Source organism: Castanea sativa, chromosome 8 (assembly GCF_040712315.1).
Source record: "Castanea sativa cultivar Marrone di Chiusa Pesio chromosome 8, ASM4071231v1".
Lineage (NCBI taxonomy): Eukaryota > Viridiplantae > Streptophyta > Magnoliopsida > Fagales > Fagaceae > Castanea > Castanea sativa.
The window spans coordinates 49,693,683-49,813,499 of record NC_134020.1 but is presented as its reverse complement, the minus strand read 5'-3'; the positions used below and the strand labels follow the sequence as shown (position 1 = coordinate 49,813,499).

Sequence of the window (119,817 nt, the reverse complement as noted above, 5' to 3'; positions counted from 1 at the left end):
GTAAGGTCTATTCCTGCACATTTACTTGACTATCATTGTTACACTGCCCTTGCTACATTGCACGAGCCTCACACCTATCGTGAGGCTTCCACTGACCCTTTATGGCAGATTGCAATGAAAGAGGAACTTGATGCATTATCTAAAAACCATACTTGGGACTTGGTCACTCTCCCCCCTGGGAAATCTGTGGTTGGATGTAAGTAGATCTACAAGATTAAGACTCGCTCTGATGGGTCCATTGAGCGCTACAAAGCTCGTCTTGTTGCAAAAGGTTTTACACAGGAGTATGGGATTGATTATGAAGAGACCTTTGCTCCGGTTGCTCGTATCTCATCTGTTCGTGCCCTCTTAGCTGTTGCTGCTGCCAGTAAATGGGATCTTTTCCAGATGGATGTCAAAAATGCATTCCTTAATGGGGATTTGAGTGAAGAAGTTTATATGCAACCTCCTCCTGGTCTCTCTGTTGAATCAAACAAGGTTTGTCACCTTCGACGTGCACTTTATGGCCTTAAACAAGCTCCACGTGCTTGGTTTGCCAAGTTCATCTCTACCATCTCTCGTTTTGGTTACATGGCCGGTCATTATAATTCCTGCCTTATTTCTTCGTCGCACCGACAAAGGCACTATTTTACTTCTCCTGTATGTGGATGATATGATCATAACTGGTGATGACCTCAGTGGCATTCAAGAACTCAAAGATTTTCTCAGTCAGCAGTTTGAGATGAAAGATCTTGGACATCTCAGCTACTTCTTGGGTCTTGAAATCACTCATTCTACCAGATGGATCGTACATTACTCAAGCCAAGTATGCCTCTGAACTCTTGTCTAGAGCCGGACTCACCGATAGCAAGACCGTGTTGACACCCGCCGAGCTTAATGCGCATCCGACTCCCTCGGGGGGAAACCATTGTCTAATCCCTCTCTTAAGACGCTTAGTTGGCAGCCTAGTTTATCTCACTCGTTACTCGTCCGTACATTTCCTATGCCGTTCACCGTGTGAGCCAATATCCGTCTCGCTCCACGATCGACTCACTATGCCGTCGTTCGCGCATTCTTCGGTACCTAAAGGGCACTCTCTTCCATGGTCTTTTCTACTCTGCTCGGTCTCCTCTTGTTCTCCGTGCATTTTCTGATGCTGATTGGGCAGGAGATCCCACTGATCGCAGGTCCACCACTGGTTATTGCTTTCTTCTTGGTTCTTCTCTGATTTCTTGGCGAAGCAAGAAACAAACTCATGTGGCCCGTTCTAGTACTGAAGCAGAATATCGTGCCCTTGCTGATACCACATCTGAGCTTCTTTGGCTACGATGGCTTCTCAAAGACTTAGGTGTGTCGACATCCTCTGCTACTCCTTTTTATTGTGACAACAAAAGTGCCATTCATATTGCTCACAATAATATCTTTCATGAACGGACTAAACACATCGAGATCGATTGTCATTTTATCCGTTATCATCTTGTCCATGGTGCTCTCAAGCTAATCTCAGTCTCCTCTACAGATCAACTTGCAGATATCTTCACCAAGTCACATCCTAAGGGACGCCTTCGTACTTTGGTTGACAACCTCAAGTTGGTCTCACATCCACCTTGAGTTTTAGGGGGGCTGTTAACATATATAGTGTTGTGGGCTTTAAGCCCAACTAGTTTACTTGTTTAGCACTCTTACTTGTATAGCACTCTTACTTGTACTAGAAGTCTATTAGTTTAGGGTTTAGTCTACTATATATACACATGTTATGGTTCATTGTAACACAGGAATTTGTTCTACACTCTAATATATTATTGATGTAGCCCTTTAGGGTTTCCTCCGTGGATGTAGGCCGTTAGGCTGAACCACGTAATCTTCTTGTGTTATTGTGTTCTATACTTTATGCTTTCGCTTCCGCATCCATAATAGCATATTCAACATGGTGTATTAATGCTAATATTTAACATGGTATCAGAGCTGCCTTCCTATGGCCATGATTTTCTGTCCTTACGGTGTATTAAGAGCAATCTTTGTCTTCCTCGGTGTTTCTTCGCTGCGTTCATCTTCTTTAGTTTTCCACTGCTGTCATCAAAATTCTCCGGTATAGTCATATCACCATTAGAAGTCGCATCAACACTGCAAGACCATTGCCTTTCTCAAGCCACCGTCACAGAGCCAAACTTCATTCAAGCGATCTTTTCAACCTAATTAAATCTCAAGATTTCATCAAGTTTCCATCTTGAGTTTGAGAGGGGGTGTTAGAGATATATTAGCCCATTAGCATAAGCCCAAGCCTAATTCTACTTTGTGTGCAAGCCAAGTTTCCTACTTGTACTAGAAGTCTATTAGTTTAGGGTTTAGTCTACTATATATACACATGTTATGGTTCATTGTAACACAGGAATTTGTTCTACACTCTAATATATTATTGATGTAGCCCTTTAGGGTTTCCTCCGTGGATGTAGGCCGTTAGGCTGAACCACGTAATCTTCTTGTGTTATTGTGTTCTATACTTTATGCTTTCGCTTCCGCATCCATAATAGCATATTCAACATGGTGTATTAATGCTAATATTTAACACTTCTATTGTTTTTTGACGTTGATTTGCTTTGCTTGTTTGTCCCATGTTTCCAACTTTGTGCTGTTTGTATTTTTTGAATTCATATATTAAAGAAAAAAAACAATAGTCATACACCATTTTTTTTTTTGATGAAAGGGTTAATTAGCTTTACCAAATAAGATAACTTATAGAAGATGATGAATTTATTCATTCAATTTAACACTCTTCTTTCATGGTCATGTAAGATGATGTTTATTTAATCTAACAAGAGAAAGTCATAGCCAAGTCTGAAATCATGAAGTACCTCAAATTTTCAGTATGTTGATAAATGTATCAGTCTCAGCTGTAAAAGTCATATATGTTTATCCTATAAACAACTATTCTACAAAAAATAGTTGTTTGTGTACAAGTCATTAGCTTCTCTTTCAATGCTTATAATCAAAGCCTCCAAATTTGAAAATTTTAATTTTTACAGAAAATTTTAGTATTTAGTACATTACAGAATTCCACACTGACCAAGATTTGCTAAAAGGAGAAAAACACGTCAGATAAAATTTTGCCATGTGCTGCAAATAATTTTGCAACAGCGAAAACCTCTAGTAGGGGTGGCAAAAATTTGACACGACCCGCGAACCCAACACGACACGACACGAAATTAACAGGTTATGGGTTGAGACTTAACGGGTTCGTGTCATATTCGGGTTGACACGGCTAACCCGTTTAATAAATGGGTTGGGTTTGTGTTAAACACATAGAACCCGTTTGACCCGTCTGATCCGTTTAATTAAATGATATTTTACCAATATACCCTTCAAACTCTAGGTATATGAACTTATTAGTAGTTGTGATTTATATTCTTGGACATATTGTGATTGATTATTTGTGATATTGGGATATGCTTTAATTTTGAATGATTATTTGTGATGCAGTTACTCATTAGTTCTGAATTTTATATTAAAAATATTTATTTGTTTGTTTTTTCATTAATTTTTATTTTTTATTTTGATAAAATCTGATAAACAGGTTGACACGACTGACCCGTTTAATAAATGAGTCGTGTTAGGGTTGAGGAATCTTGACCTGTTTAATAAACATGTCGGGTTAGTGTTGACCTATGTAGTCGAATACTCATGACTTGACACGACACGAACCCGACACGCGAACACGAATTGCCACCCCTAACCTCTAGCACCTTCTTGTTGAAATTTGAGACTGAAAACAGTCATATAAAAAAAAAATCATTGCAACTATTAATATCTAATATGATTTTATCAAAGTATTCTTAAACCCCATAACAAACACAAACTAATCTACCCAAATCCTGATACATCCAAAACAAACTCTTAAGACCAACTTAAAACTTGACAATCTCTTATAAACCCAAAATTTCAATATATAAAGTTCTCACTCAGACAATAAATAAACTCTCAAAACACACATGGGTATTGTCAAATCCCAAAAAAATAATACCAAGCTGGGTGCATTTGTATAAGTCTTTGAAAAATTATGTTTTGAATTTAAAATAATTATTTGTTAAAAAAATTATGAGGAGTTCTGGTTGTAAAACAGAATTTTAAATTTAAAAAACGCTCTTCTAATCTCCTAAATGCCTAATCAAATAGACCCTATGTATTTGAAAAAGCCACTTTTTCCACTCAATATTCTTTGACAAAAAATGCCAGTTATTTCTATGATAAGGATGATTTTTTTTTTCTTTTCTTGCTGAATTTCTATGCCAATGAATTTTAAAAAGTTAAGAAGCTCAAATGTAAATGTGACCACCTGTTCATTTTTTAAGAACAAATCCAAAAGATTCAGGGCAATGGAGAATGCTTGGCCAGTTTCAATTTATACATTAATATTATTGACTGGTCTGCCAGCTTAGCCTCATACATGGTCCTTATTATTATGTGGAATGCTATATGACAATTTCAAATTGAAATTATTTTAATTTTATATTTGGTCTTTTTTAAGTTTGTGATATTCAAAACTGAAAAAAAATTTTCCTTTAAAATATTCAAAACATAATTATTTAAGGAGTGACAAAGGATATAGGGATTATTCTCTTTTTATTCCTTATCTTCTTCTTTTTCTTTTTTTTTTTGAGAATCTTTTTATTCCTTATCGTAGTGTAATAAAACTACAGCATCAGCTTAGACCACATAATATAATTTGATATTCTTTCTATGTTATATATAAATGTGTACTATTTTTTTCAACGAGCACCATGCGGTACTCGTTAAGAAACAACTTTATATCAATAAACTCAATTTTTAGTCAGATTTTTTACTAATTTTATAGAGTGTAAAGCTAATAAAGCCAATTTTTTAAATTTTACTTGTTACTTCAGTACTATTTTTAGTCATTTCACCAATTTATACAAATTTTATTAGGTAAACCCCACAATAATTCATCCTTAATGAACACCTTCTGGTGTCGGTTAACATTTCTCTATATTATAAATGTGTACTAGTTCAACGATTTATGTTCGCCTATACAAATCATATTTACTCGACTGATTTTATGTGTGTCCTGTATTTCAACCTTGCCTGAATAAACAGAATGAGTTAGCCAGACAAAGGAGTACTAGTCTACTAGCTAGTTATTTGTGTCCTTGTTTATCCTTATTGAGTTTATTGGCAACGACAAAATCACAGTCGATTCGTTGGTGATAATTAATATGCAACTTCACACATCCAACAAAATACATTTATGCTTTTTTTGTTCTTTTTTGGATAAACCAAATACATTCATGCATTAGGTACAGTATTAGATATATATCCCTATCAAAATAATATTCCGCTGGTTTTGTTATAAGAAGAATGTTCACCAGAATAAGTCATGATTGTCCATTTTATATTCGGATCTTGTGGTCATAGAGTTCTAGCTATGACTCAGCAATCTATAAGTCATGGATGTTTATCCCATATGCAAAACAGAGCAGACTTTGAATTATTGATGCCTGGAAAATGGGCATCTTTTTTTTTCATGCTAGTTTTGGCTAAGAAAAAATATATACGGGACGCAGCGTACAGGTCATTTGATGCTAGGTTTAGTTTCAACTTTTAATGCATATGCCTTTTTTTTTTTTACCAAAAAAAAGGGATGAAAAGAAAATGGCAAGCAAATTTAATAAAAGTGGCCGACATTTATGACATAATAAATATTAGTAATGTTAGTGTGGGTACTGGGGAGAATATCTTGGGCAAACTTCAATTATGAAGTTAAATAACAAATATGGATACAACTTGATTAAAAGGTTAACTCTTATTATTATTATTATATATGATGAGGCTCCATTACCTAACTAATTATATTATTCACACGTAAGTATTATACTAATCAAAATATTAATTAGTTTAGTCACTTGTAGGCCCAAAGGTTCAAGCCTATTATTACCATTTGAATAGCACTTGTTCTTGTTGATAGGTGTGCCTATAATAAAAAGATTTCTACTTGTACCGTTACACATAGAAACATTGATAAAAGTTACAATACATGTACTTAAAAAAAAAAATTTAATTTAAAAATCATGACTTAAAATCACAATTTCATTTATTTTTTAACTATAATACATGTTTTGAGTCTCTAACCATTTTGTTGATTTTTTTTTTATTTGGGTGAAATGGAGGAGAATAAAAGAATAGGTTGATCGAAAAGCCTCTCAAAAGAATTAAAGTAATTTCTAAAATGATTTAAACACTGATAAATTGTATTCTAATTCTTATGTACGTTTTTCTAATTCTTAAGGCCCGTTTAGTAACGGTGTTTAAACAATAAAACTATTGTTTAAACACTACAATATATATTTTCACACTTTTTCATCCACACATATTTTCATAAAACTTAAACAAAGAAGATCGTTTACCATTTGTGTCTAAATGACAAAAATTGATAATTACTTCGGTCAAAAACCAAAAAAAAAAAAAAAAAGCAAAATATGGTTTAACTTGAAGTGAAAGGTACAATATTAAACGAAACTCTAGTCAAGTTAGGTGCTTAGGTTACAGTTTTAAACAACGTGAAAAGACCCCACTTGAACCTAGTTAAATCAGAGAAATATCTACCTTAAGTAGACCTCTACCTTATAATATTATAAATAGGCTACGTATATAACTTACATTTCAACGACCAGCTAATCATAGAACCAAAATAATCATGTACAAGATTTCGTTACATGTTAATGTACGTAGGAATTGATCGATTGGTCAAGGTTTTGACTGGTCATGCAGTCGTGTATCATGTGCCATGCAATAAATATTTTATAACAATTAAAATAATCTAACTTCTATGTCAATTTGTCCAAGTGTGATTGAATTGTCTGCAAATGTAAAAAAGACCGAAGCCATCACAAATGTGAAAATTTCATATATTATTGATTATTTTAGTCACCTCCATAGGCATAACATAGGGTGAAAATAATGAAACTATTAAAATAATAAAACATGTGGAACTAGAAAGAGATATCTTTTCTATCAAAAAAAAGTAAGAGACATCTCTACATTTCTACGCCAAGGATAAGGAGGGTGATGCTTCCCTTCTAAGTTCTAATACATTTTATTATAAACTTCATATCTAATTTCACTTTCCCTCTAAGATTTGGAATATTCATTTATCTATTTTTGGCTTCAAGTGAGGGAGTACTAAACCGGGGATAGGAAAAGGTTGATTCGAGAAGTATAAATAGATATAAATTATAATGGATGAAAAATAGTGATGAAAGTAAGAAACTGACTCAAAAAAAATAGCCTTATATGAAATCTCAATTTGGACCCAAAATAATATATATTTTGGATCTATAGATATAGAGCCCAATTGTTGAGATTGGGCTCCAACAACATGTCTTAAACCTAGTTGACATAAAAAATTGAAATGGGGTCTCTTTTCCTCAAAGAACAGAATGATATCAAGAGCCTTTTTGCAAGAGAGAGAATAGGCCTACTTCAAACTTGATTGGTTGATGTTTGACCTATTAATAAGCCCAAGAGCTTATAGCCATTCCATAGTAGTGAAGAACTATGTTTCAAAAGCCTAACCCTATCCAAGCACAAGTAATCAATTCAAGTAAAGGCCCATATCGCTTGGGAAGAGATCAAGCTTGTTTACAAGCCTAAAGGAGTACAATTTCTTAAGCCTTGTGGAACATTACCAAGCAATAAGAATCCTTCAGAATTACATGTTTACAATTAGGACATACTCAAAAGCTTTACTCTATTCCTCGTCCCACTTTAGTGGCTTCAGTGTTACCCGTCAACTTTCTTCAATTTGAGTTCACTATCCCAGCTTAATGGATCACAATCCTTATTTTCCCTGAGCCACATAAAGCCAAGCCTGGTTTTTTATATGCATTTTGATATTAAAACTAAATCTTGATTGTTAAATAGTTGAAAAATGAGGTTGAATGGCCATTGCAACAACCACTGCTCACGTTTGTAGGAGTACCTCATATGTTTAAAGAACCTGCACTTAACCCATTGTCAAGACCTCACATTAAACAATGGTGGAGGCATCAAAACTTGAACCAGAACTTGAAATTTCCACAATATCTAGTCATAAATAAAATACTCTGCAAAAAAATTTACAAATCTATATAATTTCAAGAAGGTGATCAAGATTCAATGTTCAAATGAGTAGTTCATCCAAAAAAAAAAAAGTTCAAATGAGTACATCATCAATTCATTATACTTCATCATATATTGTCAGTTACCTATTCTATTTTAAAATGTCATAAAATATGAATTTTGTTAATAAGTCAATAAACTCGATATTAGTAACTTTCATAACTAAACCTTAACTTTATTTTGTAAATTTATACGTTTTATTTAAAAGATACACCCATGATTGACCCAACCTTTGCGACACTTGTTCTAGGCAAGCCCCTTTCCCCCATTGCCATTTGTCTCATTCTCCGAGCTCGAGCTCCCCACGATCAATTCCTCCACCGTTGTCAAACACAAGGGTGGAACCAGAGTGAGAGCCTTAGGGTACAACCGGCTCAATCACTGCTGTCAAGGCCAAGGAGGAGCAAGGAGTATTAGCAACAATCGTCAGCTCAAATTCTTTGAAAACAATTTGGGTCCACGTCAACAACATTGCCCCTGTGGTGCATTGTGATTGGGGGCTACTGATGGTATTGCTGGCACCGGTTCTTGTTCACATTTACTTTGCTGTTGCACTCATCCACCACCTCACTCATCAAAGGCCCTCAAAGCCAGATACTCAACAAAAGCCCTCAAGGCTAGATAGGTGTGGAGAATTTTCTTGGTATTGTATTTGGGATTGTTTATTGTTGTTGGGAAAAATATTAAATTAAGGGTTTACCGAGCTATGACTTGTATTCTGGTTTTTTTGCTAATAAACATTCTGATTCATCATTAAAAAAAAGAGGCTCTTCACGTGGAGTCACTGTAGCCTTTAAAAAAAAAATTCAACTAAATAAACAGTCTGTTGGGGCCAAATTTCCTTGTTACTGTCCTAAATAGAGAGATTTGAAGAGCCTATAGAAGAGCTTTAAGCTATTTTCTAAATAGGATTCACAGGACCAACAATATGAAACGAAGGAGTAACAGTTTTTAGGGATAAACCAAGTACTTAGACAAAAACAACTTTCACCCATCAATGATCTATAAAGAAAATTTAATTCAACGTCAAAACCCTTTGGCAAGGCCAATGTCAAAACACCCTGCAGTGGAACTGTTCACAATTTACATTCCAATTTCTCCTGTAGTTTTCAAATTTATCACATATTGGCAGTGTTTTGTATGAGTAAAGACAGCTCAGAATCATGTTTTTAGATCTGACAATACTCATATAATATTTATAAGAAAAGTAAACTAACGTGTACCATTTCACAACAAAACAATGACACCAATATTGCTATGAAAGTAGCACTTCAGCAAAATAACTCACCTGAGCAAGAATGCAGGCCTATTCAATGCCTCATAAACAACGTAAGGTTATCATCAATAATCATCCAGGCACTATGATATAGACTAAACTCTATTGCTTTGGTGTAAAACATTTCTTGATAGGAAAATGTTTTAAATAGAAAATATTTGTGGCAAGAACAACCAGCCAAAAACCCTCAAATGAGTTCATAAACAGTAGTTTTTGTAGTAACCAAGGTGGTGAGAGGAGTGCAGGGAAAGGGAAGAGCTTTGTGATTTTTTGTCCTTTCAGTGTAATTTTTTGTTGACCATAAAAATGTTTTCCATTGAATAGCAATTTTCTGTTACACCAAACATAGAAAACCATGGAAACCATTCACAATATAAAGTTTAGAATGAAAACAAATAAAGCTAGGATTTCTAAAAATATTTCGTCTGTGCTGTAAACTTATAAAGCAGCCTCTACTAGCTTTGCACCTTGAACTATGGTATCTGAATATAAAAATGGTTGCAAAGACTTTTTAATCCACTCTCAATGGAGTCAATGCTATTGGGTTCCAATCTAAGGGCACTGAGTACTCCCATTCTGCCAAGAACTAAAGATCATCATTAATTCACTGTGGAACTCAAACAAAGCCACAACTATTTCAAAGAACCTACAAATAACCCAAACAAGAAGCTTGTAACAAACATCAAATATGTACTGGAAGCAACTCATAAGATACCTCAAAAGGGTATTTGAAAAACCCCGATGTGATTCAACTGCAAAATAAAGTAAAACTGTGAATATAATTTTTGCTCAACAAAAAATAGGTCCTACCTAGCAAGCGGAAACTACAATACTAGTCCAAAACATCTACATTAATTAATCAGACATGGTTTCTGAAATTTCAAGTTGTTAGTCTCTTCTCTTCCATTCTATCTTCTCTTCAACCATTCAAGCAGTGTATAAAGTGCTTTTAGATTACAGATATGTAATTTTCAAGTGGAAATATTTTAGCATTGAATATTTTCTAGGGAACCTATTTATTAGTGACCTTGGTTGATCACTCCACCAATTTTTTTGTCTTCAATTAATCCTCCAGAGCAAGGTAATACAACTTTTATAAGAAACTTCATTTATCATGAAATTGAATCATATTCCTAATAACTCAAGATGCATCAAACAACAAACATATCTATAACATGGCATAACCACTCTCTTGATGAAAGCTTAATACATTTGCTAAAGGATTGTAAGAAGATATGGATGGACTAATTATCAAGTAAGTCTAAAAGTAAATGAATTCCACCCACACAAACATATGTAGAATGGAGATAAGAAAGAATGGTCAAATGTGAGCCCAAGATCAAATCATGGACCAAAAAGGCTAAATGTGAAGTGAAATGATTTGTCTTGAGGTCAAGTAGTATTCAATCATTGGTAGAGTAAGAGAATGGAAAAATACCAAAATTTCTATCCCAACAAATTAAGACATTATTAATACTTTATTAGTTATGTTGTACAAGACAGGGAAAACAATATCATGAGAGCAGAACTATATATGGCAGAGCACAGAATGCAGATCTACTTATTTTACCAAATTGAGCCTATCTAAGAATCATTTGTAAGAATGATAAAAGATAATAGAAACTGCTTAAACATGTCATGCATATTTATATAATACAAAAACCAGTGAAAACATAAAATATAATAGCATTATGGAAAATTACAACCAGCAGAATAAATTCTGAATTCTCACAAATTTAAATAAAAAAAGGAATCAATGATAAGGAACTACCAAAAAGGATAAGGAACAAAAACCAAAAAAGCATTAGGAAACTAGAGTTTTACTAGGTCTCACTTCCTACCCCGCAATCCAGTAGCATCAAATGGGAGAACCCATAGTCTCACTTACACTCAACACCTGCTTCGGCAGCTCGACGAGGCTTGCTTTTCCGCCTGCTTCCATTTAGCCGAAATCCATTGGACTTAATTGAATCATCAGTGCTTGATCGGGTTCCATTACCGTTTTCCTCCTTGACAGAATCTGCCTTCTCTTTTACATGTGAGTTTCGCTTCCTCTTCTTTCCATTCTCTGTTGCAGAAGGACTCTTTATTTCTTTGCTTGGAGTACCAGATTTTGCATTCTCACTGTCTTCCTCCTCTATTTTTTCAACTTCTTCATCATCAATTTCATCCTTCAGTGGTTTTTGAGGTCTTCCCCTCCTCTTCTGTGCAGGAATTTTCTCTTCCTCGCCACTTCCACCATCCTCATGATTGGTAACAGTTAACTTCTTCCCCTTTCCTCTACCCCTACCCATATTTTTAGAACCACGAAAGAATAACTCATACAAATGAAGCAGATTTCTGCCAGAGAAAAAAAAAACACATTCAAAGGTGTCAATATAGCTAAGATGAACTTTTAAGAATATACAGTCTAATCAATAAATGTATAATAAAATTCTGATGAATTTGGACACATCAAGAAAATGTAATAATCTTATCATTCCATCAAGTTTTTTTTCTGTGAAGAAAATTAAACAAAAAGATATGCGTAAAGGCATAAAAATAAACAAATAGTGAAACATAATAGCAGATCCCATAAATGTGTAATGCTATAAATGTACCAAGTAGCAACCAGCACACATACACTAGCTTTCAATAACAAAGACTTATGGTACATTCAAGCATCGTCCAAATGAATCCATATTGCCATTCATGGCATTTGCAATAAACAGTTCTCTCGTCCATCAAGGACTACTTCTAGGAATCAAAAAGAATATGGGATGTTACTTTTCTCTTATATAGAATAAATTAAGATGATAAAAATTTTGAACTAGAGCACCTCCTTCCAGCATAAGAACAGGATATAAGGTGAGGTAATGGGTTCATGACCCCATTGAATGCAGGTGTAATTAACCAATATACACAATCCCCACTCCCCCACCCCCACCCCCACCCCCAAAAACAAAAGAGAAAGGGTGATGCTAACTCCATTCACTTCAATGTCCCTGCAGTAGATATTGTGTTTTCAGCATGCTTCTTCAAATATAGCAAACAGACAACCAAAACAAAAACAGCTGTATAAGTAGCTGGTTAACCCACCCTTACTAGTAAAGGTGCAGCTAGTTGCAGCACAGAATGTACCAGTGAATAAGGAAAGCAGATTGAGATAATTAATGATGGATGGATGTTGGAGGAACAAAATGTTCGGTGCCTTGCCATTGTCTACTTTGCCAGAGACTGCAAATGATGGAAATCCTATCAATAAAGAAGAGATATAGCCATTGCCACTCAATTCAATCTGGATTAATGCTAGGGCAGGATTAATCTCATTATAAATTGAAACAATAGCTTATGAGATGCATATGAACTGTCTAAAAATAATATCTGATTACAAAACTTCTTTGCTCTCCATTTAGTTGCCAAAAAAATAAATTGGAAACCAGTTTTTTAATCACAGTTTTCTGTTGTTTTTTGTTTCCAAAAGATGAACTTGAGCAAGCTTAACAGTGTGTTTAGTACATGCGAGAAGAGGTTTGTTCTCTAAGGTCAAAATTTGTGAAAAACTCAAAATTGATAAATACCACTTATGGTCTTCTGTATTCTCATTAAAACAATCACAGCCTCCAGAAGATTTTCCTTTTACTCAAGTCAATTAGAAAATGAACAACAAACAATAAAACTTCTGCTTTTTCAGCTACAAACTAAATAATTTGTATCAGTTTACTCTCAAAATATTACAGCACAAGAACACAAATCATATGGAAACTAAAATCTTGAAGATAAGTAACATACCTACAAAGACTCACTTAGGGAAAAAAGGAAAAAATAAACGCTAGAAATTACTATATCCCGAAAATCCAAGAATCAAAAAATAAGCTTTGATAACAAAGCAAAATCTCCAAAACCAGGAAAGTAAAGATCCAAAACAAAACATGAACTTGATGGAACCCAAATAAATCAAACATAAGACAATCAATTTTTCAACTTTCAAACCCCAGAAATAGCAAGAATAAAAGCAATATATGGCACAACAAAGAAACAAAAATATTTCAATCACAAAACCAAAATATATATAGAGAGAGACGAGAGATGAAATGATACTAACCAGGTTTGAAAAAAAGCTTCTTTGCATCTTCAGCATGAAATCCATCACTTTGAATCTGTTTAAACACCCATATAAACTTAAAAGAGAGAGCAAGACCCAGATGGGTTTTTTGTCTTGTAACAGTGAAAGCTGAGGAAAAAAAGGATTTTTAATGGAAAAAACTATGATCTGAGGGTGAAATATTGGATACCCAGATCAAGAAACATTGAGATTCGAATAGAATAAGGATTAGAACATAAGGTACAGCATGTTGGCTCCTCTCAAATAAATTGTCCAAAAAATGAAACAGAGAATGCTTCACAGAGAGAGAGAGATGAGAGCTGAAGAGATATTTGTTGTTGATTGGCTTTGTAGGCTGTGTGTGTGACTCTCTCTCTCTCTCTCTCTGTCTCTCTGTAGTGTGTACTGAGATACGCGTGTATGAAATTGAAAACAAAGGGGGTGTTTTGGTAAATGAATGAGATTCAGAAGTAAGCCATGTTCTCCAAAGCCAAAGAGCTATAAATTGTTGGACTCTCAACTCAAGTTTAAGGGGTCTTTGTTGTTGTGTGGATCTAAAACAGAACACAGTAATAGGTAAAAATGTCAAACTACAAACTAAAAAGTACTAACTTTGATGCCATATGTCTCCATAAGTGAAACCTAACGACATCAATTTGTAACTACTTTAGGCACGCAAAGGACACCAATAACTTGAATTTTAAGTGTTCCAAATTGATTTCAACAATTATGAGTTTTTCTTTTTTTCTTTTTTCTTTTTTCTTTTTTGGATTGTTTGTAAATGTAACATTTTTAGACGAAGATAAGTAGCTATATAATTTAATTATCTTCAAAAAAATTTGTCATGTAATCAAATATTTTCCCATGTTAAGCTTGCTCTCTTCAAATGTCTACCTATTTCAATCTTTGGCTTGTAATATCTTGTGTAATAACCCTTGGCTCATTACTATATTTTCTAACATGGGTTTGATGGCATTGAAATTGAAAAGAAATTTAGTCTCTTTGACAACAACTTTTTATTTTAATTTTTTTTGTTTATTTGTTTATGCATTCCTTTTTAAAAGTCTTTTAATCAATTTTAACAAATAAGTAAATAAACTTTCAAGTTTTAAGCAAAAAAAATGTTTTTAAAAAAACTACATCCTAATGCACTCAGAAACAAAACTTATTATAAATCGATAAAAGTCTTTGTTAGGGACATATTTGATGTAATCAGCTAATCTTTTGACGAAACACATTTTACTTGTAATTAGGTAGATTTAGGATCGTTTAAGACTTCAATAAACATGTTGTTCAAGTCAAGTGTTAAAGCCATGCAAATCTGTCCAAAAAACAAGTGAAGAATTGTTGTTCATTAAAACTTGACACAAGCTATATCTATCAAGAATTACAAAATCATACTTTTCAGTTCTGATTACACACATATCCTTGAGAATTTATGTATGGTTTCTTTTCTCACAACCCTAGACATATATGGTTTCTTTTCTCACAACCCTAGACATATATAAGGATTATTTTAAGAGCCATCACAAGTAATGCAAGGTTATTGAAAATTGAATACACGCATATTGTGACCGGAGACAAAAATTGCTCTAGTTCATCATTCTCTTTATAGAAGCTACTGCTTATTTGTGCCAAGGGTTTTGTGACCAAGGGGCTTCTTTATCTTCATGTTGATGAGCTGAAAAACTTTGTAGCCAACCTCTTCTTCAAGTTGGTGTGTTAGTCACGTACTAGGATTCATGCATTATTGATTAGTCACATACTAAGATTCGTGCATTGAACGGAAAGATTACCGCTACGATACAAGTCCAATTGGGTATTAAGGTAAGGGTTCAACTGTAAGTTGGTATTAGGTACTGAGAATCCTTTTACTTTGTAACCGCTTGTGATTGATAATAGTGGATTCTCAAGAGTGATGACCTTAAATTCGCCCGGTGGGGTTTTACCTCGGAGGTTTTTACCATTCGTAAACAAATTACCGTGTCAAATTTATTTTTCGCTGTATTTAGTTTAATTGGTGATTTGTTTGTGCTACCACGCTGTTACATGTTAAATTGACTTAATTAACTTGGATAATTAATTAATTAATTTGCCAAATGGGTTAATACATTTTTGGCCTATTAGTCTTAAATTAAATTACAAATAACTTTGCCTAAAATTCAATTCAGTCCTATAGCTTATGATTTTTTTTTTCATTACAATTTTATCACTTTCTTTTGTATTCAGTATAGTCCTTTCATCCCCTTCCATTACAATGAGTTGTTAAGTGTCTAAAATATGATAATTTTTTGCTAGTATTTTTTTATCTTAAAAAAAAAACATTGTTTTAGGGGTAGTTAACAGCCACCCACTTAATGGAGTGGATCAAATGACAAATCTATATATATATATATATATATATAGAGAGAGAGAGAGAGAGAGAGAGAGAGAGAGAGAGAGAGAGAGAGAGAGGGGTAAAGTTAAGAGAAAATCCAATTAGGTTTTAAATTGGATTCCATATGTTGTCTAATTTTGCGCCACATGTCCTATTTAAGTTTAAAAAAAATTTGTTCTAGGTGAGTTAATGAGGTGCAAAAGACAAAAGGTCTAATATAAATAAATCATCAAAAACTCAATAAACAAAAAAAGAAAGAGTAAACTCATGTGTATATCCAAAAGAAAATAAAATAAAAAATAAGAGAGATAGAGAGTATAATATGAATCCATATATGTGTGTAATTGTAACTTTTTTTTTTACTTGTATCATGCATATGCACATGTTATACACCAGTGTTCAATAAAAGTCAAAGTTAAGGACTAAAATAAATAAATTAAAAATTACAAGATTAGATTAAATTTTGGATAAAATTAAAAATTGTTATTTGTAATTTAGCTCTAATAATAATAATAATATTATTATTATTATTATTATTATTATTATTTAAAAAGATCCAAAGTCTTTTTAGTGATTTTCTTTTTTTGAAAAATCCAGATTCTAATATCTTTTTACAAGCTTTTGAAACTTAATTTCATGAATATTTTGAGTCACATAATTAATTTATATAAACAAGGATGATTTATCAATGGCTATGGGTTACGTCTAACTTATTGGTCCCCCATTCACTTGTGAAAAATGTTTTCCTTTTTTTAAGAGAAAGATTGGATATTGCTAAAAAAAAAAAAAAACAAAAAAATTGGATTCACTTGTATTATTGCGGCCACTTGATGTGCTAACAGATAAAGGGTGGTGCTTCTTAGAAACAAGAAAAGAAAAATAAAAAGATTGATCTTGTTTTTGTATATATAAGATTAACTGAAAAGGATATATATATATATATATATATATATATATATATATATATATATATATATATATATATATATATATTGTTGGAAAATTTAGACCCTGATCGATAGAATTAATAAGTTTTAAACTCAAGTTGTTAATTAAATTTATTATGAAAAATATTGTTTAAACAAACTAACATCAATATCATGTCAATATCATGCACAGCAAAATAGTAAATAAGACAAGATATGATGACCTAGAAAAACCAATAAAGCAAACTATTTTCGCAGTAAAAAACTTAAGGGGAAACCTTTCCGAAAAGTAATCCACTATAATAAAGAGAAGTTTCAAATCTAGTACAAAACTTATGTCCCTAGACTCTACAATCCCCCTAGATGAACTTATAGCAGAAACCTTCTACTACTTCAGAACTTTTAAACTCTTCAATATATGAATGCCACCCTTTTTCACGAATCCCAGTACATGACTAACCAATTATGCACGGATCTCAGTACGTGACTAACTCCAGCAACTTAAAGAAGATGTTGTTGACTACAAAATTCTTCACTTCATCAATAATGAAGACCAAGATGTACTTGGTTACAAAACCCTAAGATGCAAAAGACACAGTCACTTCTTATAGAGAGAATAAGGTACTCGGTCACTTTTTCATATGCTCTCTATGTGCATACCCACTGTGACGGCTTTTAAAATAAGTCTTATATATGTCTAGGGTTGTGAGAAAAAAAAACCCTACACAAATATTTCAGCACGGGCCGAGAATCATATCTAGAAATCTCGACAGATTCAGCTTCTATCAAACTTCTGTCGAGCTTTCTTCGTTAAGTCTCGATAGATACTGTTTCTGTCGAGTTATCTGTCGAGCTTTTACAATTTTTCTTCACTTGTTTCTTGATTCAATCTTCATGGTTTTAATACTTGGATTGAACAACATGTTTCTTGAAGTACTAAACTCATCCTAGATCTACCCAATTACAAGTAAAGTTCATTTTGTCAAAAGATTAACCAATTACATAGAATATGTCCTTCACATAAATTCTACTCTAACATAATCTAAGTGTATATATATGCGAAACTCCCTCTTAAAAACTTGAACTCCGACCCATACTTCACATACCCTACAAACACTTATACTTGTGAAGTGACCACTGCACCAAGAGTACGCGATGATATAACGTGGCTATTCTTAATTAGGCTTAGAGGAGAAAAAATGGGCTTGGATGAAGAGAGAGAGAGAGAGAGAGAGAGAGAGAGGGGGGGGGAGAGAAAGGTGGGTTTGTAATCCTAATCTATTCCAACAAAATTTACTTTGCATAACAAATCTACCCTTATTTTATGCCTTCATCTTTGTGTACATCACTCAAGTCGGGGATTTGACATTTACCAAAATCACTCACGGATACATTTGTCTTATTCTAAATAAATGTACTATCAACTATGACAATTCTATCTCTCAAAAAAAAACTATGACAATTCTAGTCATGTATTCTCTCAAAAAATAGTCAATTTATGCAGAATTGATGCTTCAAGGAATTTTATACTTTTGAATATTATATATTTCATGATATATATATATATATATATATATATATATATAGGTCTTTGACCCTCTCAACTGAGTATTTATTTTATTTTATTTTTCTTAGGTAATCCTTGCTTAGTGCATACCATGTCGTATTTTTCTTTATTTGCAAACACCAAAGTTATCTATTTTTTTCACCCACTAAATAAGTAAATTGTGAAAATTGGCTTTGCCATGGCACTCAGGAAGCTGGGGAAACCAACCTCAAAAATCAAAATCATGTATATTCCTTCTTGCATTTTTTGGTCTAATAGCTGAAACACTTTGTTTGAGCCACTTGGAGAATATTAAAAAAAAAATGCTTTTTAAAAAAAAAAAAATTAGCCACTAGAAGGGACTAGAAGAGTATTCTTAGTCAACTTTTTTTTTTTTGAGACCTAATTCTTATGCAAATTAAGAGATGACATTACCATTTTTTATTTCCTCATCAATAAGATTTTTAATTTAAGACTCACCCTATCTGTTTTTGTTTTACATGATAATATGTATCAATTTAGAACTCACTGTAAGTTACAACTATGCTGTATAATAAGGCCCACAATTACACTTTTCTATAATTTTTTTTTTTTTTTTTTTTTGCAAAAGTTATGTTCTCAACTTAATTAGCTGAACCATGTCTATGCCACGTGAAAAACAAAATAAACTATGAAAAATAACACCACCTAACTAAGTGGAAATATTAATGTATGACAGCCACCTTAGAGACAGGATTGATTATGAAAGTAGCAACTTCATCTTTTAAAATATTGGTAATTTTTTAGATTTTTTTTTTTAATTTTTTGGGGTCAGAAAGGATAAGAAAGAAAGAAGATTCAAATCAACCTTTTTGACTTGCTTGAAGTTTCATATGCAAGCCCATTGTATTGTTTTTGTAACTTTGTGTTTTCAGCTTTTCATTGAAAGGATGGTGATTTGAAAGTCATCTGGTTAATTGTCTATCTGCTCATACAGGTTACTCTTCGTGTAACCTAGTACATTGTTTTTGGGTGGTCCATCATCAAAATCGTCCTTCACATGTGAATTTCTCGAAACATTTTTGTGTTGTTGTGTACAATGTTCCAGACCACTGTGACTACATGGACCCCTAGACCACAACCCAGGGTATGGGAGGCACAGTGTGGTTGTAATGTAAATAATTGGTCCAAGATATTGTGATTTTAGATTTTTTTTTTTTTTTTTGAGGAATTAGATTCTATCTTTCTAAAAGTACACATAGTACTATGTTAGAATTTCTTCCTTTAGTTCTTTGCTTCCCTCTTTAAAAGAAGACACTTTTTTTTTTTTTTTTTTACTTATTACTAATGGGTCACAATATTGGAAATGGTGTTGGAGGGTCCTTGGGTTCCCTCCCTTCCCAGTTTCAAACCCACTCTGCTCTTATTTATTCATATCAATTGGGTCTTGGAATTGATAATCTTATAAGCACTTATTAAAGGAATAGGGAGCTTGGACTCTGTTTGAGTGGAAAGTTTACCTCCAAATTAGTCCCTATGACTATTTAGGTTGACAAACAAAGTCACTTCTCCACTACATATAGTCATTATTCGGATTTTTTTTTAAGATGGCATAATCGGCCACAATCATCTTAGCCATATAACTATTTGAAATTTTTTTATTAAGAGTTAAATTTCATGGGCTAAAAGCCTAAAACCATCTCAGTTATATAATATAAACTGTCAGACCTTTTTTTTCCGTGTGTAGAGAAGTCTATGATGCAAAAAGGTAGTTAGTAAATGTTGGCTATTCAAATGTGTTTTGTAACGTCGAGAATCTTGTAGTTTCAATAAAAACGTATATGGTTCAAATTCTCGCAACCCAAACCATCAGTATATAAGAACAAAAATATATTTTGTGATAGCAGAAGTTCTTATATCATATCATTTATTGAGATACCATAAATTTTGGTATCACTTCTTCCATGATAACAAACTTCAACCTCATTTACATGGCTCTCAGCTATGAGTATCCTTTAAACCTCAAAAGAACTATCAAACTATTTTTCTTCTAATAATTTTTCATTCTTTGGACCCTTGGCCGAAACCACACAATCCTTTGATATATGGTCTATATATAAGATTTCAAATTCTATTCTTTGGTAGATAAGATATAAATTAATATTTATTATAAAAAATAAATTATTATAAATCATTTCGTATAAAAAAAAAAACGTCATGATAATAGGTGTCCTTGTGCTCTCATAAAGGTTGAATTTTTTAGTACAATCAATTGGTTTTTTTAAGGAGTCAAGTCATTTTCAATTTAAATAACATTTGTTTATTAGTTTTTGTTACTTCCCAATGCAAGTGGGGGTTGTTCGAAGCTTCTTTTGACTAGAGCATAAGAACACCAATTAATAAAAACCCAAAAAAGTAATCAAGTTCTCCTTTATACATTATACACTAAAAAGAGTCAAATATACACTTATAAGTGTATGAATGGTCATAGTACCATTGACAATATCCAACAAATTGTTTTCTCTGTATACTCTGTAAACACAAATTTTTCAATTGAAGAAAAATCAAACAAATTGAAAAATGAGTTCTACAAATATATTTTTGTATTAATCAAGTAATGAGTACAATCTCTGTTTTGATTCTTTTACAAAAAGTGCTCCTTTGATTCTATCTTTTTTATGGTCTTAACTCAGATGCGAAATTTTTCTCAATTTGGTTGAAAGATGGATCAAATGGTCTTCACAACGAATCTTTGGCTTTGAGCTTGTTACACATTTGTTGTCCTTCAAGTTCTTCAAGCCCTTCAAATGTTCTTCAAGTTCTTCAAAGATTCTTGAGACAAAATTTCTCCAGAGCTTGGACCTCTTGAAAACTTGGTCCCCAAATGAGAGGGGATGTCCTCTATTTATAGTGATTTTAGAGGATAAGCTCCACTTCGAGTTGATATACTTGAAAGTATGTAGTAGACTTTTGATTGGCCCAAATTCTTCTTAGAGATAATTATCTCGATTTATCTATATTGTATTTTGATAAAGATAATAATCAACAAAGATAAATCATTATCTCTATTAAATCTATTTTAATGAAGATAATTATCTATCAATTTTGAATAGAAAATTTATCTTTATTTTATTTATTTATTTTAATCAAGATAATTATCCATAAATTTTGAATAAGAAATTTATCTTTATCTTGTGGGCCAAATGACACGTGGCAAATTTTGATATGCCAATGTGATGTCAATTTAGATGACACATGTCATCATCTAATTTAATTAATTTAATGACATTAATTCAAAATTTGTCATTGAATTCCGATGTGGCATTTTATAATTGGCTTAAACTTTTGCCCATTACATACTCTTTTTTCTTTTTTCTTTTTTTAAGTGAAGTTCTCAATTTTTTTTTTTTTTAAAAAAAAACCGACAAAAGAAATTACAAAGGGACGAATGAAAGGGACAATTGCATGTATAGGCAACAAGATGGTGGACCATTCTGGGTGCCTTTTTAAGTTTTCTTCTTTCTTCATTCTGGGTGACCAATAAAATCAAAAAGTCCTTCTATTTAACGTCGGGCAGATTACCTTGTGCTAAAAGAAAATTTCTCAAGGATTTTACGCCACTCACGGGTCAATCCATATCTGTATATTTACTAATGCTCCGTTTATTTTGACCAAAAGCATCTCAACCCCTCCTACCTTTTCTTATGCCAATACTACTTGCCAATGACATGGTCAGTACTAAGACTTATCTTGGTTGTCACCTCTACACTAGCTTCAACCTTATCGCTACCATCAGTCACTATTGCCACTCTCATCACCATCACAGCTGCCGCGGCTACGACCATCCTACACCGTTGCCCTTGCCAAAACCATCTTGTGCAGAAACAAATGGAGTGCTAATCCCAAGCCTGAGTTTGAGAAGATAAATCCAAGTTTTGGTCGAACCCAATTTGGTTTCCCCCTACTATACCATAAAAAGACTAGTCAAGTTACAATCAAGATACCTTGTAATCACTTACATAGCACTACGTGTTAGGATAAGCACACACCCTTGCAACCTATATTCGTATCAAATCCAACCCAATCTATACAATTCTAGATATCACAAGAAAAATGCTAGCCACATATGCACCATACAGACTAGAATCTTTATAATCACTTATATAGTCAAATTCAACCTAGTACATGCCCACACAACTCAAAACTCATATTCAATCTAATAGCGTCTAAACAAAGACAAGGTATCACTAGTATGCTCTAGTACAAGCACCATAAGCCAATTTCCATATAATTAGGAGACAACTTATGACAACTCAAGGTATGAATCAAAACTTAGTCATGGAGAAAACAAGGCACTAAATCTGTGTCCCTAAGTTTATTAAAAAAATCTGTCCCCAAGGGTATGTTCGGAACAGAGGGAGATGGGTTCAGCTCTGGTCACCTTCCCTTCTTAGCTCCTGTCTTCTCCCTCCATTTCCTTCCATCCAAGCATAATGCAAAATTTTCAATTTCATGCCACTGTCAAGAAATGTGGTGTTTTCAACAGAACACAACGCAGAAGGAACTGATTTCAAACCCGTGCCAAGCAAACTTTTTGGGGGGGGGGGGGAGAGCGTGGAGAGCATCAATACTTACAGAAAGAAAGAAACTATGCATATTTTGGGTTGAAATATCATATAGATGACAGGCACAAAATGGTGTGAATATTTATAATTACATCATGACATAAATCCTACCAAGAAGTAGTTGCATCACAGATATGGACATCAGGGAATCTAGTTTCCTTCTACACTATGATGAATAATGAGTTTGTATCCATAAATGGTGTGGAAGAAAAAATGACACTCATGTAATGGCACAACTTCTTATCTCCATTCGTCCAGACTCCAAAGAAACAGTAATACTCTTATAAGTTTAAAACTAAAGCGTACAATTGTCAAAAAGCCTTCTGATTTCGAAAACAGGTATGCTGAGATCCCTAGTAGATTATTTTTGTCTCAATTCCTTTCTTTTTACGTTTATGTCCCTGAAAAAATTTATATTTGAAGTCTACACTTGTTGAAATAATTTTCTAAGAAGGAAGAAGAAAAGTAAAAGAAAAAAAAGAATTTGGTACTCAAATGGCAGCCTCACTAACTCTAATTGTTTAACCACCAAGTCCTGTAGAATCTAAATCTTTGGGCTCTCGATCGTTTTTGTCCTTTTTGATCTTGTCTGCACATAAGAGAAAATTATAAGATTCAGAGGAATGCCCAAGCCAAGAAAGGGAACGTTAGTAAATTAATTGATACACATTTCCTTCTTTCTTAGAGATTATTGATTCTTCCTACAATTTCATTTGGGGGAAAAATTGAGGGTAATACCCATTGTCTATTTTTAATTCTTCTACTTGCTGCACGGAAAGGTTTAATGTGAAAGTAGTTCTCGGTGGTCAATATTTCAAATTTATTACCTAGATTTCTAACTTTTTTTTGCTTCACCTTAGCTTTTTCAATGTTCATATACTTTTATAAGTTATATAACTCTGACCTACGTCATATACAAATATATAGTTTCATTGGAAGTTTATAATCTCATTCATAATTTGAAAGGTAGAGCGCATACCTGCTCCCATTTCAACTTCATCACTTTCTTTTCCCTCTCCAACAAACTCATTTCTTTTCTCTACCCAACTAAAACCAGGCTTCTTACGATTGTTACTTTCCTTCATCATCTTCCTTACATTCTCAACCTCTTCCCAATCACCATCAGCAGCATAAATATTTGATAGTGTCACATAACCTCCAGGTTTCTTCAACTCCATCTTCAGAATATCCTGAGCCATCATTTTAGCCAGATCTTTTCTTCCATGGATTTTACAGCCATTGAAGAAAGCTCCAACAATTGACTCTGGCACTTCCATTGGCATCTCCTTTACCAACTCATAAGCTTCTACCATCCTCCCTGAACGACACAAAAGATCAACAACACAAGCATAATGCTCTTTTCCAACCTCAATCCCATAACTCTCTTTCATGGACCTAAAAATCTTCAAACCTTCTTCTACTAAACCATTATGGCTGCATGCAGAAAGAATGCAAATGAAAGTCACTTCATTTGCCTGCATTCCTTCTTCTTGCATCCTCTCAAACAACTGTACTGACGATTCAACCATGCCATGCTTCCCATAGCAACCAATCATGGCATTCCATGACGCGATATTCTTGACAGGAATCTTGTCAAAAACATTTTGAGCATTCTTCACACTGCCGCATTTTGAGTACATGTCAATAAGTGCACTAGCAACAAAGATATTAATATCAAGCCCCATCCTGTATATCAATCCATGAATTTCTCTTCCTCTTTGCATTGAACCTGTCAATCCACATGCAGGGAGCAATCCTGTCACGGTCACAAGATTGGGTTTAATCCCTGAAACCAACATGTCCCGAAACAACTTGAATGCTTCGCCAGCTTGCTGGCTTTGCACTAGACCAGAAATCATTGCATTCCAAGTGACCAAATCAGGAACCAACCTTTCTCTAGTCATTCTAGAGAAGAGCGCAAATGCTCCTTTAATATCTCCACCCCGAGCATAACCAGCTATCATCGCATTCCACGTGAAATCATTTGGTTCTAATTCTTCTAACTTCATCCTCTGAAACAAATCAAGAGCTTTTCCAGTCTTTCCTATATTACAATACCCACAAATCAAAGAAGTCCAAGTAGCAACATCTCTCTTAACCATCCTATCAAACACCCTCTGAGCATAACAAACTCTTCCACATTTACAGTACATATCAATCAAAGCATTTGCCACTGACACCTCATCTACAAAACCCATCTTCTTCCCCACAGCATGAACTTCTTTCCCCTTCTTTACATCCATTAAGCCAACACACGCTTTCAACAGAATCGAAAAAGTGAACTTATTACCAACATTTCCCAGTTCTTGCATCAAACAAAAATACCCAATTGCCTCTTCATAATACCCATTAAACGCACAAGCCAATACCATCCAATTCAATGCGAAAACATTGGGGTTCTGAATGTTATCAAACACCATCCTCGCAGACCTCACGTCACCACAACTTGCATACATCCCAACAAGCTTTGAGTTCATAGACAACACCTTCATGTCCATCCCACTAGTCAACAACGTTGCATGAACTTGCTTGCCGGGTCGCAAAGCCTTCTCTTTCAGGCATTTATGCAAACACGTAGCGAACCAATTTGGGAACGTATTGAATGACTTCAGAAGCAGTGTTTTCATTATTTAATGAAGTGCCCTATGAACGCAGATAGATAATCCAAACCCATGAATGTGTCATAAGCTTGTGATTGAAATGAGACTGAATCAAGGACTAAACAACAAGACCAGCGAGTGAGTGACATCAAGGGCAGGGTGTATGAATTATGATATCAAACTATGTGAGTTAAACGGTGCAGGAGAGGAGAGTTGGAAATTGTTGATATATCTTTTAAGTTCCAACTTGTAGGTTTTTTTAACGGTATGTAGCCCCTATTGCTAAAGTCAAGTTGTAAATAAAAATCGAGTTTAGCCAACTGAATTCCAAGTTATTAGGTATGTAGTCCTTTTTTAAACTTGAGCTCCAAATGAAAATCAAGTTTAGCAAATTGAATTCTAAGTTATTTTGGTATGTAGCCCTTTTGGAACTCGAGTTTGTTGCTCGGACTCAAGTTTGAAAATGGGCTACATACCCAAATAACTTCGGGTAGAAGCTCTTCAATAATTTTTTTCTTAAAAATTGAATATTTGGCCAAAAATAAATTGCCTTCCTTTATACTGCTACTGAAAAATTGCTCACAATTCCTTTATTTTAGGACTGAAAAAAAGATTCACATGCTGGACCATTTATCATCAATGGATCCAATAAATTTTAAAAATTGTGGGTTTCGGTCCCGGTCCCAAAATAGACTAGACTGGACCAGACTGGACTGAACAGTAGGTATATAAATTTTTTAATTTTCGAGTACAAGAATAGCTCCAATTGGAGTTGGGGGAAGCAATTGAAGCAGAAATATTTGGCCTTTAGAAAAGCTGCACAATGGGTTTTATTTATTTGGTAAAACTTAGGTACAATTCCTATTCCTTGCCTATAGTAAATTAGGTTTTTCAATTAAATCCAAACGCATAACTATATTAAATTTAATTGTCGTTAAAAAGATAACACTGTTTTATGCATTAGTACATATACTTATCAGTTTATCATTTAATTTCTTCACTTTGCATGTTTGTTCATTAGTTGATGTGTGTTTCTTTATTTCAAGTCCTGGAACAATGTCTAGTCCTAAGAGTGTGATCCACGGTAGCTTGGTTCTATAGGGCTGTATTGAAACTTACCATGTTAAAGAATTCAATCTAAGCTCAAGCAATGACTGTTTAACATATGCAATACAATTCCAAATAAGCTGTTCAAGTCACCGTCAATGCTTCCAGACCTTAGGTTGAAGTAAGGCTTTGGTTCTTTTTCTTTTTCTTTTTTGATGGTTCAGAATAAATTATTACGTTGCTTACAAGATTATAAGAGGAAGAGTGCCAATGTAATTTTGATTTTGGTTCAATGCTATTTAAAGTGATTACCTTGGAAATTTGATCAGGTCATGCAATGCAACTGGAATTTTCTCTTGCAATGCAGAGAAGAAATAATGGCTACAACTGGTGAAGGTCTTGAATCTGAAAAATTCAATATGAAACACCCTTTATATCTCTGGAGAGCTCAGGGTTTAGTGAGAAAATGTTGACCTTAGACCATGAACAATATCTTATGTTAAGTTGCAAGGAATTTACTTTCTACAGAGATGAGGCGTAGGAAACTGGGAAAATCTCGGGAGACAAACAGTCTTAGCTAGGGAAGAAAGCAGTACCTATGGAAGAGCAGCGTAATGGTTTCTATCATAATGGATTATCAAAGAAACTCATCTGGTACATATACTTGCAAGTTACAGTTGAATTTCTTCACTTTGCATATATTTATTCATTTGTTGCTGTGTTGTCTTTGTTTCAAGTATAGGACCAATGTCTAGTCCTAAGAGTGTGATCCACAGCAGCCTTGTGTTGATTCTACAGGGCTCTACTGCAACTTAATATGTTGAAGAAGTCAATCTAAGCTCGAGCAATGATTGTTCAACATATGCAATGAAAGTGGAAAATCAGCCTTTTGTTCAAGTTGAGGTCAATGCTTCAGGACCTCAAGTTGATGAAAGGCTTTGCTTCTTTTTTTGGTTCAAAATAAATTATTTCATTGCTTATGAGACTATTAAAAGGAAGACTTAAAATGTAATGTCAATGTTCATTGCAAATGCTATTTAAAGTGATTATCTTGGAAATTTGATCAGGTCATTCAAATGAGATCTTCTTGCAATGCAGATAAATCAACGACTACAACTGGTGAAGGTCTCAAATGGGTTGGGGAGATATGAGTAGAAGTGTCTGACAAATGCTAAGTAATTATTTTATTTCTTTGCAGAATTTAGGCTTAGCGAGAAAATGGTGACCTTGGACCAAGAATAATATCTTATATCAAATTGCAGTGGATTCTAATGCTAATTTATATATATTATCAGAACTATGACTTTATTTGAAACATTTGTAATTGTATCAATCATGACTAAAAAAAATAGTGTGTCATTTTGTAGAGTCTAACCTACTCTGATATGGTGCTTCACTATATAGGACATGTAGCATCAATAAAAATATAACTAAAGATCTCATGTGATAATTCACTAACATATTTGCTCGTTTCAGGAAAGATTTATAGTATCTTTGCTCCAGAAAACTCTCTTGCTATCCTTTGGATTTTGGGGAGTATTGCGTCTTAAGCTTTCAGTTCAGTTTGATGTCCATAAATAATAAGATTTGAGGTTTTCTCTATACTACCATCTTTGCTGTAGCATAACAAACTCCGACTTCTAACCATAGCTTTTGCTCTGTCACACTATATCCATACTTGCTCCTTCTTTGGCTGCTTCCTCCTTCTACTTTGGCGCAAACTAATGCAAACAATAGCTTGGGATCTTATCTCACTGCTCTTGATGATAACTCTTCCTGGAATTCGCCATCTGGTGAGTTTGCTTTTGGATTCCGACCAATTTTTGCTATAAACTTCTTACTTTCTATATGGTTCGACAAAATCCCAGAAAAAACCATAATTTGGTCAGCCAATGGAAATAGTCTAGTCCAAAGAGGATCCAAAGTTGAGCTTACAACAGGTGGCCAGCTAGTTCTCTCCGACACAAATATGCAGCAGGTTTGGGCTGCTGATGTTGCTGCTAGTGGAGTAAACTATGTATCCATGCTCAACACTGGGAACTTTGTGTTTGCAAGACAAGATTATGTCAACTTATGAGAAAGCTTTAACTCTCCAACTGACACCATATTGCCAACTCAGGTACTAAATTAAGACAGCATACTTGATTCTCGTGTATCAGAAACAAATTAATCAATTGGAAACTTCCAATTTCTTCTACAATCCGATGGAGGTCTTTTACTGTCCCTTTTTGATGTCACGCTTAATTTTGTGAGAAGTATTGGGAAAGCAATACAGTGGGTACTGGCTTTCAGTTTCAATTCAACCAATCTGGCAACATCTACATTATGGCAAGAAATGGAACTCGACTGACCTTATATCAAAGAACCCAGTTTCAACAACAGATTTCTTTCAGAGAGGAACTTTAGATTATGATGGAGTTTTCAGACAATACATTTACCCCAAGGCCAATGGCACGAGTGCTGGAGGGTGGCTTCTGGCGTGGTCAATTACAACTAACATTCCTTCAGATATATACCAGGCCTTCTCACTATATGGTGGTGCAGCACCTTGTGGATTCAATAGCTATTGAACACTAGGTGATCATCAGGAACCAATCTGCAACTGTCTACCAGGTTATGCTTATCTGGATTCAGATAATAAGGTAAAAGGATGCAAGCAGAACTTTGCTCTGCAAACTAGTGATGAAGGATTGGAGCAGTCAGATCAACATTTCTATATCACAGTCACAGAGTTGATTAACATGGATTGTCCACCCAATGACTATGATTATCAAATAGTCAGTGAGGATGCATGCAGAAATTCTTTCTTAAGTGATTGTTTTTGTGCCCTTGCCGTGTTCAGAGACGGTAATGCTGGAAGAAAAAACAACCTCTCTCAAATGGCTTTGTCAACCCCAGCATCGGAGGGAAAGGTCTTATCAAATTGAGGAACAATACAACTGTCACTCAATAATGTCCTGTAATGGAGCACTACTGTTTGGAAGTTCAGTATTAATGAACTTCATGCTACTGCTAGCAATTGCTATGGTCATTTCACGATTGATGCAAAAAAAGTATTAAAAAAATGCTTCAAACAGGCTCAGTCATGCCACAAACCTGCCCATCAACGCCTGGGATGAACCTACGGAATTTCACTTACAAGGAGCTAGAAGAAGCAACATTTGGATTCAAGGAATATTGGGCAGTGGTGCTTCTGCAACAGTGTACAAATGTGTCCTAACAGTAGATGATGAAAATTTCATTGCAAGTCAAGCGCTTAGACAAGATTGTGAGAGAAGGTGAGCAAGAGTTCAAGACAGAAGTGAATGCAATTGGCCGCACAAATCATAAACATCTAGTTAATTTGCGAGGATTTTGTAATGAGGGCCAACATCAACTTCTAGTTTATGATTTCATGAGCAACAGCTCCCTATCAAGCTTCCTCTTTGGATCTTCAAGACCGAGCTGGTACCAAAGAGTGCAAATTACAGTGGGAATTTCAAAGGGACTCCATTAATTGCATGAAGAGTGCAACACTCAGATTATACATTGTGACATCAAGCCTGAAAATATACTTTGGGGTGGCTCTTATACAGAAAGGATTTCTGACTTTGGATTAGATAAGCTTTTGAAGATGTACCAGTCTCGAACCACAGCAATGATAAGGAGAACCAAAGGTTACATTGCCCCTGAGTCGTTCAGGAATAGACCTATCACACCAAAGGTGGACATTTACAGTTTTGGTGTCTTATTGCTCGAGATCATCTGTTGTAGAAAGAATGTCAAACCAAGTGTAGAGGATAAAAATCAAATAATACTGGTTGATTGGGCATATGATAAGTACAAAGAAGGGAGAATGGATCTGCTAGTAGAAAATGATGAGGAGGCAATGAATGACATGAAAAGGGTGAAGAAGTTTGTGACAACTTCTATCTGGCGTATTCAGCAGGATCCATTGCTAAGACCTTCCATGAAGAATGTTTTGCAAATGTTGGAAGATGCCACTGAAGTTTTAGTGCCCACACGTCCTTTTCCAACTACTTCAGTATAGTCAGCTTATCAAAAAAAAAAAAACTACAACTACTTCAGTATAATCAATTTCCAATGGGTATGCATCAATGCATGTTCCTCACTAGTACTGAACCATGTTTGGTTGTACTATTTTAGTCTAGCACTTGAAGCAGACTTAGGTGTACTGTTTTAGATACTAGCTTGTTTGTTTCAATGTAGAGATATGTAATCTCATGTCAATTCAGTAATTTCTTAATGCAGCTGCATGAAAATTTTAGTCCCACTTATGGTTCAAATCAGCATTTTCCATTCCCAATTCTTTTCTAATTTCATTTTTGAATATTATGTATAGAATAGACAAAAATGTCCCTCAAAGAAAAAAAAAAAAAGATATCAATTGATAGCTTCTACTGATACACGCGTAAAAAATTTCACTTTCGGAGTCAATGAGTTTAGCCTCAATAGAAAGGCAGGGGAAGATTGAAACTAGTGATCTGAATTTTATAAGGCTTAATCTCTTGCAGATTGTGCCACATCTCGGGGTTGCACCTTTTTTTCCATAAAGAGAGGCAAAGACACAAGGACAGCAAGTATTAGTCTTCATCATATCATAGAACAAAACAAAAGATCATTTTACTAATATAAAGGATGACTAAGAACAAAGACTGTTTGATCATGATTCCTTCTCTCTCTACCATTTCGTTCTTTATCTTTCTTTTTCAATTTTTGTACCTTTAATCCTTCTATACCCCATCTACGGACCCTTACATGGCATTGATGAATATTCCTAAATGTTCATATAATTAATCTCTATACGACATTACATCATAAGGAAGTTTTACAAAGGTGTAAGACGGTAGTTTTTGATCTTGCTAAGTTTAGCCACTATTCATTGCCCTGGCCTTGTCCATCGGAGTTTTTTAAGATTGATAGAGGGATTCTGCATGCAAGGCGATTTTTTGCCCATGGCATCCTACTCAATTTTTTAATCCATTTGAATGATGGCATTAAGTTTTGGGTTTTGTATTAGTTTATCATGGTTCAATACTCAATAGAAAGATAAATTTTTGCAGTATTAAAGGAAAACTTTATCTAGGTCCCCCCCAACCCCCCCCCCCCCCCCCACTTTATTTTTTGTTTGATACAAATTTTTAAATAAAGAATTACTTGGGAGATACATAAAATTATTATACATTCAAGTAAAAAATTCCTGGATGTTACTCGACTTACCAGGCTAATTATGTTGACAATTATGCATGCATAAAGACTTTAAACAACTAGTGAAGTAATTTATATTAGAGGATTTAGAGTGAACTGCTAAATGAGGATTGACATGGAGGAAATGAGACTTCAACAGCTCCTTCCATCATCTGTACCACTTTCTTCATTGTTGGTCTTAGTGATGGATCCTCCTAAATGCACCATATTGCAATCATCACATAGTTCTCCACTCTCTTCACATCACCTATTGCCTCCTCATCATTCTCCACTAACAGATCCAGTTTCCTTTCTTTATAGCAATCATAAGCCCAGTGAGCTAGTATCATCCTGTGCCTCTGCCTCAAAACTTTTTCTGCAGCAAATGAGCTCTAGCAACAAAATGCCAAAGCTATAAACATCCACCTTAGCTGCAACAGGCATGTATCTGAACCATCCTGGGGCAACATACCCTTTTGTTCCCCTAATACCTGTAGTAGTTTGAGTCTGGTCCAATTTCAAAATCTTGGTTAATCCAAAGTCCGGAATTCTAGCTGTAAAAGAGTCGTCCAAAAGGATGTTCTGTGGCTTATTATCATGATGTATGATCTGGGTGCTGCATTCTTCATGCAAGTAAAAGAGACCTCTTGCAGTTTCTAATTCAATTTGAATTCTTTGGTGCCCATACGGCTGCGAAAGCCTAAATAGAAAGCTTGCTAGAGAACCATAGCTCATGAATTCATATACAAGAAGACGGTGCTGCCCCTTGTTGCAAAATCCTAGCAGTTGGACCAAATTTCTGTTGTTTGTTCTGCCAATAGCACTCACTTCAGCTTTGAACTCCAGATCGCCTTCTTTCACCATATCATTCATCCTTTTAACTGCAACTGGTTTTCTGTCCTCATATTCTATAACTCTATTATAAACTTTTGCAAAGGCACCCCTCCCCAGCTCTTCCCTGAAGCCATTTGTGGCTTCTGTTAGTTCCTCATTAGTGGAGCTTTGCAAATTCATGCCTGGAATGACTGGGTATGGTTTAAGGGCCTTTGGTTTCCAATATTTGAAACGAAAAACAAGCAGAAAGACAGCCAACAAGAAGAGTAAGTTCAGAAACACTAAGTTACTAAGGAGCACTGACACAATGAGTATCACAGTTGAAGGTATGAAGGTTGGCAAAGAAGACCAACTCCTGGACATTAAGCTGCTTTCTGGGTGGACATAATGCCTTAAGACACCATCATATTCCATGATTGCTCTTTAATAGAAGTCCTGCGTAGAACCAGGAATTGATGATATACTCTTAACTATGCTTCCATTTCTTGTTGTAAAGATTATAGAGCCAGACTGGTTGAAGACCACCTTAAAGCCGGTGCCTAAAGGTTCTTCTGGCCAATAATCAGCATAAGAATAATCCGTGGGGTAAGCTCTAGCTTGAAGCAGAAGACTTCCATTCATTCGTAAAGGGAACTAGAACCTTCCATTAGAGTAATTCATTTCTGAGTAACGAGCAACAAGCTTGCTGCCCTGAATCATTGTCTGTGAAGGTAACATTGTGTCAGTTGGATGATCAAAACTCTGCCACAAAAGGCTAGAATCCCGGCTTGCCAGCACGAAGTCTCCGGTGTCAAGCATGGCTGCATAGGCAACTCCTGAACCGACTAAGTTAACTTTCCATATCTCAAGACCTGCTGGGTCATTGAGTACAAATTTGCCATCTTTGGTAAGCTCTACTTTTGATCCTCCTGGCACAAGTTGTCTCCGTTGGCTGACCAGACAATGGTTTTTTCAGGTAATTTGTTGAACCAGATGGCTAGTAGATATCCTCCCTTTCCAAACAGTGGGAAACCAAAAGCAAAGTCACCAGAAGGCGATGCCCAGTAAGAGTCTTTTTCCTGTGCAGTTAGGGATGAGCCCAGATATTGCATATTGGTTGCTGGAAGTTTGGGCAGTGGTGGAATATGGCAACAACTAAATAAGAAGCAACAAGGAGAGAAGATATGATACTTGTAAAGCCATACTAGTATGAGGAGCTTATAAGTGATACACTTTGTAGTATAAATGATAGACTGTATTACCACAAATATACTGGTAGAGGAAGCTCTGCATGTGGAACATTTTGTCAAAGTAAAGATGAACTCGAGCCCTTTGTTATGTTTTCTTGACTGTGAAGAATGACTTCTCTTTTCTGGGAAATGATAACATGGTCTGGGACTACAAGGTACTGACCTTGTAGTCCCAACCAATTAGATGCTGAAGAAACCAAGACATCTGGTTTTCTTCATTTACTTTATGATGATTCAACGTTAAAATAGAGCAGAATAAAAATAAGTACTAGTATATAATCTGTATTACTAGGAATAAAATTAGTACTCTAATTGTCCAGTAGAGCTTAAAATTAGTAGTAATATGCTATTCAAAATTATATATAAATTTATCAATTTTTAATGATATTTGTTTAATATAATAAATACTACATAATTTAAATGTGAGATTATAAAATATTTTTATAATTAAATATGATACAAAAACAACAACCAATTAAAAGGTAATAGTGTTCCTTATTAATGTTGAAATGTAGAATTCAAACACTAAAAAAATTGAATTTTGACTGCATATTAAGAAAAGATTGGGTGGAACTGTTAACATTCTTTTGTCTTGGACAGATCCATACCCACATGTGCTACTCACATTTCAATGACATTATTCACTCGATCATAGACATGGATGCCGATGTTATCACCATTGAGAACTCCAGATCAGATGAAAAGCTTCTCTCAGCTCAGTCTTCCGTGATGGAGTGAAATACGGTGCTGGCATTGGTCCTGGTGTGTATGACATCCACTCACCTAGGATCCCATCCACTGAAGAAATAGCTGACCGAATCAACAAGATGCTTGCGGTCCTGGAGAGCAACATTCTCTGAGTGAACCCTGATTGTGGTCTCAAGACACGTAAATATTCCGAAGTTAAGCCTGCTCTTAGCAACATGGTTGCTGCCGCCAAACTCCTCCGCACTCAACTCGCAAGTGCTAAGTGAAGTCCAGAATTTGCATAAAAAAGAAAGCTAGTCTTGCATTTCAGAGATGTCTTCTCTCCGGAAGTTTGGAAGTCCAAATAATGTGTGGCTTTTTGTTTAAGATGATGTTCTTACTTTTGTGTGTGGTTGTATTCTGGGTGTTTTGTTTAAGTGGATTCATGATATACATAAATATAATGAAATCCAGTGACTTCTAAAATGGAGGCCCCTCAACCACGGCTTCAATTTTCACAACTATTTTTAAGATTTATTGAAGGAGGAATATAAAGAAAATAATATCAATATAAAGGATTGGAATATGGTATTCATTGTGGTATTGGCTCAAGTAAATCCATCTCTGACTGAAGCCTATATCCACAATAATAATATTATTTAGAAAAGCCCATTCTACTGTGTTGATCGTATCTAATTTTATTGCCATTTGACTCTCTCAACCTATGTTTTGGATTGCAAGAAATGCATAGCTTCAAAAAAGCAATCAATCAACATATTGAGGAATGTTACTTTTTCTCAAAAAAAGAAAAGAAAAAGATGAGAAAGTGGTGTCTTAGCCTTTAACCAGACTATTCCAATTCTTATGAGATATCTTGAAAAACTATGAACCAATTGATAGTGTTGTAAATGAAAATTAGAACCTTGTCCACCACCTAGTGTCTCTAACAAAAAACAAAATGCTGAGTACTCAAGAATATATTTCAGCATTATCCAAAATCCTATTTTTGTCTAAGTTTGTGAGTTAATAACTAGCTAGCGTGATGTTAGAAGGAGCATATTATGATGGGTACGAATGTACGATTAGGATGAAGAATGAGAGTCTACTCTAGGAAGAGATTGTGACCAGCAGATATGGGTCCTCTGTTATGGGCTGCATGACCTGCAAGGAAACTCAAACAAACTTCACGCTTCACAACGGTCCAGTCAATTTTGGGGTCTGTCACACTTCACATGCATACTTTTTTAGCGTGAGTTGGGGCCCCAAATCAGGCTTTCCCAGAAGCTCTGAGGTCTCTCACATTAAATATTTGGATGTGAGACACTCCTACACCGCAATTCTAGCAATAAATTTAGTACTTCTCTGTCTTGAAAATGTGGTCGGTTCGAGACAAAATCATAGGTATTCATGAGGACATAGAAATGGAGTTGGCAATTGGAAGTTTGGATCTAATTCTTGGAATAACGACCACTCCCTTATTCAAATCTAAATATTCATATAAGAAGGGGTAAAAGTTGTTGCACACTTTACTTTCATACATGATATTCATCTAAGAAATGTGTGTAATTAACATTCCTCATCTTATTCTTTTCTTTTTTTGAGAAAAAGTAACATTCCTCAATATGTTGATTGATTGCTTTTTTGAAGCTATGCATTTCTTGCAACCCAAAACATAGGTTGAGAGAGTCAAATGGCAATAAAATTAGATACGATCAACACAGTAGAATGGGCTTTTCTAAATAACATTATTATTGTGGATATAGGCTTCAGTCAGAGATGGATTGACTTGAGCCAATACTACAATGATTACCATATTCCAATCATTTATATTGTTATTATTTTCTTCATATTCCTCCTTCAATAAATCTTAAAAATAGTTGTGAAAATTGAAGCCGTGGTTGAGGGCCTCCATTTTAGAAGTGACTGGATTTCATTATATTTATATATATCATGAATCCACTTAAACAAAACACCCAGAATACAACCACACAAAAGTAAGAACATCATCTTAAACAAAAAGCCACACATTATTTGGACTTCCAAACTTCCGGAGTGAAGACATCTCTCAACTGCAAGATTAGCGTTCTTTTTTATGCAAATTCTGGACTTCACTTAGCACTTGCGAGTTGAGTGCGGAGGAGTTTGGCAGCAGCAACCATGTTGCTAAGAGCAGGCTTAACTTCGGAATATTTGCGTGTCTTGAGACCACAATCAGGGTTCACCCAGAGAATGTTGCTCTCCAGGACCGCAAGCATCTTGTTGATTCGGTCAGCTATTTCTTCAGTGGATGGGATCCTAGGTGAGTGGATGTCATACACACCGGGACCAATGCCAGCACCGTATTTCACTCCATCACGGAAGACTGAGAGAAGCTTTTCATCTGATCTGGAGTTCTCAATGGTGATAACATCGGCATCCATGTCTATGATCGAGTGAATAATGTCATTGAAATGTGAGTAGCACATGTGGGTGTGAATCTGTCCAAGACAAAAGAATGTTAACAGTTCCACCCAGTCTTTTCTTAATATGCAGTCAAAATTCAATTTTTTTAGTGTTTGAATTCTACATTACAACATTAATAAGAAACACTATTACCTTTTAATTAATTGTTGTTTTTGTATTATATTTAATTATAAAAATATTTTATAATCTCACATTTAAATTATGTAGTATTTATTATATTAAACAAATATCATTAAAAATTGATAAATTTATATATAATTTTGAATAGCATATTACTACTAATTTTAAGCTCTACTGGACAATTAGAGTACTAATTTTATTCCTACTAATACAGATTTTATACTAGTACTTATTTTTATTCTGCTCTATTTTAACTCAGCATACCAAATTTGCCCACCATGACAAATATTTCTCACTTATTATGTATCTAAGACTAGTTTAAGACAAAAGGAAGTTAGAAAAGTGAGATGAACCTGTGTTGTGTCATGAACACCACAGTTGGTGATCCTGAAGGAGTGAACAGCCCAGTTTAGATAGAAAGCCTGATCAGACTTCCTAAGAGGCAAACCTTCCCTCAGAGCAGCCTCATCAATCTGGATGACAGTAATTCCAGCTTTCTCAAGATCCTCAACTTCATCCTTGATGGCCAAAGCAATCTGATAGCAGGTCTCAGATCTAGAGACAGGGTGATATATAGCATTAACCCCATGAAACACAACAGATGTACAAAATAAGAAGGCAAGGTTGTTTCAAATTCATTTACCTGGGCTGATCATTTCTCACAAATGACCAGTTCAGAATGGTAACAGGGCCAGTCAGCATTCCCTTCATGGGCCGTTTGGTAAAACTTTGAGCTATTGAAGACCAAAAGACGGTCATGGGCTTGGGGCGGCTCACATCACCATAGATAATTGGTGGCTTCACACAACGGGACCCATAAGATTGGACCCACCCATTAACAGTGAAGGCAAATCCAGACAACTGCTCTCCAAAGTACTCAACCATGTCGTTCCTCTGAATTTGCAAGATACATTGACAACAAAAATAAGATTTTGATTATAAAAAATAAATTTTAAAAAAAAAAACCCTAATAAAAACAAGTGGTCTAGTAAAACCACCAAGGTGTTCAATTTAAATGCTAACTCACCTCTGGTTCTCCATGTACCAAAACATCAATGTCAAGCTCTTCCTGCAGCTTGACCACTTTGTTAATTTCCTCCTTGATAGCCTTCACATATTCTTCCTCGGAGACCCTAAAAAAATAGCATCAAGACTGATTTAGATAAGAAACCTAATAAAATTTAAATCAGAAGGGGAGACAACACATTTTATACAGGCAGAATGCTCACTTCTTAGCCTTGTACTCACGGCGGACTCTTCTAAGTTCCAATGTCTGTGGGAAAGATCCAATTGTTGTTGTAGGAAGACTTGGAAGATTCAACTTCTTCTGCTGAGCATCCAGCCTGGCGCTCACATTTGTTGCCCGGCGGTGTTCAGAACTCTTCAAAGCAGCAGCCTAATCAAGAGAGAAGAGCAGTCAGAGCTAAGAATATGCTGACACTGCATGAAATTCTAGACATTAAGGATAAAATTGCACACAAGCACTTACAGCCTTTTGGACAGCCTCATTTGTAACCCTTGGGGAGGATTTTCTTGAAGCCTGAGCTGCAGCATTAGCAGAGAAGAATTCCTGGAGATATAAAGGAAATGAGAAGTTAAAAAGTACTCCAACTGTCTGTAATAGACTATCCACTGAAATTCATCAACAAAATATACTTAGGAGAAAGCAAGCCATATCAGTAAATTTAAAAAATTGACGAGGAAGCTTTCCAAAAACACAGAATACATTTTAGGGGAAAATAAACAACCCCCCACCCTCCTTCCCCCCCCCCCCAAAAAATAAAAACCACACACACATTTGTGTGTGTATCTATTTAACTTACCAACAACAAAAAAAATTGTATGCATATAATTATGTATATGTGTTTGCTGTCTGTGTGTGAATGTACACCTCAAAAGGTGAGAATGTGGAGGAGATCAATTGCAATTATATTGCAGCACCATAGAGTGAGAGTCTGGAATTCATTTTTCAATTGGAAGCCAATTTCTTTTCTTATTCTTTTGGCTCATTAAAATCTTAATCCTTTAGTTCTTGATGAGATTAAAATATTATTGAAAACCATACATATAATTCATCCAATAAAAGAAGGGATGATATACAGTGCTCAAATATGGTCACCTATCTAAATGGAATTAGATTAGAAAATAAACTTAAAAGAAAAACGTCTATAAAAAAAGAAAAACAAATTTTCCAAATCAAGAAGTCACAACTTCTTGAAATTCTTGTTATAATTAAGTGGGAAAACCAAAAGACAGTCCAGACAATGAGCAGGAAAGAGTACCTCATCCTTGTGTCCAGACAATGCCTTGGCCAAGGCATTTACTTCAACAATTTTCTGTGCCGCAAATGCAAGCCATGACTTAATCTCTTTATCCAACTTAGTCTCATTCACTAAATCAACCGCAGTGTGAAGAAGAGAGCAGGACGTTGAGACCACAATCTTGTCTGTAGAACATTATAGATTACATAAATTTATTTGCAGCAGATTAACTATGTTTTGGAATCATTAAGTAACACACTCAATGATGAATACCTTTACCAACAATGCCCTCAAGAGCCTTCAGAGTACTGAGGGAAGCTGCAAGATCGTTGGCCCATATATTCCTTCCATCAACAACTCCAGCAAAGAGATATTTCCCTGAAGGAAATCCACCCTTGATCAAGTCAAGTGTTTGTGTTCCACGAACCAGGTCAAAACCATACCCAGCTACACCCTTCAATGAGGTGAGAGTCTTGTATGCAGCAACAGGAATATCAGCAAAGTATGTCTCGATCACAACATGTAATCCAGCTAAAGATGACTCTAGTGCAGAATAGGCATGAGTAAAGGCTTCTAATTGATGAGCATCAAGATCCAAAACAAGAGTGGGCTCATCAAACTGGATCCAAGTAGCACCAGCTGCCTTTAATTCAGCCACAACCTCCCTGCATAATGAAAATCATTAATACAGGGGACATATGAAAACAAACCAATGTCACTGAAATGATAAATACATACTTGTAGACTGGAAGAATCTTGTCAATTAAGGAGAGAAGAGAAAAGGATTTCTCCACACCCTTTGCTGGTTTCGACAGCAACAAGTAGGAGACAGGGCCTACAAGGACTGGAACGGTATCAACTCCAAGCTGCATAGACAGAAGAACATTGGTGAACCAAGAACAGTATCAATTTCAAGCTGCATAATCTTTGATTCAAAGACCACGAATGAATTCAGTAAGTTGATGAGAAGTGGCAATCAACACACACAAAAATCAAAATTAACAAATAGTTGGAAACATCCAATCAGCTTTTGAGCTCCCATTTAACATTTAAACATAGAGGATACATGAAGTCAGAGTACTTATTATTGGCTATTCTGTGGCAGGATTCAAACAGGAAAAATACATTCTTCACTTACAAAGGTAATATGATAAGAGACTGATCATCAAGATGGGAAAGATATGTACAACATCCCATGTTAGTAAGTTTGAAAATTTTATAAATTGCTCCCATAATTATATAACACACCTCATATACCCTCAACCTTGTTAAGTCAGAGCAAATATATCCTAAAATGTCAATTTGTGATATTATTATTATAATTCAGTTGGAGGATAGGGCAATCAGGGGCAATCACTCTTCCACTGTGTATCACATATATAATGTGATAAGTTGACCTCACACTCATAGAGTTTGCAACAAGCAATTCTACTGCAGCAGTTTGATTTTAAAGATTGCATCAAATACCTTTTTAGTTGTAAACAACAACTATGGCAATGCAGTCATTCCAACTTTATAAACACTAGTCTTTTATGTATATACGAAGTACAGCAGTATCTAAAAACTCACAGCTTTAGCCTCCTTGAATTCTTCTACGGCCTTGTGAGATGCGTAAGAAAACTTAACCTCTGGGCCCAATTCAGGGACAATGTAATGGCTGCATCAATAAACACATATCCATTACACCATTGACAATTATATGTTCTTCAAACTTACCAACATTCTTGAGAGTTGAAACATAAATAATGATATATTACTTACTAGTTGGTGTCAAACCACTTGGTCATTTCCATGGCAGGTACAGAAGCATTCCCTCTAGCCATGGAGAAATAGACATCGAAGCCAATCTCACCACCACTCCAACCATATCTAGGGGGAACCGCCCCAAGCATGGCTGTAGTGTCTAACACTTGATCATAGTATGAGAAAGTGTTGCTAGGAATGTGCTTGATTCCAGTATCAGCCATCTGCTTCCAGATGGAAGCCCTAAGATCCGCAGCCACTTTTTTTAAATCCTCAGCACTGCTCTTTTTGTCCCAAAAGGATTCCAAGGCAAACTTGAGCTCTCTTTTGGGTCCCATACGGGGATAACCGACAATGTGGGATGCCATAGCTCTGTTCCACCATAAGCCAGAAATGCAAACTTTAGATTTCCTTGTATGCTTACCCACTAATGTTATACTATCACATTTGCAAACAAACCGAGAATAGTTCTTTCAAAAAATTCAAATATAAGTACAGTAAAAAAAATAAAAATAAAACTAAAAATGCATAATTGATTTTAGAGAACATATTCAATGGTTTATATTTAAAGACAAATGCACCACAATGTTAATTATAAATAAAGACAAATGTATCACCAAGTCTATACCAAATTGAAAAAACCTGCATTCAACCCATGTACTATAAAGAAAAAAATAAGTATAACGTAAACCCGCCAAGAACAACAAACAAAAAAAAAAGAACAAATTGATAAGACATAAATCACCATTTTTCTGACATTAAACATTACTCTGAATGCACATAAAACATGTAGCTTAGTAAAAACAGAAAGGAATAACGTAAATAAAGCCAAATCAATTTTTTGTTAGTTTCTAAGTTCATAACAGCAAATAGCAATAAAAGATGCAACTTAAATAATAATCATTTCACAGCCAAATCACTGAATCCAATTAAATCCCATTACTACAAACTCTCAGAAAGTTCAAATCCAATCCATGAATCACCCACTTCTAGCAATCTTAAGGAAAGAAAAATGAAAAAAGAAATGATTTTTATTATACTAAAATCCAATCTAAACTGTTCAAAAACAGAGATCTGAATGAACATAAATCCAAAACCCCAGATTTAAACACTTGAAGATCAAATTCACTCATTTGGGTTCCATGTAACCATTAAAAAAAAAAAAAGTATAAAGCTCAAAACTTTAAGGGAAGATCCAAAAAACCCAGATCACTGATTCATGTATTTCCTCCAATTTTCTCGAGAACCCAACGGAAAACATACACAGAAAGAGAACACACAGCAACAAGAAGAGGCAGAGATGGGAAGAATGGAAATGGAGAAAATGAATGCAGAGCTTTACCTAGTGAGGAGAGAGAAACGAAGGAACGAGGGACGTTTGGCAGATAAAGAGAAAGACAGAGAGAGAGAAGGCTTTGAGATAACTCTGAGAGATATGAGCTGCACAACTCTGTGTGGAGAGACTTGGTTCATTTATACTACTCTTAAGCTCACCAACTCACCAACCCCTTTTGCTTTGTTCTCTTGGGTTCTATTTTCAATTTTTTTTGGCTATTATTATCTCGTCTTTTTTTATAAAAGGTATCTTTTATTTCTCTTTTTAGTTCCTTTTTTTTTTATTTTTTTATAAATAGAATAGAAAATATATTTATAGCATCATAATTGCTTTTTATAATCTCACTCTGATATCAACTGTTTTTTTTCGAACGTGGAGTTTGAATTTTATATTATATCTCTTGTTTAATAACTAGAGATTTTATTAATTAAATTAATTTTTTTTAAATGTAATATTTATAATATTTTTATAACAAATTATACATGGCAGGTTGTTATAAGTTGTTATTGATGAGTAAAAAGTAATTTTAGTAATATATTTAAATTAAAATCGATAACAACTTACTATCTATGATTTGTTATAAAAGTATTCTGAAAATATTATAAACGCAAAACTTCTCTTTTTTTTTTCTTTTTTGCTGAGTAGCTATTTAAGTTTTTTTTCCCTTTTTTTAATAGATACGATTTGATTTAATTTAATTTAATTTATTAGGTTTGTTAAATAATAAATATTTTTAATTATCAGTCCAAAACAGCAAATTAGTGTAAAGTAGCTTTTAAATATGTATTTTAATTTTCCTAAAAATATATGTATTTTAATATTTTTGTTTGTGTAAGGAAAAGTTTAATCAAATTATTTAATGTTAGTGGAGTCAAAGAACGTGTCAAGGTTTCTAACCTTTTATCAAAAAATAATAATAATAATAATAATAATATAAAAAGAAAGGTGTCATAGCTTTATCCCAGTGACCTATTACTATCCTATGTTGAAAGTTGTTATGGCATGGAACTGGATTTTTCATAGAATTTTTTTTTTTTTTTTAGAGGTAGTTTCAATCTATGGTGTCCGTTTCTGATAATAGCTATTTATCATCAGACTAAGATACCAATTATTTTTTGGTGTAAGCGGGGATTGAACCTCAGATCTCTTATACAACCATCAGAGACTTTACCAGTTGAGTTAACTGGAATCCACTTTAATGTGAACAAAGTTTCTCTTCAAACTAGTTTGGAGAAAATTTTTTAAACTTCTCACATATTTCTTGTTTTGGTGTGAAATTTAAAAATCTAACCGTTGAATTTCATGTTTCTTATGTTCTTAACATGCGTATGGAATTTCGTTCAAATTGGATATTATTTACTATTCGATCGATAAACTTATTTTTTATACACAATTTTAAATTATAAAAATTTTAAATTTTAACATTTATTTGATGAGATAGCAATTGATCTCTGATCTTCTTGAACTTTTACATTCATGAAAAATATAATAAGAACATGGAATCTAACGGTTAGATTTTCAAAATTCACTCTCAATATAGAGATTTATGAAGAGTTTGTAGAGTTTTTCTCCAAACTAGTTTGAAGAAAAACTTTGTTCCTCTGATATATACTTCCCCTGCGCCCATCACAAAATAGATGAGAAAAGAGGAGTGAGAAATTTTTGATAAATTGCATAATTGACCATCAATTTCCTCTATTATTATAACAATAAATCAATTTGAACTAAGTTCTTTTATGGAGAGAAGTGAATATTAAAGGGTGTTTGGTATAGCATTTTAAGCAACAGTTTTCAGTTTTTAAATAACATTACATGTATTTTTACCCATACATATTTCTAAAAAATATAAACAATGTTACCAGAACAACGTTACCAAACAAGCCCTTAGTTAGGACCTACAAGACAATGAAAAATGGACAGTTTATCTATAAAAAAAATAAAATAAAAAATAAAAAGGGAAAGGTTTATTGAGTAAATTCCAGGTGGTACAAAAGGTAGAATTATAGTTGACCAGTTTCTGGTACAAGTGTTTGCGGAAAGATAATAATAACACCAAAATATCATAAAAGCTATCACCAAAAAGACGATATTGGATAACAAATCTATATTTTCTTGACCAAATGAACCTGGACTTTTTTATATTCCAAATGTATAATAGAGTTTTTGTTTTTATTTTATAGTATTATTATAGATATATGATGATGGGATTTGATTTAATGGTGTACGTCTACTTCATAATTTTCATCAAATGAAGACACAAAATAGGTTTCTTTAGCGTAGGGGAGATCAAGAAGCACATTCCTATTCAAAAAATAAATAAATTTTACCATTTTTAAAAAATAAAAAATTAATAGGATAACATTTCAATCTAAAACATCTTCTTTATGATGATTGCTCTTTATCATCATCTCAAGATATCAAATGGTTTTTAACATAGATAGATTTGGATATCTTATTGGGTGATAAACGACAAAATAAACTCTATCAACTGAGTTATAACCCATTAAACTTTATCAGTTAAGCAAACCATAACCTACCATAATGATTCATAATTGATACTTATTTATCAAAATGACCATATAGTTTAATTTAGGCCTTGATGTGCAAATCAATTAGAACATAGGGATAACAATAAATTGAGCTTAGCAAATTTCCTAGTTTAATCCATCTTTAATAGGATGGAGATGAATTTAGGGTTTTTTTTAAGTGGGTATAAGATTTAAATTTTTAAGTCTAATAGAATTTATGAATGGTTTAGGTTTTTGTGTGTACCCAAATAGGCTTTAACCAAGATGGGCCGATATTTGGGCTCATAACTTATTTATATGGTGGGCTTAAGACTTTCTTACTATGGGTGGTTCTTTGCTGGGCGACCCAATAGTACCCCCTAGTTTTGGTGAACTCTCCTCTCTCTTCAGGTTGCTCCCCTCCCCACTAATACTATCGCCCTTTTTCCGTTCTATTTTCTCCCTTCACTTGCCAACCCCCACTTCTCACTCTATTCTCCTATTTATAACCTTAGATAAGTGGAGGTGTTATGATTACTTCCAGATCTTACTAGTGCAAATGAGGGTCCAATTCCATCGTCTCTAAGTGGATGTTCTATTGGGAACGGTGGTAATGGCATTAGAACTGGTTCCACTTTCAAAAGACTGTTCGGTAGTGATGTTCCCTAAGGCAGTACCGGGCAGTCGAGAATGTAGGACATTCTCAGCATGCGCTCTTCCTGATTAAGGTGTAACGTGATCGGCATGAGCTCACTTCTGACACGTTTACAGAGGGAGACGGGCCTGTTCTAGTATTTAGGCTCTAATTGGGCCCAAAGATGTGTTCAGATCGAGGTCAAAGGCCCAACAGCCTGAGACCGTGCGTTGGGCCATGGCCCGAAGTTCAATGGGCCCGAGCTCGTACCCCATATAGTTTTCTAGATTTGGTATCCAATATTAATTTGATTTGCGTGTGTTTCAACATATTTATCATTAGTTTTATTAGACTATAACCTCATTTATAGTCCTAAGCAAAATTAAAATTAAAAAAACTATTTTGTAATTACATGCATACATGTAGATAAATTTATGAATAAACATAATTAAATATACATATTAAACTTTATGTCTAGTGTCCACTGTTTATAACTCCAGTCTACAACTATAAATGTTAGACTCTTTTGTAGTTGTACTTTGGTTAAATAATGTATTAGAAACTCGGTTTAAAACGCTAATATTACTATTTTCGTGTGTGTTCTAATAAGTATTATTGTTTATTAAAAAAAAGGATATTTATCTCACATTGGTTGTGTGTGTCTAATGTCCACTATTCATAACCCCGGTTTACAACTACAAAGGTTATGTCATTTTGTAGTTGCACTCTGATTAAATAATGTATTATAAACCTGGTTTAAAACACTAATATTACTATTTTCATATGTATTCTAATAAGTATTGCTGTTGCTAAAAAAAATGGATGTTTATCTCACATTGGTTGTGTGTGTTTAGTGTACGCTATTTATAATCTCAGTTTACAACTACAAAGGTTAGACCATTTTATAGTTATACTCTAATTAAAGTATTATAAACCAAGTTTAAAATACTAATATTACTATTTTTATGTGTGTTCTAATAAGTATTACTGTTTGCTAAAAAAAAAAAGTAGAATACCACTAATATTCTTTTCTTTATTTTTTTCAACTCTTGAAAAAACCTTCTAAGGATATTATTTAGTAGATTATGCATTTCTTGATTGTTATAGTTTAGAAAGGGAAAAGAATAAGATAATGTGACTAACCATTTAAAACATCTTTCTCTCTCTCTCTTATTAGTTATAAATAGGTTATAACCCATGTGCTAAAACATTTTCAGAATAAAAGAGGCCTAAACCTTTCAAATTTTTTTTTTTTTTTTTGAGAAACACCTATCAAACTAGATTATTATCACATTAGCTTTGCAACAAAGCTGTACCTAACAATACTTCACTTAGGTTTTAATGTTAAAGTGTGAATCATCATGTGTCACAAACTCAAGTATTGAAATGGACTAGTAACGCACAAGAGTAACGTTACAATGAAGGTGCGTTCATAGACCTTATCGTGGTCTCCCATTATATGAAGAATTTTTGCTTGGGTACATAAGATCATGCACTCACCAGTCACCATGATCAGATCACATCAACCGGTAAAAGATAATTAAATTTTGTTAACATGTTGAAACGAAATAGAGGATTCCCCTTTTATTTTTTTGTAACTTGCATTATGCAGGAGAGTTTTTAAGAATAATTTTTTTTTAAGATATAAATTGGAAATATCGAAAAGTGCTAATTAGGCTACAATCAATGAAACATGAAGGATTTAAATCATGATTTTTCTTATAATAGAATCCAAATAATACCATTGAATAACCAAACTCTTAGCAACATGCATATTGTTAACATGTAAGAAAAATAGTTATATGAGGTCATTTTCACTTCCAATTTATTATTATACCATTTTTATAAGAGATTAAGGTAAGAGCATGTTTGATAGACTGTAATAAGCACTATAATATAATAGTTATTCTTATTGTTTAGTTATTTAGTAGTTTGATTATGTTTTTATTATTAGGACTAGTCATTCTTATAAAGAGTTATTCCTTAAAATGATAAATAATTATTCCTCCCTAAAAGAGTTGTAATTGCTATTCTTTAGTGATTGTAATAATTTCTAACATTAATATATTTTCAGATAAACAAACTTTTCATATCCACGTAACAATTATGAAAAAAAATCTACAAAAAATAACTCATTTCTCTCTCAAAGTTAAAATATATTATGCTGTAGGAAATATAATTATATGAGTAAGATATTTCTTAAAATAAACCTTAAGTTTTATTCTAAGATTACAACTCATAACCAAACTTATAAATAAATTTATAAGATTACAAGTCATTTTAAAGAATAGTTATTTCCAGTAGAAAAGATTACCTAATTCAAATGGAAGACGTCAACTCAAGTTACCTCCTTCTATTCATTTTTTTCTCAACGAAATTTTTTTTTTTCAATAATAAATATTACTATTCATGTTGTAATCCACATTAAACATGCCCTAAATAATCAATCAATCAATATCAATCATCAATATATATAAAAGCAGAGACCTCATGTGGAAAAGCATGAGGTTCTGCCAAGTGGCGAAATCTAGACAAAGAGAACATTCTCAAGTGCCACATTAGAGATAAAAACAAATTAAATATTAATTTTTTTGTTTCATTTGGTTCAATGTTTCAAGACCTTTTATCCCTCATACATACACACAAAAATCTTTGCATTTTAATTTATTATCTTCACCTTGCACGTCTATCCCTTTATATATACCCACCCATAACCCTTCATGCCATCTCATGTCAAATACACTCCGGTCAAAAATAATGTCATTTACCTCCAATCTTTCGATGACACTTATCTAGTTCTAACATAGTTGTTTTATCTAAATCATAACCCTAATGAGTTCACTACAATTAAGGAAGGGGGGCTTGCATTTTATATTGAGTGACAAGTGACAATAGCAATTATGATTTTGATGCTAAGTTTGGGCATTGTGGATTTGTGGGTTTTATAAATGATGTGATTAATTATGAGTGTTTGTGATGTGTATTTTGTTTTATAAATAAGGAGAAAGAGGAAGACATATTCTATATCAACTTTTATTCAATAATATTCCTCCAAAGTTTTTTTTTTTTCTCATTATTTCAATTGAATAATTATAATAGATATGAGTGTGTAATTTATAATTGTTACTTTTTATGATGAACCCATTACTAATAACGTTTTATAACAATTATGCCATAATACAAATACAATATTCTCCAAAATCACTTTACATAAAAAAAATTACAACATTATTCGTCCATCGCACAGATACCTTACTAGTTATATTAAAAAGGAAGAGATTAGATAATATCTCTAAGATGTGTTATCAAAATATTAGAAATCATAAAATTCTAAACCAATTTTATTTTAAATTAGCTAAAAAGTAAAAACTGAAAGGTAATCATAAGAAAGTATATCCAGCAAACTTTTTGTCTCATTCGGTAATAGGTCTCATCTGTTAAGTCAAATTTCAATGCTCAATCCTACCAAATCTTAGAACAGAAGAAATGCACCAGATTTTTCCCCTCCTTTGAAAAGTTCAACTCAGAATCATGTCATGAAGTTGGTGGGCAAGTGATGGTAGGTCACTCACTGAAAACGAAGTTGCATGCATAATTGCATATTACTCAAACTTTCAAAATATTATTATAAAAAAAGAAAAAATCTAAATCTTGACAAATGAATAGTGCACCAATTTCATTTCTAAAAAAAAAAAAAACACACTAATTTTCTTTATCTTTTTCTTGCAAATTGGAATTTTGTGCTGGTTGGCTGGCTGGGTAGGTGAAGCGGGACCCTTATTATTTATAGAATTCATGTAAGCCACTTTTATATAAGTATTATTATGAGAATAATACATAGTGGATGCCAAAAGTGAAAGGCAAGAAGAAAACATTTTAGTCCAAGTAAGTTTTCTATTACAAATTTTTTTACAATTTTATTATAATTTTGTTACGTAACAACTCATAAGTGATAAAAATAAAATAGTGAATCTATGTGAATTTATCATTTTACCACTCTCGAATCACACTTAACAAAATTATGACAAAATTTGTGGATTAGACTTATTATTTTAATCATCTGCTTCACACTGTTTATAGATCTGGCTGAAAATTCTTTCAGCCGACTGGATATTCCAACAAATATCTTGATTGCCATAGGGGTGGGTTCCACATCTTTTGATGCAATAACCATGAGGACTCCACTAACACCCCCTGACAATTTCGGTCCATTTACAATGATTTCTCCCATTCTATCCTATTTTACTATTTTAAAAAATTATTTTATCAATTATATCATATCAATTTATAATATTTTCAACATCTCAACTTTTATTTTATTATACAATACATTAAAATAATATATTTACACAATAAAATATATTTATGCCTCTCATTTCTCTCTCTCTCTCTCTCATCACCTCTATCACCACCGTGAAGATCCAAAACCCCAACACAGTTTATCACCAAAAAAAAAAAAACCCAACATAGAAACTTATCCCAAACCCCAAAAAACCCAGCACAGAAACTTAACCAACAAACGAAGAATCACTGATATTGGAGACAAACAACATAATCTTACCTCCACCACAGTCACTGCCAAAACCCTGTACCAATCCGAAGGAAGAGGAAGAACTTGAGCAACATGTATCTAACAACAACAAAAACAAAAACTTGAGTTTCCTATCCGACTCCAAGAAACCCAAGTGTTCTTCTCATTCTGAAGCTACTTCTTCTGAGAACATAATCAATGAACAAAATCAAGAACTGGGTTTTTCTTCCACTGTCGAAACTAGTCCAAATGTGTTGGATTCTTTGCCTTCTGGGTGTGGCTCTTTTGTGAGAAAGGTTGAGGATTTGGCCTAAAAATGTCAGTACCGTACCGCAGGCTGTACCGGTTTGGCCAGCAGTACGATATATTTCGGGAATTGGTCAATACCGATGTACCGTTTTAGGTTTACCGCTATTTTATATATTTTACACACACACACACACAAAATCTTTAGAACCATGTTTATCCACTATTCTTCTGCCCCAAGAAGCATAGGAATTCCAACACAAAGGAACAACTTTGCTAAGGCAATTCATCATTAGAGAAAAGTTATAGATGCACGACAAGTATAAATTGTTCTCATTTTTCTTTAGTGGAATTAAATAAACATAATGCTGAAATTGCATTTTGTAATGAAGTTGTAAAATTGTCTCTCCAAGGAAAGAAACAACCCCCTCGTAACAAATGAAAGTAAACCAAAATTAATTAGGAAAAACACAAAAATAAATTTCAGAGTATAGAAATTTAAAAAAAAAAAAAAAAAACAACAACAAAACTGAAAAAGAAATTAAATAAATTCTATGTTTTGCATCAAGAAATTCTGAAGAATGACATGATGGAACAATTGCAAGATACTCATCTAAAAATGCCAATTTCTAAAACCTTATGCAAAACTTATACCATACAATGACAACGATTTTCAAATTTGATTAAGGCAAAATTTTACCTGAGAGTGAAAAGCCATGACCCGAGACAAAGAATGAAAAACCAAGACATAACAGAGTGAGAAGCCGAGACAAAGCAGAGTGTGAGACAGAGAAGCTGGGAGATGAGAGACATAGAGTAGCTGAGAAAGAGTGTGAGAGAAAGAAAGAAAGAAGGCTGTGCGGCTAAGACTAAGGGTTAAATTAGGTTTAGCACAATTACCATATTGCCCTTGAAAAATTGTCAAAAAAAAAAGTGGCTTGGAGTGTTTCGACCTGTTACGGCCAGTACGCATCCGATATGACCAAATTTTGCCAATACAACCGGTATATTTTCCGATACAAAACAAAGAGGTACCTGTACCGGTACACTGGCCGGTACGGTACGGTATCTGCTTCACTGTTCTGGCCAAGAAGAGCCAAAGAATGAAAATTGCGAGGTGGGTTTTGTCTCTGATGGTGAGGCTAAGCAAGAAAAGTTTGATTTTGTTGAAAAGATTGACAATGGAATCTTGGTTTCTGGTTCTGTTGAAAACCTATGAACAAACCCACAGAAACCCATGAACAAACTCACGCCGAAAACCCATGAACAAACTCACGACCTCCACCACAAAATCTGATCAAGCCTCCACGCCGTTGCCTCCATGTAGTTGAAGAAGAGAGAGCAGGAAGAAAAGAGAGCGGAAAGAAAGAGAGAGAAAGATAATAAAATAATGAGAGAGGAGAGAGAAGAACCAAATCGATTAAAAAACAATTTTTGTTTATACCATTGTGCTACAGTGCCGTCCTACCTTTAGGACGTAACTGTAGCACTATGACAAATTTTTTTACAAGTTTACATGTTTAGTCGTTCCATTGTTGAGAGGTATTGGACTTGAATGCTAAAATAAACTTACATTTGACATATAGCCTTTCCGTTGTTGATGCTCTAAGAGGGAAAAAACAATATGCTATCGGAGCATTGCTCCAAGCTTTCAAGACCCACTCTCTTTGTAAGAGATTGAAACACCAAAGGTATATAAATAAAGCCCCCATAATAGACATTGATGCAGGGATGAAGCATACACATCACAGACTTTGATCGATACAATTTAGAGTTTTAAGGCAAAATTTTAAAAAGAGAATTTTTTTTTTTTAGTTATTAATTTTCATCTCAAGACAATATTTAAATACTTCTCGCTTCTTTATACAAAAATCTTAATTAAAATTTTGCCTATAGATTTTGTTAACATCTTATTTGTAATGTGACATGACCGATTCAATCGATTTAAATTAGATTTATAAATATTAATTTTTATTAAAAATATATCTCTACCAAAGCGATTATTAAGACGGGGAAGAAATAATTATTCATTCACAAGATGGCATTCCTTTTTTATTGGGATGAGGCTTTCTTGATTGGAGGGCCTTGGGCTTTGAGCCGCCCCCTCAATAAAAGTAGAGTACCGTGCTTTAGAAAAACAATATAAATTTTTTTAGTAAATTATATTTTGATATTTAAAATTTGAGATAAGTTTGGTTTAATATTTCAAGGACATCGAAGATAATAATTAAAGAGTTATATTAACGAGTGTTTTTAGGATATTGATTAATAATTCATTTTAAAATAATTTTGACATAATTTTTATAAGAAATGAAAAAAGTTGTCAAAACATTAATTATTTTTCTTTCTTTCCTCGTAAAAACTTTCTTTAAATAAATTAATAAACAATGATTTAAGGGCATTCGTTAGCATTTTTTATAAATAAATAAGTACAACCATCTAGCAGAATGACAGGTAACCCTGGAAGTGGCATTATTAAGTCAAAGACTATTTAAACAAGTGGCATTGTTTATAACATACTGCAAACCTTTTCAGTTTTGGTCTTTTGCTTTAATTTTCTACAGATATTAGAATGATTAACATCTTATACAGAATATCTACTTTTACAGCATTAAAGCGAGAAGTGAAATCATAAAGCATCAGTAGTCAAGGAAGGGAACTTCAGCCGAAGCTGATGATGACATGATATACCTTAATTTTATAAAGTTTGGCAGGATATAACTACAATTTTTATTTTTTTTTATTTTTTATAATGATGTGGAACCTCACCAAGACAAGGCCCTCTAGAACCATCCCTTAGAGTAAACCACGGATACACAATCCCACCCGACAGAATTGCGTATCAGGTAATCTAGAGAAACTTCTAGCGGAGATCGTACTCAGGATGTACTCATCCCAAGCCCCCAACTACTAGGCTATGCCTTGACAGGTAGGCATAACTATACTTTTAATTAAAATATTTCCACATACCAAAATGAGATCTTCATATGACAGGTTGAGGATGTGGTTGCATACGACAGAGTGACATCTGCTACAGTAAGAGGAGCAGGGCATCTTGTTCCAAGCTACCAAATTGTACTTGCACTGATGATAATCTCAGCATTCCTAAAAAGAAAAGTTCCCCCTCTCCCTCAGAGTGATCCTCCTGGCTCCTACTCACACACATAAAGGCATGCATGTGCGTGCACACAGAGTGAGAGAACACCTACGAAAACAAATTGCGTAAGACGACATTTTCAATTGCATGGGTATGCTTACAACCAAAGCTAATCTCCTATCTTCTGTTGTTCTAATAAAGCTACAAGTCAGTCCTAATCAAGCACAAAACTCATGAGCAATGAAACATAAAGCTAGTCTCCCCAGCTTTATTAATTATGAGACCATATAGAAAGTACTTGAAACATACTCGTTCAAGTTAAACTAGGAAGCAATTGACAGGCAGCCGAGTTCAATAAAATTCAAAGATAAAAATTATCTCAGTTCAACATCCAAAGTCTACCAAAATTAAGTAAGAAGAGGAACATGGACAGATCAAATCAAGTTGTAACATATTATGCAAACAGTAGACTATACAAATCAATACATGAAACTAAGTGTTTGTCATTATCACTATGGGAAAGTGTATTATATTTGAGAACCAACTTTGAAAATTTCCCTACAGCTTTTCTTAAGAGGAAATATGAATATTTTATTAACAAAGTAAAATCCAAAGTATACAGGAAGTGTATACAAAGAATTTCCCTAACGATAAAACAAAGAGATTTAAAGTCACTGAAGTCCACAAAAGAAGCAACTGAAACATTGCCAAACACCTTAGCGCACTAAAACAAATGTACATAAGAATAGAATTAAGATCCAGAATAGGTATCTCCACCCATTAAAACTGTGATTATTCCTCTCTCCAAACCATCCCCATAAGACAAAGAGCATAGCGTTCCAAATAAAAACTGCCTCTATTCCGCCCAAACTTTCATTTCCAACAAAAGTAAACGCCGACCATCTTGTAAGCATCATCCAAGTCACTTCTAAATAAAACTGCTTCTATCCCATCCAAACATTCCTTTCCAATAAAAAAAATATGTTCACCATCTTCTACGCATTACCTATGTCACCTCTAAAATTACCTAATCTTATATAATATATAGAAGTTGAAACTCAAAGAAAGTTTAGTCCTAGTTGAATGGTACCCAAATTCAAAATATACACAGTAGACAAATTCATAAACATGTGATCTGTATAATTTTAAATATTCGGATGTATTTAACGTTAAAACTAATTTCAAGAAATTTTATCCTTATTAATAAATAAAAAATATGCAAGGTACTTGATTTAAGTATGTTTTACTAAAAATAGAGATTTGAATAAAAGAACTATTGTGCAATGGCCATGCCAAGATACAACCTAGATGAGCCATTAGAAAAAAATTTTATTGCTATTTCACAAAGAAATGAGAAATGAAGCTTAATGGGGAAAAAACAAATAGAACAAATTAGCAAAGTATTTTTTAGCAATAGTTTCACTCTGCAATGATGATGGAAAATATATTGTATTGTAGAGTTTGAGTTATTTGAAAAAGCACATTAATAAATGCAGCAATGTTTTTAACAAAAAAAACATTTCATTAGATATTGAACACAGATTCATATTATGCATTAAAAACTGATAACCACTAAGATAATTTAACAAAATTAGCATTCAGACCCTACATACAAGAGAAAATAACAGGCAAATTTTTTCTATCTGATTTGTAATTGCATGAAATAATTAAAAACTAGTTTTAGACTTAGATTTCCTCTAAAAGTCAATAATTATGGGCAATTTGCATGGTTATTTGTTAATGAGTTCAATTTATATTGTTCTAAAATGTAAGATATTTATATTCTATAAATTTTATCACTGGACTAAACTATGCTTTTAGAGTAATTTATTAAATATATTATTATATTTAATTAAAATAAAAAATAAATATATCGATTTTAACCAAAATTTGCCCGTAAAAGAAAAATGAAAGTAAAAATGCCCATGCATAGCGCTAGTAAAAATAAACGACCACAATTATTAAGAAGTTGAGCAATGTAGTAAACAAGCAAACAACAAACCCACCATTGAATTTACACATGCAACACCAATTTGTCAATATTTATTTTAATATAATATCCATCCAAACATTCTTTTCTTTCAAATTTCACAAGCTAAAACAGATTACGAATGATAATAAAGGGGAAAAAAAACCATTATCTAAAAACTCCATCTACTGCTTTACTATTTGACTGATATTCATTCACCCATGAATGTCAATTTTTCTCAATTTTTAATTATTGAAACTTGTTTTTTCTTCAAAAATACTCGCTATAAACCTATCTGAATTAAGTAAGATGAGAACACCTTAGGAATTAAGGAAATTATGGTAATTGCTTTGATTCAAGAAAGAAAGTAAAAAACATTATACCAAATTTGTTAAGTTTGCAATAAAGGTTATTGTTCTTATTGCATTACTAACACAAGTATGACATCAAGGCCAAATACAGTGAAATTCAATTGTAAACATATTGATAAAGCAGATATAACTCAACTTCAATGAAAAAGTTTACATACCTGCCCTCCCTCACAACCCAAAGACTTGGAGCTTCAAGGGTGAACTTAGCTTCTGCATCTTTTAGTAACTTCAAAGGGAAACCAAGCACACTCAAAAGTCAAAACATGACTGTTATGCTTTACTGAAAGTAAGATGAAGCATACAAATGGGAAAATTTGGATCGAATAAAGAAATACTGTTCAGATTAGCATTTTCCAGAAAAGATACAATGGCACAGAATGTTATTTTAGAGAGTTTCAATCCTCAAGAAACAGGAATTAATTGAAAGTTCATAAAAATGGATTTAGATCAAAGCATTTCATATTCACATAGAGGTACATAAAACACCAAAAGAGGCTTACAAGAATACGCTTTTAGAAGCCCCAATAAGGACATGGTTAAGACCAATCATTTTTTTTTTATAACTAATAAGTTTTATTGATATCAAAAAAGGATCACCCTAGTACGCAGGGAGTGTACAAGGGGTCAACAACTCAAATACAAAAATTACAAGAATCAAGAAAATCAAAATAAGAAGGGAATGATTGGTTTTGCATAGAAACCAACCAATCCAATAAAGTTCTAAAGAAAAATGACTTGAGGTCTGGTATAGATCTCTCAATATCCTCAAAACACCTATTATTTCTCTCCCTCCAAAGACACCATATTAAGCAATGGTTAACACCAATCATTAACATTGTCCCAGGAAATTAAAATTACAACAACCAAGCTTTAGTGCCAAAGTTTTGAGTCGGAGGTCCTCAACAAACTAATTAGGGTCATCCTAATGTATTCTTTTCCGCCATCTATCCTACCTAACATTATACTTTCAATTACCTCCTTAATTGACATGTTCGTTTTTACTTTTTCTTTTTCTTTTTTGATAGGTAATCCGAATGCTTTTATAAATGATAGAAAGAAAGTCATATAAGAAGTTCATGATGATGAACAATGAGAAAAAAACTACTAGGAAACTAAGTTAAGGGAGGACAAAAACTTAGAGAGAGAAGAGCAATTAGTAAACCCCCAACAACGAGACCACTCTAAGAGACTACGCTGGCATAAAAGATTTAACTCAACCAAGGTCTTCTCTTTGTCCTCAAAGGAACGACGATTTCGTTCCAACCACACAATCCACATTAAGCACCCTGGAACCAAGTTCCATATGTCCGACTTATCCTTTCCATGCCACTGATGCCAGCAAGATATCAAATCCGCCACCGATCCTGGCATAACCCAAAGAATCCCAAAGGCCTGAAGCATACAAGACCATAGGGAATGGGTAACAGGACAATGCAGAAGAAGATGGTTAACCGACTCCCCATCCTTGCAACACAAACAACACCTATTAATTTAGGTCTTCCTCTACATTTTTTCGTTCCTTTGACTTGAATTAGCCCACTCTTCTTTATTGTTGCATTAATCACTCTTCTCTGCACATGACCAAACCATCTCAAGCAACTTTCTATTTTATTTTGATCAACAAAGGCCATTTCATCTTTTAGTGAATTTCTTCCTTTTGAATCCTATCTTTCCATATTTCAGTTTATACAGCTTAACATTCTCATTTTAGCTGCACTTATTTTATGAATATGTTACTTCTTAATAGCCCAACATTCAAAACCATACAACATAACTAGTCATAATTTTTCCTTTAACGTAATAGGTATTCTACAATCACACAATACTTTTGATGCAGTTTTTTTTTTTGTTTCATCCACCTTGCTGTTATCCTATAATTCACATCATTTTCAATCTCTCACTCCTTATGAATTATTGATCCAAGATATCAAAAGAAATCACTCTCTAGTATCTCTTGACCATCAAGTCAAACAACCTCTTCATCTTTGTTCTCTTACTAAACTTACTCTGTTGTAATCCTACTTAGTCCAAAGCCTTCTAATTTGACATTAACTCTACATCTAGTCTTATCCACTAAAACTATATAATCTGCAAAAAGCATACACAAGGGACTTCATCCTAAATCGATCTAGTGAGCTCATCTATAATCAGTGCAAAGAGATATGGAGTCAATGTTGATCGCCTTGGGAAATTAAAATTGAAACCCAAAAAAGAAAAAGAATAACTTCTCACTATTTATTATTGACATCATGGTCCACAATATCCAAGATCTTTGCGGAGCAATTCAAGATTACTTTGACATTTAAACCATTTTCTAAGGGGAATAAGTGCATTCTCATTTTCCATTTCTTTAATCTTATATAATTTATCAATCAAACGATAACAGTAGGCTTAAAAATCGGAGTAACCATCCCTACCGAAATACCACCCCTCATATGGTTTGAAACCAAGACCTTTCCTCTTTTTAATGGAAGGGACATCACATGGTTATAAAGGGTATTAGATTTGTAGAATTTGGACCAACAAATATATTTATAAAGGAAATTGGAAAAAGACATAGCAAGCTGGAAAAAGGTGTCAAGTAATTCCTCCTTTTTAACAAAACAGAACTTACATCTACAAAAATGTGTGTGTGCGTGTGTGTGTAGTCTTCAACAAATAAGTAAACACTGAAACTGCAACAAATAACTGAATGAAGTATTCAAAGAAGAAAAATAGAAAATGTTGAGTAATTAGTTTAAAGTTTAAACTAAAAACAAAATTTGTAAACATGCAGTTTCACATTCTATATAAGGTACACCAACATTAAATTTAGAAATTACATGCTTTCTGCTCCTCCACAATACTTCTTCAATGGGAACAAGAACTACTAGGCTCTTTGCCACCACCAGATGCCGTTTTATAACTATGCTCCCACACATCTACAGGTGCTGCTTGTGCATGAGGGACATGACGGGGGTGTTTCTCTCTTTTATCGCCCTTTATCTGCTTTAATGCATGTTTTAGGGCAGGCAACAAAGATTCCATGCACTCAGCAACAGCATTTGGATTCCCAGGCATGTTGATGATCTGAATGTAAAGAAACTTATATCAAGGCAATAGAACCACCACACCTTGACAACCAAGTTATTTATAATTTTAATAAGTAACAAAATTTTATTAGAAAGAAAAAAAGGCAAAGCCCTGGTACACAGGGAATGTACAAGAGCACCCACAAGAATTAACAACTAGATTTACAAAGATCTAAAAAAATCAATAAGAGAAGTACAAGAAAGGTTCCCAATGTCTCTTAGCCATTCGAATAAAGATATCAGAAATAAAAGCCTTAATTGAAGTATTGATGTCTGAACTTCTTCAAATGTCCTGTAATATCATTCCTTCCATATACTCTACATCAAACATAGGAGATTAAATTCACACCTCTGAAATATGGTTTCTCTAAACATCTCCTCCCGATCAAGATGCAAGATCCTTCACGGATCGTGACATTACCCAAGATACTTCAAAAGAGACAAAACCCAAAGACCAAAACCTCCCCAGCTATAACACAATTTAGAAAGAGATCATCAACATCTCCCCAACAACCTCACACATGCAACACCAATCTAACAATAATTATGCTGCACCTATGAAAGTTATCTATTGTCATGAACCATTTTCCAAATGAAAAATTGTACCTTCTTATGAGTCTTTTTTTTAGGTAACAATTGAATTTTATTAACAAACGAAAACCATCATTTGCAAATACTGGATGTGCTCCCCCTCCCCTAACATCCATATACTCGTTCACCACGACATTTCTATTACTGCCATATGGAAGAGATCTGAGAATAACAAGTTAAGAGCCCCATCCTTACATCAAACATCCTGCCAGAACTTCACTCTCACACCACCACCAATTCTGAATCTAATCAATTTGTAAAATAACTCCCAGCCTGCTCTAGTCCCTTTCAACAATCCCACTCTGATTTGACATTCATACTTCTTTGGATGTCCATCCCCATCTTGCTCCCCATATTTAATATGCACTACACACCTCTAAAGATGACCTTTCTCTTGAGTGAAGCACCAATGCCACTTACCCATCAATGCGTGCTTAAAGGTTCTTAGTTTTTTAATGCCTAAAATCCTGTTCTCACAGGTAGTATCACTTGCTTCCAGTCTATCAACTGAACTTTCCTCTCCTCCCCTAAGCCCACCAACGAGAAATCCCACTGCAGCTTTTCCAACCAATTAGCAACATTATCAGGGATCGTTAATAAAGACAAAATATGAGGGCACACTTGAAAGAGTGGTCTTGATGAGAGTAACTCTACCCCCACCCCCTTTTTTTTTAATTATAAATCAATAGTTACAACAATGGGGCCTTTGAAAGATATAGGCCCTGTTTGGTAGCCGAGTTTTAACACACATTTTTACATTTTAAATAATATTACACACTTTTTCACCCACACGTATTTCAAAAAACTACAAACAACATTATTCAAACTCCTCTACCAAACGGGCCCAAAGTATTTTCCACCCTACCAATGGCCTTTCAGTCCTTTCTTTTAAACCATGCCAAACAGAAGTAGCCTTGAAGTTAGACCCTTAAGGAAGTACCCAATAAGTCATAGGAAGTGCACTTACCTTGCATGAGTTACATCCCATAATGGTTGCTCGAACTTCCAACTCAATCACTTCTCCCACTCGCACCATTTCCCTTTTATTTAAAATTGCCCTTAACCCCACAACTACTTCAAACCAAAACAAATATCTCAATGCCTGAATATGCCTGAAAAGCATCCCCATGAGCTAGGGAAAAATCCATACGGACACCCATTAAGCAAGACTGAGAATGTCACAGAAGAAATGCATATATGAATCCGATTCCTCCATTTCTCCCCAAAACCATCTCTCTCTAGCATGTACAGAAGACATCCCCATTTGACATGATCATACGCCTTCTCCACCATCCACATCTTCATTTGCTATCAAGTATCAACACCGAATCAAGAATACGACATCCCTTTGCAAAAGCATTCTATGAGTCATACACCAATTGACACTACTCATTTCAGACAGTTTGCTAGCACCATTGCTAAAACCTTATACAATCTCCCTACCCAATTGGTAGGCCAAATATCCTTGATATTTTTAGCACCAATTTTCTTAGAAATATTAGCTATAAACAACACATTGATACTCCTTTCATTTTTTATAAGAAACACATTGATACTTCGTTCAAAGGACTCTCTCCCATTAAATTCCTAAAGGAATTGCATTACATCTTCCCTTGACACGTCCCATCATTTTTTGGAAGAATGCACAGCAAAACCATCCGATCTAGGGGCCATCTCTCCATTCATTCCTGTAATAGCTCCACATACCTCATCTTCATCAAATAGTCTTTCTAACCAACCACTCTGCTCCTTACTTATAGAGGAGAATTGCATCGCATCCACTTTTTGTCACCAAAGCTCTGTTTCACTATATAGGTTCTCATAGAAATGGGTTATCCCCTCCCTAAACTCTCTTTGCTCTACTAGTAGCCTCTCATCCATCTCCATCCTCCAAATGTGATTTGACAGCATATGTGAATTTGCCAACCGGTAAAAAAACTTCGTATTTCCATCTCCTTCTGTCGAATTTATCTTCCATGTTGACTTCCAAGGAAAATCCTATCTGGATTCCCCTGGCAAAGCCCAATAGTAGACATCACATCAAATTAGATATAGACCCCCATCCTATCCATACCTTTCTCAGAAATTTGAATCTTATAAAGAAACTCATAAAAGTTATATACAAAATTCTAACTCCGAATCATGTAAAGCATGAGAAAAAGTTGCACACCAATGAAGCACCCCATTCTCTCAATGAATGTGCTCTGAGATTATAGCCCCTTTATTCACTGAAATGCCTAATAAATCAGGAAATGGAGATTTCAAACACACATCTACACACCAAACACGCCAAAATGGAATCTGAATTCCATCCCCAACAATGAATTTCACATGCTTTGAAATCTCTCCCAACAGCTTCAAATATGCCTCCACAAAGAAACCCCAGAAATCTTTTATTTTTTGGATTTGCAAATACAACTAAACACCAGTACAGGACTGAACCTATGACTACATCTTCAACCCCTTGTTTGCAATGGTAGGAGATGCCATTGGTCCAAAGATCATTGGCACTTATGAAGCAGAAAATTTAGGTGATGATATTGATTCATGCAATACATACATTTAACATGCAATGTAAAAGATTATCAAGATCATCCACAAAGAAACTAAATCATCCCATTTAAAATAACATGGCATCTTATAATAGCAATTCAAATAGCATTTAAAATGACACTTGTTAACTACAATATTGTTCATAAAACCTCACAAGCTGTCAAATACCATTGCTATCAAAATTATTTGCAATGGAGATAGGTTCTTAACTAAATCTATCATCATTTTGAGGTAACTTTCCAAAAGGGCAAACTAATACACCATCATGATAAGAAATTTGGGAACAAAATAATTAGTGGCCTTACCAATGATGATCCCCGTATTCCAGCTGCAGAGCGTGAGAGCATAGCAAATGGTGTCACCTGTTTAAGAAAAGACAAAGGGAAGAAAATCAGTAACAGATAAGATTAATTTAATAAATGGATTTCAATTAAAGGACTAATATAGAGTAACAGGTCCATTATTTCAACAACTAAATAAGTATTTTTATTTTGGCAGGGAAAGGGGATTTATGGGTAGCATTTAAGAATAACAATCATTGATGAGGCTCGTTGGCTCAATACTTTTGACACCTTTAGATTAAAATGATACTGAATTGGCATACACGAAACTGTCATGCATTTAAAGGACAAGAAACTGCAGTTCAAGACATCAAGCTCCTGTTTCTTAGAACATTATACAGATGGATAGCTGCAACAAATGCTTGTTTTTTTCTTCTATGTTGAAATTTAGGTGTTATTATATTACTGTTCGTCATTTATATCTTTTGTGCTCTTGTAATATATGTTTATTACTTATTACAAAGAAAAAAACCTTTTTCTACAAACTGATAGAGAGCAAATATACCCGTGCAGAAAAGTACCATGAGGGTCCCTTTATAGTGCTAAAAGGAACAGTGTTTTACATAGCAGAGAACAGTAAAAATCAGATTAGAATAAAAGGTAAAAACATGATGATAATAATAATAATAGTAATAATAAAATTATTACTATTATTATTATTATTATTATTATTATTATTATTATTATTATTATTAAAAAATATGAAATTTCCCGCAAATCAGTCTCTGATCAGGACTTCATTTTAAAAAAAATCCCACGAGGAAATAATAAAAGATTAATAATTACACATGCACTCAGTGGATCATGAACCCATGACCTCATCCTCCATCTTGCTTTTACAAGAGGAGGAAGTGCCATTTGAGGAATTTAAAATCCCTTCAAATCAAGGAACCAAAATAACAAACAGAAATGTAGACAAGTATTCATCCCTTTATACACGAAAGTACCAAATTAGTAACAAGCATACATAAATTGGTAATACCTTTAAACTCTCTTGTGTCATTACATGTATGAGACCAGGTGTTTCTTTCTCAATCAGCTCTTTTGTTGCTTCAGGGGTTACATCTCTTGGAGTGAAACCAGTGCCACCTTCATTGAGAATATTTGTCATAAAAAGGAAGAAAGCTTTTGGAGAATAAGATAAAGATATTATCATACATTCATCCAAGGAAATGAAAGCTGGAAGAAAGACAAGAATCTTACCAAGGGTAAGAATCAGATCCATTTTGTCGATATCACTCCATCTCTGTAGAACATCCTTAATCTTGCTCACTTCATCTGGAACCACAGCTGTTGCAACTACCCTTGCTCCTCCTAACCTTTCTGATGATGAATTTACAACAGAAACTGCCCTAGGACCACTGAAGATTTGAAAACGTTCTAAAAATTATTAAAATTTTAAGATGTGGAGGCACAAATTGAGGGAAAAAGATAAGTACAAATGTCAAATTTATGGCCAGAACTTCAGCTTCTCGACCAAAACAAAAACAAAAAAAAAAGTAAACTACTCGTTATAAGTCACTGCTTTCAGATGAGAAATGCTTCTTAATAAAAATGGAAACTGCTTCAGAATAAGAACTGTAGTCAATTCAAGTTTTCATATATTTCTGATAAGCAAGTCCAGCATAAGTCACAGCAATTCACAACATTTGTCAACAATCAGCTATTTACATGACCCTTGGAGACCACAGCCCTAGTTTCACAAGTACTAAGTGAGGAAGCATTAAGCATTGACACAAAAACATAGTTACATACTAAGTTGCAACCTGCACCTTTGTTCTTGGGGATGGTTTGGGTGGGGGGGGGGGGGGGGGAGGGAGTATGCACTAAAAAGAGCTTATTGAGCTGAGCTCCAAAGCTATCACAAACATATTGTTGCAAAGTATTTAGTGCTTCCAATGTTCCACTTTAACAAGGAGCAACATCAACTTTGCTCTTTTGCTTTGGCATCAATTAAGTGACCTTTTTGAAACAATCATTCAAAAAGGAGTATCCAGATGCATTTCCAGTTTTGGCATTGACCTTCCAATTCCAAGTTGGACATCATTAGAAGGAAGGAAAATCAACAAATAGAAATATCCAAGGATATTATTAGCCGTTATTGGTGCAATAGTTGATAAGCTACTAATTCTCCCAAAAGTTTAAGCTACCAGGAAATAATGAATTTAATCATTTAACCATAATTCTAACATACCTAACCAACTAATGATACCTAAAATAAAATACAATTTACAAAGAAAAATACAATGTACTTCCAAAATTAAATTAAACTAATTCAAAAGTAAAAATTTCTATGTGCTTCCCGCATCGAACGATCTGCTAGAATGAAATAGTGTTTAAAAATCTAATTAGAATAGGAGGATGATACACCAAATATGTGTTTGCTAGCATCAGAATTAATGACCCAAGATGGGAATGAGTTGTTTCAAGTTAATTGATGACCGGTATGAATTTAATTTTCTCATTATTCACCTTTTAGGGAATTAGAGGAATTTTGAAAGAAGCATAAAACTGGGTTTTGAAAAGAGAGAGAGAGAGAGAGAGAGAGAGAGAGGGAGGGAGGGAGGGAGCTGTATGAGAATATGGCGGTGGTGTGATGCAATGAGTTTAATACTTGCATTTTCTACACACAAAGACTCTAGAGCTAAAATGGGAAGGTAGAGAAAGAGAGGGAATTCACACCTCAATATAAACTCAAATCTGAAAAAATTTTAAATTTACTAACAATCAATCTCCCTTTACAATGCATGTACATGGATATTTATAGCTAGAAGTTAGTTATTGCTGATGAGATCATCCATAACTAGCTCACAATTATCACATGTTAAAATACAATTGTAACTTATTAATCACATAATACAAGTTTAATAAAGCACATTGGCTTTTACTTCTAACAAATTTTTAAAATCTAGCATGCACATGTGCCACTAGCTTATTTTCCCTCCAAATGTTAAATACTACAACAAACTTGGCACATGTGGAATTTACTACTATAACCATATAGCACGTGAAATTAAGCCCTTAGGCTTTTCTGGCCTTGTGCCATGCCATCATGCCACATCATCACCCATGTAATGCATTAGACTCCTGAATTATGGTGTAGGCATTTTTTCTGCTTTTTTCTTTTTTATTTTTTAAAAACTAATTCAGGAAGATGTGTAACAGGTGTTATAAAGACAAAGTGAGAATGTGCCACAATCTCATTAAGCAGTGCACAAGTGAAATTTTCATAAAAGTTGGCAGAAAAAACAACAGTACCATCAGGTGTCACAATCTGATTTTTAGGGTGTTAAGTGTTTTACAGTCAAACTAGCCAGTAGCCACCAGGAGGAGGGAGCTATAATAAAAAGGTTCTACTTTCAAGGAGAAAAGCACAGAAATGGTCAAAACATAGAGAAAGCAACTTGTAGTACAATACCTTCGATCAGGCCCAGCCCCTGATGCAACAGTATCACTCACTGTAAGAAGAGCTACTCTGACCTCAGCATTCTGAGACTCATCTGAAATTATTTCTTGTGACAAACTTCCTTTGGAAGCAGAAGTTGGATCAAATGATAAGGAACTATTGCAAAAGGAAGTACTGCTTAGGTCAGAAATTATAATAGCTGAAACAGAAGTCCCAGCAGATATGACACTGCCTTTTGCTGGCAACTCCAACAAAGCATTAGCTGCCTTCATACTTAAAAGCCGGCTGCTTCTCTGATGACCAGTGCTTTCAGCAACAAAACTGATAGAAAAAATGGATCCATTATACTAATGCAATTGGGAGCAGAAAATGAAATAAATAACAAAATCGAGGCAAAGTCAAATAGGAAATCATTTCCTACAAAGGATCCACTTCAAACTTCAGCCGTAAAAGTATTACACTCCCTATCCTAAATGACACCGTATCAAAAGAACTTACCCAGGATTGCCTGAGCCATCATTGACTTCCCACCTAATAATGGCACGATGGAATTCTGGTCGAGCTAAATCTGTCTTTATGGGCTGCTGAAGACGAGCCTGCACTCTGCATATTATAAAAGAAAAGCAAATGACTATCAATCACTACTAAATCACTATTAACAAAATTGAAAGGGGAGAGAGAAAGAGCGCTCTATTTTTAAGCTTTAGCAACCTGAAAAGATGAGTGTTTCCCCATCCAGAAAGATGGCGAATTGTGGGTACCACAAAAAGATCAAAACAAACTAGACAGCTCACTGGATTCCCTGGCAACCCAAATGCAAGTATTTTTTTCTGCATTATGCTCTCTGCTTGTTCTAAATTGATCTCGGCAAATGTCAAAGGTTTCCCTGGTTTCATGAAAACCTGAAAATGCAATCATTTATTCCCTATTTGGTTAGTTACACATGCACCTAATTGGTCTTGAACCCAATCGAATATCAAACTACAATAATATATTTATATATCTATGCTAATCAAACTCCAGATATCTGGATCAAGTCTCACACATCATGATACTGAGCAGTTTGTTCCAACTACCAAAAACAAGTTGCATCAGACAACCTCCCAAAAAGAATAGGCCATCGGTCTACCTTACTATAATACACCGTCCCTCTCTTTGCAAGCAATGGCTTGACAAAATCCTTGTCTCCCATGGAAACACCTCCAGAAGATAGAAGAATATCAATCCCAGCAGATAAAGCAGTATCTAAGATTCTCTCAAGTTCATCTTCATTATCCCTAGCAATGCCAAGGTCAAGAACTTTGCACTGCTGTTGTACTGCAGCTGCCAGTATCATAGCACGGTTGGAGTCCCTAATCTGCAATAGGTCAATGAGCTTAACTTCTAAATGACATAAAAGATATAAGCTAATCTTGCCGAAAATCCAATGCATTTTAGGAACCGCAGATGAGCCCCATAGTGTAAGTTTTGGACAGAAAAACCAATGTGAATATATTCCCTTTTATAACAAAGAAGCATTCTGAGCCCTTTAACAACTATAAGGCTTGTCAAGAAAAATAATAAGAAATAGAGAGAAAGAGAGAGACCCCAAATTATGCAGTTTGAAGTTCTTTATATCAATTAACAATCGGATTGGTCTTACTTATTAAAATATATATATATATATATATATATATATATATATATATATATATATGCAGTTTGGAGTAGAGTGTGGTACCTGGCCACGACTGAGAACCTTGGTTGCTGGCTCTGAGAGCTCATCTCCAGTAGAAAGCACACCAATTGTCGGGGTAGGATATACCTACATTACAACATTAGAAATTTTTTGGAAAAAAAAGTACAAATGGTTGTACACTATATCCTCCCAGAGGTCAGAGTTTGACTATATTTTAAAATACAAAATAAGTAGTATTACTACCTTCACCATCGTCACCCCCATGGCAGCAAGTAAGCCAATTTCTGAAGCACCTACTCTTTCTCCAGATTTTAAAACTATGGCATCTTGTTCAATGTCGCATCCCTGGCAAACACTTGTCAGCTTAAACATATGATAGCTCAAACAAAAAATGATGCTACACACATGATAATTTGGGCTTTTATTGGATCATATTGAAGGAAGACAAAACCATGTGGAAGTGTCAATTGTAACTCCTACGAGTTTTTTTTTGGGGGGGGGAGGGGGGGAATAAATGTATCCGTCAGTAACAAAACTGATAAGTGACACTTGCATAGATTTTACAATCCCTGTAGTCCAAAAGTTTTCCTTAAGGATAAAACATTCTTTTCCTCCGCTCTGCATGCATCTTCTATGATGTGTTTAAAAAAACATGTCCTTTCATCCAAAAGAATCCAAAATCTACTTTCTTTATAAGTAATAAAGTCAAAAAAGGCACAGAAAATGGGTGACCAAAAAAAATCTGATATCAACTCCTAACTAACAATTTATAAACCATGTACACAAGAATAACCATTTGCAAAAAGCCAAAAGCCATGGATCTTAATATGTCTTAGGAGTTGGCATTGTTGCAAGAATCAACTCATCTAACTTTAGTAACAACTACTCATGCTACAACCACATTGTTAAAAACGTTGATGGGCCATAGCCCTTTTTTTTTAAAAGTAAAAAGAAAATGTAAATATATTCATAATTTTCTGAATGATGTATCTCTACTATTTTATTTATCAAAAAATAGTTGACTGAATAATTATTTCAATAAAATCTTGAGCATTATTCTAAAGAAATAATGAATCATACCACTGGACGTATATCAACACCTTCATTAGTTTGTACCAATATTTTTACTCTCTTTGATTCAACCGAAGCATTTTCAATTTGCTCAGTGTCCTCAACTTGAACAACTGCATCAGCACCATCAGGTATTGGTCCTGGGAGAAAACAGAATCAAAGAAGGGAATGGAGGGATCATATATTGATATGAAAAATGAAATTCAACTTGCAAATGAATACTTTGAAATATCTGGAGCTTAAAAGTAATTTCAACGGCTACAGAAATTTTCTATGGCAACTTTTAAATTTTATTAGGTAAACATTATTTTTTTGGACAATTATGAGCTACCACAATTTAGGATATAGATGGATATCTTTAATGTTCCAATACCCTAACCATTGCAAAAGACAACAGTCAAATTTACCACAGTACATCTAACTAACATAAGATTAGGACTGATTCATCTGTCAAGCTGTATCTTTGTATTGAAAAGGTCTTTCAAACTTGATTCAAGAATAATTACCAAATTGATGATGCAAAAGTGGAAAGAGAAGGTAGCTTCCAAATTTTTAATTACAGTATTTTAGTATGTGGGCAGCACATGCAACATCTAACAGACTAAACTCTTTATGGTTTCAGATATCATGGCATATGGTGTTTTAAGTTTTTAAGTTACAACAGTTATTTTACATAAGATTGAAAACTTCACGCAGAAATATAAAGGATCTCTTCATGAGTACTTTTATATGCGTGTGATGTTGACAATTTTCCAGAAGAAACTTACTGTCCAAAATCTTTCTTGGGTTCCAACCTAGTCCCTAGGTACTTATTACAAAGATTCCATTATGGTAACATATTTGGACTATATGGTAATTATATACGTTACTTAGGTCTGCGGAAGGTCCTTCCCATCAAGTGAATTTGAGTATTTTAATTTAATGAAAGCCTAATTCTTAAATTCTTCATCTACATTTTCTATTTTATGATTCATTACTAAAGCATTTCCACTACCTTTAATTTGAAAGGCAGTATATGAACTTGAGAGTTGAGACTACTAAGCTATCCTGCATCGGTAATACTTTACTACCTTTTTTTTTATAAGTACTTTACTACCTTTCTTAAAGCACCATGTTCCAGCCACATTGGATTACGCCAACTTATTAGACATAGCATGGTGTTACTTGCACTTTAACATTCCAAATGAACTAACTTTGAGACTTGATGCTCTAACATTCATATGCACAGGTACATGTCCCAAAAGCTTAAGAAAATGGATTTTTTTTCTTTTTTATATCAATAAAATCTCACAATCATGCATAAAAAATTCAAAGCAAGCATAACCAACCTCCAGTTGTTACATACGCAACAGTTCCAGGAGTCACAATCACTCCAACTCCATCATTTCCAGCTCTTGCTTCAGCAATAACCGAATATTCACCTGGCCCGTCTGCAGCAATTACAGCATAACCATCCTGCCCAAAAAATTATCTATATCATCAATGATTCCAAAATTAATGCATGAACTAGATCTAGCATAGCATTTCAATTATTTAGAATATATATATATCCAATTTTGGTTTGGGTCAAGTTTGATTTGCCAACCTAGTGTTTAAAACTTGCATTTTACCTACTTGAAGTCAATCCTTTAATACTTTCTACCCTCAAATCATTAAATTTCGCATGTATAAATTAAATGTCTCAGAAAAAAAATTAAAAGACACACAATAGCTTCCTCATTTCAGTCCAAATACATTAACTCTTATAAACCAAAAGAAGTACAACAAGACCTGGGGTAATTTGCAACCCAAACCACAAGTGGCTAAAGTGTAATTTTCCTCGAAATTAATTACCTTAACAGAAGCTGGATAAGGGGGCAGAGGATCAGGTGCGCGAATATCCTCAGCCAAGACCTTGCCAAGAGCATCGAGAAGGGGAACAGTCACAGGCGGTAGACGTTGAGCCACGCTCAACACTATTTGGAGAGCCTCGTCTGCTGAAACCATCGTTGACTTGGTTCTACATTCAGTGAGCTTAGAAGTGTCCTCCATTCTGATTTTACCCATTTTTCATGACAACATAGTTAGAGAGGAGTATGTTTTAAGAATACTGATCTAATTGAAATGCAATGCCACTCGTATCTTTGAACAAGTTTTTTTTTTTTTTTTCTATTTCTTCTTTTGTTTTTGGTAAGTTACACGCACACCCAATGGGTCTTTGAAGTTTGAATCCGTGACCTCACCCTCCACTTAGAACTTGTAAGCGGAGGAGCGCTAGTTGAGCGAGAGCTCATTGGCTATATCTTTGAACAAGTATAGCAATAAACAAAACATCTGTTAGACACAATTGAAATGCAAAAACCATATACTGTAGAATGAAATAGTCTAAAGGGAAACTGCCAAGACAAATGCACACATAGAGTCGGAAAATTGTGAGTAAATCATTAGCATTCAAAAAATAAAAAACCTTAAACAAACAGAATTTAAATTTAATCCCCGCCTAAACCAAAAACTAGTTAGTGTCTTGGCCTGACAATAAAAGAGCAATCATCACAAGCATACGCCATACGTTAAAACAATCTCTCAAAAAAAAAATCTCAGGCTATTCATCCATGTGGGCATTCAAAAAATAATGAACTAAGAAAATTAGAAATAATGATAAAAGTGGTGCCCATAAGATTAGCATATAGTGTAAAGCAAGCTCATGATATATAAAATTTGATCACGCACAAGTCAATGCGTCCAGTCAAACCGATAATCAAATGGTTTAGAGGCATTAGAGAGAGAGAGTTACCTTACCCCCAAAGCTTCAGGCGACGGCGACGGCGACGGTGAGGAGCTTTCGGTCACGGCGGTGGAGCGGTGGTTTGTGGGGGGAGTGGTGATCGAGAAAGGTAGAGGTAAGAGTCGTGGTGGTTAGCGAGGAGATAGGGTTTGTGTAGTGCAGGTAAGGTGTTTGAGGTTTGGTTTGAATGAGAATTGTGGACTTGGGAGGGGGCTTAAAATGGAGGCGTGATGGTTTGGAGAGTGAGGTGGCGCACTGTGAATGCGGTTGTGGGAGATGACTGGAGATTCTTTGTTCGTTCTTCTTTTTTTCTTTTTTCTAAGATAGAGACCGGGGAAGGTTGAAATATTGGCGGTATTTGTATGGCTTATATGGAAAACGAATAGGATCTCCTAAAATAAAAAATAATAATAGACAGTTTTGAAAAGTTTAGGCTGTATTTTACCCTAAATTTAAAAATAAAGACAATGTCTTCATTTGGGACTTTTTTTATATAATTTATTTTTGTAATTATTTAGTGATAATTCAATAATTGGAAATAATCGAGGATGTGAAGTTTTAGATAATTTCTTTTAGTAAACATGTTAGGTGACAAAAGTCTTTAGTCATTTGGAAATTATTTTATCGTTCAATTATTGGGATGCATTAATGAACGGGCACATATCATACTTGCGCAAGCAATAAAATATGTATTTACACTAATAAATATATCATTCACCACTATATTTTCGACAATATGACAGGGGATTTGATTAGAATGGATTGAGTAGTGAGATCATATACTTCGACTAGTGTTGGCATATCTTGTAAGGAATTAACGATAGCATACACCTTCATAGGGGTTGCATGACCACCCCAACCATTGTTGTATGTCATAATTATTTGTCATCATGTTTAGTAAGAAGCTTCACATTTGGAAACTATTTTATTGTTTAGTTATTGGGGATGCATGAATGAATGGGCACATATGATACTTGTGCAAGGAATAAAATATGTAATTACACTAATAAATATATCATTCACCACCATACATTCAACAATATGAAAAGGGATTTGGTTCAAATGGAACATACTAGCGTTGCGGGGTGAGATCACATACTTCGACTATTGCTGGCATATTTTGTAAAGTACTAACGATAATGTATACCCTCATGTTGCATGGGGTTGTGTGACTACCACAACCATTGTTGTATGTTGTAATTCTTCGTCATCACATTTAGTAAGAAGCTCCACATTTATATTAATGATTTATGCATTCAACATTTTTTTTGTCCACTAATTAATACAAACTCTTTTAAACGAGGCATCGATTATAACATGTTAAACACAATTTTAACAACATTTTTTTTAGAGAGAGTTTCAACCTATGGCGTTCGCTCCTGATGATAGCTCTTTATCATCAGACCAAGACACCAATTAGTTAGCTCAACTGGTAAAGTCTATGATGGTTTAACAACCTCGTCGTTAAGGATATAGCCAAAAAAAAATTGTTTAGGGGCCTAGTTGTGGTATTGATTCATTAGGTAAAACAAACCACCACACGTATGCACAAATACACACACAAAGAGAGAAACTTAGTATCTTTTATCAATTCAATAAGATCTTACATATAATACAATTAATTTTTTACCAAATTCCATAATTGCTATGTATTGATTATTTTTCTTTCCAAATCTAAAAAGTCCCATGGTTAACCTGATTAGTTGAAGTTTGATAATAAATATTACAGTTTAAAAAAAATTACATAAGAAAGGTAATTGATAAATATAGGTTGTTGCGCATGATATCTAATTTATTCAATGGATTGTCAATACAAAAGGAGTAGTAAATTTTGGGTGAAATTAATTTTTAAGAATGAAGAAAATCAAGTAAATGGGTGAAAATTTGTGGATAAGTGAAAAGGTCGCAAAAAACCACCTTTAAGATGTATAAAAATTGTGCGTCACGTCAATTGAAATTATTTATTCAAAGCATGATTTCAGTTAAATTGTAAAACTATGTTTTGAACTAAAACAACAAACATAGACACTGTAAAAATGTGGTTGATAAATTACAAATTCAATGAAAGTGATTTTTATTTTTATTTTTATTTTTTCATCATAAATTAAGTGAACTCGTATTTTTAAGATCTGTTTGGGATCTACTTATTTTGTTGAAACTGAAAATTTTTTACTGAAAATACTATAGATAGAAGTAAAAGTTAGTAGAAATATATAGTGGGACCCCATGAAAGTACCAAAAAGTGCAGAGGATACCGCAAAATAAGCTGCCCATAAATAGCAACAAAAATAAGCTAAATAGTAAAATAAGCTGCCAAAAAATAAGCTATCCAAACGGATACTTTGGGTGTGTAAGGATACCGCTTATTTTGCTAAAACTAAAAAATTATTGCTGAAAGTACTGTAGATAAAGGTAAAAGTTAGTTGAAATAGTACAGTAGAGTCCATGAATAGTGTCAAAAAGTGTAGTGAGGCCCATGAATAGTAGTAAAAATAAGCTGAATAGTAAAATAATTTTAGGGTTCGTTTGGATAGAACTTATTACTGAAAACTGAATATACTGTAGCAAAATAAATTTTAAATGTGTGAATAGTACTGCAAGACCCATTTTTTATAATAAAAAATTGCTAAAAAAGTACATGAACAGTGCGCGCACAATACGCGCACTGCGCACTTTGTCCCTAGCAGCAGAAACGAAAAAAAAAAAATTAGAGGAGAAAATACAATGCTGAAAATGCAGCCACAATATAAGTTGAATCCAAACACATTCTTTATTTTTGTTAGCTTATTTTTGCTACTATTCACGGGCCTCATTGCACTTTTAATCTTTTAGGTACTATTTATGAGTCCTATTGTACTATTTTAGCTAACTTTTATATTTATCTACGTACTTTAAGCAAAATATTTTTAATTTCAGCAAAATAAGCTGATTTTAAACAAACCCTAAGGGTCTATTTAGATACCGTTTATTTTGCTAAAAACTGAAAACACTATAGCAAATAATTTTAAAATAGACAAAAATGCAAAACCGACCCTCTAACTTTCACATTTTTTCATTTCAGCCCTCTAACTTTCAGTTTTTGTCATTTCAGTTATCTAACTTTCAATTGTTGTCGATGCAGGATTCCGTTAAAACCTAGTTATGTCCTGCTATTAAACTACTGAAACGACATTGTTTTGTATTTAAAAAAAAAATTTGGAATTAAAAGGAAATAAAAGAAATTTAGAAAAGAAGAAGAAGACATGAGGGGGAATGACTTGTCGTTTCCCTTTCCTTGAAATCAAAACAAAGAGTGAAGAACACCTAAATCCTAACCATGTAAATTTGGGGATAATGGGTCAGTTTGAGAGAGAAAGAGAGTGAGCTGGTTTGAGAGAGAGAGAGAGAGAGAGGGTTCGTTTGGATACAGTTGAAAATTGAAAATACTGTAGCAAAATAATTTTTAAATGTGTGAATAGTGCAGTGTGACCAATTTTTATGAATAAATTGGTTGTAGGTCCCGTAAACAGTACATGAACAATTTGTGAATAGTGCTAAATAGTGCTAAACAGTGAATTGCGTCCCCTCTTTGCGTTTTAGCTAAGATTTTTTGCGTGTTTACTTCTTGCCATTGTAGCCGTGGGTCCTACACCCATCAAAACGCAAACGTGAAATGCTGAATCCAAACCAATCCTAAGTTGAGGACTGAGTCCCTCGCTGTACCTCGCCGTCTTAATCCCTTGCCGTCTTAGTCGCTCGCCGTCTGAGTTAAGGACTAATGCTCTACTCGCCATATAAACCACCACCACCTCTCACTGCTTTGCCTTGCCTGTCCTCTGCTTCTACTAAGCTATCTTTGAGGCCTCCAATGTCTTTCACTAACCCAGCTCCATAGGTTGAGTTAGGAGTTGGGGGGTTCTCCAAGCAGCGACGACTTAGTGTTTATTGAGCTAGAGAAATAGATACAAAACTAGAAATCGTGACAAAAAATTCTAGCTTGAGCATAGAAACTTGAGCTATCTTCCCCCATACTACTCTTAATTTTTTTTTTCTAGATTTTTCTTATTTTCTTTTAATTCCAAATTAAAAAAAAAAAAACATGCAAAATGGTGTTGTTTCAGCAGTTCAACAGTAGAATGTAACTGGATTCTAACGGAATTCTGCATTGACAACAATTGAAAGTTAGATGACTGAAATGACAAAATTGAAAGTTAGAGGACTGAAATGAAAAAAAAAATGTTAAAGTTAAAAGGCTAATTTTGCATTTTCCCCTTTAAAATAAGACTACATAGTGCACACGTGGGTCCCAACAGAGATGGACAAACTGTTTACGCAACTAAATGTTGAGACGTGCACAATGCACAGTGGCTGAATTTCGTGAATGGACAAACTGCACAGCACACGTGGGTCCCAGCAAGGATGGACAAACGTATAAATGCAGATGTGAGGGTGAGACGCTGTATCCAAACGATACCTTATCCTCTGTTTGGATACCAATGAAAAATGAAAATTATTTCACTATTCAGCTTGTTTTGTTACTATTTATGGGCTCCACGACACTTTTTGGTACTATTCATGAGCTCTACTGTACTATTTCAGTTAACTTTTATCTTTATTTACAGTATTTTCAGCAATAAGTTTTCAGTTTCAGCAAAATAAGCGGCATCTAAACATACTCTTAGTCTGCGTTTGGCAACACTTATTTTTGTCACCTATTTTACTATTCAGTTTATTTTTCCTACTATTTATGAATTTCACTATACTTTTTAGTACTATTTATAGGTCTCATTCTACTATTTCAGTTAATCTTTACTTTTATTTATAATACTTTCATTAAAAAAAATTTTAATTTTAACAAAATAACAGGATTTCAAATAAAACCTTAAAAAAGACATTTTCAACTTTACGTTAGAAATTAATTTTTACCGCTTAAAAATAAAAAGAACTGGCAACGTATTAATTTCCTTTTTTTTTTCTTTTCAGACACTTTGACAAACCGTAACGGAAAAACCAGAAACGGCACAAACATAGAACGAGCGCGAGTACCAAAGCAGTACTCTGAGGTAAAACCAACAAAACCCCCCTCCACGTCACAAAATCACAGTACTCCCTCGTCATTTCACCAAAAACATAACAGGGACAATTCAGTCATTTCACTGTACTCCAAAGTTCGGATAAACTAACCTCGAGAACGCCCCTCACCACGACGTGGCACTTCCATCTCCGACACGCACCGTGACCCCCCCTTTCCTCTCTTCCCAAAGAGAAAACCCTAATTCTCTCTCTCTCTCTCAAATTGAGAATTCAATTTCAATTTCAATTTCCGATTTCCGATTTCCGATTTCTATGAGCTGAACCCTAGAAAAAAAATGGCGGAGACGAGTCCATCGAGCCAGTCGCGGTCGCTGACGGAGACGGTGAACGGTTCGCACAAGTTCATGATCCAAGGCTACTCGCTGGCGAAAGGCATGGGAGTAGGGAAGCACATCGCGAGCGACAATTTCACCGTCGGAGGATATCAGTGGGCGATATATTTCTATCCCGACGGGAAAAACCCCGAGGACAATTCCGCCTACGTTTCGGTCTTCATCGCTCTTGCCAGCGAAGGCACAGACGTCCGAGCCTTGTTCGAATTAACCCTAGTTGATCAAAGCGGCAAAGGAAAACACAAAGTTCATAGCCATTTCGATCGCGCACTCGAAAGCGGTCCATACACTCTCAAATATCGCGGTAGCATGTGGTACGGTACATTCCATTCCATTCCATTTTCATTCACTGTTTGAATTAAGCTTTTGATCAATAATCAACATGTTTTAGAAAAAAAATTGTCGTATTTGTGTAATTTAGGGGATACAAGAGGTTTTTTAGACGAAATTTGCTTGAGAGCTCAGATTATTTGAAGGATGATTGCTTGAAAATAAACTGTACTGTTGGAGTAGTAGTTTCAGCCACGGATTGTCCGCGATTACATTCAATTAGGGTTCCAGAGTCCGATATTGGAACACATTTTGGTGTTCTATTAGAAAATATGGAAGCTTCCGATATTACTTTCGATGTGGCAGGGCAAAAGTTCCGTGCTCATAAGCTAGTACTCGCGGCTCGTTCCCCTTTGTTTCGATCTGAATTTTTCGATGGCTTGGAGGAAGATAAGCAGGAGATTGCTGTAACCGACCTCGAACCTAAGGTTTTTAAGGTAAAAAAAGAAAAAAAAAAGAAGAAAAAAGATTAAAAAATATATATAATTGTTGTTTCATTTCTGTCAGTGTTTGTGTTAGTGTTGAGGCATGGGTCAGCACTTGTGCTCTTGTGGTGGTATTTTACAGTTCACTACTGCTTGTCATGGTATGTCCAATAGGCCATGCTACATTTTATATACAGAGATTCCCTTACAGAAGAAGTGGAGTCTGTGTCCTCAAGCTCGTCTTGTACGTCCCCAGTATCAGACACGTTGACGGCTAAGTTGTTAGCAGCAGCCGATCGGTATGGTTTGGAGAGGCTTAGAATGATGTGTGAGTCTCACCTCTGCAAGGATATATCAGTCAATTCTGTTGCTGAAATTCTTGCCTTAGCTGACCGCTATCACGCCACCGAATTAAAAGATGTTTGCCTCAGATTTGCTTCTGAAAACCTTGCAGGTATATTTTCGGTTTAACATGAAGTATTTTCTTCATAGTTAAAGTTTTATCGTAAAGATTATGGAGTGGAAAAATAAATTTTTTTTTACATGAATTCATTAATGTTGACTAGAATATTGCCTTGTTAACAGTTACACAACAATTTGTATTTTAGAGAAGGTGTTGATGTTGGTGCATAGCAAGGTTTTCTTGAGACTGTTTAGAAACCCCAAACTCAGCCGACATGACAGCTTTATATTCAAGCATGTTTTTATGGATTTTGGCTATGAGTAAAAAATGGTTGTTCTCTTTTGCTATCAACTCTTGTTACTTCTCGGTTTAAGGGAAACAACTAAAATGGAAGTAGTTTCTTCAAAATTTTCTGTAAGAAGTTGTCAAATTACATTTCCAGGGTGTTCTGTTGCAAATACTGGGCCTTTTGTGGATTTTTGGTACTCTCATCTGACTATTCATATGGCCTTTTCAATTTAGGCTGAGACTGCAAATATATGTATTGTTATATATCTTTATCTGTATATGCGTGATTGCATGTATGTGTGTATGCATATGTTATTTTCAGTTATTAAAACATTAAATATGTATATTTTTTTGAAGTATAAAGGAAGGGTTTTTTTTTTTTTGTGGGTAGCAAACAAGAAGAAAATACAATGTCCTACACATTTTTTTTTTTTTACAATTATTAAAATCCTCTACATTAAAATTCACATAATTAAGGACATATTTTTTTGATGAATTATAGGGACAGATCTGAGATTAAGTATCAAAAAAGATTTGAGCTTAAGTATCTTTCAAATTGGCTAGAAGGTTTTTTTTTTTTTTATAAGTAAGAAGAGAATATTATTAATAAAAGAAAAACAAGAAAAATACAAGGAGTTTATGGTAGTGAACGAAGGAAAAAAAGAAACAGAAAGATAGAAGCAGCCCCTAATCTATTCTAATAAATGAAAGAAAATCCATAAGGGTAGAGCAATCCGAGAAACCCCAACAACGAGACCAATCAAAGAGAGTCCGTTGGCAAAGCTCTAATAACTGAACAACGGTTTTTCCCTCATCCTCAAAAGACCGCCGATTCCGTTTGGTCCAAATGATCCATAATAAATAGCTTGGAACCAAATTCAAAATATCAGAACTATGCTTCCCAAGCCAATTATACCAACAAAGTAATAAGTCCGCCACTGAACCTGGCATGACCCAATCGATCCCAAACAGCCGAAGCATATACACCCACAAAGAGTGAGCTATCGGACAAAAACGTAACAGGTGATCTATAGATTCCGCATTACAACAGCACGTACAACAATGCTTCGCCAAAGGGCGACCACGAAGCATAAGGTTATCTAAGGTAAGAATCTGACCCGGTAAAGGTGGAAGACAGTGCCAAGAGAGGGTTGTGGGAGGAGTTGGCTGGAGCTTATGAAAGATGAAAGTAGTTTTGTGTAGTTGGGGGTTTTAAAGTGGTTTGCTTCCCTAGCTAGAGGCTGGGTTGTACTAGCTTTTTGCTTCTATTACGTGAATTTCAGAGTTCATTTTAGGTATGAATTTAATTGATATACCTTTTCAAGGAGGCTCTTATACATGGTCGAGCAACCAAGACAATCTGTCCATGTCTCAGATCAATAGGTTTTTGGTATCCATGGAATAGGAGTATACAGCAGTTACTTGCCTATTTTTGGACCATTTTGGTGTTCTTTTGGACAATGGTGGTATGAGGATGGGAAGATTCTTCTTCAAATTTGAAGGTTTGTGTTTTTTGGATCGAGTAAAAGGCCTATTGGATGGCTATAACTTTCAAGGACGCTTGAGTTTTGTTTTTGCCAACAAACTCAAGGCACTCAAGGAGGATTTGCAGGTGTGGAATAAGCAAGAGTTTAGAGATTTGGGGTTGCCAAAAAAAAAAAAAGGCCGTTGGCTGATATTGTGTTCCTAGATGCAAAAGAGGGGATAGGAAGGTTTGTCCTGAGATGATGAAGTTAGTAGAGAAGAGTTGAAGCAAAGTTGTGAAACCTTGCTCACTTGAAGAGATCTTACGGTGTCAAAAGTTCATAGTGGTTAAGGAGGGAAAAAAACAACACTAGATTTTCCCACAGATTTCATTCGGGAGTTGGAGGTTGATGGTTATAGATTGTTGTTTATTCTGGTGGTGGAAGTTCTTTGTCACATGCTCTTGAGAGTTGTGGAGGGAGGTTTATTGGATGGGTTTAGAGTGGGCAGAGGCACCTCCAAAGCTTTGTTAGTGTTTCACTTTTTGTTTGCAGATGATACCATTTTATCAGTGGTGCACTTGAGAGTAATCTATGCTTTTGTGCTTTGAAGCTGTATCAGTTGGAAATAAATTTGAGCAGGAGTGATATAATTCCAGTGGGGGAGGTTGGGAATGTGGAGGACTTGGATGCATTGCTTTCTTGTGAGCAGTTTGGAAGAAAATTTTTAGTACTTATCAAAAAAAGGTGGGTTCATTGTAGATGACTTATTTGTGTATTGCCTTTGGGTGATTCATGCAAGGTATCTATGGGTTGGAATACAGTTCTTGAAGGATATAAAAATGACCATTAGAGTGGAAAAAGTTGTACCTTTTAAAGGGGGGCTCATCTTACCCTTCTCAAGAAAACACTTTCTAGTTTCCCTATTTATTTCCTATTGTTGTTTTCTATTTCTACTCAGGTGGCTAAGTGAATGGAGAGATACAATAACACTTTCTGTGGGGTAGGGCGGTGAAGTATCACTATATTTTAACTTGCCCTATGTATGGGATTATTAGTGATAAGTATACAATATTGTAAACCATTTAATTGTTTGATTAAATAGAATGGTACATATATTTGCTCAAGATTTTGAAACCAATTGGTTTGATAAAAAAAAAAAAAAAAAAACCCACCAAAATTTTCCATTCCGATAGCCTTTTGTATTAAATTTTAGTGCTTTAAATTAAAGATACATACTTATCAGGATTTCTATCAACACAAATTTGTGAATTTTTTCATATGGCCTTCATAGGACAAAATATATTGTCTAACATTTTTAAAATGCTTGAATCAGCAAAAGGTGCCCTTATAAATTAGAACAAGGAAAGGCATTACCAATAACTAATAATTTCATTCTTTGAAAATGGTTTGTACACATCGTGTAATGTGTCATTTATTCTAATAAAAGATTTTATTTATAAAAAAAAACCCTAATAATTGCTTTAACTGACAAACAACCTTAGAAAAATTATAGAAATTACTTGCCAATAAATTCAAAGAAGCACAACAAAGTTAGGAGTATACATGTGGAATGAAAAAAATGCATTTATTTAGCATCGTATTTAGGTTCAAATTAGAATCCTTATTTGTAAGTATTAATTTTTTTCTCATGTTTATCATCAAACAATAAAACACTAATTTCTTGCTATATAGATATAGTTTTAGGAAGAAACCAACTTTAGTTTTTGCCTTATTTCCTAATTGTGATATATTTACCATCGATAGCTTTAGATTGTCATTTTTATGATAACATTTAGTAATACATTGATTTCTTGCCTTTTATATTTGATAAGTAAGAAAATTTAATCCGTCAGGATGCAACCACTGCAACCTAGTGGTTGGAGGCTTGTGACAACCATAGACCCAGACATCCTAGGTTCGATCCCCACTGGGAGTTATCCTGGATTACCCGATACATGGTTATGGTGGGTGGGATTTTGTATCCGTGGCTTACTCCCCAGGGTTGGGTTCAAAGGGTCCTGCCTTGGTGAGTTTCCACCTTAAAAAAAAAAAAAGTAAGAAAATTTATTAATATTGATAAATTACCGATTGTCTCAAAAGTTTAAACTGTTAGAAAATGATGAATATAATCATTTAACCATAATTCTAACACTCCCCCTCATGTGTGGGCCTAAACTCCCTCTTAATAAGTGAGACTCAACGCTTGAGATTTTAACATTTTAAATAGGATGTAGTGTGGAGACGTGGATTGAACTCAAGATTTATTACTTTGAAATGATGAATTTAATCATTTGACCATAATTCTAACAAATGAAATAGATTACATCGTGCTCATGATGATAAGCACTGTATAACCTATAAGTGTGTCACAATTTGTAAGACCCCATACTTGAGACCAATCAAATTAAGTGCGCACCAACAATGCTTCCAGTTGATTCATTGATCTGTTTGAGATCTGTTTGTATTCTCAGACATATGATTATTTCTCTCCTTCCATAATAGCCACATTAAAGATAGCAGTACAATGTTCTAGATTGCCCAAGAGTGTATCCCAAACCAATTTATTTTTCCAAACAAAGCATCAACCACCCTCCTTGGTAACACCCAATGAGCCCCGAAAGTTCTAAACACTAGGCTACATAAATCATAGGCAACACCACAATAATCAACAACTTATCTATTGTCTCTCCACCATACCAGAACATACAAGATCACTTTACTTATTTAAATCCCCACTTGATAAGATTATCACAAGTAAGAATTTTCTCCCATGATGTTGTCCAAACAAAGAAAGAGAGTCTCTTGGGAGCCTTAACATGCCAAACAGTCTTCCATGGGTAAGAATTATTTGGTGCACCACAGAGAGCCTCACGATAAAAGCGAACAATAAATTCATTGCTCTCTTTCAATTTCCATATCACCCTGTCACACTCCTCCCTCCTAGGGATATTGGAGTATAGATCTAAGAAAGAACCAACTGACTGCAACTTCCAATCATGAACTTTTATGAAATCTCACATTCCAAATCTGGGCCTTCCCAACTGCGGACTCTCCATTTCTGATTCGACTGATTCATTTTGATCAAATGAGCAAGCGTACAAGTCAAGGTACAACTCCTATAGACAATGACTTTTACACCAAACATCATGCTAAAACCTTGGTTGAGTGCCATCTACCACTTCAAAAGACAAATTTTGCTAAAAAGTGCCCATCCTACCTTAATACTCTTCCACAGGCTACACCCTTGAGTGCTCTTACTGATCCTGAAGTTCAGCCACTGCATTCCTCACCATATTTTGTAGCAATACGTACACTTCAAAACGACGTTGTTCTGAAGTATGTATAGTCAGCATTATAAATGCACAACCAATTAATGCAGTTTTAGAAAAATAAATAAATAAATAGCCACTCAAAAAGGAATGGTTAGGAAAATTGATTGGACAAATTTAAAATTAATGCTCACAGATAAGAATAAACTTGGACATGAAAATGATTCTAAATAAATGCATTTAGGCTCCTTAACACATGGCACGTATAAGGTCAATAAATTTGATGTATTACATTTGCTGACTTGTCATGAGGTGTTAGTCGACATGGTTCTGAATAGATTAAAGAAACTGCCACATTTCAAGCAGTGGATGCTCTAATCATGACAAATGGTGGAGCCTTAGCATAGACTTTTGCTATATATATGATTTGATGGATTGGAGTAAGGTTTTCTTTTTGATAAAACATTGAGGGTTGGGTGTGAGGAAGATGAGCACTTTTAATCAAGTCTTGTAGGGCAATTGGTTTTGGAGGTTTGGAGAAGAGAGTGACCACTTCTAGAGAAGTGTTATTAGGTGTGTGTAGGGAGTGGTTGGACTATTTTGGATGTGTGTAGGCCACATGGGTGTCCTCTTTGGAGAGGAATTAGAGCTGGTTGGGGGAAATTCTCAACTTAATTATCTTGTAAATTAAGGGTGTGTTTGGATATCGCTTATTTGCTGAAAACTAAAAATTTATTGCTGAAAACACTGTAGCAAAATAATTTTTATGTGTAAATAGTGTTGTGGGATCCAAAGAGAGAGAAAACTGTGTTTTGCTGACTTTTGTGGGTCCGTGAACAGTACCCATGGACCCAAAAAAAAACGCAGACGCACGGATTTGCTGAAAAAGGCCAATCCAAATGCATACTAAGGGTTAATACAAGAATTTGATTTTGGTATGATGCGTGATATGGTGATAGAGTGTTAAAGGAAATATATCATGATTTATATTTGACTACGATGGATAATGATGCTTTAGTGTCTTCCATGTTGAGTTCAAGAGATTTATTAGTAATTTTCATTTACATGATTGGGAGTTGGAGGGACTTGTTCCCTCAGAGTTAATATATTCTCATAATTCTTTGGAGGGTGGAGCTGATTGTTTGAGATGGAGACTTACTAGCAATGGTAAGTTTAGTGTTTGAACATATTATGAATGTCTAAGAGGCACTATTTGAATGCATTTTCCATGGAAGTGTGCTTGAAATAGCGAAGTTCAGAAGAAAGTTGTGTTTTGTGTATATTGCAGTGTTGGGTGAACCTTTTATGTTTCAATATATATTTTTGCCTCTCTTCCTTAATTCCTTTTATAGGCTGGATTGATTGTGGTTCTCTTAATTAAACATAATAGTCCTAAGAGCACTTTTGGTAAGGTTCAATTAGTTTGTGGAAAACATTTTCTTGGTGGATACCAGAAGTATTCCCTATATCACATGGCTGGATGTTGAAGGCCTGCTACCAGTTGGCCCAATTGATTAAATAAATCTCATTCAATATGGGGGTTTCAATTTTTATTTACTTGTATTGTAATTTTTTTATTTCCTTTCCTACTTAGTCTAGGGACTTTTTTCGTTTTCTTACTAGGTTATTGGAATATATTAATTGGTCACAATTGTTTCTTCTCTATGTTAGGTAAATTCAATACTTTATATGAGCACACCCAGAGTTCTCTGTTGTTTACAGTTTTACAATAAAACTTCTCTTTGAATTTTTTCAATGTTTTGGTGTTGACTTCAGCCAACTTTAGGTTCTGATTCCTAAGTTTCTATCTCACTTGGTGTCCAACTCCAAGCAACCCTAGGCTCCTAGGTTTTTAACCTCTTCTTCTTTGCCTGTTTTATTGCAATTGCTTTTGGTGTTTGTCCTGCATCAGTTTCCTAATGTCTGTTGCATTGGGGAGAGGTGGTCAAGGGAAAACGTATTCTGAGTCAATGGTAAAACGCCCTCATTAGGTGTAGACAATATGGAAGTTCCAAACCCCATCCCCTGCCCCACAAGCGCGGGGTCCTGTTAGGACTTAAAGACACCAAGAATTTACGTGATAGACCTGTGGATTTTGAACTATTTTCCATTGAAATTTATTACCTCTCTCTCTCTCTCTCTCTCTCTCTCTATCTCAATCCTACTCTACTCCTGCTGATATGATGAGACCAAAGGACTTCTTGGGATTAAAGATTCTTAGATTTGAAAAGGAGTGGACTTCAAATATATGGTTTACTGGATTTTATTTGGTCTAATTTGGTCCGTGGGAAAAGGGCTACTAAGAAGTAACCAATTGTCAAGAAGTGCCTTGAGAGCCATGTTTGGCAATCTCAGATGATGTGTGATATTGGTAGGAGCTCCGTCTCTGCTCTCTCCATCCTACTCTTTAGTTCTCACTAATACATGATGAGACAAAGGGGCTTTTTGGGAATAAAGATTCTTAGATCTGAAACGGAGTGGACTTCATTAGATGTTTTACTGGATCTTATTAGGCCTAATTTGCTCCAATTTGGTCCATGGGAAGGCTACTTTCAGGTAGCCAGCAGTCAATAATTGTCTTGAAAGCCATGTTTGGCAACCTCAGATGATGTTCAATACTATTAGGTCAGGAGCCAGTTTGAACAAGGTTCCTGGATATAAGTTTAGGTTTGGCACTTCTGACATTTTCTCTTGTGGGCTGGTTTGATCAGTGTGAAGTCCTACACCATTGATGAGAACACTTAAGGAAGAAAAATAGGTCTTTTAGCTGACTGACCAGAATATTTTTTAACAATTGATAATCTTGTCAAACAGGGTATTACATTGGTGGATTTCTGTTGTATGTGTAAAGCTAGTGGAGACTATGGATCGTATGTTACTATATTGTGAGATTGCTGATTTGGCAGTTGACTTGTAGTTGTGTTTTTTATGTGCCCTCTTTTTATAATTTTTATGTCTCTTTTTATAATTCATTATTGGAAGCCCCTTCTGTTTCTTTCCCTTGGCAGAGCATTTGGTGTGTGAAGATACCTAAAAGGGTGGTCTTTCTTTTTATGGACAGCTGCTAGGTGTGGGATTCTTACAATAGATAACCTTGTTAAGAAGAACTTGCCTCTTGTTAATTGGTGTTGCCTATGTCGTTTTTTTTGATAAGTATTGCCTATGTCGTGATGAGGAAACTATGGATCATCTTTTGCTCCATTGTAAGTTTGCTCATGCTTTGTGGAGGAAGTCTTTCTTATGTTTAGGGTTTAGTGGGTGATGCTGAATACAGTTGTCTCTCTCTTGTTTGCATAAAGAAATTGGTTGGGGACATATTCTTTAAATGTTTGAAATATGGTACCAACGTGTCTTATGTGGTTAATCTGGAAGGAACGCAATATTCGAACATTTGAGGATATTGAGATACCTATAGATCTGTTGAAGTCTTTGCTAGTTAGGACTTTGTTTGAGTGGTCTCGTATTTGGGGTTTTTCGCATTGTATTTCCATGTTTGATTTCCTTATTTTTGTTAGCTCTTCCCTCTAATTTGTTTGTATTTGCTTCAAGTGCAATGAGTCTACTATCGTAAGCATGATAGTAAACACATAGCACTTTTCTTATTAATAAAACTGTAATTACCTATAAAAAAAGAATGTTAAATGCTACAGAAATGGTGATACAACAGTTCTTGCAAAACTAGGATATGATATGGTGGCAATACAATAATTAGTATTTATATATATATATATATATATATATATATTTAGGAGCATTTAATGTTAATTTTAAGTTAAAAAAATAGTAAAATGCATTATGATTGAACATAGAATTATGATTCCCCTTATTATTATGATTGTTTTTCCCTTATAGTAAATATATTCATTTTCTGCTCTCCATTTGGCCTTCTTATTACAGCTGTGATGCGATCAGATGGTTTCCAGTATCTAAAAGAAAACTGCCCTGCACTTCAGTCAGAGCTTCTGAAGACAATTGCAGGTTGTGAAGAGGATTGCAGCAGTGGAGGGGCAAAATCTCGGAGTGTTTGGGCACAACTTTCAGATGGTGGTGATACCAATGGCAGGAGAGTCAGGCAAAGAAGCTGATGTCTGATAGTTGTATTGTAAATGCAGGTGATAATGTTGAAAAAAATGCGAAAGAGAACAGATACGTTCTATATTGTCAAAATCTGCTATGTTTTCATGGATAATACTTGCCCAAAAGCAGTAAAAACTAGATACTAAATTGTAGAGTTTTGCTTGTGTAAAGGGTGTTTTTGTGTTAGTGCAATGTGTATGTGGTTAAGGGGCATGGTTTAGGATACTTGTCTGCAAAACAGCCAGGTGCTAATCCTTTTTTTATAAGGATATACATGGGTTCCTTTTAGTTGGTCCTCCAATGTTGTATTTTCTCTTCTTTTTTTTTTCTTTTTTTTTTTGGTGTGTGTGTGTGTGTGTAGTAGAAAACGTTTTTTCCTTTCTCGGAGGAAGTATAACTTCGCTAATCTTTACCTCACTGATTTGTTTAGCATCCAATATTCGTGTGATATAATGATGCTGGTGAGTGGTGATTATGATAGGCTTGCCTAGTTAAGCAGCAGATTTTGCTTCCTAGTTGTTGCTAGCTTGATAGGAACTCATGCAAACATAAATGGATGTGTTTAGATTTACTAATTTTACTTGTTTGATTACTATCCAAAGGCATTTAAGCGTTATATGTGTACGTGATTACTGTAAATCTGTAACACTTAGATACCGTTTCCAATAATAAAGTTAATCTGGTTGGCGAATTAGATGATTTTTGAAGTTCTAACAAAAGTAAGAACAGACTTGGAATCTGCACTGAAGGACGTTTACATGTTAAGTGAAGGATTCTGGTTATGTAGTTTGTTCTGTGAATAAATGCTAATAATGTTTCTCCTCAGTTATTTGTTCATGGATTGGGATTTGAGGATGCTTTTGTTCGGTTGGAAGACCTTTGTCATGATTGAAGTTTATCTCTCAAAAGAGGACTTTTACATGTATTGTTTATTGTTATATTCTGTTTTAACAGTTATAAACTAGTCAAGAGTAAAATAAACAATCGTGTCATGGCCGGACACTTATATTTTTATTTTTTTTAGAAGTAATGTTATATTCTATTTTAACAGTAATAAACCTATATATATATATATATATATATATATATATATATATATATATATATATATATTCAAACCAAAATAAGCCTTCATGAAATTTTAGAAAGATTTAATAAAAAGAAATCTATAAAAATAACTGTTAAGATTTACAACATGAAATCAGCAATATTAAAAAAGAAATTATTGAATTAAAAAATGAAAAAAATAAAGCAAGATTACGAGAATAAATGACTCGGGAAGTAAGGGTGAAGAGTAGATATTTGGGGAAGTAAGAGGGAGTAAAGGAAAATATGAAAGCTAAAAAATTAAGCTCTGGTTACAAATGAAGAGAATCATGCCTTTTTATAGATAGACACATACACCATTTGAATAGCCGGGAGTAACATGAATCACGTGTATGTGTGTGTGTGTGTATATATATATATATATATATATAGTTCAGTGTCATAATTTTTTACTCTAATTCATGTCAAATTCACTAATTCACGTCTTCCAATCATTAAAAAAGCTAGGGATGTAATGAAATACTTAACCCAACGGCAAACACATAAATAGTAGTATATTATAGATATAGATAATAATAATAAAGTACCAGCGAGACTCAAGTTAGTTCTTATGTGTAGGGGTGTCAATGTTCGACCCAACCCGTGAACACGACAGGAACCCGACACGGGTTTTTTTTTGTGTTAGGGTTGGGATTTAATAGGTTTGGGTCATAAACAAGTCGATCCAAAAGCGACACGATAAAGAACGTGTCATAAGCAGGTCAACCTGTGTAACCCACAATAGACACATTTGACATGCCAATTTATTTGTGTCAACCCGAAATGACTCATTTAACACAACTTGTTTAACTCGTATAACAAATAAATATTCATTTTATTTTAAATTTGTCAAATACCTTTTATATCCAACATATATTTTAAATTTAAAAAGAAAAGTGGGTAATTATAAAAATTTACAAGGGATATAATTAAAAATTGAAACTTTACGAACCCTAGATCTCTAAGCCCTAAATCTCTAAACCTTCTTATAATTATCTTTTTTTATTATTTATTTATTTATTTCAGCCGTACTATTCTTCTCACGTCCAATTCTCAAACTCAAAGTGGGTTGAAGACTTGAAGTGTATGCAATGCTTTTGGAATATAAAAAAAAATATATATTTTTAGATGGATGTTATATTTAATGTTATGAAAATTGAAATGGGTTATGTTACATTCGTGTCAACCCAACACGACTTGTTTATTAAACTTGTCAAATAGTTAGAGTTGAAGGATTATGATATGATTATTAAATGGGTTGGGTTATGGTTGAGCCATTTAGTTGAATACCCCTACCTCGACACGACCTAAACCTGGCACACTAACTCGAATTGACACCCTACTTATGTGGTGGTATTTTGAAAAATATTTTTAATATTCATTGGTAAAAAAAAAAAATATCATTAATGAAATTTATTAAGAAATTTTTCAATGGATTTAAAAAAAAAAAAAAGGAAAAGAATACGCATATATTTTATACGTCTTCCTCCCCAAGTAAAAACTAATAATAATAATAATAATAATAAAAAAGGAGCACCCAACACCTAAAGTAATAGTAAAACAATTTTTTATGGAGTGAAAAAAAAAAGCGTGCAACAATTTTTTATTCAATAAAAAATAAAAGCTGTTTGCTAGGTTAAGGAATTTGTGGTCAATTGGTCTCAAGAAACATTGACTGGCCTCTCGCACCGCCTTTATGAATCTTGGTCCCAAAGTAACAGTAAAACCAAAACCAACACCAACACCAACACCAACACCAAGCTCTCTCACTCTCTCCACAATTTATTTGCTTCTGAATCTATTCCTTCTCCTTATAAATACTAGTATTAAAAGAACTATTCCGCAAACTTTTGCCACGATTGAGCGAAACAACAACAACAACATGGAATGGTGCAGTCACTGTCTCAAAACAATCATGACAGAAAGCACTGGCGACTTCACGTAAGTACCTTCAAACCCTCTTAATCTTTCTTCTTGTTAAACCTTATTTGCATCAGTTTGATTCAATATATTATATGTACTGAGAAAAAAGAAAGAAAGAAAGAAAGAAAGAAAGAAAGTTTCTTGATGCCCTTTTAATAGTTCAAGGTTAATAAAGTTTAAAGAGAAGTTTTTTTTTTTTCTTCTTTTTTTGAATCTTGATTCTCATGGGATTAAGGTGTGTTACATTGTAGGGCATGTTCTACATGTGGAAAGATTTTGGGTCATGTCAGTGTCCAAAGAATTTCTAGAGTGAGAGCAAAGGAGAACAAGCATGGTACAATGGGAATAGATTCTTCTTCTTCTTCTTCTTCTTCTTCTTCTTCAATTTATGGGATACATGAAAGCAATGAATTATTCAATCAAGCTACTGAAGACAACCAGATCATTCAAGGGTATGTACTATATTTGTAAAAATATTAGGTACCTTGCCTTTGGATATTTGGAAATTTTTGCATATTCCATGTTTTGCTTTCAGAGTGTTTTAGTTCTAATTTAGTTTTAAAGCCTTTTGAAGTAAACTGGTAGAGAAAGAACAAGAATTATTTTGAATAGAATCTCTGTGTTTATATAATTTTCCATACAAAGACATGCTATGTATAAAAGAATGCATTTATATACACAACAGTTGTTCTATGAGGATTCCTTGATTAGACTAAAATCAAGAATAATTAATATTCTTTCACGTGTTATTGTGATTTATGTGATACAATAGCAAAGGCTGATTGATATTGTTGTGTGTTTAAGGTGGTCAGACAACTTTAGCTTCAAAGAGATGTGGTGCTCTCACTGTCTCAAAACCATCAGGACAGAAAGTATTGGTGACTTCACGTAAGTATTTCCAGAGCCTCTTAATTCTGTTCTTTTAGAACCTAATTTGCATCACTATGTTTCAATATATAAAATAGGTACTGAGAAAAAGAAGTTCCATTAATGAAATTAATAAAAATGTAAAGTGCACTGAGATACACTAACTACAAAAACATGAGCACTCTTTTTCTCATGATTAAACTGTTACATTGCAGGGCGTGTTCTATATGTGGAAAGGTTTTGGGTCATGTCAGTGTCTCAAGAATTTCTAGACTGAGAGCAAAAAGAATAAGCAAAAGAGCAAAGAAGAACAAGCATGCTATAATAGGACTAGATTCTTCTTCTTGTTCTTCAATTTCAGAGACGAGTGAAAGCAAAAAGAAGTGGTGCACTCATTGTCTCAAAGCCTGCAGGACAGAATGCTGTGGTGACTTGATGTAAGTACTTCATGGCTAGCTTCTTACAACCCTTTTTCCCCTCCTTTCTCTTCCACCACATACACCTGATAAGTGTTTTAGGATTGAATTTCTTTGAAACCAATCAAAGCCAGAAAACTTTATTTTTAAGCAGGCTCTTATTTTTATTAATTTATTTCCTTGCATATTCCTTTCTTATCCAAATTAATTAGTGTTATTGGGGGTTTATTTTTTGGTCTTCATTACAATGAGATCTTCTCTGAGGCAAAACCAACACCACCTCCTGTAACATAATTTGAAACACTGTCCAATATAGGTACTAACTACTGAGACAAGTGTGTGTGTGTATATAAAATGTGCACATTAATTGTTCTTATTTATTTATTGGTTATGAAAAACAAGGTTCTAAGAGACATGGGATGCTGTTTATAGAGTTTGTTTCGTGTTAAATCCTCTATAATATATTTCAAACTGTATATCTCAGGGAGATTTTAGAAGACAAGTTTACATGAAAAAAAGCCAACTCTCCCCATGAATCAAAGAAAGAATTGTATTTTTGACATGATCCTCTTTCCTCTCCTTTCAAGTTCACTTCTTGAGTATACCACAGAATAGATTCATTTTAAACAAAGAATACTCCTTATGGTTTTTTATTTACTTATTTTAATGCCTCAGAGTTCTTTCTTCTTTGTTCTCATCGATGAATCTGTGATTATTTTGTAGATGTTGTTCTTGGTGTGGAAAGGTTCTTGGTGAAGTCACTGTCGGAAGTTCATCAAAACTGAGGAGGAAACACAGATACGAAAGAATCAAAAGAACAAAGAAGAACAAGCACGGTACATCACTGGAAGTTGTGGAGGATTTCAGCGCTAGTGATAAAGAAAAGGAGTACCAATAGAGTGCAAGCAAAATAAATTGATAAGTACTCTATTCCATTGAGAATTTGCAATTGAAATTGGAGACGTATTTTTATGTAAATTGACAATTCAAATCTCAATATTTGTGAGTGCAAGCAAAATAAATTGATAAGTACTCTAAATTCTTTTACCAATTGGTTATAAATTGATGTATCTGTTCAAGTATTTGTCACACTGATTGCAAGCTTTGTGTGCCCAATTCTTTTTTTTACTTTTATCTTTTTTCATATGGGAAAATTTTATTTATGATGGTAAACCTGAATTACAATTCTTATCCTCAACAAGGATTTGTTGAATCTATGTAAGAGGCGAGTTGACGAGCTGGTCTATTTGCACTTCTATGTACAAAATAGAATTCCAAATCCCGCATTTACTATTTTCATATTTTTGATGTTTGATAAGAAGGCTGACAATGTGACATCTATTTGCTTATTCCATTAAAATTGAGAGGATCCCAATTTTAAAAATAATTTTCTCATGCACCCTACATAAACATCTTTGTGTAACCCACTTATTATGAGAGAGAATATACATAGTGAATGCACAAAAATGCTTTCTCCAAATTTCAGATCAATCTTTAACCCCCCTCAAATTGCTACCATTTTCATTTTTTCTTTGCATTGGCTACACTGCTCACTCTTTTTGTCACACCAACTAGAAAGTTTCCTTCTTCATCCCCCCCCCCCCCCCCCCACCACCACACACACACACACACACACACACACACACAGCATGGGCTGTAAAAGTGAAGTCAATGGATCATAAAGCCATTTTGTGAAGTAAGAATATTAATGGTTGCGGGAAATAATGTGTGAAGTTAAACAGAGTGGGCTTAATAAGTAGCCCATTTACTTGGAGAGAAATTGAGTAAAAAGGCCCAGCCCGCATACACAATTAATTGTACTCTTGGATCTTGCACATGCTTGGCTCAATTTCCATATCTTATTATGGGGTTGTTTTTAAGTGGGCATTAATTAGTTAATTAATGAGAGGTTGCCACATAGGCAAGGAGGAAATATGGTTGAGGAATTTTTATTTCAATTTTTTTTGACAATAAGGTATTCGCCAAATATGTCATGTGAATCTATTGAAGAGGTTTACTCTGTTTCTTTTCTCTTAATAAAAAGTGAAACCCTTTTACTATAATCCAAAAATAAGGGTGTCAACTATCAAGACACGACAAAACGGCTCAAAAATGATTGACTTGACCCGACTTGAATTCAAATTTTTTTAACCCGAAAAAAGTAAGTTGACCCGTGACCCGACTTATTTTTTGCAAGCTAACTTGTGACACAACCAATTTTTTTTAAACTTTTCTTTTTGAAAAAAAATTAAAAAAAAACATCTGACTATTCTCTCAAGTAGTCATAACAACAAATCTAGATTCTATTAGCAAATTTTGCAGTTTTCCATCATTACTATCAGATTTGGATAGATGATTGTTGTCCACACCTAATTATAGTTTTGAATTAAAATGACTATTTAATAAAAAGAGAGTGGCCTCCAGATCTTGAAGAGCTTATCAGTCGTGTGGAAGAGTAACTTGTACATGTAATATAATAAAGAGCAGTGTGAGAGATGAACCATTTGCAGGCACCTAGTCCACATGGTATGTAGATAGTGGTCATGAAGGTAATTGAGTCTGTTCAAAACCTTTTTAGAAATGAGATTATGCCAAACGAATTAAATAAAAATATAGAAAACATTAATTCTAAAACTATGAGTGTTGACAATTTTAGTCAGTTTAAAATTAACAGCCTAATTTTTTTTTTTCCAAACGAATTCACCCCCCCCCCCCCCACCCCCCCGGCGGCGCGCGCGCTCCCTCAAAATGGAAAATATATTTTAGTCCCAACTTAGCAAATGTGTTCGTGATTTTTTTTTTTGGGTAGGTAAAACTGATTTTAAAAGAACAAAAAAATTGTTGAACTGACAATATTCCTAAACAGGTAAAATAGTAAGCTGTCACTGTCATAGTTCGACAAGGTACACATACTTTCTTGTCACACTAACTCCGGTTTCAAATTTCAAAGGATGCAACTAAGATGATCAACTGGAATGGAGATGTACACCTCAAACAACTATCATGAGTTGAATGAAAAGACAAAAGCATGTATTTTCTTCGACTTCTTGATGTATTTGTCTTGGTAAACTTCAACCAATCAAGACAGCCAGCACAAAAAGTCAGAAATTCAACTGAGAAATCAGCATAAGACCTGATCACCTCATAACTCCCATTCTGGCCAGGACAGACAGCACTGTATCCCTCTAGCCAATTGTCATACCTTGTCTCCTTTGAGAGGCGGCAACTTTGGAAGCACCCAATCAGGAGAACCATTGAGCCATAACCCCTCACCAGTATCCTTGTGCCTAAAGTCAGGAGCTCTTTGATTCCTCTATGAACAGAAATAAAGAGGCATGAGATAAAATAGTTGAAAAAGAAACACCAAAAGATAATCAGCACCTGGAGTACCTTGTTCAATCTATTGTCCCACCATTTAGTTGGATTTTGCACCAAGTCCTTCCATGATTCCTCACCTAAATCAGTAGTAGTGACGATGTCAAAAACAAGATCACAACTCTCTTTAGCCATTACTTAAAAAGAAAAAGACAGAATGAAAATTTTGAAAATCCAGATTGATAATTTTGAATTTCAAGAACTCAAAGAAACAAAATGGATGTCAGAAAAAATAAATCATATGAAGGAAGATATCTTCCTGATTTTATATGAAATCGTTGTAAGAATGATAAAGAGATATATCGCTTTTATTCTTTTAAACAAGTGATTTTTTTTTTTTTTTTTGTCTTCTTGTCAAGCCAAAAGTTTCTGTGCTCACCTCTATGCTGCTTCACTTGTTTTGGTTTTTGAGTTTTCACATCAAATTCCACTCTATCAAGTTCTGACAAAACCCAACTTGGTGCATCCGTAAGCCAGAGTGGATAACAACGATCCTTATGTGTGAAATCAGGACTCTCTGGTTTTAACTGTAAAGAAAACAAGAAAGTCATACATTTCACCAACAAAATCAATCGGACAACACAAATCACATGAAGAGAGGGGTCCACACCGATCCACTGCGCTTACTATCACGGTTATCCAGCCATTGTTTCGGATCATCAAGAAGCTCTCTCCATTTTAAGTTTCTGATATCTCTCAAACATACCTTCTGCCTCGAATCCTAAAAAGAATGATGCCTCTAATATTAAAGATTTCCGACCTATTAGTTTGGTGGGAAGTATGTATAAGATCTTGGCTAAGGTTTTGGCAAATCGTTTGAGAGTGGTTTTAGATCCGTTGATCTCTGAGACTCAGAATAGCTTTGTGGATGGGAGACAAATCCTTGACTCGGTTCTTATTGCGAATGAGTGCGTGGATAGCAGAGGGAAGAGTAGGGTTCCTGGAGTTATTTGTAAACTTGACATTGAGAAAGCTTACGATCATGTGAATTGGGAGGCTTTGCTATATTTGTTGAATAGAATGGGCTTTGGTGTGAGGTGGTGTAAGTGGATCCGTACTTGTATTTCCACAATTCAGTTCTCTATTTTGATTAACGGGTCTCCAGCTGATTTTTTTTGGTAGTTCTAGGGGTTTAGGACAAGAGGATCCGCTTTCTCCTATGCTGTTTCTGATTTTAATGGAGGTGTTTAGTAGGATGTTGAGAAGAGTGGAGGGAGCTGGCTTGATCCGCGGTTTTAAGGTTGAGGGTAGGAGGAGGGGTGGTGGGGAATGTGTTTCACATCTATTGTTTGCAGACGATACTATCCTTTTTTGTAATGCAGAGGTGGAGCAAATTCTTCATATTCAGTTGTTGTTACTTAGTTTTCAGGCGGTAACAGGTTTGAAGGTCAATGTGCACAAGAGTGAAATGGTTCCTATAGGGGAGGTTGATGATGTGCATGCCCTGGCGGAAATTTTGGATTGTAGAGTTGGAACTTTGCCTATGTCTTATCTTGGCATGCCGTTGGGGGCTTCGCATAATTTCCCTTCAATTTGGAATCCTATTTTGGAAAAAATTGAGCGAAAATTAGCCGGGTGGAAGAGGTTGTATTTGTCTAAGGGAGGTCAATTGATGTTAGTCAAGAGTACGTTATCTAGTCTTCCTACCTATTTTCTATCTCTTTTCACCATTCCTACTTATGTGGCTAATAAGATTGAAAAGTTGCAAATGGACTTTCTATGGGGTGATAGCAAGATTCATCTAGTAGGATGGGATAAAATTTGTGCACTTATAGCTAACGGTGGTTTGGGGATAAGGAAAATTACTACTTTCAATAAGGCCTTATTGGGGAAATGGCTGTGGCGGTTTGGGAAGGAAGAGGGTCGGTTATGGAGGAGGGTGGTAGTGTCAAAATATGGGGAAGAATGGGGGGGATGGACCTCAAAGCTAGGTAGGGGAGTTCATGGGTGTGGTTTGTGGAGAGGTATTCGCATGGGATGGGAGGTTTTTAGCAAGAATTGTCAGTTTGTCGTTGAGTTGGGGAATAGAGTGAGATTTTGGCAGGATGGGTGGTATGGGGATCATCATTTTCAAGTGGCTTTCCCAAGGTTGTATGGTATTGCCATTGATAAGGAGACATCTGTAGAAGTTTCTTTCTCAAAGCAGGGAACGGATGATATAAGAATTTGGGACGTTCGTTTTATTCAAGAATTTAATGATTGGGAGATGGATGAAGGGCTGTATTTTCTTCGTATTTTGGGAGCTAATACTCCTCCAATGGATGTTAGAGACCGGATGAGATGGAAGTTGAAGCCTAATGGGGAGTTTGACATCCGGTTGTATTATAACAAATTGCGGGATTCTTCCTCAATTGTCTTTCCTTGGAAAGGAATATGGAAAGTTAAGGCCCCTAGGCGAGTCTCTTTTTTGGTTTGGTGTGTGGCTTGGAATAAGATTTTTACCGGTGATAACTTGAGGAGATTGAGGGGATTGGATTTTGTAGACTGGTGCATTGTGGAGAGACGGTAGATCACTTACTTCTTCATTGTGAGATGGCTTATCAGTTGTGGAGCTTTGTCTTAAAAACTTTTGGTTTGTCTTGGGTTATGCCTAGATCGATCCCAGATTTGCTTTTTGGCTGGTGGAATTGGTTGAGGAAGCATTCGTCTCAAATTTGAAACTTAGTTCCATTGTGCATCCTATGGTGTATTTGGAAGGAACGGAATCGGAGGACTTTTGAGGATTTGGATAGTTCCGGTGTTCAGATGATTGCCTCTTTTAGTGGGAGTCTTTTTGATTGGTCACGGGCTTGGGGACTCACGACTAGTGATTCTCTCCCCTCTTTTCTTAGCTCTGTTTCTCTCTTGTAATTATTCTGTTGTTTGGTTTTCTTTTTTGTTTTTTCAGTCTTTTTCTTCTTGTATTTTCTGGGTTTGCTCTATATTTTTCATGCATAGAGTAGCCTTTCATATATATAACATTCTTACTTATCAAAAAAAAAAATAAATAAATAATTTTAGAGTCCTCACTTCTCTTCACATCAGCTGAAAAATGAGTTAGTCCCCACTTCGTGATTGGAATCAAGAATATAATCAATAATAACATTGTAAACATTTTGACACGACCAATTCACCTAATTACTAAAACAGAGTTTTCAATGCATATGGCAAGTACTTCTCAAACTTTTTAACTGAGTTTTGCAATCAAATTTTATTGAGTCAAGCTTCCTTTTGACTAATTTGGGAGTTGAATCATAATACCGAGTTCTATCGAGTCAAGCTATTTTTTACCAATATGGGAGTTAAATCATCAATACCGTCATCATCATCATCTTCCTCCTGTTCAAATGCTGCAACTTTTGGATTATCCTACAAGCAAATTACACAACTAAATGAGGACATCATTATCAATTACCTGGAGGGTAAAAAGAAACCACCAAAAAAAAGAAAAAACACGCGCACACAAATGAACAAAGCAACTACTCTAACCTCTTTCAACCTGATGTCACGCAGATTGGACTGGGAAACTAACTTCCATGATTGGCTAATATCATCCTCGTTTTTCACACTTGCTACAGTGAAAAGAAGATATCACTAAAAAATGAAGGTTGTAAAAGGCAAGGTAATGAAGCATTTATGTTTGTTCTTCAATAAACTGACACCTGAACCCGGACTTTTAATAAGCATTAATATTTGCTACATCATGCAATTACTTTTAATTTTTCTGTATGTACAAAATATAATGCAGATAGATATGTCAAATTTGAAGTGCTTGTTACTGACGTAGGACACCAATTTCCAACCAGATTTTTTTTGGGGAGGATCAGTAAAGTCTAAATTAAAGAGAACAAAAAAATCTAATATGGAGAAATTTTTGCAATTAAAAGATCCAAAGATCTGCAGCATATAGAAATGCAAACAGTGGACAGACTGATCAAAGGAAAAAGGTTTAAATTTTTTTGATAAATAATAAATTTCAATAAAAACGCACTGTGAGGGACACAACCAAAGTGCTCAATAAGTATACGAGAGAAACACACAAAATAAAAGCAATTCTCTAGCATATTTTTTTATCAGCAAACTCAAAAAGTGTGCACAAGACCATTCTTGCTATCACCCACATGGCCCCAAACAAAGGGAATCCAAGAGACTACAACTCTATCGAGAAATCACAGCGAAGAAATAAGAAACCCATTAACTACACATTTAATTTACACATGCAACATCACTTTGCAATGATAATTCCACACGTTTTCTAAAGTGAAGGTTTCAAATTCACACTCACAATAGCTCTTTACACAAGATTACAGCACAAAAATCAATCCCCAACCCCAGCAATCTAGGAAAACTATTTGTTACAAAGGACAACCATCCAGGTAATATTGTTGTGACAATGACCGAACTTCCCTTGCCAACATGCTAGAAGGTCAACCACAAACTTCGGCATGGCCTTGATTCAGTCACGCTAGCAAGATCCCTCTTACCAAGCACAAAAAGAGGTGCATCATGCTGTCAGCATTCAACATTGGACGTGTGATATAAGTCATCAGTTGCTCACCTAGGCAGTGTGCTTTCATGTGTGCATCTGTGTATTTTCAGGCTAGGCTTATCATGTTTAAGACCTTAGCTAGGAAGCATGGACATGTCAGACACGGATGCCACACTGACACTGCTTAGTACATGTCCCGAGGAAAAAAAAAACCTTATGGGGATACGGCCCAAACACAACCGCAACACAGCTGAGCAAATTATGTAGTTCTCAAATTTCTTGGCTGGGGGGATGTAGTTTTGGTCCATGGACATTCTTTTAAAAAAAGGCTAATTACAATTTACCTACTTGTAGTTTGGCCGAAATTTAAGTTACCTAACACTAATTTGAAATTTTGTACTTTACCCGCATGAGGTTATCTTAGTTAAGGTTCCGTAACCCACCTCTCTTAAAACTAGGGGCTAAATATGTAATTTTGCTCCTCTTTATATCTCTCTCCTCCCAAAACATAAAAGAACAAGAGAAACCAAGATCAAAAAGTGAGGATCTTGTAAAAATTAAGAACAAACTTTAGCTATATCTCATTTCCATCTTCTCCCCCACAAGCTTTTTATATCTAAACCTTTCAATCCAACCCTTTTCTAGACACACAACAAACACAAACAAACCCTCTAGAAAATTCACCCAAACCCACTATTAATAAACCCTAAAAACCAAACCCAACACAAACCCCAACCTCCTCCAGTTGAAAGTAGCAGCAAAGAATCAAAGGGTTTCACTTTTAGCCAAGGAGTTCCAGCAATGAGATCGAAAAAAGAGAGAAAGGTGGCTTCAAACGAAGATTGGCAGGTCTGCCTCTCTCTCTCTCTCTCTCAAACCCCAAGGGTGTTAGTGGTTCAATGAGTTGGGGTTCTGGTTATGGTGGTGTGACCAGGTGATGGTGGAAGTCTTGGGTGTTGGCGGTGGTGGTGGACATTAGCAAATCGGAGGAGAGAGGGGTGGTTCACGGTGGTGCTTGGATTGGGTTTTGGGTTTTTGGTTTGGCTTTGAAGTCAAAATTTTTTTATGGGTATTTTTTGGGTTTGATTTAAGCTTTAGATGCTATGTGGATTCGTTGTTTGCTTAGAAATGAATGAAGGAATTTGTTTTTGTTTTTGTTTTTGCTGGATCTATTGATTCTTAATAGAAGCTTCTATATATGGAGAGATAGGCTCCTATGGTGGTGGTAATATTTGTTCTTAATTTTTACAAAACTGTCACTTTTTTAGCTTTTATTTTTTTTTTTAATGTTTTGGGAGAAGAGAGACAAAAGGGGAGCAAAATTGCATATTTAGCTCCATTTTTAACAAAGGTGGTGGATAACAGAATCCTGTCTAAGCTAACCTCAGGTGGGTAAAGTGTCAAATTTCAAACCACGGATAGACAACTTAAATTTCGGTCAAACCACAGATGGGTAAGTTGTAATTATCCCTTTAAAAAAAAGGAAAAAAAAAAGTTTTGGTATGTAGACATGAACATAACCTTTTGGTGCATCATTGGCCGACTTTGTGCAGATTTGTCAGACTATACAGACAGCATTGGGGAAATGAATGGAGTCCTGTACTAAAGGAGAATTGTACAGATTTGTCAGACTATCAACATGGTCATATCTCTGTACAAAAGGAGAAAATTTTAGCCATCTTTTAAAAATCTTCTTAAATACCTTGGAATCACCAGTGGTCTCAATAACAGGCTTGACAGACACCAACTGCACATCAATGTCATATGAAAAATGAATGCAGTTCATATTTGATCATACTAAAATTGCCTGAACATTTATGACTTCTGGTCTTTAGCACATTCTTTGGACTTGAGACTTCCACTCCCTATTTACAAAAGGCCTATTTCATTGGAAAAAAATTTATCCACCTATCTAGAATTTAGTTTTTTAGATCATGTTATCTAGTAAATTTTGTTATTTTTCTTGTTCTCCCCTTCCTGTTTTGCTTGATCGTTGTAACCTTGGTCCTTGATTTGTGCCCCCTTAGCACATTCCCAATGTACTCGGGTTGGCTATTTCTCTTTGCTTAATAAAATTTTCGTTACTTATCAAAAAAAAAAAAAAATTAAGCCTATCTTATTACAATTTTCTTAATGAAAAGTGTCCTATAAGGTCATCCTTTCATTAAAAATGCCAAATATTATTCTCAGCTTACCCAAAGATATTTCTCCGTACCTTGGGTTCTAATCTCCCTCCCACTGAAAATGTAGATCGTATGCGATGGAAGTTGACAAAGAATGGGGACTTTAATATTCGTTCGTTTTACAATAAGTTGAGAAGCCCCGTGCCCATTATTTTCCCTTGGAAAGGGGTTTGGAATGTTAAGGCTCCTCGGCGTGCTTCCTTCTTTGTGTGGACTGCTGTATTGGATAGGATCCTTACAGGGGATAATTTGAGGGGTAGAGGGTTGGATTTTGTTGATTGGTGTATCATGTGTCGTAGTAATGGGGAGACGGCGGATCATTTGTTACTTCACTGTGAAAAGGCTTCTCGACTGTGGAGTTTGGTTTTTAGATCTTTTGGGTTTTCTTGGGTCTTGCCTAGATCAGTTGCAGATACTCTATTCAGTTGGTGGAATTGGCCTGGAAAGCATTTGTCTAGCATTTGGAATTTAGCTTCTTTATGCTTGATGTGGTGTCTCTAGAGGGAGCGCAATAGGAGGACGTTCGAGGACATGGAAAGTCCAGATGACCAGCTATTGGCCTCTCTAAGTGGCACTCTGTTTGATTGGTCTAGGGCTTGGGGACTCACCTTTAGTGATTCTCTCCCTATGTTCCTTAGTTCTCTCCTGTGTACTTAGTTTCTTTTCCTTTCTTTTTCTTTTTACTCTTTCTTTTCCCTTTGTACTTTTCTCTCTGCCTTATGTTTTTTTGCATAAGGTAGTGTTCTTGAATATATATTTTCTTTTACCTATCAAAAAAAAAAAGATATTTCTTGCTTCTTTCACCTCCAAAACTAACTACTTTCCTTCCCCTTTTAACTTTGCTAACCTTTTCTACCCTAACCATCCAGAAGCCCCAAAACACCGGCCATCAAAGATGCCTTGCAAACTCTGGTTTTTAACAACATAAACCCATCAAGACTCAATCTATTAAAACCCAAATAAAAATTCCAGCCTCTAAACCTAATCCCTCATATATTTTTTTTCCCAACCTTGGGCCATCAAAACCTTCCAAGAAACAATAGCCTGAAGACCATCTGTTGCTGGTACCCTACATCTTATTAGAAAAATTCCTTTTATACACTTATTTTGAAGTCGTTTTAAATAAAACATGACTAGTTTTATATTGGCTATCAAATGTACCACCTCCCTCTCTTCCAAGCTGTGGGAACATTATGGCACTAAACATGAAAAAGCCAAGTTCATTGAGTGCAAAGCTAGGATCCAAATCAATATATATATATATAAGCAGAGACCTCATGCGAGAATGCATGAGGTTTTGCCATGTGGCACTCTATATGAGTTCTTTGCAATCCTTTTTATTATGAAAGGATGTTGTTTCATTCCAACCTCAAAAATTCCTTCTTAAAAAAAACCTCAAAAATTAAAAACAATGCAGCTTTTATGTTTAGCACTTATTGCTTTAGCAAAAATCAAGTCACTTCTTCTCTCTCCTAATTCTTCACTTCTTTTGGACAAAACAAAAAACTCTTTCACTTCCCCATTCAAATTTAAATGCACACTATGGTAAGCACCTGGCAAAGTGAAACCAAGCTTTGCATTGTTACACCTTTACAATAACATTATACTTTCCAAGTAATTTCCATTTAGACCAAATCCATCTTAAATTTTTTTAATTTCATTCATTCTCTCTCTTAACTCTTCAGTTCTCTCTCTCTCTCTCTCTCTTCAACTCTTCTAGCAAAAAAACAAAGACAAAAACAAAACTCTTTCACTTCCTCTTTCAATTTAAACGCACGCTAATGTATCTGCTTCTTTTGAAAATTATATATTGATGGATCCTCCTTTTATTGATGGATCAACGATTCCTCTACAAGTTCATGCACAAAAACTCCCTTCTCGGTGTTTGCAAATAAATAAATATTGCCAACTCTCTCTCTTTGTTTCTTTCTTTCATTTTTTTTTTCAAATTTTTATTTGAGGTACTGAGTTTGTGGTTTGCAATGTTTGAGGGAAGACAAACTCGGGGAGATTGAAGCTTCAAATTTATCAAACCCTTATCCAGCATCTAAGAGGTACAAAATACTAATAATCTACATCAAATATCTAAGAGGTAATGGGTTTTTGATAATTGAACTAGATGTTGGTTTTTTTCTTTTCATTTGAACTATTTATTGGTTGAGATTTTTACTGAGCCACACCGTTTTTGTAATTTATGATTTGGTTTTTGGTGAGTAATTTAAATATGTTATATGAGGATGTGATTAAGAAAATTAGTTGAATTGGGTACTATTTAGACCCTAAGGCAAACATAAGTTAAGTAAATAATCTGGTTTTGTTGGGCAGGTAAAAAGATCAATGAGAGAGGAGCTTAATCAACAAATCAAGCTCCTCAACGCCACATGTAGTCGGAGCACATACCCATGTATCTATATGGATTGGGTCACATTCAAAACGCCAATTGAGGCAAAACTTTTGTGGGATTCAAAGTGCTAAGAGCCCAAGAGTAATTATATATTTTATTTTGAATCTATGGCGTTTGATAAAAAGCTTGACAAAAGATTTATAATATTTATTTGGTTGTATGATGTAGCAACCTATATAATTGATACGAGTGAAACAAATCAATATATCAATATAAAAGCAGAGACCTTATGCGGAAGTGCATGAGGTTCTGCCATGTGGCGCTATGTATGAGTACTTTTTTGTTTAGCTTTTTACCTCCCATCTTCTTATTAATAATTAGTTTAAGCCATAAATGCAGAAAATTAAAAGATTTGGTTCTACTCCATTTTTCAATTTCTTGAACTCTTCCACTTTTAATTTCATTAATTAAAAAAATGAAAGGTTCTCTTCATTTAATGTTAGTTTTCACGTTCTTTTATATATTCCAATTTCACAAAATATCAAAAGGCCAAAAGAAAAATAAATTGGAGAGATAGAGAGATAAAGAGTGAGAAATTAGTGTCGAAAAGAGTATGAAATTGGCTTTGGTTTAAGGTGCATATGATCTAAACTTCTTAACAACGCTATCAAAGCTTGATACAATGCTCTAACAACATATGGAGTTTCTAAAAGGTACGTGTTTTTTTTTGCCTTTATTTATATTTTTGGAAAGTGTTTAATCTTTGTAAGTAATTAAGGTACTCAAATGTAAGTAAAATTAAACGTAAGATATGATAGAATAAGTTTATATTTCTCTGTTCAATTATTGTTTTATTTTTAATCTCTTGGCATGTATATTTAGTTTTGTGAATTAGAAATTAGAAATCTTAAATCTTAAATCTTAGATATTTAGCCTTCAAAAGTTCACGTGTTTTTTTTTTTTTTAAATACTTCAAAAAAAAAAAAATTATATTGGAAACGGTCAAATGTAAGAACTAAATATACATGTACACCTGATCAAACAAAAAAGGGCATATAGTGGCATGTTTAGAGTCTAATTAATTATGGTTACTTATAGATATATTGTGTTACAATTTTTTTCATTCGTTATTTTAGTGACGTATAATACATAATCAAAATTAATTTTCCAAATATTATAACACATATGAATATTATAAAAAAACTAATAACGAACACGCGCATCGCGCGGGACATCCACTAGTTATTAGTAATGTGACACAAGTTTCCAAATAATTATTAAGGTAGCAAGCACACATCATAGGACTGAGAACCAGATATATGAATTTACCTAAACGTTTTAAGGACCATTTTTGTTCAGAAGATGTCGAGCTATTCTTCATTTGAAAAGATGGTTGGACAAAGTTGAGGCTATGCACCATAACCTGACATTGTCAAATATTGGATGTCAGATTCAACACATACAATTAACATAAATAATAAAATCTCACTGAAAGAGAGACATGAGCAATAGTAGCTTGTCTCTACCCTATATGCATAAATAAAGGAGTATTACTCTCTATGAAGCACGGGTGCGTTTCCGGATTTGGGTGCGGGTGTGGGTGCGGGACTCGGCAATTTTTGAAAAAGTAAGGTGCGGGTGCGACGATTAAAAAATTATTAAAAATATTATTATTAATATTTTTTATATATTACTAAGCATACTTTTTTTTATATAATTGTAAATATATGTCAATTTAAGAGTAATTGGAGATAATAACTAAAAGATTAGGTTCATATATTAGGAAAAAAAATATATATATATATATATATATATTTTTTATTCTCTCATTCCACTCTAAAACCAGCCCCACCTACCAATTATCTTATTTATTTCTCTATCTTCTCTTTCTTCCATATTCCCTTATCCTCCTTTTTCTCTTTTAAGTCCTATTTCTACCAAATCCCAATATTTCCACATCCCAATTCCCAAATCCCATCCCAGCCGTGTATTCAAAATTTTCTTTGAAGTTCTCTTCTTCTTTTTAGCTTTCAGGACTTTAATTCTCTAAACAGTCTAGGCTCTCTTCTTCCTGATGACTGTCAGCTCCAAAGAGTGCCTCTACTTGTGCTGCAGAACTCTCTTCAAGAAACAGTGTGGCTTTGAGTTTAGACCCAGCAAGAAGACGAAATAGGTAGGTTCAGAGAGGGAAAAGGAAGCAAATATCGGCCGGTTTCGACTGATTTCGGCCGGAATCGGCGTGAATAGGCTGGAATCGAAACTGAATCGGCCGGAATCGGCGCAAATCGGCTCGAATCGGCGCGTGTCGGCGCGAGTTAGCGCGAATCGAAAAAAAAAAAAGAAAAAGAAAAAAAAGGGCGAATCGGCGCATCGGAGGAGAGTCGCTGTGTCGCCGCGAGTCCGGTGCGGGTGCAGGTGCGGTGGCCCTGGAGCCGCACCCGTGCTTCCTAGATTACTCTTAACAACAATGCATGGGCCTTAGGATGTGGTTGCTTGTATTTCTGCAGTTGAAATTCATTGGGTGATGCTTGAGAAGTTATTAGATGTCTATGCTTGTTGGCAAGGGTTGTATGGTCGCCATAATAATAGTCTTATTTGCAATGTTGTGTCTCATTGTGTTATGAGGACAATTTGGAGAGAGAATAACTGAAATTTTGAAGTAGTAGATATAATGGTTATTGAGATTATAACTAGCCTTTTCCATTATTTATTTGAAAATTGTACTACAATTGGTAGGATATCTTGTAATTGCATGGTAGTTTTAAACCACAATAAAGAAAGGTTGTCAAAGTATTTGTTACCTCACACAGTAATGAGGGCTTACCAAAGTCAAAACCACAATTAGTGTTCAATAAATTCTCAAAAACTCAAAATGCCAAAATCTAAATGAAGTCCATGGGGCCACATTTGTAGTCACAAGGCTTGCATGTTCACTGCAAAGATCCAACTAGGTCATACCTGTATATTGGCTTGACCCTGATTTGCATTCAAATGAGGGGGATCTGCACTCAGTCGTCCAGTTACATGAACAAAATTTTTTTCTTTTAAATGGCAAGCAGCAATATGAGCCAAATCGCCCTCAAAAATTATCGGAATCCTGATAAATGAGAAAACAAAGAAGGCAGTCTTGCTAAGAAGGAAAAATGATACAAGACATAATTATGAAAAGATTGCAAAGGGTCCATTTGGTACAGATTATTGAGATCAAAAGGCGTTCTTTAATGCTAAAAAGTGATTTTTAGGTGTTTGTTATGGTGTTACCTAAGATCATAAAGCACTTTCTATACAAAATTTTGCAAATATATATATATATATACACACACACACATATATATATATATATATATTTTAAAGTCTAACAAACAACCCCCCCCCCACCCCCCCAAGACAATTAATAGAATGAAGAAATTAAATTAATAAGCAAGCAACGAAAATTTATCAACTCTAACAATGAGAACTAGGCAATGCCTTGACTAGAATAACATAGGTCAAGAAAATTAAAATCGAAGCATTAATACTAACAAAAATTAGCTTGTAGCAAATTCACCAAATACATTTATTCCAGTACAACTCAGACTGAAAACTTTGAAATGAATTAAATCACATAGCAAACGTTCTTGAAAATCAACCTAGATTAATCCTTCTCAAACCTAAATCACCCAATCTTTGCTCCATCTACCAACAAAAGCATCATATTAAAATCTTAAAAAAAATTAAAAACCATATAAGCAAACTAACTATATTTGTGAACCTTCTTTGCAAAATTCCTTTTTAAAAAAGTATAAATAAATAAGTTTCGACTTTAGGGGAGACGGAAGAAGAGATTCGAAGTAGTGACCTGGGAAGCACGGACACGGGTACAACATAAAACAGCCAGTATGAAACCCTAAATGAAATGTTCGTGCTTCACACCACGAAGCATGATCCCCAGCCAATATTGTTACCACTTTTGGTTATCTCAGAAACACAGTTACAATTGGGGTTTCTCGTAATCACACTTATAATATCCAGTTCAACCTAGCAAACACCCAATACAGGGACTCAGCACACATTTCGCCGCGCAAACACACATTTATCCAATCCATCCAATCCAATCCAATCCATATAATTCAAAGTATCACAAAAGCAATTGCAACTAGTGTAACATAAAATCATGACTATTTAATGCAATAAAAATTCAGAGAGAAAATTACTAATTTGGTTCATACCAAAGAGGAGGAGAGTCAGGAGAAGAAGGAGGAGAGGAAATTTGGTGAGTTTGAGCAAGCACGGTGCCAGCCCAGCACTTGCCATCAGGAGATGCTTCGAACTGAACCGGAACATGGACATAACCAATCACGTTCACCGAATTCGCTATCTTCGCTTGGAATGGAATCTCGCTCGGCCTTGCCCATTCCGAACTCGCCGCCGCAGCCTCAACCTCCGCCGTTGATTCTGATTTTGATTTTGAACTTGAACTCTCTGCTCCTCCGCGGCGCTTAGATTGTCTAGGGGTTTTAGATGTGGCGGTGGTGGCGTAAGTGTAAGATTGAAGGAAGAGAGAGGCGTAATGCTGCCATTTTTGTGCGGAAAGGGTTGGAGATGGAGAGGCGATTTTGGCAAATGCTCGGCTAATTACTGTATTCATTTTTTCACACTTTTTTTTTCTTGTACTCCTATAACTCCCTTCAACATGGATATACAGTACAATACAGAGAGAGAGAGAGAGAGAGAGAGAGTGAAGGAGGAAAGCAAACTCGGTGTGTTTCTAAAACCCTGCCTTGCTTTGCTTCTCTCTATCGTCTCTGGTCTCTGGACTGCTAGTAGTGCTTGGTCGGCTAGGTTTACACGAATCCTTTTAAACTGGGCCCAAAGACACTCCTCGGGCTTGGTTCCATTGGGTCCTAAATTACCCTTTTCTACTTTTGGTCCATTAGTTTAGTCTTTATATTAATATTTCAATTTATGGCGTCCGCCCATAATAATAATTCTTTATAATCAGATCAAGGTATTAATCAATTTTTTAGTATAGATAAGGATTGGTTATGTAGGGATGGAGGGCACAGATATAGGTATTGGGTCGTGGGCCGTGCTCGAAAACATCAAATAGCCCGAGGATAGGTAAATACTAATGAAGACATACAGGTTAATGGGCCGTGGAAGGGGCCTGGTCGTAAGGAGCTAGAAATGTTGTCCGAGGAGAAGTAAATCTTCGGCTAAATAGAGTAGAGGTTAAAGGTTTGACCCTTCATCAATAACAAGGCACCGGACAATCGTGCTGGCAAGGATAAACATCAGAGAGTGATAAGACAAAAGAGAGTTGGAAAATATTTGAAAAGAAAGCTGCTACTTCCGCATTGAATGTTTTGCAACTAACCCCCTGGTCGCATTATTGTGGAGATGATACCTGAACAGTAACATTCAACCTTACAACTATTCAAAGAAACTTAGGAAGGTACTGATGGGACAAGTATCAAGAAGATTAGCTATCTGATCTACAAATTAGAAAACTGAAATGAAAGAAGAGAATGACATATAAAAGGGAAAAACCCCATGACAGAAAGGAATGAGAGATTGAAAGAGAAAAACATCACTTTATACTCAATAACTATAATTGTTGTATAAGTCCAAGAAAAATATATATACGTAAAGATAGACCTTCCTTGGACTTGACCGAGGATCATTGTTTTGAGCTCTTTGGGCCATTGTATATACCATTTGGGCTGTGGCGTAAATTGTGTCCTTACAGGTTATAGTTAAATTTGATTTCTCAACTATTAAGAGTAAGATTTTTGTAAATTTCTTAATATTTTTGTAAATGGTTGAAAGTGATTCTCAATCTGTTTAAAATTGAATGACAATTTGTAATCTTTGCCCTAGCCCATGAGGCCTGTAGTGTAATATATTGTAGGCAATGTAGTATGTTTCATTGTGATCTATCCTTTGAGATCCCTATTGAAATTAATGGGACCTGAATCAGGGCGTTCACATCATCAATAAAGATCACCCTTAGTTTTAAGCAAATATCCACGTTCTAAATCCTAACTTTCAGTTTATTATTACCATTTATTTATCTTAAAATTCTCTTTTAGTTACTCTCATTTTATGAATAATGTTGTTTTTTAAACAAAATTTAATACCATAACTAATCTTCTAACAGTCTTATTCAATTTTCTCTTTAACTTAATGATATTTTATAATCATACAATACTCACAAATTCTTGATGCACTTCTCCACTTCATTCACCTTATTCTTATCTTATGATTCACCTATTCAATCTTTCTATCTTTTTGAATTATTGATCTAAAATATCGGAAACTCTTGCTTTTTGCCTTTTTGATAGCTCTTAACAATCAAATTTTGTGGTCTATATCTTTGTTTTTATTTTTAGGTTTTTTACTAAACTTGCATTTCATCTACTTTGTTTTAGTTCTAAATTAACTACAAGGCTTTATATTCTAAATTATCTTATTGAAATTCTCAAAAAAAAAAAAAAAATTATCTTATTGAATTTTTAACTTAAACACCAAATTTCTAATTTAAACATTAATTCAAGTCTAGTTTCATCCACTAAAATTATATCTCAAAAAGCATACATATTAATTAATTATTAATTAAATTATTTATGGTATTATCAATCCAACTAGCGATTAGACCCTTCTCAAACTACAAAACCAAAAATCACTCCCTATTAGAATTCTCTGTTTGATCCAAATTTTAAAACTGTGATCCTCATCATTATGCATTTATTCTCTTAATACAAGAGGAAGAAAGAATATAATTTTATTTACATGGAATAATTAATTGATCACAAGAAGATACCAAAACAGTAGACACACTCAAGTTGCACGTGTGTAACGAATCTTCTGCAGAATTGTTTTACGTAGCAAAAGAACAAATGCACCTGCATTCCAGGAACAAAGGTCATACTGAATTTTTAACTTCAATGGCTGTCTAGCGGGAGTGGCTCAATGGCTTGAGCTTGACCCTGTCCCTGTGATGGTCCCTGTGATGGTCTGGCGTACCTTGGGGGGTCCTTGGGCAACGTGATGATGTTTGGGGGGTCCTTGGGGAATGTGATGATGTTTGGAGTCGTTCCAACGAGGCTAGCACATCAACCATGGGAGGCCTATTTTTGGGATCTGTGTGAAGGCATTTCAATGCAAGTGCAGCTGCAGCTTGGACTCCTTTTTTCGAGTACTGGCCCCCCAACCTTGTATCCATAATCCTCAAAACTCGTCTGCTATCGCTCAAAAATGGCTTCGCCCAGTCCACCAGGGTTTCCTCAGCAGACCCAGGTCTATCATCATCCATAGCCCGTTTTCCTGATAGCAACTCTAATAAGACGACGCCAAAGCTATACACATCACTCTTTGGGGTCAGGTGACCTGTATGGTTTAAACCAGTTCATCAAAAGGAAAGAGCAGCTGGGAAAGTTTACTCATAATGCATGCGTACTTGCCTTTCTCTATTCCTCAAGAGAGGAAAATATTAGTACAAATAAAAATAACATCATAACTAATCCAAATCCACTTTAACCATCACACTTAGTATTAATAAGAAATGTTAAATTTAGAGTTTAACATATTTACATAGCATACATTTTTTTTGCTAAGAAATGCATGTGCTATGGAAATTATATTAGTTCATACCACGATATATATAATGATAAATTTTACATGAAATAGTATTGACATGTTTCCTCCATCCCTGAAAATTTGTCCATTTGGTTAACATAGGATGTTTAAAAAATCAACCTCATACACATTCTCACATAATTGTCATTATATTTTATAAACATTTCAATATTGCTCTTACTATTTCATAAAATATGTGCAAAATCAAATGAATTATGTTATTGCAAAAGTTATGAAGTTATGATACAAGATATCATGAGTGTAAAAATTAATATTTGATCTTTGACAATTGATGGCAAATTTAGGATAAAAGGGGTATTGTTATACTGAGGGTTTAAGTATTTAACAATTCCTTATTCAACACCTAGTCTTTTCCTATGAAATGTAAGAAATTTCCTCTAGAAGAAAGATAGTAGGGGGACTAGGGGTGATGGATATATCCAGATATGTACATGACAAGGAGGCAAAGAGAGAGGGGAAAGATAAATAAAGAAATCTTGTCCAATCAGTTGCTCTCATAAGTGGGCAAGAGAGCGTGGTGAGCTTGAGAATTTAGAGCAAGTAGGGAGGTGACAGATGACTCACCATCTAGCTGAATCACTGACTCACTGGTCACCTCCCCAGCAGCTTAGACATAATGTTTCAATGAATTGTTTTAAAAATCATCACGATGAGCTTGATTTAACTACTGAGGGCAAGCCAGACCGAGGTTCACTCAGTTTTTACTGGATAATTAGGTAGTACGGTTTCTGAAGTTTATAAAATTGATATCTATGTCTATTTATGGTAAAGCTGTTTGGACCATCCAGTTTGATTTAGATTTTAAAACCATGAAGTTTCCTACAAGCTTCTACAAACCAGTAGCAGGGGAAAGTTTCACAAACTGTGTAAAAAGCACTAGCATAAAATGCTGAAAAGAAATCCATGCTTTCCGCAGTTCATATATAAGATGAAAATTATATGTTCAGAAGACAAATAGAAAGGTGAGGCTTTGAAAAATGCAGCAACCTAGTGGGTTCTTTTTAACCGCATGTTCAAAATTGCATGGTCAAGCATGTCAGGGTATTCTAATCCTGAGATTACAGGAGTTAGAGCAGCTATGTTCTGCTTCTCTTCTGGGGGGAGAGAGTACTATTGAATTTAATCTAAAATCAAGGAGAAACTCAGCAAAAATGGGGAGTTCCTTGCACTAGATCTTAGAAACATTCATCTTACTCTTTCATTGAAGCTTCTTATATAAATTTTGAGGATATCAGTTGGGGCAGCCTACGATCCAGGAAGTTAATAAATATCAGGATTTTGGGCCCTAGCCTCTCCATGAAGCAGTAATAATAAATAAATATTCAAACAAAACAAAAACTACGCAGTTGTTCAGGATAGGCGTAAATCTTCTTTGTTATTGTTTTAGTTTTTTGGTTTCTTTCTTCTTCTTCTTTAGGAAACAAAAAATAAGTCTCTCTCTCTATCTGTGTCCTACCCACAAATGTAACTTACTGATAAAAGACAAAAATATTAAAGATTCAACAAAAAGGTATTATCTACCTGTAGCTACATATTCTGGGGCAGCATAACCCCGAGTTCCCACTACTCGGGTTGAAACATGAGTATTATCTCCAGTTGGGCCATCCCTTGCTAAGCCAAAATCTGAAAGCTTTGCATTGAAATCCTACAAAACACTTAAACCTAGTCAGTTAGGCACAAAAAATTACTATGCAGTATAGCTTTATAGCACTCAAATTAAAACTGTCAGCATTTAAGCAAAGCATACCGAATCAAGTAGAATGTTAGAAGCCTTTAAATCACGGTAGATTACATTGGCGTCTAAGCTATGCAAGAAGGATAGTCCTCGTGCAACACTAATTGCAATATTCATTCGTGTAGGCCAAGCGATAGGTTGAACACCTTCTGCAAAACAAGAAAAAAAATATTCCCAGTATTATTAATTGAGAAAAAATATCACTTAGATCAAGGTGATGAATGGATTGCTTTTCTCAGGAAAAAAAAAGGGGGTTGGGGGGGGGGGGGGAACCACACCATGGAAGAGGAAAGAACTGATCTGATGTATGAAAACAGAGGAAACCAAGAAAAAACATCAATATAACTATCACATAAGTTAAAATTACAACACTTTCATTGCCCCATATGTGCCCTGACTGGAAGGATACCTGGGGCAAGTTTGGGACATGGTTGGACCTATTCAAAGACAACAGTTCTCCAGGAATATCAAAAACAAGAAATGACTTGGAAGCTTGTCTAAAAAGCATTTCCAGAGACTTCTCTTTGTTTTCTGGGAACATCAAAAGTTGTGCGTCTTAGTTTTTTCTTTCAGCTAAAGAAAGGCAAACTAATTTGAAACAGCATGTCCCTTAAAATTCTTACTTCTTTTTTGATACATGTTTTTGAGGAACATATTCTGAATCAGATCCAGGTATGACTTGATTTGCAGTTTCTATTATAACAACAACCAAGCTTTAGTCCCAAATTATTTGCATTTTCTATAAAAAAAAAAAAAGGAAGAAGAAGAAGAAAGAAAAGAAGAGGCCTAATTTACCCCACTAGAAATTTCACCATCCATAATTGCTAGACCTGTTCCAAAATCATCCTAGATGTCCCCTTGCTTGTATGAAGTAAAAGGGATGCCAGATGTTTATTTTGATCATTTTGTTATGAAATACAACTAGAATTATTATCACATAAAAATATCTACACAAAATATACAAAAAAAATGATGGATCTGACCAGAATCCTGATTTAAATGTATCTCAGCAACTAACCTCCTTAGTTAACTTAGACCAATTTTCAGACTAAAAAAGGGCCCTAGATCCTTGTAGTTAGAACAATTTATTCTATGACTAGCTGGTGAATTTATGTTATTGATAATGACAGTTTGGCCATGCATTATGCTGCTGGGTTTGTCTATCAATTCATGCTGTTCCCTATTCTCCAGTAGTGATTTCTTTTTTAAGTCTCCCAAGGAAGAGGTCTAGCTACCATTTGCCTTATCAAGTGGCTAGCTGACACAGGACAGAAAGAGCTGCTACTAATTTGATGCAATATCTTAAGGAATTCACACTAGATTAAGTTTCTTGAAGGATTTTTTTTGCCTGTTTGATATGAAAACAGTGAATTGAAAAGAGAGAAGAAGAAGAAGAAGAAGAAAAACTCTAGGTAATTACACCTAGTTCCCTAAGTAATCACAGCTAGGAAGGAGAAGGCAATCACAACCTTTAAGCCTAAAAGAACTGTTGAGATTTATTAAATTCAATCTATCTATGTTTCCTAGGCGATCACATTCTCAAAGGTTTAAGACTGCTGTTGGCATTTTATTAAACTCAATCTCTGTGAATTTGACAGATTACATAAAGGACTTTATATAGGCTATTCCAATCCTTTTTCCTACAAAGACCTGGATATCTAATTAAACCACTTAGGAAAGAACAAAGTTTTCCTCCAAAATAGTTTGAAGTAAATTCCCCCAACCTACTACGTGGCAATTCATAAAACAATCCACATGTATAAATCACATGACTTATTGAATAATCTAAACAAGTCACATGACTCATTGAATATTCATACGACTAAAAGTAATATAAATGGTTGTTTGAATCACTACGTAGTGGGTTGGAGAAATTTTCCTCCAAACCAATTTGGCAGTAAACTCTATCCATTAGGAAACTACTAAAACAATATAGAAAAGAACTCCAAATATAAAATTGAACTCATGGCCTCAGTTACAGCCCATTCCAGCAAATTTGAATGGTACCAAATAACCCCTACATCAATTGAACTTAATTTTTGAGGGGAAAAAATGAACTTATTGAAACTGAATTAGCAACTTTCAAACTTAAGTTACATAGTTTATAGGATTCCAAATAGAGGGGTACTTAAAAAATGAACATAAGTTAGTTTATAAGATTCCGACTTCTAGAGCTCTTCCTTTTAGATTCCAATCAACATGTGTTTCATGATAACCCCTAGCTACCACCCATATTACTAGTGATACTGATTTCAACAATCTATAACACTAACAACATAATTTTTTCTAACTTTGTTTTTGAGAAGAACACAGTAAACAGGCAGTTATTATCTTTATAGTACAATCTCTCAAGCATCTTCTACTGCAAAGATGCCAAGGTATACAGTTCTAATGGGAAGGAGAAAAACAACAAATAGAAATAATACAAAGAATCACATGAGCACAGTTATTTTACTTGTTTATGCTTACAGTCCCCGAGGCCCAATACAGGGAAGAAAGTTTTACCAAAAACAGTTGAGTGAAAAAAAAAAGAAAAAAGAAAAAAAAAGAAGAACAAGAGCTCCCAGGTCACATCAACCAGTAGTCAACAGTGAACTGTCCCTCTATCCAATTCAAATGACCCTTATACAGGCCCAAACACATGTGAAACCTAGCCATAACTTTTATATGGAAAATGTACCCCCTTGAAACATGGGCTTGGACCCTTCAAAGTTCAGGGTCAGTTTCCTGGCAATTTCAGCCTTGGACTACCCTAAACCCTGCATATGCCAAGGCAGAGACATAATCTAAAAGGATTGAGTAGCAAAATAATATTAACATAACATCTTCGCATGAAACTGCAATTTCTCTGATTTCATCTTGTCTGTCTCATCAACAAAGGTATATAACCATTAATACCTTGAGAATTTAAATTTATTGGATAGGTGAGAATGTATATAAATTCATTAAGTAAATAATTAACTATCTAAATTATTGATGGAGTAGTGGGTTCTAGTTAGCTCAATTGGTAAAGTCTCTGATGGTTAAATAAGAGATCTGAGGTTCAATCCCCGTCTACATCAAAAACTGATTGATGTCTTGGTTTGATGATAAAGAGCATCATCAGGAGCGAACGCCATAGGTTGAAACTCTCTCTTAAAAAAAAAAACCATTGATGGAGTACCAAACCAATACAACAAATGTTGCACTTAAATCTATACGAAAAAAAGTAAACCATAACACGGTGATTAAATTTCATAATGTGGGAAATACACTTACTTCTAAATAAATGATTCTCCAAGCTTCCTTTTGGCATAAACTCATAGACAAGGAGTCTGTTCTCAGACTCTGAACAATAACCAATGAGTTTAACGAGATTTTCATGGTGAAGCTGGCCTAGATAATTAACTTCTGCCTGCCAAGTTTAAAGGTCCAAAACAGACACAATAGTTAAAATTTTGGTAAAGCCCAACAATGAAGAAAATAGCTTATTTTTACAGTTCATGTTGCACGTACAAGCCATTCCTTGTGGCCCTGAAAGCTTTCTGGCTTCAGTTTCTTTACTGCCACCACCATTCCACTTCCTGGTCTAGTGGGAGCTAATGTGTTTGCATCAATCCATCCTTTGAAGACACACCCAAACCCTCCCTCTCCGATTAAACTCTCTGGGCGGAAATTCTTAGTGGCATTCTTGAGATCATTGAAGTTAAAGGATTTGACATTGTTGGAAAGAGATGTATCAGACTTGGATGTTATAGAAGATGTGTTCAAAGAACGAAAAGATGTTTGCTCAGTAGAACTGGTCGATTCCTCCATTGTCTTACATGGAGGCTTTGTAATTGTACTTCCTAAAAAGGATAAAATAAATAGATAGAAACATTTAAAAAGATAATACTCAAAGTCAAAGGCAACCAACAAAACTTCCTTCAAAGAGAAATAGAGTACTCCAACTCCAAGTTACAAATAAAATCATGAAATCAAGTAAATCGGCAAATCATGGTCTCATCACATGCCCTTTTTTTTTTTTTCCATGTTTCGATGAAGCCCCTATCCATGTTCAGACAACAGATGTTCCATTGATGTATGCAAAATATATTAAGAAAGCTTGACTTATATATGCATGCTGCTTTATATATATAAAGTTCAACTTGCAAAGTCTCTAATCCTTGTATAAGGATAAGAATCCTTCGATATCTTGCCTTAATAATAAACAACAATCATCATAAAGCAGACATCATAACGTTTCATATACATATGAAGCTCAACTCATAAAACCTCTTTTCCTAGAATAAGGGAGAGAGTCTTAGCCTGATAATAAACAGCAACTATCATGAAGCAGACACCATTCATAAAAAATCATTTAATCATCACGAAGCAGACATCATAGCGCTGATTTGATTCTCAAAACAGCATACATACATACATACATATATATACATATACACACACACGACTGATTTTAAATTTTTAACCATAGCATCTCCCCCAACACGTTCAAATAACCCAATTTTTTGTTCATCAAAACCGCCCCATCAATCATCCAAACAAATACAGAAAGAACCACACCAAAAAAAAAAACAAAAAATCAACAACTCCATCCAAGAACACAGCTAATAGTTCATAGAGAACAACAAAAGAAGAAGGGACTGACCAGGAAAATTGGTAGAAGAAGCATGAGCACACTTGACAGGTTTTCTGAAGCAGTTTCCCATCATTGAGTTGAAGAGAAGTGGGTGTAGGTGGGAGTGGAAGGGGGTGGAGAAAGCAAGAAGAGGAGTTGGGAGAAGAAGGAAATGTCAAGGAAGGAGAGGCGAGGTCTTCCATTTGAAAGCGATTTGCGATTTTGCGAGCTAGCAGGCAGCTCAAACTAGAACCTCAGCTTAGTCAAACGGAAGAAAAGAAAATATACATATTGTATTGTTTTCCACCCGTTGAATGATACGAAATAAAACACCATTTAATATTGTCGTTGAAGTTTGACTGAAATTGGTTGTTCAAAGTAAAATTGAGGCTTGGCTATATTTACGTACTTTTATTAGTTAAACTACTTAACCAAAAAAGTAAATGAATAAAATATGATTTGGACATTGAATTTGGACTCACGAAAATTGATTGTAAATTTTATTTTTATATATAATATGATTTAGAATCTAATTTGATTTAGACTCTTTGATTTTTAAATTAAAATTAAAATTAAAATTTAATTTAAAATCTAATTAAATTTATATTCTTTGACTTTTATATCTAATAATTTATTGGACATAAAAATTTAAAAATTAGATGAGACATGTAGTGCAAAATTTAATTTTAATTTAATTTTTTCTTTGTTTTAGCTATTAATATATATAGAGATCTATAGATTACTTTATCATTTTGTATCCGTAGAACTTTTGGTGAAGTATAATTATTTTATAGATGCCATCTACAACATTATTAGGTATACAACATTTTTTTTACAAGATATAAAAAAATAAATAGCAGAATTCAGTTCTTTAAAGAAAATTATAAACAGTCAAACATCACTGGGACATTTACCCTACTAAATGACTTGATTTTTAATATACAAAAATAACGAAACTTTTTCTGTCGGTGCAGGTCCAATCTCATATTTTATACTATTTAGATGTAGGATTCTAAAAATAAATAAATTAACAAATAATAAATAATAAATAGATTAGAGTTTATTTAGATACGTTTATTACTGAAAACTAAAAATATTATAGCAAAATAATTTTTAAATGTATAAATAATACCAAGAGACCTAATTTTAATAAAAAATTTGCTAAAATAAAAAGTTTAGAAGTTCTGTAACAATATACAGGACCCATTGGCAAAGACGCAAACGAACAACACAAGCTCAAAAAAGCCATCCAAACTCCCCCTACATGTTTGTACTTTGACCGTTGGCCTATCACAGAGTCGTGGAAAAATTGAAGTCATATAGGCACGCTCAGTCAAGGGAGCATGCCTCTGGGAGATGATTTCCTGGATAAGGGAAAATATGAATTCTCCTTTTCTTTCTTTTGTATGTTTCTTGGTGTGTGAATACAACATTAAAGAGAGACTGTATAAAAAATTATTTTTTGTGTTTCATTTCGTGGTCTTCCAATTATGATATGTTATGTGTCTAATTTTTTTTATTTAAAATTTTAATTATTTTAGAAAAAAAGTAAAAAAAAAAATTACAAGTTGTGATTAATAGAACACAAAAAGTTGTACAAAGAAGTCAAACTACTTAAAAAATGGTCAAACAAAATATTTAAGGATGAAGGCAAAATTGGATTCAAATCCACTATGTTCAATAAAAATAGATTATGGGTATATAGGTTAACCCAAATCCATCCTAATAAAATAGTGGGAGAAGTCGACCTATTTTTTCAGAAAAAAAAAAAATGATATTTGTTTTTTTATTCCTTTTTCTATTATAAATTTATTAACAAAGTGAAAGAAAAATTATATGAAAGAAGCAATAACAAGAATCTTCAATTACTCAATTTGTTTTAAATTTTTTATCTAATTTTTCTTTAATTGTCTATATTATAAAAAAATTTCTCAAAATTATCATGTGAATTCACTATTGTAAAATAATAATAATATTAACAACAACAACAACAATAATAATAGTACGAGGTTATTTTTATAAAATTTATGTAATATGTTCTTAGTGTTAATTATTTTCTATGAGATATTATTGTTTAACAAAAAAAAAACCTTCTTGCTATTATTGGGCCTAAACAAATGTTGCCTTGCATATTCTACGCGTAATGCTGCCATAATATTTGGTTGACCTAACCCGTCAAAGGCTGAGTATGAATTATAGGTTTATTTTAGTTTAACAAGTT

At 34.5% G+C, this 119,817-nt stretch overlaps 7 protein-coding genes and 2 pseudogenes across 16 annotated transcripts; 2 read left to right on the top strand and 7 right to left on the bottom strand.

Annotated features, from left to right (window-relative positions):
- Window positions 1–11,048: 11,048 nt before the first annotated feature.
- On the bottom strand, window positions 11,049–14,046 carry LOC142607419 (uncharacterized). 7 transcript variants are annotated; one of them, XM_075778910.1, is made up of 3 exons: window positions 13,509–14,043; window positions 12,545–12,640; window positions 11,049–11,764 (listed from the first exon to the last, which is right to left on the bottom strand). In XM_075778910.1, the coding sequence occupies exon 3, from the start codon at window positions 11,716–11,718 to the stop codon at window positions 11,305–11,307; it is 414 nt and encodes a 137-aa protein (XP_075635025.1). In that variant the 5' UTR covers window positions 11,719–11,764; window positions 12,545–12,640; window positions 13,509–14,043; the 3' UTR covers window positions 11,049–11,304. The 7 variants fall into 7 exon arrangements, with proteins under 7 accessions (XP_075635025.1, XP_075635024.1, XP_075635030.1 ...); XM_075778909.1 differs by having other exon boundaries at window positions 12,503–12,640; window positions 13,509–14,013; XM_075778915.1 differs by having other exon boundaries at window positions 12,509–12,658; window positions 13,509–13,925.
- Window positions 14,047–22,983: 8,937 nt separating this feature from the next.
- On the bottom strand, window positions 22,984–26,001 carry LOC142607168 (pentatricopeptide repeat-containing protein At5g59600-like). Its single transcript, XM_075778592.1, has 2 exons — window positions 23,941–26,001; window positions 22,984–23,550 (listed from the first exon to the last, which is right to left on the bottom strand). Exons 1-2 carry the CDS (start codon window positions 25,586–25,588, stop codon window positions 23,483–23,485), a joined length of 1,716 nt encoding a protein of 571 aa, XP_075634707.1. The 5' UTR covers window positions 25,589–26,001; the 3' UTR covers window positions 22,984–23,482.
- A 5,751-nt stretch (window positions 26,002–31,752) lies between these two features.
- LOC142606795 (G-type lectin S-receptor-like serine/threonine-protein kinase LECRK2) lies at window positions 31,753–34,304 on the bottom strand (annotated as a pseudogene).
- Window positions 34,305–36,456: 2,152 nt separating this feature from the next.
- LOC142607442 (5-methyltetrahydropteroyltriglutamate--homocysteine methyltransferase-like) lies at window positions 36,457–42,632 on the bottom strand. The gene is made up of 12 exons (XM_075778941.1): window positions 42,475–42,632; window positions 41,151–41,504; window positions 40,959–41,046; window positions 40,128–40,255; window positions 39,663–40,054; window positions 39,411–39,574; window positions 38,618–38,698; window positions 38,358–38,524; window positions 38,156–38,261; window positions 37,772–38,022; window positions 37,482–37,683; window positions 36,457–37,022 (listed from the first exon to the last, which is right to left on the bottom strand). Exons 1-12 carry the CDS (start codon window positions 42,603–42,605, stop codon window positions 36,654–36,656), a joined length of 2,433 nt encoding a protein of 810 aa, XP_075635056.1. The 5' UTR covers window positions 42,606–42,632; the 3' UTR covers window positions 36,457–36,653.
- A 10,194-nt stretch (window positions 42,633–52,826) lies between these two features.
- LOC142607798 (molybdopterin biosynthesis protein CNX1) lies at window positions 52,827–71,640 on the bottom strand. 4 transcript variants are annotated; one of them, XR_012839372.1, is made up of 16 exons: window positions 71,308–71,640; window positions 70,368–70,566; window positions 69,863–69,989; window positions 68,544–68,674; window positions 67,707–67,808; window positions 67,506–67,589; window positions 66,915–67,142; window positions 66,497–66,687; window positions 66,284–66,388; window positions 65,798–66,106; window positions 63,583–63,740; window positions 63,362–63,468; window positions 62,344–62,400; window positions 58,646–58,892; window positions 55,982–56,049; window positions 52,827–53,591 (listed from the first exon to the last, which is right to left on the bottom strand). XR_012839372.1 is itself a non-coding variant. In XM_075779428.1 (15 exons), the coding sequence occupies exons 2-14, from the start codon at window positions 70,563–70,565 to the stop codon at window positions 58,674–58,676; spliced, it is 2,016 nt and encodes a 671-aa protein (XP_075635543.1). In that variant the 5' UTR covers window position 70,566; window positions 71,308–71,640; the 3' UTR covers window positions 55,979–56,103; window positions 58,646–58,673. The 4 variants fall into 4 exon arrangements, 1 of the variants encoding a protein (XP_075635543.1); XR_012839373.1 differs by having other exon boundaries at window positions 71,313–71,626; XR_012839375.1 differs by lacking the exon at window positions 66,915–67,142 and having other exon boundaries at window positions 71,308–71,630.
- A 4,796-nt stretch (window positions 71,641–76,436) lies between these two features.
- LOC142607473 (BTB/POZ and MATH domain-containing protein 4-like) lies at window positions 76,437–87,262 on the top strand. The gene is made up of 4 exons (XM_075778983.1): window positions 76,437–77,017; window positions 77,125–77,470; window positions 77,633–77,912; window positions 86,782–87,262. Exons 1-4 carry the CDS (start codon window positions 76,647–76,649, stop codon window positions 86,967–86,969), a joined length of 1,185 nt encoding a protein of 394 aa, XP_075635098.1. The 5' UTR covers window positions 76,437–76,646; the 3' UTR covers window positions 86,970–87,262.
- Window positions 87,263–89,799: 2,537 nt separating this feature from the next.
- LOC142608200 (uncharacterized) lies at window positions 89,800–92,342 on the top strand. The gene is made up of 5 exons (XM_075779922.1): window positions 89,800–89,988; window positions 90,222–90,422; window positions 90,775–90,858; window positions 91,053–91,274; window positions 91,977–92,342. The coding sequence occupies exons 1-5, from the start codon at window positions 89,930–89,932 to the stop codon at window positions 92,149–92,151; spliced, it is 741 nt and encodes a 246-aa protein (XP_075636037.1). The 5' UTR covers window positions 89,800–89,929; the 3' UTR covers window positions 92,152–92,342.
- A 1,753-nt stretch (window positions 92,343–94,095) lies between these two features.
- Window positions 94,096–108,430, bottom strand: LOC142608029 (protein OSB2, chloroplastic-like; annotated as a pseudogene).
- Window positions 108,431–110,270: 1,840 nt separating this feature from the next.
- Window positions 110,271–117,888, bottom strand: LOC142608028 (putative serine/threonine-protein kinase PBL18). Its single transcript, XM_075779732.1, has 6 exons — window positions 117,627–117,888; window positions 116,492–116,823; window positions 116,255–116,390; window positions 113,009–113,145; window positions 112,783–112,906; window positions 110,271–110,991 (listed from the first exon to the last, which is right to left on the bottom strand). Exons 1-6 carry the CDS (start codon window positions 117,688–117,690, stop codon window positions 110,558–110,560), a joined length of 1,227 nt encoding a protein of 408 aa, XP_075635847.1. The 5' UTR covers window positions 117,691–117,888; the 3' UTR covers window positions 110,271–110,557.
- Between the last annotated feature and the right edge of the window lie 1,929 nt (window positions 117,889–119,817).

Bases quoted from the DNA above. Each gene is read 5' to 3' on its own strand.
- LOC142607419 (XM_075778911.1), bottom strand. From the start codon at position 11,718: ATGGGTAGGGGTAGAGGAAAGGGGAAGAAGTTAACTGTTACCAATCAT.
- LOC142607168 (XM_075778592.1), bottom strand. From the start codon at position 25,588: ATGAAAACACTGCTTCTGAAGTCATTCAATACGTTCCCAAATTGGTTC. The intron at 23,551-23,940 runs GTATGCGCTCTA...TCTTATGTGCAG, and splicing joins TGAAGTTGAAATGGGAGCAG to ACAAGATCAAAAAGGACAAA.
- LOC142607442 (XM_075778941.1), bottom strand. From the start codon at position 42,605: ATGAACCAAGTCTCTCCACACAGAGTTGTGCAGCTCATATCTCTCAGA. The intron at 41,505-42,474 runs GTAAAGCTCTGC...ATGGTGGAACAG, and splicing joins CGTTTCTCTCTCCTCACTAG to AGCTATGGCATCCCACATTG. The intron at 40,256-40,958 runs GTGAGTTTTTAG...CTGTCTATGCAG, and splicing joins AATTCAAGGAGGCTAAAGCT to CTTGGAGTTGATACCGTTCC.
- LOC142607798 (XM_075779428.1), bottom strand. From the start codon at position 70,565: ATGGAGGACACTTCTAAGCTCACTGAATGTAGAACCAAGTCAACGATG. The intron at 66,688-66,914 runs GTAGACCGATGG...TTGCATTTTCAG, and splicing joins GGACGGTGTATTATAGTAAG to GTTTTCATGAAACCAGGGAA. The intron at 66,107-66,283 runs GTAAGTTCTTTT...TTTTTCTATCAG, and splicing joins GATGGCTCAGGCAATCCTGG to TTTTGTTGCTGAAAGCACTG.
- LOC142607473 (XM_075778983.1), top strand. From the start codon at position 76,647: ATGGCGGAGACGAGTCCATCGAGCCAGTCGCGGTCGCTGACGGAGACG. The intron at 77,018-77,124 runs GTACGGTACATT...TGTGTAATTTAG, and splicing joins AAATATCGCGGTAGCATGTG to GGGATACAAGAGGTTTTTTA. The intron at 77,913-86,781 runs GTATATTTTCGG...TTCTTATTACAG, and splicing joins TGCTTCTGAAAACCTTGCAG to CTGTGATGCGATCAGATGGT.
- LOC142608200 (XM_075779922.1), top strand. From the start codon at position 89,930: ATGGAATGGTGCAGTCACTGTCTCAAAACAATCATGACAGAAAGCACT. The intron at 90,859-91,052 runs GTAAGTATTTCC...GTTACATTGCAG, and splicing joins GAAAGTATTGGTGACTTCAC to GGCGTGTTCTATATGTGGAA. The intron at 91,275-91,976 runs GTAAGTACTTCA...ATTATTTTGTAG, and splicing joins GAATGCTGTGGTGACTTGAT to ATGTTGTTCTTGGTGTGGAA.
- LOC142608028 (XM_075779732.1), bottom strand. From the start codon at position 117,690: ATGATGGGAAACTGCTTCAGAAAACCTGTCAAGTGTGCTCATGCTTCT. The intron at 116,391-116,491 runs GTACGTGCAACA...TAAACTTGGCAG, and splicing joins AGGGCCACAAGGAATGGCTT to GCAGAAGTTAATTATCTAGG. The intron at 113,146-116,254 runs GTAAGTGTATTT...CTTGTTTTGCAG, and splicing joins GGAGAATCATTTATTTAGAA to AAGGTGTTCAACCTATCGCT.